Source organism: Manis pentadactyla, chromosome 11 (assembly GCF_030020395.1).
Source record: "Manis pentadactyla isolate mManPen7 chromosome 11, mManPen7.hap1, whole genome shotgun sequence".
Classification (NCBI taxonomy): domain Eukaryota; kingdom Metazoa; phylum Chordata; class Mammalia; order Pholidota; family Manidae; genus Manis; species Manis pentadactyla.
In genome coordinates this window covers 26002814-26146992 of record NC_080029.1, presented here as the reverse complement: position 1 = coordinate 26146992, position 144179 = coordinate 26002814, and the positions used below count along the sequence as shown (strand labels likewise).

The following is a 144179-nucleotide window of genomic DNA, read 5'->3' as shown; positions in this document are numbered from 1 at the left end:
CAGAAGGGGCCCTTGAGGACTGACCACGCCCTGGGAACACTCCAGTTCCCTGAGATGTGCTGGTTCCCTGACACACTCCCCACAGAGGAAGTGTGAGGCATAGTGGAAAGAGGTGGACTTTGAATCTGACTGATCTTGACTTAAATCTTGACTCCAGCCCTTCCAGCCCTTGTATGCCTCCATATCTTCGTTTCCAAATAAAGAGACCTTCCTGATGTGAGACACAGAATATTGTGGAAAGCCTAGAAGAGGAAACAGACTGGGAGAGTTTCAGCCCCTCCGGCCACTCAGCCAATCAGAGGCAGGGCCTGGACTCTGATCAGGGCTCCGCCTGAGCACCCTCGCACACTCCAGGCTGTTTCCCACACCTCGGTGAACAGCCTGGGCTCTGGGCCAGCAGGTCACCCGGCAGCTGCTCAGTCCCACACAGCCTGGCCTGGCCCTGCCTCCACTTTGCCCACTTAGGGTTTCTGAAAGCAGGGTCCTGGTGGCAGCCTTCCGGGCAGCCACCTCTCCGCAGGGCATCCATCACTAGAGGTCGCTCTTCCTCTGTGCGTGTTGTCTGGAGGGTGGAACCGAGGCTACAGAGTGGGTGCCTGGACCCCGTGTGTCTCCTTTTATGAGGGCGCATTCAAGCCTACCTTGCCAGTAGTGAGAGCACTACCCCTTCCCAACATCTCTGGGTCTGAGTGCGTGAGCTGTTTCCCCACCACAGGCCAGGCCAGCCAGGTGTCTAAGCTTGCCTGGGTGCAGGGGGGTGGGGCTCGACTGACCTGGTGGGTTCTGCTTAACACTTTCTGGTTAACACTTTCCAGCCAAGCCTGCTATGAGGAGGCCTTAGGAACACTCAAGAATGTGGATTATGTAACTAAATTGTCCTGTTTTGACCTGTCCCCTCTAGCCTGGGTCATACAGCCAGGCAGTAAAGCTCAAGTCAAACTTGGACTAATTTTTCACCCCTCTAATTTCAAAAAGTTGGACAAGTCTCTCCACCTGCAGCCCTAGCCTCCCCGCCACTCACCTGCCCTAAGATGGCACAGCAACCAGACTCAGACCCAGACACACTAGTCATTGCATCACCTGGGTTCCTTTGGAGCTGCTAGTGGCATGTAGGGGGTGGAGAGTGGGGTGGACCTACACAGACCAAATGTAAGACTTATGAAGGGAATGGGGACCTTGCTCACTGGGGGAGCCCCAACCTAAACCAGGGAGTACAAAGTTCAGGAACCAACCTGGGCTCCAGCCTGACTGGCGGGGCCCTGGACTAGGAGCCCCCACCCCTGGGCACTAAACTCAGTTCTTCTCTTTAACTGTGTGGCCTTGGGCTACTCACTTAGCTGCTCTGAAAGCTAAGTGAATATAGTAATTATGATAGGAGATGACATGATATAATAGAAAAATAAAAAGTAAATATAATATAAATAATATACATTTAAAAACAATTCTTCTGTAGCAAGAATCAATAATGCAATAATACATGTAAGTAAACTTAGAAGATTAGAAAGTGCTCTGGAAGTAGTGGGTGGGTCCAGGCCTTCGCCTCACATTTTCCATCTTCTGCTGTGCCTACGGTATCTGGTGAGTCAGGTCTCACCAGGCAAAGGGCAGGCTTTTGGCCTCAGTGCTGGTGGCAGGCATTCCGGGTGTTCACCATATCCCACTCTTCTTTCCTGGCATGTCAGAGGACTACCTCTCTCCACCCTCCTTGAAGTTAGGTAGGGTCCTAAGATTAGTCCAGTAGTTTGTGGGCAGAGTGCTATGTGTTGCTTTGAGGCTGGAGCATCTGTCTGGGGATGCGAGACCGTCCATCTCTGCTCCTCACTGGCATGGTGATCATAGACATCTGGTCGAGATGGGATTCTGTCAGCCTCAGTCTCTGAGTAACCTTGGTGGACAGAGCCTCCATGCCAACTTGCACTGAACATGTTGCTTCAATAAGAAAGGAATTGTTGTTTTAAGCCACTAAGCTTTGGGGGCTGTTTATTAGGGCAGTGCAACCTAGCCTAATCTAACTGATACATCAGTGCTCCATCAGCAAAGTATCTCAACTTTGGGGTTCAGGGACCATCTGCCTGAGAATCACATGGAACAGTCCTTTAAAATGCCGATTCTCAGGCCCTCCTCCAGATGCACTAAGTCAGAATGCCCAGGGGTGGGCCCCGGAATCTACAATCCTAACAACAGTGACTGCACCTTCAGAGGCAGCAAGCCTATATCTCAGCCCTTCACGGGCTTCCTCTGCATCTGGATCTTGTGGCGTAGGCTAGGTTCTCCAGGTGCCACTGGGCTCAGCACTGAGAGGTCCCTGCCGGAGCTTATGGTCCTAGCACTCCACTTTTCTTCACTGCACCCTCTTCTCCCACCTGGCAGGGCAGCACATCCCCTGGGCTGGGCGCTGGGGGAGCGGCTCACAGAGGAGTCTCGCAGTGAGAGTGATAGAGAACCTGCGTGATGGATTGAAGAAGACGAGATCATTCCCAGCTGGTGGCTGATGTGCAGTGCCAGTGACAGGCAGCAGCGGTGTGCTCTGAACCTGCAATCTCAGCTAATGGGAAAGATTGAGGGCTTTGGGACAAGATGCGACGTGGGCTACAGCCCCACAGGCAGAGGTGCTGGGGGCAGAGAGCAGCAATAGCTTCATGGCTTCCTAAAGGAGGGGCTGGGGGACACCTTCCTGCCCCAGGTGCTGGGCAGCTGGAGAACATCTCTGGTTTGCTGGGAGCTGGGCTAACCCAGCAGGCCTTAGGCTGCCCCTTCGGCTGCTTGTGGCTGCCAGGAGGGCCAAGCTGAGGAGTTGTGGGAACAGGCAGGCAAGAGGGTCTGTTTATTGCCTCTTGAGCAGTGTCTGCCCAGTGCCTCCCACAAGGGCTGCCAGGCTCAGGCCCACACTACTGCAGTGCCCAAGGGTGGTGAAGCCTAGCTGGGGTGGTGCAAGGAGGGGACAAGTCTGAGGGTCCAGAGCAGCCCTTGAGTAACCCTGCTATTCCCTCCAAAGGAGCTTCAGGTGTCCTTCTGGGGAGCAGCCTGGTTGTAAAACAAGAATCAAAAGCTCAGAAACAAGAGAATCAGCTTGTAGACCTCCCATCACTTACTTCTTAGTTTTGAAGCCATACACTCTGGGCTCAAATTCCAAAGCTGCCTGTCTTGCCAATGGATTTCAGCCCCAGGCAAGTTCACTATGGATTCAATGTGACCAAAGAAATGACAGTTGGGGTGAAAGGGTTATACCCAATTTCATTTCCATGGTGGCAGGTCAATCACTAAAATCCCATTTACTCAGAGCGAGTGTGCATGTAGCAAGCCCGTCTCTGCCTCTGGGCTTCTCTGCGCGCACAGCCGTCCCAGTCTCTGTCCTTGGCACCACCACCACTCCAGCCCCTGCTCTGCTCTCCTGCAGCCTTGCAGCTGTGCCACCGTGTTGCCCAGAGCCCTGGGCAGGGCTCTTTATAGTATATAGAGTCAATAACAACGTATTGCCCACACGTGTGTAGTGAGCTAGCTGACCAGGGCCAGGTAAGAACTCTGGCCACAGGAACCTTTATCCACACTACCATTTCCTCCCTGTGACTTTGGGCAAAGAACTCCTCCTCTCTGGGCCTAACTTTCTTCATTTGTAAGATCTGAAGAGGAAGAAACCCACGTCCTGGGAGTGTTGTTCTCAGGGCTGGATGAGACAAGCTGAAAGCAGTGCCTGTGCATCACCTGGAATCTAACTGTAATGCAGCTCTGGCTCTCCAGGGCTGGGACTGCACCTGAGAGCCTTCATTTCTAGTAGCTCCCAGGTGATGCCAACGGCTCAGAATGTTAGTAACGAGCATATAGAAGAGAAGAGCAGGTCACGTTCACAGCAAGTACTCAAACAGTGGTACCATTGGTTGTTTTCATCATCACTGCCCATGCAAAACAGGTGAGACTTTCCTGTACCTACCACAGCCACATCCTCCTTCTCAAGAAAAGAACTTCCTAGTCCATTCATGGTTTCCCTTGAAGCCACCTGGGTCCAAACACTGGGAGGCGCAAAGCCTCGCCTCCAGGGCTCTCCCGTGGGCCTTGGGCCCACCATGTGTGGCCCGGTGGCCAACCTGTCCATTAGGCATCTTTAGAGACAGCCATTGTCCCCCTGACCAGAGGGTGATGGGCCCAGTCATGGGGGTCCCCAGCTGGGCAAGCTGCGAGGACAGTGGGTGTTGCCCAGCTACTTCTCCACTCCCGCCATCATGCTGCCCAAAGGTATGACAGAGGTCATTACAGTCCCTATTCCACATCCCAAAATAAGACAGTTTCTCTCCTCATGGGAGGGAACCCTAGGGGTTCTGGGGCAAGCTCCTCCAGCGGCAGTGGAGCAGCATGGCTCCTGGTTAAAAGCCCAGGCCCTTGGGCAACCTATATAATTACTCAAGAGCCTCAGTTTCCTTGACTGCAGAATGGGGCCAAAGCTGCCACCACAGCTTTGTTGTGAGCATGAAATGAAAAACTGGGTGTAAACCCCTTTTCACATGGTGCACACCAAATGCATGCCATTGTATAATCATTGGTGTCTCCATCCTTCTGGGCCCTGCCATCTCATCGTCTTCCTCCAAACGCTGGCCCTGGAACCAGCTGAGTGTGCTAGCAACCGAGTTTTGAATTGGCCCTGCTCAGACTCGGAGGGGAGGTGGTTCCGGTTCCCGTGGTTTGGAGCCCCGTTAGGCATAGTGGAAACATGAAACAAGAGGAGCGGAGGAGGAGCAGCTGTTTACACACTGCGGAGAAACGGGCTGGGGGAAAGAGGGGAAAAGAGGAGGGGAAGGGGGGAGGAGGGAGCTAACCTTGGAGAGGACATCAGTGCCACCTCAGCTGAAGGCTGACCTGTGCCTGGTCTGGGGGAGGCTGGGCGAGGGTCAGGGTGGCTGGTAGCTGCAGGAGGGCCAGAGAGAGGTGCTGAGGCCTTGATATCTGGATCTTCTAGAGCCCTCTCTGGGGATACTTTCTGCAGGCTTAACTCTTCCAGACCCTTCATTCCATTTGCACTTGCAAAGTACACATCTTAACTATTTATTTTTTTCTTTCTTTTTATTCAGGTATAATTGACCAACAATATTATATTAGGTTCAGGTGTAGAATATAAAGATTTGCTACATTGTGAAATGATCACCCCACTAAGTCTAGTTAACATCCAACACCTTACAGTTACAGAATTTTTTTTCTTGTGATGAGAACTTTTAAGATTTACTCTTAGCAACTTTCAAACATCAATTTAATTACTATTAATTGTATTGACATTATTAATTGTAGTTGCCATGCTCTACATTATCTCCATGATTTATTTTATAACTGAAAGTTTTACCCTCTTCACCCATTTTGCCCTCCCTCCAACCATGCCTGTGGCAACTGCCGTTCTGTTCTCTGTATCCATGAGCTTTGGTTTTTTTGTTTGTTTAGTTTCCACATGTAGTGAGATAATACACTATTTGTCTTTCTCTGATTTGTCTTATGCTGCATAATGTCCTTAAAGTCCATCCATGTTGTTGCAAATGGCAAGATTTCATTTTTTATGACTGAATAATATTCCACTATATATATACTACATTTTATTTATCCATACATCCACTGATGGTCCCCTAGGTTGTTTCCATGGCTTGGATATGGTAAATAATGCTGCAGTGAACATAGGGGTGCATATATCTTTTTGAATTAGTGTTTTCATTTTCTTTGGATAAATACCCAGAAATGGACTTCCTGGATCTTATGGTAGTTCTATTTTTAATTTGAGGAAACTCCATGGTGTTTTTCCATGTGGCTGTACCAATTTACATTTTCACCAACAGTGCACAAGAGTTCCTTTATCTCAACATCTTTGCCAGCATTTGTTAACTCTCCTCTGTTTGGTAATTGCTGTGCTAACAGATGTGAGGTAATATCTCATTGTGGTTTTGATTTGCATTTTCCTGATGATTAGTGATATTGAACATCTTTTCATTTACCTGTTGGCCATCTACATGTTGTCTTTGGAAAAATGTCTATACAGATCCTCTGCTCATTTTTTCATTGGTTGTTTGGGTATTTTTTGCTATTCAGTTGTATAAGTTCTTTATATATTTTAACTATTAACCCCTTACTAGGTATATGATTTGCAAATATTTTCTCGCATTTAGTAGGTTGCCTTTTCATTTTGTTGATGGCTTCCTTCACTGTGTAGGAGCTTTTAGTTTGATGAATCCCACTTGTTCATTTTTTGTTTTTGTTCCCTTTGCTTCTAGTATGAAATCCAAAAAAATCATTACTAAGACTGATGTCAAGTAGATTACCACCTAAGTTTTCTTTTAGGAGTTTTATGGTTTCAGGTCTTACATTCAAGTCTTTACCTCATTTTGAGTTAATTTTTGTGTAGTGTAAAAAATATGGTCCAGTTTCATTCTTTTTCATGTGGCTGTCCAGTTTTCCCAGAACCACTTATTGAAGAGACTGTCTTTCCCTTTGTGTATTCTTGTCTCCTTTGTCATAAATTAATTGACATATATGAGTGGGTTTATTCCTGGGCTCTATATTCTGTTCCATTGCCAGTACCATATTATTTTGATTACTATAGCTTTGTTATATAATTTGAAATCAGGGCTTGTGATACAACTTTGTTCCTTCTCAAGACTGATTTAGTTATTCAGAGTTTTTAATGGTTTTACACAAATGTTAGGATTGTTTGTCCTGTTTCTGTGAAAAATGCCATTGGAATTTTGATAAGGATTATACTGAATCTGTAGATTGCTTGGGTAGTTTGAACATTTTAAGAATATTAATTCTTCCAGTCCATGAGCACAGAATATCTTTCTATTCTTCTTCATTTCTTTCATTACTATCTTATACTTGTTGATGTACAGGTCTTTCACCTTCTTGGTTAAATTTATTCCTATGTATTTTATTCTTTTTGATGTAACTGTAAATGAGATTGTTTTCTTAATTATTTTTCCTTCTGGTAGTTCATTATTAGTGTATAGAAATAATTGATTTCTGTATATTGATTTTTGTGTGTGTGTGTGTACTTATTGTAGGTTTTAGTTTTATGGTTACCAAACGTTCAAGGATAGCTTCTTTACTACATAATAGTCTATCTTAAATTGCTGATTACTCTCTGTGGCATCTTACCACACTGATGGACAGTGACTGCAATAGGGCATGGGGGGGACTCGATAATATGGGTGAATGCAGTAACCACATTGTTTTTTCATGTGAAACCTTCGTAAGAGTGTATGTCAATCATACCTTAATAAAAAAATTGCTGATTACTTTATTTCAAACAATCTAAAGGTACTTTTTTTCCTTCTTCCTCCTCCATACTCTTCATATTAGATATCATAATCTGCATTTTTTATGTATCCCTTGACTAATTTTGTATATAGTTGATTTTAGTTCTTTTGTTTTGTTTTAATTTCATACTTGTGTGGTAATTAGTTGGTCTACTACCTTTAGTGTGGGTTTATTTTCACTAGTGAAAGCTATTTTAGCCTTCAGGTTATTTCTATCTACAGCAGTCTCTTTAACATATCATATAAGACTGGCTTAGTGGTGGCAATTCGTTCAACTTTTGTTTATCTGGAAATTGTTTAATCACTGCCTCAAATTTAAATGATAGTCCTGCAGAGTAGAAGATTCTTGGTTAGAGGTTCTTCTGTTTCAGTACATTAAATACATCATGACACTCCCTTCTGGCCTGAAGAGTTTCTGTTGAGAAGTCTGCTGATAGCCTGATGGGATTTCCTTTATAAGCAATCTTTTTTCTCTCTCTGGCTGCTTTCAACACTTTTTCAACCATTTTAATTACTATATGTCTTGGTGTTGTCTTGCTGGGGTTCCTTTGTTAGGGGATCTCTGTGCTTCCATGACCTGAGTGTCTAGTTCCTTCCCAGATTAGGGAAGTTTTCAACAATTATTTCCTTAAAGAGATTTTCTATCCCTTTTCCTCTCTCTTCTCCTTCTGGTACCCCTATTATGTGAATATTGTTTTCTTTGGATTGGTCAGATAGTTCTCTTATCATTCTTCCCTTCCTAGAGATCCTTTTTTCTCTCTGTTACTCAGCTTCTTTGTTTTCTTGTTCTCTGATTTCTATTTCATTTACCTTCTCCTCTACATGATCTAATCTGCTTTTAAATCCCTCCATTGTATGTTTCATGTCAGATACTGTATTTTTCAGCTCTGAGTGGCTCTTTTTCAGATTTTCTATCTCTGTTGGATCCTCCCTGAGATCTCAAATACTTTTCTGTAAATTCATGAGCATGTTTATGACTTCTATTTTGAAATCTTTATCAAGAAGATTGGTGATCTCTGTTTCATTTAGCCCTCTTTCTGGGGTTCTGTATTGTAGTTTTGATTGGATCAAATTCCTCTGACTGCTTATTTTGTCAGGAATTCTGTGTTTCTACCTTTGTATCAGATGTCTCTGTTATGCTTTCTGGTCCTTTTCTGTGTGGTTCTCTCTTCTTCCTCAGATGTAGGGGGTCTGTTCTACAGTCTTCATGTCATTTTCAGGCCTAGTTGCATTTGCTGTATTTTCTTCTTTTATGTGTATTTGGGAGGAGGTTTCAATTTTGCCCTCCTATTCCACCATCTTTAATCTGATAATCTGTCTATATATTGATTTTGTACCTTGCTACTTTACTGAGTTTAATAGTTCTAAAAGTTTTTTGATGGGTTCCTTAGGGTTTTCAACCTATAATTTCATGTCATCTGCAAATAGTGACTTTTTACTTCTTCATTTCCAATTTGGATGCATTTTATTTCCTTTTTCTTGCCTAGTTGCTCTGGCTAGGACTTCCAGTAGTATGTTGAATATAAGTGGCTAAGGTAGGCATCCTTGTCTTAGAGTTCCCAATCTTAGATGAAAAGCTTTTAGCTTTTCCCCATTGAGTATGATGTTAGCTGTGGATTGTCACATATGATCTTGATTATGTTGAGGTATGTTCCCTCTGTACCCACTTTGTTGAAAGTTTTTATCATAAATGGATGTTGAGTTTTGTCAAATGCTTTTTCTGCATCTATTGAGATGATCGTATGATTTTTATCTTTCACTTTGTTGATGTGTTGTATCACATTGATTTGAGCATGTTGAACCATCCTTGTATCCCTGAAATAAATCCTACTTGACCATAATGTATGATCCTTTTAATGTATTATTGAATTCAGTTGGCTAATATTTGTTGAAGATTTTTGCATCTATGTTCATCAGGGATATTAGCCTTCTCTTGCAGTGTCCTTGTCTGGTTTTGGCATCAGAGTAGTCTGGCTAATAAAATGAGTTTGGAACTGTTCCCTCCTCTTCTGTTTTGGAAGTGTTCCCTCCTCTTCTGTCTTTTTGGAAGAGTTTGAGAAGGATTGGTATCAATTTTTCTTTCAATCTTTGGTAGAATTCACCAGTAAAACCACCTGGTCCTGAACTTTTGTTTGTTGGTAGGTTTTTGATTACTGATTCAATGTCCTTACTAGTAACCATTGTGTTCAGATTTCCTGTTTCTTCATAATTAAGTCTTGGAAGGTTATAAGTTTCTAGAAATTTATCTATTTCTTCTATGTTGTCTAATTTACTGGCATATTGCAGCAGTCTCTTATGACCCTTTGTATTTCTGTGGTATAAGTTGTAGCATCTTCTCTTTCATTTTTTATTTTATTTGAGTCCTCTCTCTTTTTTTCTTACTAGTCTAGCTAAAGGTTTTCAAATTATATTAATCTTCTCAGAGATCCTGCTGTTGGTTTCATTGATCTTTTCTACTGTCTTTTTAGTCCTTATTTCATTTATTTCTGTTCTGATCTTTGTTATGTTCTTCCTTCTACTAACTTTGAGCTTCATTTATTCTTTGTCTAGTTCCTTGAGGTGTAAAGTTAGATTGTTTACTTGAGATTTTTCTTGTTTCCTGAGCTTGACAATTGCTATGAATTCCCTCTTAGATGTGCTTTTGCTATATCCCATAAGTTTTGGTATTTTAATTTTCATTTTTGTTTGTCTCAAGACATCTTTTGATTTCTTCATTGACCCATTGATTGTTCAGTATCGTATTTGTGAATTTTCCAGTTTCTTCTTATAATTGATTTCTAGTTTCATACCATTGTGGTCACAAAAGATGCTTGATATGATTTTAGTCTTCTCAAATTTATTAAGACTTGTTTTGTGGCCTAATATATGATCTATCCTGGAGAATGTTCCATGTGCACTTGAGAAGACTATGTATTCTGTTGCTTTTGGCTGCAGTGTTCTGTATACATGTTAAGTCCATCTGGTCTAACATGTCATTTTAGGCCAATGTTCTCTTATTGATTTTCTGTTTGGATAATCTATTGATGTAACTGGGATGTTGACTTTCCTTACTATTATTGTGTTGCTAACCTATAACAAGCCCTTTAGGTCTGATAATATTTTCTTTATATATTCAGGTACTCCTGATTATTATTATGCTTTAATTAATAGTATATTATACATGTTACTATACTAGGTGCCCCTAATATATAAATATGTAACCATTTTAAGTGTCCAATTTAATGGTGTTAAATACAGTCACATAATTCTGCAACCAATCTCCAGAATTCTTTTTATCTCCCCACACTGAAACTCCATAAATTTGACTACTGTAGGTACATCATATGAGTAGAATCATGCAGTATTTGTCTTTTTGTTATAGGCTTATTTCACTGAGCATAATTCCTCAAATTTCATCAGTGTTTTATATTTTGATTTTAAATCTAACTTCACTAGTTGTTCTTGGCAATCTGGTTGGCCAAATACAAGCTAGTCATCCAAAGCCAGAAGCAGAAGTGCAGCTCCATGTGAGTTTACTGCCAGCTCCCCCATGGCAGCTACCCATCACCTCTAGGAGGCTACTGTGAGAGTATCCCTCTTACTTAGCACCTCATTTGTAGTTATAGCTTCTAAGGGCACCAAACTGGTGAGCTCAGCTGGTTGCAGTTTGGATTCATGAGGTTAAGTTAATGAATTTGCAGGCAGTAAAAATTGTGGATGGTTGGGGAACTTGGGCTCTGGGGTCAGGTGGCCTGGGTGTGAATCCTGCTATTGTTACTTACTATCTACTAGTTCCTTTATAAAGTGGAGATGATGTTGGGGTTGCTGTGGGGATTTGATGAAATGACCTCTCTAAAATGCACAGCCAGGCCTGGCACAGAGGAAGTGCTTGGCAAAAGCTTGAAATGACTGCTTTTATCAGTATTTCATGAGCTGAAACCTCATGAAAGCCATATCTATGGCTTCTGACATTGTTCAGCTTTAACTGAGATGAGCAAGATGTGGTCATTCCCAGGCCAGGCCAGTAGTTTTCAATTTTTCGTATATTTGTAAACAGTAGAACTCTGTGGGCAAATTCTTTTGTGTAGCCTCAGTATTGGAATGAAAAAGGAGTTGTTCTGACTGAGGGGAAGGAAGCCCAGCCCTCCCTGCACTGTAGGCACATATACACCCACCTACACACAGGTACACACACACACACACACACATACACAGCACTCTAGCTCAGCCTCTCCACTGCCTCTTCAGATAGAACCTATAAAGCCCTGGGAGGGACTGAGTTGGAAACCACTGCTTATGGGAAGGCCCCTCCTTGCAGAGAGTTCTAGAGGGTTCACAGGTCCCCATGAGCAAGGAACACTGGGCTCTGTGGAAGACAGGACAGGGCCCCTGCCTGATCAGGCCTCAACATAGTCATGGGCAGGCTGCCAGGGGACTGAACCAGGGCCACAGGAAGGAATGCTGTGCGTCCCCCTTATCCCTTTGTCTTCCCTTTTCTTGGGTCCTCACAAAACACCTTTCCCTTACTTCTCAAGAGGAAACATAACTTAAAAAACAAGGTTTCTGTTGGTGGGTCTCAGGGTCACCTGCATGAGCTGATAGTGTGTTCATTTCTAGCACCAGGACTGAGCCAGCCAGAGAAAGAGGTGTGTCAGATGTTAGTAAATGGGTGTGTCTGTACATGTGTCTGTTTATGCATGCATATGTGAATATTTATGTGCGCCTATGCATGTATGTGTCTATGTGTGTCCATCTACAGGTGTGCGTGTTTCTGTGTGTGTGTGTGTGTATCTGTGCCTGAGTATATATGTTCATGTGTGTATCTATGCATGTTGCACAAATTCCCAGAAAGGTCCCCATGTTTCATCATGTTCCCCTACAAAATTCTGATTAATTCACTAATTCATTCACTTATCCATTCATACATTCCTTGAACAAACAAAATAACAAATCTTAAAATGATGAATTATAATTTTGTTAAATGCCTTGGTGCCATGAGAACATATGACCATAATTTTGTTATTTCATAAGCTGTGAGGTCTCTATAGGGGCATGTGTCTCCCTGATGTCGAATATTGCCAGGTAGGTTAGCTCCTGTTTTTTGGCAACTCTCGCAGCTCTATGTGTGCTTCTGAACTTAATTTCTTCTTATTTCTCCCCATACTTTTGATACTGGGCCACACCTGGTTGTGTGGCAGTTCCTCTTGCTGCTTTTTGTCACAAGTCATACATGGGTCCCATCAAAGGGTTCCTGTGTCAGCTCCAGATGTGTGTGTGTGTGTGTGTGTGTGTGTGTGTGTGTGTGTGTGTGTGTCTCTGGAGAGGTGTGTTCTTGGGTGTGAGGTATAGGGGGATACTGATATCCTTCTGTGGGGACATCTCTGAGTGTGTGAATGTGTCTGAGTTTGGCCTGGGCTTGGACTCATCCCCAGCCAGCTCCCAGAAGCCCCCACTGCATTGTCCTGCCAGTAATTACAGCATATAAAGTGCTCCAGTTGAGGGCTGCCATCCGTCCCCGGCTGGCTGCCAGCCGTGCGGCCCCAGGCTGCACCATGGGAGTCCATTCATTTTAATAAGAGGTACACCCTGTGTTATTAAGAAGAGTGTTTATTACTGTCGCTACACACTGACAGCAGCTTCCATCATCGTTAAACAGCAGATGGGGGTAGTGTAGGAGGGCTGTGCACTGCAGCTCTTCAGAAGCACTGGCCCAGCTGGTGAGGCAAATGAGGGAGGGTCTCTCTCTCTCTCCCTCTCTTGCCCAAGGACTGTGTGGCAACCCCTTTCCGAACAAGAATGGAGCCCTTCAGCTGAAACTGACCCTGCATGGGATGGGGGTCAGGGCTGGCAGAGGGATGAAGGAGGGAACTCTGCTCAGCATCCAGATACTGCCCAGAGTGGGAAAGGGACCCCGGGTGTGGGCTTCTCCCTAGGGCTGGGCAGGGGGACCCCTTGACTCACCAGTCCAATTCCTGGTTTCATCTGGAATAGTTCACCCAAGATTTTGCTCAACTGCTTCTCAGACCCCTGCAGTTTCAGCTCAATCTATGGTAGCCCACAGCCCTCCACCCTACCACTGGTCACTCCCATTCCTTCATTAGTTGGCCCCCTTCTCTCTTCAAGGGCACCAAGCTCCTTACCCTTCTTGTTGTCTTTCCAGATGTCTGAGTGTGGACAAGTGTTGGGTGCAATAATGAGAAGTGTGATGGAGTAGAAGAGAAAACAGAGGTTTCTAGACTTCTTTGGTTTATGGCACTCTTTGTATCTTAGTAATTTTTTTCACAAAGACCCTTGGCCAAAAGAAACACCTGAAAGTTCTGTTTATTAAGTGGCTGGGTATAAAAAACTTAAATATTCATGTCTTCACAACTGATTGGCCATTTGGAAAAACAAACATGAACTTAAAGTTTTTATTGTATTGTTATCCCAGTTATGTACCAATGGGATATGTGTGCCTGTTGGGCACTGCACATTTCAGATTTTTGGAATCATATTGAATATTTCCACCCTCTTTTCTAATTCCACATTGATTTTTATCAAAGCAACCACTGAAAAGCCAGCTTCTCAAAGGCATGATGCCATTGCAAAGAATGCAGTGCGATCTAATGTTGAAGCTGTGAACTACCTCAAGCTAGTTGTCCGCATGGTATCTGACAGATGTCAAACATTACCACATTTGCCTGGAAAGTTAAAAATGTCCTACAGTGACCCCATGTATGTGCTTCAGTGCCCAGAGGCAACTCGGCCCGGTTTGGAAACCATGGTGGTAGAAGACCTGGGTTCAAGTCCCAGTTTGTTTGTTTGTTTGTTTACATATGTATTTATTTCAAAAACACTTTATAGTACTGATTCTGTGCCAGGCCTTGTTCTAAGAGTTTTAGAAGTATTAACTCATTTAGTCATAATAAAACCTTATAAGATAGGTAATATTGTTTTAAAACTGGTTCATTTTATGTCAACTTGGTGAGGCTACGGTGCCCAGTTGTTTAGTCAAGCACTGGTCTAGATGTTGCTATAAAGCTATTTTTTTTAATGCAATTAAATTTAAATTAATAAACTTTGAGTAAAGCATATTACACTCTGTGAATAGGTGGGCCTCATCTAATCAGTTTGAAAATCTTAAGACTGAGGTTCCATAGGAGAAATTCTCAAGAGGGCAAACAGAGAAATCCTGCCTGAGTTTCCAGCCTGGTACTCTGAAGATTTGGGATTCAAGACTGCAATATCAACTCATCTGAATTTCTGGGCAGCTGGCCTGCCCTGCAGATTTCAGATGTGTCAGTCCCCACAGTTGCAAGAGCTCATTCCTTAAAATCAATCTAGATAGATAGATTTAGATAGATGATAGATGATAGATAGATAGATAGATAGATAGATAGATAGATAGATACATACATACATACATACATAGACAGATAGATAGATATAGATAGATAGATGACATTGTGGTAGGCCTTGTTTGTTGGCCACTGAGCAGCTATTCCTAACCCACTTATCCTTTGCCACCATTCACTAGACTCTCCTGTTCCTAGTCTCACTTATGGCTGGGGTAGCCATGCGACCTTCTTTTGGTTAATGATGTGCTAAGGGAAAGTATACTGGGGACTTCTAGAAAATATATTTTGCTTCACCATAGAAAAGGTCAGAGAAGAAAATTTATTGAGACTGATTTTTCCACTTTCTTTGTACTTCATGATGTCTAGGGCTACAGCAACAATCTTGTGACTGTGAGGCACAAACCAACAGCTAAGGATGGTAGAATAAAACAAAAAGAATCTGAGTCCTTGATTCATGGTTAAGCTGCTAAACCATCCCTAAAACCTGTTGCCTCTGGACCTCCTGGTATACAATACACACAAATCCTTAAGGCTAAGACATGGTGGCTGAGTGTTCTGTTATTTGCAGGTCACAGCATTTTTAACTGATACAAGTGCCTTCCTTTATTGCTAGAGGCCATGGCTCAGCTTGGTGAGTGGTTAAGGGAAGGGTCCTGACTTGGGGAATTGTTTTGGGCCTCAAAGCAACTGAATTTACTCTTCTTGATTATGACTTTGACTTTAAAAAGAGAGATACTAATACCATGTTTGACTTTAAGGAGAGAGACACTAATAACATGTTGTCCCAAATTGCCAAGTGTTGGTGCCATATGTTCTTGGTCATAAGGTCGATACTCCCCAGACAGTTTTAGAACAGTGTGCTTGTCAGTAGATGGGTTTGGAGCTCATAGAAAGGTATACGGGTCCAATGGGCTGCAATGATGGGGCTCAAACTATCAAGCTAAGATTGAATAGGATTACATATAAAACCATGCATTCTTGTTTAAAAAAAACTTTGTTGTATTAACTCCAAGCAGATTGGTGGCTAAATGACAGTGCATGTGACAGAATACCTGGGCGTGTTCTTTGCCTGCAGGCTCAGGGAGCCAGAACTGCAGAGTGGTCACATAATAACAGATAGGACACTTCATGTTTGATGAAAGTGGGTGTCAGGAGTGCGGTAGGGTAGATCTGGGACCCACTGTTTATAGTTGCCACCACACATGGGAGCTTGGGTTCTACTCTTTGAACTAACAACCCCCGCAAGGAAATAGCAACATACCAGAGAGCACACACGGAGAGTGACTGAGATGGGCTGGGCCTTGAAACCATGATTACTATAGTGGGCATGGTTGTTTTGTCCCAACCTCCATTCTCCCTTGTTCTGGGAAGAGCTCCATGATTTTTCCTTAGAGCACCCACCCCGCCTTACTGTTCACATCAGGTAGGTGGGACCAACCCCTGGAGGTGGCTGACCCCAGGCATGACCATTCAGAAATTCGCATCTCCCTGGACACAGGGTCTGGATCAGGGGTAGACACATGACCCAAGCCCAGACAAAGAGAGCCCTGCCCACTGCTTTTCTGGAACTATTGGGAAAGAGGAGCTCTCTTTCTGCCTGTGTTGCACTTGCTAAACTGATGGGATTTAGGCTGAGTCTGCTAAGGGGTACCACATTGGGAGCACCTGCCTAGGAATAGTGTCAAAGCAGAGGAAGGCAGGGCCAAGAAATGGAAACAGGGTCCTAAAAACATTGTTTGAACCCTTGAGTCCCATAGTGGCTAATCCTGGATTTTGCCGGTTTCATAAGCCATTAAATTCCCTTCAGCATTTTGTCCCTTGTGATTTCAACGGACACAGCTACCAAGGCTGCTGGGCCTGACAAAAGGTCTTCAAATTCTTAACGTGGGTGAGACTTTTCCATGTGGGTCCTGAGAGCAGCAGAACTAATAGTGTTGGTGAGAGGATACCACAGATTTGGGCTGCAGGAAGATGAGAAAGAATTTTTTAAGGGCACATGCTGCCCAAGCATAAAACAAACCCTCCCTCTGAGGTGGTGAGCTCCTTTGGCCCAGATGGTGCCAGCAGGGGTGTGGGACCATCTATGATGGGGCTATGATGAAGGCTGTGCAGAGGGAGAGGACTGGACCAAATAGCCTTGAAGTCTGAGACGGGATGATTCAATGATACATTGGGTGTGCTGGGGCAGTAGTACAGTAGAATTGGGATGTGGTGGAAAGGGGCATCTGGAGTCAGATCCTCTGGGTCCTCATCTTGCTCTCATTGAATAGCTGTGTGGCCCAAAGCAAGCCAGTTAACCCTTCTGACACCTGTTGTGCATCTGCTCAAATGGGGATGATGCCGCCTGCTCTCTCAGGGAGGCACTGCGAGGCTCAGAAGCACTAAAAGCTGTAAGGGGACTGAGGGAGTTAATGCGCTGTCCAGACAGATGTAGGAGGCTGGCTAGGTGGGAGAGAAGAGCCACAAGCAGGACAGACGGCCTGAGTTGGACCACCCAGGAGCCAGGCCTGGGCTGCAGGAGCTTCGTCAGGGGTCTTGCTGCCCACGGGGAAGAGGCAGGTGACATAAATGACCGGAACTGGGTTGGAATGAGATGGCAGGTGTCCGTGGAGTGTGGACCAAAGTGAGCCCGCCCTGTCCAGCAAATTCTAATTTGTTAAAACAACTGCAGATCAAATAAAAGACAACCCTGGGGCCATATTTGGCTTATGGGCCCCAGTTTGCAGCCCTGCCACTAGATGGATAAGTGAAGAAGGACTTGGAAGCTGTCAGTTGTTTTATGAATGAGTATGTTTCAGAATTATCAAGTCATTACAACTCGAGGGACCACCCATGGAAGGGGACATGCCTGCCCAGGTGATGGTCTCAGGTCATCAGTTTCCACTCCTTCTCAGAGGTCTTAGTGGGTACAAGCCCCTTCATGCTAATCAGTGAAGCTTGCAAAGGCTCTGATGAGTCCTGCAGACAACCCCTGAAGTCATCCCCTCCAGGTGACCTCTCACCAGGTGGGAGGCACCACACAGGGCTCTCTCTAGAATCTTGGGGACCTCCAGGCCTTATTTTGCTCCTGTCCCTGCCAGGAAGAAGCTCCTGACCGAGCTGCTAAGTGAGTGCCATCCAGGAGGGCCAGGTCAGACGTTGCCTGACTTGAGCTGATTCTCCTTCCTCCTTCCTGCCCTCCCCTCAGTGATGCGGGAAAGCACTCTAGGAGTGGGGTCCATGGTGCTGCTGCCTTCGCCTGTCCCACCCTCCCCAGGGACTTCAGGGTGGATATGACATTGGGACTCGTGCAGAGGCTGCTGGCTTTGGCAAGGTTGATTGGGACCCACATGTCAGCCCAGGCCACTTGCTCATCACCGTAACTCTGCACCAAATAACAAGACCACAGGAGTCTGCCAGCACGGGCCTGGGGAGTGCACTCCATTACTCTCTTTTATTCACTCAGGAGATTTATGTGGCCTATCTCCCTTCCCTTTGTCCACCTGCGAGGCCCTATAAGTCATGTCCCCCGGCTGACAGGTCATAGGGCCTGTGCTGCTGCTCTGTCAGAGTGAGTGATGCCAGGGGGTGATTAAAAGGGAGGAAGGGTGAGAGGTCAGCAGCAGATGGCATGATGGGAGTTTGGGATGTAATTATCACTCTTGTGACATACTGCTGGCTTGTTCTCCCCCTTCTTATAATAGATATACACACATGGGTGCAGCTCAGAGAGAGGGGGAGTGTAGGGATGCAAGGGGTGCAGGAAGGACCTACTGGCCCTGGTCACATGTAATGGGCCTCACGGGAGCTTGGAGCATGAAGAAACAGGTAGCACCCAAGGGCCCCCCCTGGATGGCAGCACCCTCCCTGAGGTGAGATGGCTCCCCAAGCCCACAGCACACAGCTTGGAACACAGGAAGCACTGTTTGCTCATGACTGTCCCAGCGTTGAAGGAAGTGATTAAGGAAGGCCCAGCCAGAGCAAGCTGAGGAAGTGCTGCAAAGAAAACTCCCCTAGATGTCCTGGGCCGAGGGTTCACTCATTTTCTGGACAGCTTGGCACTTCACAGGGGCATCTAGTCAGACAGAGACACCAAGCTACATGCATGCCCCAGGATGTGTGAGCCCTCCACCTGCTCAGAACCTGTCCCTCACCCACGTGCCGCAGAGCCTGGAGAGCTGGCTGAGAGCTGCGCTGGACCCCGCGGCTACCTGGGAGGCTGGCGGCGCAAGCCCAGGACTTATCGGCACACTGAAGGGCAGGTGAGCACCCATCAGCATGGTCAGTCGTCCTGGGGGTAAGTTTTAATGGGAGTTGGAAAAGGTTAGAAAGGGTTATTCTTGCGGGTGAGTTGGGAGAGTCCTGGGGAGAGCAGGCCTACCCAGAGCCTTGGACAAACTTTTCAACTTCTCTTTGCCTCTCTTTTTTTTTTTCCATAAAATGGGATTAACAGTATTATTTACCTCATTAAAACTGATGTGAGACTTAAATGAGTCAATATACATAAAGAACATAGACTCTGGAATATAATATTTTTAATTAACAGTCACTAATATAGTGTTGTAGGTAGGCACTTTAACAACTTGACAAATGCTAACCCATTTAATTCTTCCAACAACCCTATAAAGTGGATACTATTATTACCCCAATTTAATAGATGGGGGACCTAAGACTCAGAAAGGCTAAGTGACTCACTCAGAGTCACACACCCAGCAAGTGGCAGACCCAGGATTCAAATACAGGCTATGTACTCCCAGACATAGATTTAACATCTATGCAGGACTCCGCTCAGTAAATGTCAGCTATTATAATTTTACCCAGTTTACCCTGAATGAACCCCAGAGTTTTCTCTGTCTCTGTCTTCACTTTTATTCCACATAAATTATACTAGGGACCCTTTGGTATAAATAACCACACGAAAAGGAAAAGCAGAAAAATTAAAACAGGTACCACTTCTACCCATCAAATAGGTAAAAATTTTAAAGTATGGTGATATCAAATATTGTAAAGACCAAGAATAAATGGGTACTTACCCAGCTTGCTGATGGGAGTATTCATTGTAAATCTTCTTTGAAAGGATCACTTGAAAGAGACCACTAAAATTAAAATCATGTAAATTTTAATTTGATCCAAAAATGCCACTTGGTGTCCATCCTAGAGAAACGCATGCTTGTGTGCACAAGGTAACATGGCACAGTGTCCTCTGCTGGATTGTGACAGTGGTAAACCAGGAACCACCTAAGTGCCCATCATCAGGGGATGGCTACACAAAGTACAGAGCCATGTCCTGCCCTGCCCATTATGGAGCACCATGCAGTGGTGAAAAGAATGTGGTAGCTCTAGGCACTCCCATGAAAGTCTTTCTAAGATTTCTGTTCATTCATTCATTCAACCAACAGACATTTATTGAGCACTTACTATGTGCCAGGCACTCTTCTAGGTCCTGGGGACACAGCTGTGAACAGGGCAAAAACCCCTGACCTAATGGGGCTTCCAATCACTGCTCAGTAAAAAAGCAAGTTGCAAAACAACACATAGAAAGCCATTATGTCAAAATAAAACCACACCACAGAACAATGATATATCTTTTCTAAGGGTATTCTTATCTGTATGAAAGAACAAAAGAACTGAAAGCTTACACACCAAATTACTAATGGTGATAACCTCTGGAAGATCAGTAGGACACCAAGACCTAAGGTTGGTCAAACAGTACTGATAATACTTTTTTTATAATGAGAATTTTATTTTTATATTACTTTTATAATGAAATTTTAATATTAAACTGGGGAAAAAATTGATCAAAGAGTATGGCTTTCTGTGATGTAGACCTTGCAATTAGGCAAACCTGATGTCTTAGTCTGCTCAGGCTACCATAACAAAATACCATGGACTGGGGAACTTAAGCAACAATGTTCTCACAGTTCAGGAAGCTGGGAATCCCAAGATCAAGAACCACCTTCTTGCTGTGCCCTCACAAGGCAGAGAGAGGAAGAGAAAACTCTGGTTTCTCTTTTTCCTTATAAGGATGGTGATCCCATTACTACCCAAAGGCCCCACCTTCAAATACCAGCACATTGTGATTTAGGGCTTTAGCATATGAATTTTCGGGCGGGACACAGATATTCAATCTGTAACACCTGAGCTGGAATCCCAGCCGTTTACTGTGTGGCTTTGGCAAATTATTGTTCTCTCTCAAATGCTCTTTACTCAGCCGTGAAAATGGGGCTCACAACCCACCCCTTGCTTCATTGGATTGTGGTGAGTTTTAAAAGACTCATAAGAGAAATGACTGACCTATAAATGTGAGTCCCATTTTCCTGATATGAACCCTGCTTCCCTACTTAACCCCTACCACACCACCCTCCACCCTCATCTCCCTGCCAGCTTCCCTAACCTCATGCACATGGCTGCCTGTCCTTGAGCCCCTGCATTAAAGTTTGTGAGTGGGGGAAACGCAATGTCTGTGCCAGTGTCCTCCAGCCAAGCCCTCAAAGTTGCAGTTGAACAAAGTTGGGTTTATTGACTTGTTGCAGTGAGGCAAATGCAAGCTGTGGAGAACTGGGGGGTGTCTCAATAAGAGAGTGTCAGAAATGAATTATTAAAGGACTTGGATTCATGGTGGGTGATTTGTGGGGAGGCTCAAGGAAGCAGAGTTTTGCTCTGGGTTAGATGCTGGCAGGAACTTGAGGCAATTCTTTAACTAGGTACCTTAATGAATTTAGCTAGAAGAAGACAGGAATAGATCTAGGCTAAAGCGGTAATTGGTGAAGAAACATTCATGCAATTAGCCAGGATAGGGCGATAGCTGGTTATTTCGTGGTTTGGATTGTGTGCCTGTTTTTGTCTGTGCTCAGATGTAATCTTGAAGCAGTCTTGTTTTCATCTGGATTCATCGCAGTCACGGAACGGCTTTGTCTGATGTTGGTGTTCTGTGAAATTGTTTACAGTAACCAGGAAAGCACCACAGTCTACCAGTGAGTTCCAGGCCAGCTCTCTGATGTCAGAAGCTGCTTTTCTTTCTCTCATGTATGAACAATTTTGAGGTCAATTGAAGTATTTGTAGTATCCTTGACCATCTTGGCTTGGGTTGGAGGAAGGGGATGACGTTAGCCAAGTTTCCATCCCTTCTTGTTCTTCCACATTTGCCCAGGGAACTCCAAGGGCCTCTCTGCCCCCAAGGAGTCCCCAAAGTGATAGGGTGCCCAAAAGTCAGGAATATGTAGTCTCAGTAGCTGCCCAGGCAGATAGGCCTGAAGTCAGAATGAGAGTGTGTGTGTGTGTGTGCGCGCGCGCGCGTATGTTTGTGTTGTGTGTGTGTGGGGGAGTCTCTCTTGAGAAGGTGGGTACCCTATTCCCAGCCCAGTGCAGGGCCCTGTGAAAGTGGGAGGGAGTGAAAAAGTTTCTGGGAAGACAGACAGTGGCCAGAGAACCAACCTATCTATCTATCTATCTATCTATCTATCTATCTATCTATCTATCTATCTATCACCTATCTATCTATCTGTCTGTCTATCTATCTATCTATCTATCTATCTATCTATCTATCTATCTATCTATCTATCTACCTATCATCTATCTCTATCTATCTATCTATCTATCTATCTATCTATCTATCTATCTATCCATCTACCTACCTATCATCTATCTCTGTCTATCTATCATCTATCTATCTTTCTATCATCTATATCTATCTATCTATCTATCTATCTATCTATCTATCTATCTATCTATCTATCTATCTATCTGTCTGTCTGTCTGTCTGTCTGTCTGTCTGTCTGTCTGTCTGTCTGTCTATCTATCTATCTATCTATCTATCTATCTATCTATCTATCTTATCTATCTATCTATCTATCTATCTATCTATCTATCTATCTATCTATCTATCTATCATCTATCTATCTTTCTATCATCTCTCTCTCTCTCTCTCTCTCTCTCTATCTATCTATCTATGTATATCTATCTATCTATCTCTATCTATCATTAGTGCTGCCGAGACCATTTGGAGCAACAAGGATAGCACACTTTTTAGCTACAGAACTTTTTCTTCGAATGAAATCCTGCACAGAAACCCAGTAGATGGCACAGATGTAAGTGGAGCCACTGAAGCTGAATCAGAGGAGTGGGATGTCCTGAGGCCTGGCCACTCTCCCTCCTGGAGCCCCTCATCAGTAGCCTGTGAAACATCTCTGGGGATCCCTTAGAACTCTGTGGGTTGCAGGGCTAAAGTCCCTCATCTCACTCCACTTTTTCCTTTCTAGAAGCTTAGAAAGCAGTGGTTACTTATCCAAGGAAATCCCTCCTCGCCAACCTTCTAGATTCTTCTAGGTCCTCCACAGCCTGAGAGACTTTGCTCAAATCTCCTCCAGGACTTCTTCCAACAAGATTTGACTCTCAAAAACATCTCTTTGAGAGATGTTGGTCACCGGGGACAAGGGTGCAGCTATGTAGGATGAACACACATGTAGAGATCTAATGTGCAGCAGGGTGACTATACCCAATAATACTGTACTGAACACTGGAAGTACGCTGAGAGACTAGGTTTCAGATGAGCTCACCGCCCACAAAATGGAACTGAGGAAGGAGATGACATGTTAATTAACTTGACTGTGGTAATCACTTCACTATGTGTATGTACACCCAATTGTCATGTTGTATACTCTGAATATCCATACTTCTTATTTAAAAATGTGTAAATTTTAAAGAGGTTTTTAAAAAATCTCTCAATGTTGAGGGGGCATGAGAGACACTTCTGGGGTGCTGGAACTATTTATTTTGATCTGACTACATGAGTATATTATACAATGTACACAGGGGTGCTGAATCCAATCAAACTGGATCACACTTGCTCATAAGAGTCAATTGTGCACATCTTTTCCCAACTCTGCATTCAGTGACATCACATTGATCACTTGAAATCAACCACAGTAGGAGTATTTACACCACAGCAATGTTACAGTAGGGCTTTTTCCCCAGAAAAGCCAGGTAAACATCTACCAGCCCACCACTGGATGTGTGTGTGCATGTGTGTGTGTGTGTGTGTATGAATATTAATTGAGTTATACACCAAAATTTGCCCATTTACCTCAGTAAAAAAATCTGGGTTCTCCAGTCTCCTAGTTGTATGACTGCACCCTAAATTATCTTACTGATCACCTTTCTTCTTCCCCTAATTTCTATGAGGGCAAGGACCTCATCTGCTCATCTGCTTTGTTCACTATACAATAATTGGTTACATGAAAGAAGGAATTTCCATGATGCTAATCAGTTTGGGCCAACTCAAACGTGCGCCTAGTGATGACCTGCCTAGATTCATGCTGCCAACGGCTGGGATGGCCACTGGGTGCCTACTATTGGCCCTACACAACCTGGAACTGTAGGGTTAGCATAGCTTTTTATCCCCACTACTCTGCCATTCTTGAAATATCTGCCATATTTGCCTTGAGTCCTCTTCCACACCATGCAAGTAGAATTAACTACTGTTTCCTCTCTGCCTCTTTTCCTGTCTCTTCAGAAAGCACTTACTTTGTTAGCCCTGTTGAATAGAGACGGGTTTATGTCTATTTCCCCTGCAAGATTAGAAGTTGTTTAGGAACCATTACCTGCAAGGGTAAGACTGTGTGGCTTACACCCAGCACAACTTTAGAGGCCTGCTGAATGGACGAAATGGCTTCAAGAGATGAGAGGGAGATTAGGTTTGGAGGAAGAATAAACTGCCCTACTGACAAGGCGGCAGGTTGCTGAAACGGGGATGATTCTAAAGAAACTGGAAAGGCCAGTGTGGCTGGGATGTGGCCCAGCTTGGTGTGTGGGGGCTGACCAAGTAGCCTCTTGAGATCTTTTCCACTCTTGCTATCCCACTATTCAAAGCAGAGGAGATGGCTGTGAATATGAGCACTAGGCCAGAAGTCACTCTGCCACTCTGGCTGTCCTGGGCTGTGTGTTTCCAAAGGACTGGCATGGAGATCCCACCCTCCCTGCACACAGCCTTCTAAACCCTTCTGGGTCCTCCAGGCCTGAGGGGTTTCACTCACATCTAACCCAGGTTTCCTTTCAACAAGGGTTTTTTCTCTAAAAGTCCCCTCGACGAGGAGGCAGGGTGTTACATGAGCGGGGCAGTGGAATGTAGGAAAGTTCTGTAGCTTGATCTGGGTGATGGCCACGGGGTCTTATATCAAAGCAACTGCTCCCTATAGCTAAGAAGTGGGCATTCTGTGTGAGTTATACCTCAGTGACAAAGTAAAAGAAAGAAAATCAAACCCTTCCCCTGTTGAGGAAGAAGTTAGCCAGCGAGTATCCCTCCAGCTTCCAAGGGGGAGCCTGGGCCAGGGGCCAGAGGGACTGGGGTCGCCCAGAGGCTCGGCTGACCAGCAGAGAGAGAAGAGGAGGAGGTGGCGAAAGGAAGAGCCTCTCAAGCTTCCCAGGGAAGACAAGGGCGCTCAGGCCACTGAGGGTCAGGCCAGAGGAAGGCGCTGGGTGCGGAGGAAACCCTTGGGAATGCGGAGGATGAAAGGAGACGGCAGGAAGCGCGCGCGGCTGGCGCTGCGCACGGGCGGTGGGTGGGCGCGCCTGCAGCCAGCGCGCTGACCGCGGCGTCCCCTCGCGGAGGAGGGCCAGGGCGGGCTGGGGAGCAGAGGAGCGGAGAGGCAGCGTGACTGCGTCTGATCTACAGTGACGAGTACCAATGTTAACTGTCACCTCTCATCTCCAAACTAAATCACACCTGAAATTGGAGGCGCCTCGGAGCTGATAGAGTCAGCCTCGCAGAGGCTACAAGTCAATCAGCTCGGAGATGCGCGCGGAGACACCGGCTGCACGAGGCCCGGCGCCTTCATTCATTCTGGGATTTACACTTGTCAGGCTGCCGCCTCGGGATGGGCAGGAGGAGGGGTGGGCAGGAGGCTGGCCTCACTTCAGCTCCACTTAAAACGGAGTGACTGGCGGCTTCTCCCCGGGGGACACCGGAGGCTGGTCCACTTGCTCTTGCTGCCCCTCCATTCCCTTATCCTGTGGGTCCGTCCCCAGAATCAGGGGACTTCAGGCTCAAGGAGTGGAAGGAGGCCCAGCAGTCGGCCGACTGGGATAGATGTGCAGCCTCAGGGCCAGGGGTATTGGCAGCCAAAGCAACACTGTCTCGCAGGGAGCATGTGAGGGCAAAAGGAATTCTGTCCTGGGTGCTGGTTTGTGGGTTTTGGAGGAAGACAGGGGCCTTGTAGGGACAGAGGGATAGATTTAAATAGACTGCTTTGGAGCGGTTCTATTTGTGCTCAAATGGAAAAGGTCTTGGCTTTTCCTTGATTGACTCTTTTATTCATTCGGTAAGTGGTATTCAGTAAGGCTTTATGCAAAGGGCTGAGAAGCCATCATATCCTCAAAACAGGGTAGACTTGACGTGTTAAAAACCTCTCAGGCTACCATATCTGTCTTAGAATTAGGTCATGAATCCATAGCCCCCATCCCTCCACCTCTGACCATACCATCATAATCCTCAGCGCAGTCTTTTATAAAGTGCTTTTCACATATAAACATTACTGTGCTAAGTGCTATGCCAAGGAAAATGTCTGGAGATATAAATTCCAGAGGAAGAAAAAAACACTGAGTTTCCATTGCTGTTTAAACATCTATTTTATTTTTGTCATTATGAAGTAATAAAACTTCATTGCAGAAAATCTGGGGCAATAGAGAAAAAAAAAATCACCTAAAGACAAAGCTAGTATTTTGATATGCTTCCTTCTAGTCTTTTTTCTTCCAACTCTAACTTTTTTTCTCAACCTAGCCCAGGGCATGTCCTATGTCACCAACTGTGACTTTAGGGTGGAAACTTCATTTTTCCCTCTGATCCCTGTTCAGAGTGGGCCCTGAGGACAAGGCTTCATTCTGCCTTGTGCCCAGGCACAGCAATGGTGATACAGGCATTCAGCAGGCTGATCTCTTAATCCAGATCGGTGTAGTCATTTGAAACTGAAAGCAGCTCCTTTTTATGTCTCCTGCTTCTCGGCATTAACTTCTCTTTGATGTAATTTTTGCTTCCGATGCTCTCTCCCTTCATGGGTTAGATTAGTGTGAAATTGGCCTGGCTCCTCCAGAGACTGCAGTGTTAAGCTTCAAATACTTGGTCCTTATTGGAAATCCTTAACCCACATCAGGGAAGAAAAGTGGCAGCCTTACTTGGGAGTGTGTGTGTGTGGTGGGGAGACAGGGGGATTGGGGGAGGATTGAGTATAGGGCAAAAGGGAGAGAGGTGCATGCTGGCAAGAGGTGGATGGGAAAGTTGAGACTGTTCTCCATTTATTAGCTGCTGAAGATCTGCTCACTTCAATCTTGTGGGTAGGAGGTAGGACTGGAACTTAGGGAAATTGAAAATGTGATAATAGGGGGAAAATGTCTGATTAGTGACTGCAGCTCTAGCTGGAGCTGTCCAAAAGTCTTGGTGCTGAAAGGAAGAAAGAAAGGTGACAGTGGGAAAGTAACAGGGCAATGTTACATATCCCTGTTTAAATCCCTGGGATTATGCCTGCTCCCATGGGTGTTCTACCTGATTCAGATATGACCATGAAGCACACAGAAGACACAGTTACCAGCATTCTGTGAAGACTGGCAGAAGTGGGTCCCTCCACCAGTTCTGCCGTGCTCTCTTGCCTACCTCCCAGGTGGCAGAGAAGAATGGCAACTTGTAATTGACGCAGGCTGCTGGATGGAAGGACTCAACTGCAAAGCAGACTCACCTGAGCCCCTGACCTAGGAGAGGTTTTCCTCCACATTTAAGGCAGAACTGGGGTGGCGGGCGGTGAGGGAGGGGTGCTCCTGCAGTGATTTGGACCATTCCAGAAGGAAGAGATGCTCCATGATTTCAGGGTCCTACCTCTAACTTACTCCCCCAATAACCACCTCAACCCTCTGCCCCCAAGATTGCTGTCTGAGGATATCACTGAAGCTGCCAAAGGTAATTGCGATGGCCAAGCTGGCCCACACTACCCATGGAGGAAGTGGTCACCAAACTGTCTGATCATCTGGCCATTCTGTGGGGAACTTCAGACTCTCCATTCAAAGACAGTTTAGCTCCAGATATTTCAAATTTCTTATCAGCCAACATATACTTTTCCCCTGAAGTCCCCATCTAATTTTCTTTGCTGGACTAGCCTTAACCACTACTTGTACCCCCAGCTTCTGTCTCAATTTCTTTGCTTCCCAACAGTGCCCAACAAGCCTCTGCCCAATATGTCTGTGACCTTTCTTTTGGCGTGTTCTCTGTTCCTTCCTCTCACTCCTAGTGTGTCCTACCACCCACCTTCCCACTCACCTGGATCCTCTGCTCTGCCCCCTCTTCTCCCAGCTTGGCCCACATGTCCCTGCTCAGTGTCCCTGCCCCTACCAGGTCTCTGCACAGTGGAAGGGCCTTGGCCACCTTGGTTTATTTAGCCTTGTGCCTCCTTGTGGATGGGCCCTCCTCTCCCCTTCTTGAGTCCGCAAATCACTCCTTCCAGTGTCAGCTGGCAAATTGGTTTATCCTCCCCCCAGCCCGGCTTTCATTACCTTGCCGAAATGAAGCGATATCTCCTCGGAGGAGGCTTCCCGTCCGTGCCGCCGCTGGCATAATAAATGAAGACAAAGTGCCGGCGGCACAGACCATCTCTCCCACCGCACCACCAGCCGCTGCCAGCTTCATTATTCGCTTAAGTTGCCGGAGAGAATTACTTAACCCTGACCCGTGTATTAGGGGCCTGTATTAATGCCGCGACAGGCGCCTCTTACGGCAGAGAACAATTTATTAGTGCCGAAACAGGCTGCTTTTCTCTGTCATTTTTCCAATCTGAGCTTTGAACACACATCATTAAACTTGTCTGACTCTCTCCCCTTCTCCATCATTCCTTTTTCATTTTTTTAAACAGAAGGCACCGTAGAGAATGGAGATTGTTCTGAAAATCTCCAAGTGCCTCTCCCTCTCTTTTTTTCTTTTCTCCCCTTTATTTTCTTCTTTTCCTTTTCTCAGTTCTCTCCTTGGCCTCTTAGGTTTTGGTCTCTTTGATGGTGGCTCTCCTACTTTTAAAGTCAGAATATGATGGGAGGGAACATTTGGTTCCTGGACAAGAATTCTAATGTCCTTTGCGTGTGGGAGTTGGCAGATGTAAGAAGTGGTAGATATGTGGAATGGTGGCAGGAGATATTATTGATGCCACCTCACATCCTACTGGCCCATCTCTGATTCCAGCCATAACTGTGCTGGTCAGGTCCGTGTGCACCCATCCCCACCATACCCACCTGGAGCAGGAGCCTCACGTTTCTCTCCAGTTTTCTGCCCTGGAACTTCTCCAAGAAGAAAGTGCTCAGGAGTACCCTTCACCCAAGCATGAACAACCTTTACACTCTTATATCCATGAACAACCATAGCTCCTGGTCTGTTGAGCCCTATTCAGTGGTCTCTCCCTCAGATTCCTTTTCCAGAGACAGCCTCTGCCTCTCTTTGTGCCTCTAGCTGGGAGGATCTTTCTTTGAAAACAAGCATTGCAATCGATTCTGGGAGTGAACAGACCTGGATGTAATGAAGGACTGGGCAGGATTCCTCCTTATCATGGGAACTTTATTATGTTCACATTGGAAGAGAAAGTTTGGAGGGGTTTGGGAGCACCTAGAGATGGCCATGCAGTGTCTGAACCAGCCTGAGTCCTGGTGCAGAGGCTGGCCACAGCCTGGGAAGGTGGCCATCGGGCTGTGCTGCTGCACAGCCACACACAGGGCCCTCCCTGACCAAGGAGGACCGAGTGGCCGTTTCTAGGTGTTCTCATCTCCAGCTCCCCATGGGGCTTTGTGTCAGCACCTGAGCTCAACCCATAGCTTCCACATCCTCCCTGGCTCCCCTGGTCCTGGCTCTCCTGACCTGTGCGTGCTCTTGTCTCTAACACCACTGATGCCCAGAGCCACATGGAGGCCTTCTCTGATACAGCGCTTGTCTCTTCTCCCTGGTGACTATCTCCTGCCCTCCATACTGGGGACACATATGGCCACTATCTTAATTTGTGTTCCCCTGAAAGCAGAGCTTGAGAAGACTTGAGTACATAGTTTGAGAGATGACCCCAGGAAGCAGAAGTGAGGGGTGGGGAAAGTGAGGCCAATAAGGAAGAAAAGCAAATAAAGAATATGTTACTGAGAGGGCTATTACAGGCAGTGGGGCTGGACTCCAACCTGGCCCTCTGAGCCAGGTATAGAATGCCTTCCAGAATTATCTTTCTGGAAAGCCTGGTCTATTTGTTCACAGGCTCCTTGTCCCCCACTGGCTAAGTGTTGCCCCTGGGGTATAAACTCTGCCATACTTCACGGTGCTTGCACTTGGGTAAAGGGTACTGCTGAGCACCTTCTTCTTGGAGAAGTCCCAGGGCAGAAAACTGGAGAGAAATGTGAGGCTCCTGCTCCAGGTGGGTTTGGTTGGGATGGGTGCACACGGACCTCACCAGCACAGCTATGGCTGCTATCAGAGGTGGGCCGGGAGGACTCACCTCCTCCTGCCGTATTCCCACATATCTCCCTCCTCTTATATCTCCTCCCTCTCAGTCCATAAGCCTCAAGGCCTCCAGCAGTTCTCAGCTGTGCAGCCCCAGCCTGACTGGGGGCTACATACACAAAAGATGTCACAGACCAGGCGGGGACATAAATAAGGCAAAGATAGGGGCATTCTAAGCAGGAACTGGTGGGGAATGACAAATCAGAGAGTAGAGGCTATCTTGTGAAGGCAGTGACATAATTTAAAAAACATGTGCTATTAGACTAATTTGTTTGGGGACTAGAACATCTGACCTGCAGCCTACTGGTAGCATCAAGATGGATGGAGTCTTTAGAAAAGATGTGACTTTGTGAAATTTTCACCCACTCTTTTGTGTTCTTCCCAACTCTAGCTGATGGTTTCAGGGACTGTTTGGAAATGACGACTGGGGAGAAGGGTCAAGGGGCACAGAAGAATAGGAAAGCCCATCTAAAAGTCCAGTGGCTTTCCCCTAGCCTGGACCTTCCCCAATTCCCTTGGCCTCCAGATCCCTGTAACCCTCCCTCCTGTTTAGCTCAATAGCTCTTGAAAGTTTTCTAATCACTTCTCTGCTTCCTGCATTAATGAGCCTCTCATCTCACTGATGGCAATCAGAATATTTGCTTATGAAAGGGACACGGTTAATAACACGATTGCTCCCCTCCGCCTTATTCCTTCCTCTCCTCCCCCCTCCCCTTCCCTCGTCCTCCGCACAATTCTCTCAATTAACGATAGGCAGAAATTAATTTTTCCCTTCGATCGAAACAATTGCAGGGAAGCCGATTGCCAGCGTCGCTCCAGATAGGGAGGGCTCCCAACAGAGTGGAGAGAAAGGAGGGGAGATGGAGGAGATAGACACGGCCCTATCTGCAGGCACAGGACAGAGTAATACAAATGTTATCCTTAGAAATGTACTTAAAGAGGATATGTTTATAATTCGGAGGGGATTTTCAGGGGCTCTCCTGCCCTCCCTCCCTCTCCAGGGCACTCCACTCCACTCATTTTCTATACAGCAGAACCCAGAGTTGTTAGAAATTTTGCTCTTTCTGCCTCAGCGAGTGCAGTAGGCTAGGGGTAAGGAGAGAGGCTAGGGTGACCAAGGGGTCACAGCCCTGGCCCATGGCCCCAAAGCTTATGCCGCTACTGATAGTGCTCACTTTGTGGTCAAACGCCAAACCACCGGGTGTCCAGTCTGGCTATTGCATGGGTTTTCCAGATGAGGGCCTGGCTGATCTGCCATCGTTACCACCCCTTCTGTGCCTGCCTGCATGTTTTGGCTTGGGCCTCCCTCCCCTCCCAATCCTCTAACCAGGCAGAGAGGCAGGGGACCTTTGTGGAAGTCCAGATTATACCCTCGCCAAGTGGTTATAAGAACATAGACTCTGGAGCCAGAGAGCCTGGGTCTGAATCACAGCTCTGCTGCTTAACAGCTCTGTAATCACAGGCAAGTTACTTAACCTCTATGTTGGTTTCCTCATCTGTAAAATGGGGATTGCACCTCCCTCACAGGGGTGTGATAAGGACTAAATGAGTGGACATTAGTAAATACTTAGAATAGTACCTGGTAGGTAGGAAATACTATTTATATGTTTGGTAAAGCAGTTATATTTTTTAAAGTCCTACACTCCTGGGCCTGTCAGGAATTTTTTGACGCATTCTTTCAACAGACATTGACTGTACACTGGTCCTATGGTGGACATAGACATTTTAAAGGTTTGGTGGTCTCTATATTTGAGTTGTAAACAATCATAATGTGGGCGGAATTCTCCATCAGAGTGGTGTGTGAAGCGCTATGGGTTTCAGGAGGAGGGAGGCAAATTCAAGCAAGACAGGGCAATCATGTTTGTCTTCAAAGCGGGGGTGCCATCTGAGCTGAACTTTGAAGAGTAACTTGAGTTTCTGTAAATTGGGAAAGGTTGCTGTTGGACAGAGGGGCCAGCAGAATGGGCGCGCCTACTTGTAGGGCCAATGGTCAGGCAGGAAAGTTGGAGAATTGGGTGGGAGAGGGGGGAGTAGGGTAGTCCCTTCGGTCATCAACACCGCTGCGTGCTCACCGCACTCCCACCCCGTCCCACCTCTCTTTCTCTCAACACCGAGAAAGATTAACTTCTCTCAGTCCGAGAAAGTTATCATGAGCAGAGAATTACGAGTGATTGATGACGCCCCCTCCCCTCCCCCCATAGGCCTTATCTGGTGGCGGTGAGTTGGACAATGCGGCGGGATGGGAGGGGGGACAGAGCGGGAGAGGGAAATGGAAAACAATAAATATAAAGTGCAAGAAAAAAGGGAGCGCAGCGCCGTTCCCACTTGTTAGATTGAAGGCGCCTCTCCAGAGGGGGCAAGGCTCCAAATTGCTAATTAGCGCCTCTGAAAAGGCCTCGCTCTGATACGCGCGCCGTTGAAAGGCAGCCGTTAATGAAGCCGCGGCGCGCCCGCCTCCCTTTGACTGGCCTTCGTGCCTCCTCGGAGCCCGGGGCCGGCCGGAACAATGAGGCGGGGGGCGCTGGCTCCCCCAGGCCTCGCCGGGACGGCCCGGGCAGCGCGAGCCGGGAGCGGCGTGGCGCCGGCGAAATGTGGAGGGGGAGATAAGGCCGAGCGGAGGGAAGAGGCTCACTCCCAGGGGCCCAGGGAAAATTTGCAGTTATTATGAAGGAGATGAGACAGATTAAAAGCCCTTGTGTTCGCCGCTTTGCCCCTTTATTTAGTGGCTTCATCTAGGAGATGAAAGAAGTTGGAAATGACTTTCTCTGCTTTGAGCTGTAAGAAGCTTCATGGCACATTTCTTGACTTTATTCCTTCTTTTGTTTCTCTCTTCCTTGCCTTTAACCCCTGAGAGACTTCAACGTGCCGCCACAGGCACTGGAGGATGAGGAATAGGGACTGGCGGCCCCCCCGCCCCCCGAGCCCCCACCTTGACCACTGGCAGCCAGACCGTGGAGGTCTGGGGCTTCTCCCTGATCTCTGGGGGCAGTGGCTGAACTAGAGAGGGATGAGCTTGCCACCCGTGGAGGACCCCAAGAAGGGGCTGAACCCGTTATCTGGATGGGGCAGAGGCTCCCATAATGCCCTGGCCTATTCCCAGAGGGCAGTACAGCACTGTGCACAGGGACCCCACAGCCAAACCACCTGGCCTCAAACCCAAATTCCATCACACAGTAGTTAAGACCTTGGGCAAGTCACTTAACTTCTCCGAGCCTCAGCTTCCTATCTGTAAAATGGAAATGATAATCATAATACGAACACCTACTCTAAAGGGTAGGACAGACTGACTGCATTACTGTCCCTGTTTTTTTTGTGCCTCCCTGTATCTACACCTTTTGTTAGTGCCTTTCCACACTGACCCTGGGCTTGGCCACATCACTAGCTTTGTCCAGTAGGTCACCTACAATGTTGATTCAAGCAGAGGCATGAGAAAGTGCTGTTGTGTTTCTATCTTAGCATGTGTACCTCTGTGTGTACCTCTCTTAGAATACTACCAGTCATGAGAAAATAACATGACTCCCCTCCAATCATGAGAACATGACTGTGCCGCTTTGCTGGAGGCATGTAGGAGACGTGGAAGAGAGCCACACTGTCCCAGACAAGGGCATACTAGAATGCCAGCTCCCAGCAGACTGTAGGTATGTGAACAAGTCCAGGCGAGATCCGCCAATCCTAGCCCAGAAGGGCAGGACTTTCCAGCCAGCCTATGGATTTGTGACAAACAATAAGTGGATGTTGTTTTAAGCAACTAAATATTGGGGTGCTTTTTTTATGCAGGATTAACTCAACCCTAAGATACACAGCAATGGCTTCGGGATTAGAAAATAAGCAGAGGCCAAAAAAGATGATAAAGAAGCTGCTATAGCAGTTTGGAAAAAAAGGTGACCCATTTATGTATAGTAAAACGATTAGTAACGTTGTCTGAGGTAACTTGGAAGGTAGAAAAAGTACATAATGAACTTATGGATTTGAGTTATGAGGTTTTTCATGTAGAATGTTGAAAGGATCAGCTGGATCTTACTAACTAAATGTGATGAGGGGCTATACAAAAGACATGAGCTAAAAGAGGAAACAACTAGTTTGTCAACAGAATTTAGAGGGAATATAAAGGGCTTAGAACTTGCTGGGTTGGAAAATAAGACTGTTACTCATCTCCAGTCACCTTGGCCAGTAAAAGATTCTCAATGTGATACAAGGCCTGGGACTTCTGTTTTTGGCATTTATGGAGTAAAAGGAACTGTATTTATTCTCCTGCCTTAAATCATTAAAGGAATACAAAAATTTCCAGTATCCAACAAGGTAAACTGAGTATTGTCTGGAAAACAGTAAGAAATTACCAGGCGCAAAGATGCAGGAAAACATAAGCATAATGTAAAGAAAAACCAATCAATAATAACATACCCAGAATTACACAGCTGACAGAACTATTAGACAAGGATATTAAACATCTTCTATATTTCATGTGTTTAACAAGGTAGAGAAAAACATGAGTATATTAAGGAGAGACACAGAAGTGTTTTATTTTTAAACCTCAAATCTAACTGCTATAAAAATACAATATCTGAGATAAAAAAATATATTGGGTAGGATTAATAGCAGATTAGAGGCTGCAGAAGAAATGATTATGGCTTTAAAGAGATAGCAATATAAACTATCCAAAATAAAACAGAAAATAAAAACTAAAAGAAGAGGAAAAGAAAGGAAATAATTTTTTAAAAGGAACAAAAGAACAACTTAAAGTAACCTAAAGTATGTGTAAGTGGAGTCCCAGAAGTAGAGAGGAAGTGAGAGGAGAAAAATATTTGAAGAAATAATAGCAAAACATTTTGCAAAATCAATGAAAATTATAAATCCACAAATACATGAAGCTTAATAAATGCCAAAGTCAAGAAACATGATGAAAATTACAAGACACATCATAATAGAATTGCTTAAAACTAGTGATAAAGAGAAAATTATAGCAACAGTATAAAGGTAACAAATAGAGCTAAAAAGATAAGATTGACAGCAAACTTTATCTCAGAAATAATGTGAGTCAGAAGACAGTGAAGCAACATCTTTAAAAATACTAAAAAGAAAACACCATCAACCTAGGATTCTATTCCCAGTAAAATATCTTTCAAAATGAAGACAACATAAAGACTTTCAGACAAACCTGAGGAAATCATCACTAACATACCAGAACTACAAGAAATGTTAAAGAAAATGCTTCAGGCAGGAGGAAAACTATACTACATAGAAATCAGGACCTTTACAAAGGAAGGGAAAGCACAAAAAATGGTATTTTTAAAAAAATAACATCTCTTTTAATTAAAAAAAAATCTCTTTAAATGATATTGACTGAGGCAAACAAATAACAGTGTATTGTGGGATTTCTGTCAGATGAAGAAGTAAAATACACGACAACAACAGTTTCTGTAGTGTAGTGGCTATCCTGTTCACCTCACCACACATGCCAACAACACTGTGAAGGCTGGGAGAGAGGAGATGGAAGGATACTGTTGTAAGTTTTTTATACTGGGTATAAAGTGCTATGATATTACTTGAAGGCAGACTAAGATAAGTCAAAGATATATGCTATAAATGCTAGAGCAACCACTAAAAATATATAATAGGAGAATAGCTAATAAGTTAATAAAGGAAATCATAAAATATATTCAACCTGAAAGAAGGAAGAAAAAGAGGGGAAGAGGAACAAAGGACAGATGAGACAAATAGAAAATAAATAACCAGATGGTAGGTTTAAACCTAACTGTTTTGGGCTGAGCTGTATCCCTGCCAAATTCACATATTGATGCCTTAACTCCCAGTACCTCTGAATGTGACTGTACTTAGGGTCTTTACAGAGGTAATTAAGTTAAAATGAGGTTGTCACTTGGGCCCTAATCAAATGTAACTGATGTCCTTATAAGAGGAATGTGGGACATAGACACATACAGAGGAAAACAATGTGAAGATGCAGAGAGAAGACAGTCATCTGTAAGCCAAGGAGTAACCAAATCTGACGTCTTGTTCTTGGACCTCAAATCTCCAGAATTGTGAGTAAAATAAATTTCCGTTATTTAAACTACCCACTGCTTTGTTATGATAGCCCTAGCAAAACAAACATACTAACCATATCAATAATCATATTAAATATAAATATTCTAAAAGACCCTGGGCCCCACCCCACCCCAGCCCAGCCAGACCAGAGCCAAATTTGTCCCTTTATTTAATATGTGGATCAAAAGGAGCCACATTTAAGGAGTTGATCCTGATGTAGATCACAACGTCTTAGACTCCTAGCCTGGTGCTGTGGTTGGATGAGACTTTTGGGTGTCCTAGGATGGGGTGTGAATATTTCACATGTGGGAAGGACATGAATAATTGTGACCAGAGGGTGGACTAGTGGTAAAATGTTGCCATTAATGACCCCAGTTTTTCATGTGTCCTCCAAAAAGATATGCCCAAGTCCTAAACTCCAGTACCTGTGAATGTTAACTTATTTGGAAATAGAGTCTTTGCATGTAATAAAGTTAAGAGGAGGTCATACTGGATTCAAGTGGACCCTAATCCAGTGGTTTGTGTTCTTATGAGAAGAGACATAGAGATAGCCACACACAGAGGGAAGACCACCACGTGAAGATGGAAGCAGAGACTGGAATGATGTATCTACACACCAAGGAATGCCAAGAACCACTAGAAGCTACAAGGAGATAAGAAATGATCCTTCCCTAGAGCCTTTGGAGGGAGCATGACCCTAATGACACTTTGATTTTGGGAGTCTAGTTTCCAGAACTGTGGGAGAATAAATTTCTGCTATTTAAAAGCCACCCAGGTTTGGTACTTTGTTACAGTAACCGAAGGAAGCTAACATGCCACCTCATGGCCCTTGTCCTGGCTCTTCCCTCTACCTGGAATGTTCATCATGGAGGTGGTTGTGGTTCTTCATAAAGAAATACCACCTTTCTTTAGGTATTTGCTCAGATGAGCCCTATCAGAGAGACCTGTCCCAAACAGTGGCAGGTCCCCAAGCCCAGCATTTCCTTCCCTTGTTCTGCTTTGTTATTCTTCATTGCCTTGGGCAAGCTACTTAACTTCTCTGTGCCTTAGTTTTCTCATCTGTAAAATGGTGATGATAATAGTATTTACTTCATAGGATTTCTGTGAGGATCATTGAGTTAATCCGAGTTGATGTATACAATAGTGTCTGGCACCTACTGAGTGCTCATAGATGTTAACTACTATGATTTTATTAACTAACTTAATCTTCTGTACATTTCTGGGGCACTTCCTGGCGTATTGGTGCCCCATAATTTATTTTCCCTTTCTGGCCCTTCCATAAACAAGCTGCCATTTTATCACACTTCCTTGTGCTCCCCCAGTGAATTGCTGCTTAAACAGTCTTGGCCCAGCCCTCTGTGCACTCCAGTTTCTTGTTTTCTTTACTTCTAGTAAGAACAAGCTCAGCCAAGCAGAGAGGGTGAGTAATCTGTGCTTGGTTACTTCAGCCCCTCACTACCTGTCCAGATGGGTCCCTCATCTTGTGCAAGTCCTTTCAAACATGATTATGCTGAGCAATTTTTATGCAAGTAAGGGCCAAAGGCTGGGTACTGTCATTCTGTAAAGAATGCAAGAAGGATATAATTTAGAGGAGCCGCAGGTATTACCAGTGTGCAGTGGCAGAGCACTTTTGGTCCTGATGGTGGGCACCAAGATGGTAGTGGGTACGGGAGGGTGGGCTTAATGATGGGCAGGTACAAAAGCTAGGATGCTCTCAGCTGCAAGTAACAGAAAACTGCCACAGACAGTTGCTTAAATAATAAGGGCATCTGGTACATCCCATACATGAACACATGGATTCTGGAATAGATCTTTCAGGGTTGGTTGATGTAGGGCCCAAGAGTGACATCCAAGATCCAGGTTCTTTTCAGCTCTCTCCTCTACTATCCTCAGCACTGGCTTCATCCTCAGGATGTTAGCCAGAAAACCATGACAGTTCTAGATTTCACATCCAGACATAACAATTTCTGGAGAAAGAAGAGACACAGCCTCTTCCTGTGATCCTCCCTAAGAGTAGAAGCTTGTCTCAGAAGGTGCTCCCAACAACCCTGCCCTCATGCCCCATTGCTCATTATTACCCCTGAAACAGTCTGCCCGGGGAATGGGACTGGTGACCCTTGATTTGGGGGTGGGGATAGCATCCTGTAAGCACGTGGGGTTGTGGGGTGCAATGGGCTGAAATTGTGCCTCCCTGCACCTTCAGAAGTAGAAGCCCCATGTGCCGAGCTGCAGAATGTGACTGTGATTGGAGACAGGGCCTTTAGAGGTGACTGAGTTAGTATAAGGCTGTGTGGGTGGCCCTAATCCAATCTGACTGGTGTCCTTTTGAGGAAAGGAAATTTGGATACACAGAGAAACACAGAGAAAAGAACATAAGAGAAGGCAGGAAGAAGGCAACCATCTGCAAACCAAGGAGAGAGGCCTCCAAGGGAACTAACTCTGAAGGCACACAGATCTGAGACTTCTAGGCTCCAGAACTGTGAGAAAATAAACTTCTCTTATATAAGCCACCATTTTGTTGTGGCAGCCCAAGCAAATTGATATACAGGGGAAGGCTCTGTTGGCAAGAGGGCAGGGGAGTGTGGGGTAGGCAGCCAAGATCATCAGCTGCAGCCGTAGTGAGAAAAGAAAGGGGTGGGAATGGATGAAGCCTAGAGGTAAAGTACACGTTTGGAGTCGGATAGAGCTGGATTTCGGTCCTGGCTCTCAGTTTTCTAGCTGTGTGGATTTAGGTAAGCTTCAGTTTCCTGATCTATAAGATGGGGATAATATAACACTGTGGTAGGCAGAATAATAGCCCTCTGGAACCTGTGAAAATGCTACCTTATATGGCAAAAGGGACTTTGCAGATATAATTAAAGTTAAGGACCATGAGATGGGGAGATTGTCATGGATTATCCATGTGGGTGTGTTGTTTTAAGTCATTAAATTTGTGGTAACTGTTATAACAGCAACAAGAAACTAATACAAACCCCTGAGCCAAAATGCTTATGGAGAGGATTAAATGACATAATGAATTTAAAGCCTTCAGCATGAAGCCTGGCCCACAGTAAGACTTCAGTAAATGTTACCTCAACAAAACCTCAAACTTCTATAGTTAAGGAGGGTATGGAGGGAACAGGAGACGTGTGGCATAGGAAGAATTTGTCAAACTTCTGCCAGCTGCCACCTGCTGCCCCCTGGCTGTCTGCTCTGGACACAAAAGAGCCTCTCCCAGTGTCCCCTCACCTAGTATGCTCCATAGGAGCTCTGTCCCAGCCTCCAGAGACATTTCCTACAAGGCAAAAGAGTCAGCACCAGGAGTGTTGGGCCCTGAAGGAGGATGGGTTGCTGGGAGTCACTAATTATTCAAGTAAATGCTGATACTTCCCACCTTCCTTGGTGGACACTGCTTCTATTAGTAACATCTTGCCAGTAGCTACCGGAAAAAATTTCTGGAAAGATTCCAGTGTCTTGGATCAGTTTACAGAAGATCTGATCAAGGAGAGGGGGAATGGAAAAGAGTTGTGGGGATGAAGGGATGAGGAATTCATTCCTTAGGTACTCATCAAACTGTTCTAGGTGCCACCAGATACAAAGGCAAAAGAAAATTACAGTTCCTGTTCATGTGATATTTACTTTCTAGTGGGAGGTGACAAAATACAAAGTACACATCAACTAAACAAGGTAATGTTGGATTATCATACAGGCCATCAGGAAAATAAAGATGATAAGAAAGAAAATGGCAATCTGCCTAAAGCAATCTACAGATTCAATGCAATCCCTATCAAAATACCAACAGCAGTCTTCAATGAACTAGAGCAAATAGTTCTAAAATTCATATGGAACCACAAAAGACCCCAAATAGCCAAAGCAATCCTGAGAAGGAAGAATAAAGCAGGGGGGATTATGCTCCCCGACTTCAAGGCCTACTACAAAGCCATAGTAATCAAGACTTTGGTACTGGCACAAGAACAGACCCATAGACCAGTGGAACAGAACAGAGTCCATATATTAACCCAAGCATATATGGTTAATTAATATATGATAAAGGAGCCATGGATATACAATGGGGAAATGACAGCCTCTTCAACAACTGGTGTTGGCAAAACTGGACAGCTATACATAAGAGAATAAAATTGGATTACTGTCTAACTCCATACACAAAAGTAAACTCTAAATGGATCAAAGACCTGAATGTAAGTCATGAAACCATAAAACTCTTAGGAGAAAATATAGGTAAAACTCTCTTGAATATAAACATTAGCAACTTCTTCATAAACATATCTCCCTGGGCAAGGGAAACAAAAGCAAAAATGAACAAGTGGGACTATATCAAACTAAAAAGCTTCTGTACAGCAAAGGACACCATCAGTAGAACAAAAAGGCATCCTACAGTATGGGAGAATATATTCACAAATGACATATCTGATAAGGAGTTGATCCAAAATATATAAAGAGCTCACATGCCTCAACAAACAAAAAACAAATAATCCAATTAAAAAATGGGCAGAAGATCTGAACAGAAACTTCTCCAAAGAAGAACTTGAGATGGCCAACAGACACATGAAAAGATGCTCCACATTGCTAATCATCAGAGAAATGCAAATTAGAAGCACAATGAGATATCACCTCATACCAGTTAGGATGGCCACCATCCAAAAGACAAACAACACCAAATGTTGGCAAGGGTGTGGAGAAAGGGGAACCCTCCTATGCTGCTGGTGGGAATGTAAATTAGTTCAATCATTGTGGAAAGCAGTATGGAGGTTCCTCAAAAAACTAAAAATAGAAATACCATTTGACCCAGGAATTCCACTCCTAGGAATTTACCCTAAGAATGCAGGAGCCTAGTTTCAAAAAGACATATGCACCCCTATGTTTATCGCACTATTTACAATAGTCAAGAAATGGAAGCAATTGAAGTGTCCATCAGTAGATGAATGGGTAAGGAAGTTGTGGTATATATACACAATGGAATATTATTCAGCCATAAGAAGAAAACAAATCCTACCATTTACAACAACATGGATGGAGCTAGAGGGTATTATGCTCAGTGAAATAAGCCAGGAGGAGAAAGACAAGTACCAAATGATTTCACTCATCTGTGGAGTGTAAGAGCAAAGAAAAACTGAAGGAACAAAACAGCAGCAGACTCACAGAACCCAAGAATGAACTAACAGTTACCAAAGGGAAAGGGGCTGGGGAGGAACGGTGGGAAGGGAAGGATAAGGGAAATAAGGGGCATTAAGATTAGGACACATAATGTGGGGATGGGGCATGGGAAAGGCAGTATAGTATGGAGAAGACAAGTAGTGACTCTATAGCATCTTCCTACACTGATGGATAGTGACTATAATGGGGTATGTGGTGGGGAGTTGATAATGGGGGGAATCTAATAACCACAACATTGCTCATGTAATTGTATATTAATGATACCAAAAAAAAAAGATAGAAAATGGCTAGATGTCTGGGATTCCTTCAGATGGTATTAGGAAAGACCTCTTTGTGAAGGTGACATTTTAGCCAAGACTTCAAAGATGAAATTCCCCAACCCAGGCCTGCAAAGCCCTATAGACAGGTGTTCTTGGTTGCAGGAGAGCATATGCCAAGGCCCTGGGAGTGTGGGGGTGCAGGGAGAGAGAGCTTGGGCTGGTGCTGAGAGCATGTGGAAAAGGGTCAAGATGAAGCTGAGAGGTGGTCAGGGGCCAGATCACAGGCTGTGCAGGCCATGGTGAGGGCTCTCAGTTTATTATAGCTGCAGGGAATCTAAGGCATCAATAGCAGATGTGCTTTTATGATGTATGTTTTTTTTCTGTTTGTGGGAAGGACAAAGGAGGGAGAAATGTATTATTTCTTCCTATATTCAGATCCTTTTCAGCTGCTGATATTCTCGTTCAGCTATGAGTTTCACACTAATGGTCAACCGAGGGACATTTGTTGACTAGACTCTCTTCTTCTCAGTAACTACTAATATTCTGGAACATTTAATTTATGTTGGGCTCTATGCTAAAGGCTTTTCATTCATTATTTCATTTAATCTCCACCTAAGAAATGGGGTGTATTATATTATTGCCTCCACTTCACAGATGAGGAAGCAAGGGCTCAAAGAAATCAAGCAGTTAGCTCTGGGCACAGTCAGTTATGGAGCTCCACCCTTGGCCTCCCTGCTGCCTCCAGTGTTACCTGCTTGCAGTCTGACCAAAATCCATGTCATCAGTGATTTATTCTGTCCGTAAGGGTGATGGCTTTTCCTTAGAACTGTTATTCCTCAATTTTTCTTTCGGGCCTCTTTTTCTTCAATTTCTCCCTTCTCTGGCGTCTATACAATGGTTCTCTTCAACTGCTCTCTTCCTATTGAACTGTCCCCTTCATTCCCCACAGGCTTCCCTTGCCACCCTCTTTCCTTGAGTGGTCCTGCCCATGATTACCACCCTCACTTGAAGGTGGAGCTTCATTTAAATTTCTCTTAAGACTGAGACAATCACTTCTAAGTTCTTGTTCTGGAATTTAGTAAACAGGTACTTGTTTTTCTTAGTTGACAGTAGTTACCGAGCATCAACTATGTGCAAAGCACTATACTAGGTGCTGGTGAGGATACACTGGACAGGGTAGGATCTCTGGGACAGTGGAGTAGGCTTTAGTTTTGCTCCCACAGCTATATCTCCAGAGCTTAGTGTAGGGCCAGGCATGTTGCAGGCATTCAGCAAATATTTGTTGAATAAGTAAATTATTTGGGAAGGCAAATTTGCAAATGTTGACTCTAATTCAAGGTTGAATGAAGAAAATGCTGTAGTAAATATACTGGCAATTATTGCAAGAGCCCCACAAGGTAAGTTGGGGGAAGGCTTCATGGAGGTTACATTGACACTGAGCCATTAAATTACCCTAAATTCTAGGGGTGTTCAGGAAATAGCAAGTGGTCTGATATGCAAGCATGATACAAGAAGTAGTAAAAGATGAAGTGAAATTGTATTTCAGGAATCTCACTGGTGCCTGTGTAGGGAGTGTCTTGTTTGGGGAGAGACTGGAAGTGGGAAAATCAGTAAGCATGCTGCTGTACCGTCCAGAATAGTGGTTGCACACCCAGGCCAATGGCAGAGAGAAAGCAAAAGAGGGAGGGTGGATGCAGGAATACTATAAAAGTAAAATTCGTGAGGCTTGCAGTTAAATAGATGGAGGCATAATGAGGATGCTGAATTAAAAATGGCTTTGAGGCTTCTCATCTGGGCGACTGCATGATAGTGGTGACATTTCCTAAACAGGCTACAGTGGAGAAAGGGGCAGATTTGATAGGAACTATGGAAGCAACTAAGCTTTGTTTGACATCTTAAATTGGAGGTGCTGGTGGAGTAAGTAAGTAGAGATAGCTAGCAGAAAGCTGAAAATAAAGGCTAGATTTTAAGGAATTTGGGAGCTTTCGGAGCTGATCGAGGCAACTAACATGGGAGATAATATGATTTGTGGGAAAGAGCTTCACTTAAGCAGAAGAGGGTTAATGGCTGTGAACACCTTTTGAACGTTTTTATCTTTCTGTCCTGTGGGAGTCACAAATTCAGCATGTCCAAAGTGGAATTAATCATCTTCCCACCAAACCTGTTTCTCTTCTTGACTTCTGTAGATGTGCAAATGGCGCTGACCACTCTCTTAGTCAAACTGGCTCAAAACCTCTGTCTTCTTTACCTCCTCCCTTAATTCTATACATAATAAGTTTCACCTCAAGGAAAATTTGAAAATTCATAAAAACTGCAGGTAGGAGATAGAGTCATTTATAATAGAACTATTTTGGATGGTGTGCAGTGTTATCATTCTGGTTCTATTCCTATGTTTAAGTACAGATTTCTTATACACATGAGTAGTGTCATATTCTATATTTGTAGAGTAATCTTTTTATTGGCATATAACAGTCATGCAGAAATATATACAATCAGAAATCAGTGACTTATCATGTCATTAAATATTCTTCCATATCAATTTTAAAAGGCTGCCAAGGCATTCCATTCCATAGCTGTGTCATAATTTAGATAACTAAACCCTGCTGTAGGATTTCTGGCTTTTTTCCAGTTTCTCATCCCTTTCTCCACAGTGCTGCAAAGGTGAATTTACCTGTATTTAACATTTTTGCGTTCATTTCCAATTTTTCCTTAGAATAAAATTCCTAGAGGCAGAATTTCTGGGTCAAAAGGCATGTGCATTGAAAAAATTAATTATTTTAGAATAGTTTTAGGGTTACAGAAAAATTACAAAGGTACTACAGCCAGTTCCCATATACCCACATCTAGTTTCCCCATTATTATATTATGATAGCACATTTGTCACAATTATTTAACCAATATTGAGACATTATTAACTAAACCCATACTTTATCCAGATTTCTTCAGTGTTTACCTAATGTCCTTTTCTGTGCCAGTATCCCATCTAGGATACCACATTACATTTAGTTGTCGTGTCTCCTCAGGTTCCTAGGGTGTGACAATTTCTGACTTTCCTTGTCTTCTTTGACCTTGACAGTTCTGAGGAATATTGGTCAGGCATACTATAGAATGTCCCTCAGTTGGGGTTTGTCTGATTTATTTTCTTATTAGACTGGGGTTATGTTTTGAAAGAAACATAGAGATAAATTGCCACTCTTATATCTAGTCCACATCCACGTTCACCTTGGTCACCTGGCTGAGGCAGTACATGTCTGGTTTGTCCACCATAAAGTTATTCATTTCTCCTGTCTTTTCATGCTGTACTTTTTGGAAGGAAGTCACCGTGTACTGCCCAGATTTAAGGAGTTGGGAGGTATGGAGTATCTACATAAATTATTTACAAATCTGCACCAGATTTATCTCTTCTTCGCATTTATGTCATTATTCACTTCATTCATTTATTTGTATTATGGACTCACAGATATTACTTTTATACTTCGAGTTTAATCCAGTAGCACCTTTTTGTGCTCAAGGAATGTTTATTTTTAAAACTGAGTAACTCACTACAAAGCTCCTCCTCTAGAGGCTGTATCAGCAGTCGTGGTTAAGGAGGCTCCATTTCCCCTCCATTTCACCCACCCTTTAGAAAAGTATCAGCAAGTAAGGGCGGGGCCGACGCTCCTCCCTAAAAGCCCAATTTCCTCACCCTCCCAAAGATGATGAGGCTACCCTGGCCGGTGGAAGGGGGCTCTTCCCTCGATGGGCTTCTTTTCACCCTAACCTGCCCAACCCTAAGCACCGCCCTGCGCGCCCCAAGTGTGTTCTCCCGGTCCCCAGCATCCTCTCGCAGCTTCCCAGAGGCCCCGCCCGCCGTGAGGCGGAAGTGGGCCCGGCCGCGGACCGGAAGCGCTGGCAGGGAGGGTCCTTTAGCGCAGCCGAACCCTCCAGCTCCACCACCGCCCCACCCCTCCTGCTCACACCGGAAATGAGATCAGGGAGGGAAACCCCGGCGGGGAGACTCGGCCCCAAAAGCGGCGGCCATTGGAGGTGGCTGCGGCAGCTGGTGAGGGGGAGGAGTGGGTTGAGAAGGTCGGGGTCCAGTGGGCGGGCGTCAGTGGGGATCGGGGCTCCGGGCGGCGGCTGAGCGCCCAGGGGCGCCCTGGGGTCTCAGTCCGGCGGGAGGGGCGAGGGTGGCCGGGCCTGGCTTTGCAGCATCCTCGTCCCCATCCTGGGGACTGAGGGTCGCGCCGTCTCCGGGGAGACAGTCACCTCCTATTTCAGTCTCTTTTGGGCTGGCGACCGTGTAAAGACTTGGTGTCCCGAGCCGTGTTCTCCCTAGTTCTCGGGGGCGGGCCGGGGCATGTGGGAGAGGCCTTCAAAACAAGGCTTTTCGCATATATGTGGCCATGTTGCGGCCGTTGATCTCGGAGGGAGTTTAGTCGCCTTGCATTTTGGCAGTTTCAGCTCTAGAAGGGCAGACTCTTGACCCTGGTGAGCCCGATTAAGAAGTTTCCTCCTGCCTCCCCTCCGCCTCTCAGCTTTACTTTACGACTCTGCGTCTGCCTCTTTTTCACTTGTACCAGTTTTCCGTTCCTTTTTTTGCGTGACTCAGACAGCCTTTCTTCTCCCCGAGTGCTTGCTGGAGCCGGGGTCCTCTCGGACTGTGCACCAGAGACTGGAGGCGTGGGAGTCCCGGGGTTCTTGTGTCACCTACTGTTCGAATTGCTGTCTTAAATAGACAGGAAGGAATTTTGCATAGACGTTCGAGTACAAGCTGTTTGATGACTTCATTCCACGTTAAAGTGTTCTGCCTGAGTTTTTAAACCAGTAGTTCTTTATTAGGGAAGTAGATTTAGATGTGATGTTCCCACTTACCTATTTTGGTCTTAGAGACAGTTGTCTTCCAAACGCCATTCATGGAGTTTTAAACTACTTATTGCTTAAAGGGACGTGGTCATTTTATATGTATGACTTTTGACACTTTGAGTTTTATTTGTTGGATATTTTGGAACTAGGTGTCCTCATTGCTTCCATCGATGTGGCAGACAAGCCAGTCAACTGTTTTACTGCTGTTGAATGCATTGGCTTAGGGATAGCTGAAAATAGGTTTTAGAAAGTCCTTTCCACAATGTAAACTGCATGAACGGAAATACGGTCTGAGAGTGGCGCCACACAGAGTTTTAGGTTCTAATTATGGTCTTGAAATAATTTGGGCTTAACAAGGGCTCGGGGAAAAGTGCTAATTTAATATGTATTTAATTAGGTGTTGAGCAAATTATATTAGACATTTCCCTTTAAAGGGGCATTTTGAAAATTGTTCCTGCTGATCACATCCTTTGGGTTGCCTCTGAAGTGACCCCTTAAGTATGTTGGTTTTACAAGAATGAGTAGAAAAATTTGGTTAGCGGTTAGTTAGAAATCTGAGAGACTCCACCCATTCCTGTCATTTCAGCCTTAGTTAGATCTTGTTTTTGTGGCATTGATTGTATGGTATTAAAGCTCATAATTAGAGTTATCACTTAATTTGTTTTCTGAAGTATGGGGAGAAGAGCTTAAAAGTTGCTAACTATTAAATATATGACATATTCTAGAAGATTCTTTACCCAGTAGCTTCCAAGTGGTAGTTGGGACCAGGGTGGGTCTCTTTTTTCCATTCAGAATACAAACTTGGGTCACTTCAAATGCTTGGATCATGAAAACTGGTTAAAGTGACACTTAAAGTGTCACTAAGTTGTTTTTCTTTTCCCTGCCACAGACCTTTTAACTGCAGACCATAGAACAATACTTCATCCATGGTTATGAGGTTCTGTTGTGCTTTTCTGCTCCTGTGTGAAGAGATATTCTCTAATCTTTTGATCCCATCAGGTAAATCAGTGACAAGTTTAAATGGGGAAAAGAGGGAAAGGTTTAGTCTCCTGTGTTTGTTTTTGCTTACATCCTGTTGTCATCTGGTGAGCGTTTCAGTTTTTGTCCTTAAGAACATGTTGACTTACAGTGCTTAACAAGGGTCGTACACCTACGTTTAGTGGCTTGGGGAAGCATGGATGTTAGGAACATAGTCTAAATATAGCCAGATGAAAGCTGATTTTATTTTCTACAGATAGGGAAAACTGTGCAGTACCATGATCTATTTTATAAAATTACTCAAAAATAACAGATCCTATTCAGGCTTTCTTTTTCTTTTTTTTTTTTTTTTTTTATCTTCCTTTTGGCAGATGAGGCCTCATGGATGAGCTGGTACATGACTTAGCCTCAGCTTTGGAACAGACATCTGAGCAGAATAAGCTTGGTGAGCTGTGGGAGGAGATGGCCCTGAGTCCTCGGCAGCAGAGGCGGCAGCTTCGCAAGCGGAGAGGCCGGAAGCGCCGCTCAGATTTCACTCACCTGGCAGAGCATACCTGCTGCTACAGTGAGGCCTCTGAGTCAAGTCTGGACGAGGCCATTAAGGACTGTCGGGAAATGGCCCCCATTGCTAATTTTAGTGACTCTGATGACACCATGGTAGCCAAACGGCACCCTGCTCTCAACGCCATTGTTAAGAGTAAGCAACATTCTTGGCATGAATCTGACTCCTTTACTGAAAATGCACCTTGTCGACCACTCAGGCGCCGGCGGAAGGTGAAGCGAGTGACATCAGAGGTGGCTGCCAGCCTTCAGCAGAAGCTCAAGGTATCAGATTGGAGCTATGAGAGAGGCTGCAGGTTCAAGTCTGCTAAGAAGCAGCGTCTGTCCCGCTGGAAGGAGAATACTCCCTGGACCTCATCAGGTCACGGGTTGTGTGAATCAGGAGAAAATAGGACTTTCCTAAGCAAAACGGGAAGGAAAGAAAGGATGGAGTGTGAAGCAGATGAACCAAAACAGGGCTCAGATGAGAACATGTCAGAATGGTGAGATCTCCCCTCTCTTGGTTAATTTTACCCAGAGTACACATGCATAGTCTGATGAGTTCACCTTTCTTTCAAACCTGTCACTGTAATACTGACTTTGTAGTTCTCCTTTCACCAACCAGCTAGTGTTTATCTCTGGCTTTTTAAAGTACATTTATGGTTCTCTTACCCTGTGTCAAGAAGGCTACGTGTAATGAAAACACATTTGTTTCTAAACATTGTTTAAAACATGTACCTCAAATGCAAAGCCAACAATTTTATTTTAAAAACAATCTGCTGCTGTTTACACCATGTAGTTCATACATAGATGTTGTTCTTTAGAAACAGGGTCTCAGCAGAGGTCCGTGTATAAATTTGTGTGTGAGAAAAAATGCTGGTGCCAGGCACTTGGATTTTGTAGATGTTCCTGCTAAGCTGGTTTTGCTCATTAAGAATCATGGCTTTAGATACCTCTGGGCTGTAATTCTCTGCTACTTACCATTTGGCTATTGAGTTTATTTTTTATGGTTGACATTTAAATTGTCTGAACACATGGTGGATTTTGAAAATGACAGTACTGAGTTCCATTAGTCTTACACCAGATGTCATTGAGCCAGAAAAACTTGTCTCTAATGGGTACATGTTTAAAATGTTAGTGTGGTTTTGGTGACTTTTTATTTTTTACCTCTCAGATAGTCCTAGGAACAGTGTTACTCCACAACTTGATACTTTAATATTGTTAATCTTGATGTGTGATATCTGTTTCTCAATGAGGATGCAGTTGGTGTTTGGATGGGTCAGTTCTTCCTGGTGATGGACTGTCCTATGCCTTGCAGGATATTGGTGTTTCTGTATTGTTCCCACCCCCGCCATTGTGCCAAACTGAATGCCTCCCTGGGTCCTCCCTAGGTGGATTGAGTAGTCCCTGAGAACCATTGTTTTCTATTACAGGTTTCCCCCACTACTGAAAGTAGAGCATCCTCAGGTTACCTTTCATAAACTTAATGGTTAAAGCCAAAGCCAAAAACATTTTGAGTATTTATAGGCCAAGAAATAACCTCTCTTAGACTTGTCTGATACTTCAAGACACGTCTTTCTAACAGATGCATGAATGGAAATAAAGCACAGATACCCACAGACACAGTTAAAAACTATGTGGGCTTGATGCTGAGTGTAGCTCTTGAGGAAAGAGCTTGGCAGAGCAACTGTGATTGCTTCACATTTGTGCTGCCTCTGTAAGGGTTCACTGCGAAACAAACACCAAATGCTCTTTTCACTTTTTGCCTTTTTTGTAAAAGTGAAAGTCCTCTTTGAGTGAGAACAAGTCCTAATGAGTCTGTCTATAGTAAAAGTGAAGTGGCGTACTGTGAGCTTTTGAAAATCAAGGGATACCTGTACTGTTGACATTGGTTAGCATTGATAAAGCACTGTTGTGCATAACATAATATTCTTATTTAATGTTCACAACTCCACTATATGGTAGGTACCACTGTGTATTTTATAGAAGAGGAAATGGAGGTTAAGAGCATTTAGATAATTTGCTCAAGGTCACCCAGTAGCAAACTTAGGAATCAAACCTGATTCCAAAGATCATAATGTAATCATCATGTTTTGCTGCCCTTTGAGTTTGCCTTTTCTGTGGCTCTTTTTCTATCACCTCTTAACTTTTACAACTGTAGAATGTATGACCTTTCTTAGGACTCTGATTCTTCTGAAGTTAGTCTGAAAAACAAAGATATAAATTTTAGGAACTCTGAGGTAAGGCTATATAAGCAACAGGAAAAGCTGCTTAGATCTGTATGCCTGTACCTTTCATGGGTGGTTTTTAATTCAGCTTTAAAAATTTTTCTTACTAACTTCATATTTGCCAGTCTGCACAGCTAGGTAGGCTTATAATTTGGCTTTCCTAATTTTCTGCTAGTGTATATTCTAAGGCCTTTTTACCCAATTTATATGTATAGTTTCCAGTTATAAAGATTTTTGTCCTTACTATGCTATTTTTTAATCAAACAAGAAATCTTAGTCAACTTGTGGCTTTTCACAATATTGAAGCCCTCACCTGAGATGTTAAAGTTTGTTTCAACATAGAGCATATGTACCAAATAGAATCACTGCTGAGAAAAACAATTAAAAAAATATCTTTTTGGGATGATAGCTTATATTTCTTCTCCAGAATTTCTTGTTAAACCATGACATAGTGAGTGTGTGAGAGAGACTGTTAACACTGTGTACTCTAAGATGACAGCCCAGCATGTTTCCAAGAGCAGAGTCTGTAATCTAGCAGTGAGGCGTTTAAATTTTTCCAGTTTCTTCTTACCTCCGACACATCTGTTGCAAATTACAGTCAGGTTGTGATGATATAGTCTAGTAATTTGAGAGCCTGGATAAATTGAAATAGGTAACAATTGTTATAGAATTCTTTTCTTCAAATCCAGGAAACCGTGTCCCCCATTTGGGCTATCTCCCTGATATATGACTTCAGAGTTCTTTCAACAAAGCTGATACCAACATCCTTGTAGCTGCGAGGGAATAATGGGTGGAAAACAGCCACCCATTATGAGAAATTAGAAAAATTCTTCTTTAGAATCTAATTATTTGGGATATTAAATTTGCCTTGACTTATGTTCACTCATCTGTATTTACAAACAGAATGCTTGGTATTTTTTTCCCCTTAAGTCTACCTTGTGGGGAAAGGTGTTTCTTACTTTTTGACTCTATTATGTTCAGCCTCACAATAGTAAAGTGGAACTAAAGTCTTCTGCCCTCCATTATTAAGCACACCTTATGAACAGGACTAGCATTAGAAGTGTGTTTAAATAGATAGTAGTTTATGATTTGGATGTTACACTACCTTGGTGAGTGGATTTGTCAACATTTTCCTACTTTTCTCACCTGCATTAGCAAATATTTGTAAGAATCCTCTTGGTTACTCTTTTCATAAATCTGCTTGGATGTACCAGTTTATTCACATATGGCTCGAAGTGTAGAACTTTACTTTTTATCAGTGATATTGAAGGTCATAAGAGTATATGATCCAACTGTAAAATTATTAGGATGAAGTTGACCATTAAGCTTAACTTAGCCTGTCTGACAAATGGGTGGAGTTCTTTTGAAAAGCATGTATTAGGTTCAGAAATGTATCTCTCAGTCAGAGAGCTTTATTTCTGATACCCTTAAATGCACTCTGCTAACTAAACATGGAGTAGTTTTAAGCTTAATAACCTCTTTTTGCTTCTGTTGATGTTCTTCCTTCAACTCTGTATCAACCAATTCCTCAAGCAATCTAAGGAACTGAAAGTGGTTGTGGTGTAATAATTTTTTATGCTTGCAAAGAGATAATTATTTTAATATTTTTCTGTGCATATGTTCCATTCTAAAATGGAAGAAATCTTTTGTAGAACTACTTTCTACTTATCTTTATGCAAATTGTCTACATAGCTGCTATTAATTAGGCGATACATAACCTAATTTTGCTCTTTTCTTCACTAACACATTTGTTTGTTCCCCTTGAATGTAGTTTTCCTTTTCTTTCATATGTGAATTGGTTTGGTGGTGGCCTGAGGAGCCTTCCTGAGGTGATATATTAGAGGCCTATCTCACAGGAAAGAAAATACTCCCTTCTGTTGGAAGGCAAGTGACAGAGATAGAATGCTAAACCTTCCCCCTCCTTCTTCAGCCAAGCTGACCTTCTGCGGCCCCTTGGTGCTTCTTGTTTTCTTATTTTTATAGAAAATCAATATCCCTTCTGACACAAACAATAGCTCAGAAGCAGGAATAAATGGGAGAAAGCTGAGATCTCTGTCCATCACCTCTCACTTGAACTCCTCCAAACTCTTTAATTATGAGCATGCTTTGCTCCAGGTGTTTGTGACAGTGAAATTGTTAAATGACGACCATTTTAAGCAAAGATTGGGTGATCAGTAAAACTCTGTAGCAGTAGCTTGTTGGATCAATAGCATTCATTATTTCACGGTTAAGGTAAGTAGCCTCCTTTGCAAGTGGAGGTCATTAATCAGGGGTTACTGGAGCTGTGGAAAAGAATATATGTGGTAGGTTGAGGATGCTCTGTTTTCTATTCCACAAATAGGGATGCTGACCAAGAGTATATTTACCATTGTTGCAAACGGTACTGTTGCATTTGAGAATATTGAATGGCTAGCATAGTGTGTTTATGTAGATTAAATCAAAGTTCTGCTAGTATATCCATAGGAACAACTGAAAAAGACAACTTGGGAAGTGGATTTTATACTGTGTATTTGAAGATCTGTCTCTTGAAAGAAATGTTAGGATTATTCTTTTTTTTTTTTTTTTTTTTTTTTTTAATAATTATTTTTTATTGAAGGGTAGTTGACACACAGTATTACATTACATGAGTTTCAAGTGTACAACACAGTGGTAGAACATTTATATACATAATTCTAGGTTCCAGCTATCACCCTACCAGGCTGTTACAATATCTTGACTATATTCCTTATGCTATACATTACATCCCGGTTACTAATTTATTTTACCATTGGAAGTCTGTCCTTTTTTTTTTTTTTTTTTTTTTTTGTGAGGGCATCTCTCATATTTATTGATCAAATGGTTGTTAACGACAATAAAATTCTGTATAGGGGAGTCAATGCTCAATGCACAATCATTATTCCACCCCAAGCCTAATTTTTGTCAGTCTCCAATCTTCTGAGGCATAACAAACAAGTTTTTACATGTAGAACAAATTCTTACATAATGAATAAGTTACATAGTGAACAGTACAAGGGCAGTCATCACAGAAACTTTCGGTTTTGCTCATACATTATGAACTATAAACAGTCAGTTCAAATATGAATACTGATTTGGTTTTTATACTTGATTTATATGTGGATACCACATTTCTCTCTTTATTATTATTATTTTTAATAAAATGCTGAAGTGGTAGGTAGATACAAGATAAAGGTAGAAAACATAGTTTAGTGTTGTAAGAGAGCACATGTAGATGATCAGGTGTGTGCCTGTAGACTATGTGTTAATCCAAGCTAGATCAGGGCAATAAAACATCCACGTATGCAAAAGATTTCTCTCAGAACGGGGGGGTGAGGTTCTAAGCCTCACCTCTGTTGATCCCCAATTTCTCACCTGATGGCCCCCCTGCGACTGTGCCTGTCTTAGGTTGTTCCTCCCTTGGGGAATCTTACCCGTCTCTGGCTAACCAGTCATCTTCCGGGGCCATACAGGGAAATGTGAAGTTGGTAAGTGAGAGAGAAGCCTTATTGTTTGAAAAAGTTAGCTTTTTACTTCTTTGCATATTTATGCCCTGTGGCTTCTATGCCCAGCATTTGTCTTGAGGTATCTTTACCACTTGGAAGAATTATGATACTCGGTAAATTTGATATGAGGCACGAATTCTATTTAAGGGTTGTAATTAGGAAGGAAGAAGAAAAGCTATAGAAGTAGCAGGCGGAAGAAAACATGGGAAGATTGATTATTTCTTTGATATATCTTCTTGTAGAGTAACTTCAGCATGTATAGGTTTTAAGCTACTACTTAAATTGCACACACACATTAACATAATAGGAGTATAGTTACATAACCAAAGCATATCTGTAATTACCAGCCATCTGCAGTGAAACCAAGAAAACCAGTTAGGCACCTTAGGCATTTGTGAAAACTTATCTATGATATGGTGGATATTGTCCAAATGAACTTGAACAGTCTGAGAGAAATCAGACAAATTAAAACAACCCATTCCTGGGGACTGTTCACATGCCATATGTTCTTTTAACAATAAATAGTTTGTAGTTGTAAGACTTTGGAGCGCTACAATTTGCACTTCTCCAAATTCTTGGTTGAGTTCCAACAGTATAGATCCAGTCCAATTTTGTTGTTTTACTGTATGCACAGGCCAGCTTAGATATCTCCTTCCTCATTCCCATGGCAGGTCCAGGAACTGGTGGGATGAGTGCATCTACAGCTGTAGCAGTGCGTGGATCTTTGTTGGGGTTTTTTGATGATCATCTTCTGGCATGAGTCTTCCAGAGGGTGCAGATGTTGGAAGTTCTTTTTCATATCATATCTTAGTTCATTTTCGGGGTAGCCCAATTAGGCTTTGATCCTCTGTATAAACACAAACAGACCCTTTGCCTACACTTTTATATGCCCTTTATACCCTTGTGTAGAACTCGTTGGAGGTTACCACACAGGAACTGCCCCTTTTTTTTTTTTTTTTTTTTGCTATCACTAATCTACACTTACATGACGAATATTATGTTTACTAGGCTCTCCCCTATACCAGGTCTCCCCTATAAACCCCTTTACAGTCAGTGTCCATCAGCATAGCAAAATGTTGTAGAATCACTACTTGCCTTCTCTGTGTTGTACAGCCCTCCCTTTTCTCCTACCCCCCCATGCATGTTAATCTTAATACCCCCCTACTTCTCCCCCCCTTATCCCTCCCTACCCACCCATCCTCCCCAGTCCCTTTCCCTTTGGTACCTGTTAGTCCATTCTTGAGTTCTGTGATTCTGCTGCTGTTTTGTTCCTTCAGTTTTTCCTTTGTTCTTATATTCCACAGATAAGTGAAATCATTTGGTATTTCTCTTTCTCCGCTTGGCTTGTTTCACTGAGCATAATACCCTCCAGCTCCATCCATGTTGCTGCAAATGATTGGATTTGCCCTTTTCTTATAGCTGAGTAGTATTCCATTGTGTATATGTACCACATCTTCTTTATCCATTCATCTATTGATGGACATTTAGGTTGCTTCCAATTCTTGGCTATTGTAAATAGTGCTGCAATAAACATAGGGGTGCATCTGTCTTTCTCAAACTTGATTGCTGCATTCTTAGGGTAAATTCCTAGGAGTGGAATTCCTGGGTCAAATGGTAAGTCTGTTTTGAGCATTTTGATGTACCTCCATACTGCTTTCCACAATGGTTGAACTAACTTACATTCCCACCAGCAGTGTAGGAGGGTTCCCCTTTCTCCACAGCCTCGCCAACATTTGTTGTTGTTTGTCTTTTGGATGGCAGCCATCCTTACTGGTGTGAGGTGATACCTCATTGTAGTTTTAATTTGCATTTCTCTGATAATTAGCGATGTGGAGCATCTTTTCATGTGTCTGTTGGCCGTCTGTATTTCTGTTTTGGAGAACTGTCTGTTCAGTTCCTCTGCCCATTTTTTAATTGGGTTATTTGTTTTTTGTTTGTTGAGGCGTGAGAGCTCCTTATATATTCTGGACGTCAAGCCTTTATCGGATGTGTCATTTTCAAATATATTCTCCCATACTGTAGGGATCCTTCTTGTTCTATTAATGGTGTCTTTTGCTGTACAGAAGCTTTTCAGCTTAATATAGTCCCACTTACTCATTTTTGCTGTTGTTTTCCTTGCCCGGGGAGATATGTTCAAGAAGAGGTCACTCATGTTTATGTCTAAGAGGTTTTCGCCTATGTTTTCTTCCAGGAGTTTAATGGTTTCATGGCTTACATTCAGGTCTTTGATCCATTTTGAGTTTACTTTTGTATATGGGGTTAGACAATGGTCCAGTTTCATTCTCCTACATGTAGCTGTCCAGTTTTGCCAGCACCACCTGTTGAAGAGACTGTCATTTCGCCATTGTATGTCCATGGCTCCTTTATCAAATATTAATTGACCATATATGTCTGGGTTAATGTCTGGATTCTCTAGTCTGTTCCATTGGTCTGTGGCTCTGCTCTTGTGCCAGTACCAAATTGTCTTGATTACTATGGCTTTATAGTAGAGCTTGAAGTTGGGGAGTGAGATCCCCCCTACTTTATTCTTCTTTCTCAGGATTGCTTTGGCTATTCGGGGTCTTTGGTGTTTCCATATGAATTTTTGAATTATTTGTTCTAGTTCATTGAAGAATGTTGCTGGTAGTTTCATAGGGATTGCATCAAATCTGTATATTGCTTTGGGCAGGATGGCCATTTTAACGATATTAATTCTTCCTAGCCACGAGCATGGGATGAGTTTCCATCTGTTAGTGTCCCCTTTAATTTCTCTTAAGAGTGACTTGTAGTTTTCAGAGTATAAGTCTTTCACTTCTTTGGTTAGGTTTATTCCTAGGTATTTTATTTTTTTTGATGCAATTGTGAATGGAGTTGTTTTCCTGATTTCTCTCTCTGTTGGTTCATTGTTAGTATATAGGAAAGCCACAGATTTCTGTGTGTTGATTTTGTATCCTGCAACTTTGCTGTATTCCGATATCAGTTCTAGTAGTTTTGGGGTGGAGTCTTTAGGGTTTTTTATGTACAGTATCATGTCATCTGCAAATAGTGACAGTTTAACTTCTTCTTTACCAATCTGGATTCCTTGTATTTCTTTATTTTGTCTGATTGCCGTGGCTAGGACCTCCAGTACTATGTTAAATAACAGTGGAGAGAGTGGGCATCCCTGTCTAGTTCCCGATCTCAGAGGAAATGCTTTCAGCTTCTCGCTGTTCAATATAATGTTGGCTGTGGGTTTATCATAGATGGCCTTTATTATGTTGAGGTACTTGCCCTCTATTCCCATTTTGCTGAGAGTTTTTAACATGAATGGATGTTGAACTTTGTCAAATGCTTTTTCAGCATCTATGGAGATGATCATGTGGTTTTTGTCTTTCTTTTTGTTGATGTGGTGGATGATGTTGATGGACTTTCGAATGTTGTACCATCCTTGCATCCCTGGGATGAATCCCACTTGGTCATGGTGTATGATCCTTTTGATGTATTTTTGAATTCGGTTTGCTAATATTTTGTTGAGTATTTTTGCATCTACGTTCATCAGGGATATTGGTCTGTAGTTTTCTTTTTTGGTGGGGTCTTTGCCTGGTTTTGGTATTAGGGTGATGTTAGCTTCATAGAATGAGTTTGGGAGTATCCCCTCCTCCTCTATTTTTTGGAAAACTTTAAGGAGAATGGGTATTATGTCTTCCCTGTATGTCTGATAAAATTCCGAGGTAAATCCATCTGGCCCGGGGGTTTTGTTCTTTGGTAGTTTTTTGATTACCTCTTCAATTTCCTTGCTGGTAATTGGTCTGTTTAGATTTTCTGTTTCTTCCTGAGTCAATCTTGGAAGGTTATATTTTTCTAGGAAGTTGTCCATTTCTCCTAGGTTTCCCAGCTTGTTAGCATATAGGTTTTCATAGTATTCTCCAATAATTCTTTGCATTTCCGTGGGGTCCGTTGTGATTTTTCCTTTCTCGTTTCTGATACTGTTGATTTGTGTTGACTCTCTTTTCTTCTTAATAAGTCTGGCTAGAGGCTTATCTATTTTGTTTATTTTCTCGAAGAACCAGCTCTTGGTTTCATTGATTTTTGCTATTGTTTTATTCTTCTCAATTTTATTTATTTCTTCTCTGATCTTTATTATGTCCCTCCTTCTGCTGACCTTAGGCCTCATCTGTTCTTCTTTTTCCAATTTCGATAATTGTGACATTAGACCATTCATTTGGGATTGCTCTTCCTTTTTTAAATATGCTTGGATTGCTATATACTTTCCTCTTAAGACTGCTTTTGCTGTGTCCCACAGAAGTTGGGGCTTAGTGTTGTTGTTGTCATTTGTTTCCATATATTGCTGGATCTCCATTTTGATTTGGTCATTGATCCATTGATTATTTAGGAGCGTGTTGTTAAGCCTCCATGTGTTCGTGAGCCTCTTTGCTTTCTTTGTACAGTTTATTTCTAGTTTTATGCCTTTGTGGTCTGAAAAGTTGGTTGGTAGGATTTCAATCTTTTGGAATTTTCTGAGGCTCTTTTTGTGGCCTAGTATGTGGTCTATTCTGGAGAATGTTCCATGTGCACTTGAGAAGAATGTATATCCCGCTGCTTTTGGATGTAGAGTTCTATAGATGTCTATTAGGTCCATCTGCTCTACTGTGTTGTTCAGTGCTTCCGTGTCCTTACTTATTTTCTGCCCAGTGGATCTATCCTTTGGGGTGAGTGGTGTGTTGAAGTCTCCTAGAATGAATGCATTGCAGTCTATATCCCCCTTTAGTTCTGTTAGTATTTGTTTCACATATGCTGGTGCTCCTGTGTTGGGTGCAAATATATTTAGAATGGTTATATCCTCTTGTTTGACTGAGCCCTTTATCATTATGTAGTGTCCTTCTTTATCTCTTGTTACTTTCTTTGTTTTGAAGTCTATTTTGTCTGATATTAGTACTGCAACCCCTGCTTTCTTCTCACTGTTGTTTGCTTGAAATATGTTTTTCCATCCCTTGACTTTTAGTCTGTACATGTCTTTGGGTTTGAGGTGAGTTTCTTGTAAGCAGCATATAGATGGGTCTTGCTTTTTTATCCATTCTGTTACTCTGTGTCTTTTGATTGGTGCATTCAACCCATTAACATTTAGGGTGACTATTGAAAGATATGTACTTATTGCCATTGCAGGCTTTAAATTCGTGGTTACCAAAGGTTCAAGGTTAGCCTCTTTAGTATCTTACTGCCTAACTTAGCTCGCTTATTGAGCTGTTATATACACTGTCTGGAGATTCTTTTCTTCTCTCCCTTCTTGTTCCTCCTCCTCGATTCTTCATATGTTGGGTGTTTTGTGCTGTGCTCTTTCTAGGAGTGCTCCCATCTAGAGCAGTCCCTGTAAGATGTCCTGTAGAGGTGGTTTGTGGGAAGCAAATTCCCTCAGCTTTTGTTTGTCTGGGAATTGTTTAATCCCACCGTCATATTTGAATGATAGTCGTGCTGGATACAGTATCCTTGGTTCAAGGCCCTTCTGTTTCATTGTATTAAATATATCATGCCATTCTCTTCTGGCCTGTAGGGTTTCTGTTGAGAAATCTGACGTTAGCCTGATGGGTTTCCCTTTATAGGTGACCTTTTTCTCTCTAGCTGCCTTTAACACTCTTTCCTTGTCCTTGATCTTTGCCATTTTAATTATTATGTGTCTTGGTGTTGCCCTTCTTGGATCCTTTCTGTTGGGGGTTCTGTGTATTTCCGTGGTCTGTTTGATTACTTCCTCCCCCAGTGTGGGGAAGTTTTCAGCAATTATTTCTTCTAAGATACTTTCCATCTCTTTGCCTCTCTCTTCTTCTTCTGGGACCCCTATAATACGGATATTGCTCCTTTTAGATTGGTCAAACAGTTCTCTTAATATTGTTTCATTCCTGGAGATCCTTTTGTCTCTCTCTATGTCAGCTTCCATGCGTTCCTGTTCTCTGATTTCAATTCCATCAATGGCCTCTTGCATTCTATCCATTCTGCTTATAAACCCTTCCAGAGTTTGTTTCATTTCTGCGATCTCCTTTCTGGCATCTGTGATCTCTTTCCGGACTTCATCCCATTTTTCTTGCGTATTTCTCTGCATCTCTGTCAGCATGTTTATGATTCTTATTTTGAATTCTTTGTCAGGAAGACTGGTTAGGTCTGTCTCCTTCTCTGGTGTTGTCTCTGTGATCTTTGTCTGCCTGTAGCTTTGCCTTTTCATGGTGATAGGAATAGTCTGCAGAACTGGGACGAGTGACGGCTGGAAGGACTTCCTTTCTTGTTGGTTTGTGGCCCTCCTCTCCTGGGAGAACAGCGGCCTCTAGTGGCTTGTGCTGCGCAGCTGCGCGCAGACAGGGTTTCTGCTTCCTGCCCGGCTGCTATGGAGTTAATCTCCGCTGTTGCTGTGGGCGTGGCCTGGCTCGGGCAGCTACTCCAAAATGGTGGAGTCGCGTTGGAGCAGGAGCTGCTGGGAGGCTATTTATCTCCGTAAGGGGCCTCCCTGCTCCCTGCAGCCCAGGGGTTAGGGTGCCCAGAGATCCCGGATTCCCTACCTCTGGATTAAGTGTCCCGCCCTGCCCCTTTAAGACTTCCAAAAAGCACCCGCCAAAACAAAACAACGACCACAAAAAAAAACAAGAAAAAAAATTTTTTTAATTTAAAAAAAAAAAAAAATTTTTTAATTAAAAAAAAAAAAGGTGGTCGTTCGTTTTTCTTTATTCTCCGGTGCCAGCCTCAGGCCTCTGCTCACCGGTCTTTCTGCCCTGTTTCCCTAATATTGGGGTCCCTGTCCCTTTAAGACTTCCAAAAAGCGCTCGCCAAAACAAAGCAGCAAAAAAGCAAAAAAAAAAAAAAAAAAAAAAAAATGGTCGCGCGCTTTTCTTATGTCCTCTGTCGCCCAGCCTCCAGTGCCTGCTCACTGTTCTTGCTGCCCTGTTTTCCCAGTATCGAGGGCCCTGCACTCTGGCCCGGATGGCGGGGGCTGGGTGCTCGGCAGTCCTGGGCTCCGTCTCCCTCCCGCTCTGCCTGCTCTTCTCCCGCCGGGAGCTGGGGGGAGGGGCGCTCGGCTCCTGCGGGGCCGGGGCTTGTATCTTACCCCCTTCGCGAGGCGCTGGGTTCTCTCAGGTGTGGATGTGGTCTGGATATTGTCCTGTGTCCTCTGGTCTTTATTCTAGGAAGGGTTGTCTTTGTTATATTTTCATAGATATATGTTGTTTTGGGAGGAGATTTCCGCTGCTCTACTCACGCCGCCATCTTCCGCCCCACCCTAGGATTATTCTTTATGATTCCAGAGGAAGAAACTAGGGCTCATAGAAAGTATGGAGGAAAAATTATTGCCTCAGTAGAAAATATAACATTCTAAAAATTAGAACGCTATAAAAATGAAGTGAATTATTTCACTAGATAATGAGTTCTAGATCACTGGGGAAATTCAGATCTGAGCTTGGTGACCAGACCACTTACTGAGTTATTGTAGACTTGGAGAGGTTGACCTGAATGACCTCTGAGGTCCCTTGCAGCATTGAGGTTCTGTAATTTTCTTCAGTCACAACTTCCTTCCAATGCATCACTGTAATTAACTGCATATTTTAAAAACATCTGATTAGCAGCCTCAACTGTCCACTAGAATATTTACGAAGACAACACATTGCAAACTCATGTCACCAGAAACTAGAACTTATAATTGGCGTATTGCCAAGATTTCCTCAAACGACAAGGCTGATGAAACTGCACCGGAGAGCGCACCCATCAGCAGTGCTGAGCCTGCCCTGAAGATAGTAGTGAGACCCTGCATCTCTTTCTATAGTCAGCCCTGGGTTCAGAAATGCAAGGTATATTTCATTCAAAATCGGGCAGCTGCAGTTTGGGCCAGAGTGTTGTTCCAGCCTTTACAGCAGTCCCCACTTATCTGTGGTTTCTCTGTCTGTGGTTTCAATTACCCAGTCAGCCATGGTCCAGTCTGGTCCTGATGCAGTTGATCCTCCTTTCTGACTTATCACTAGATCAGTAGTAGCTTAATGCTACGTCACAATGCCTATGTCATTGACCTCTCTTCATATCATCATGTAGGCACTTTATCATCTCACATATCACAAGAAGAAGGGTGGAGTACAGTACCATATGATGTTTTGAGACAGAGGGACCACACTGACATAGCTTTTATTACAGCATAATGTTACTATTGTTCTATTTTATTATTAGTTACTGTTAATCTCTACTGTGCCTAATTTATAAATTAAACTTTATCATAGGTATGTATTTGTAGAAAAAAAACAGTATAGGTAGGGTTCGGTACTATTTGCAGTCTCAGGCATATGTGTGTGGGGGATCTTGGAACATATTCTCCATGGATAAGGGGGGGACTTAACAGTGCTTCCCATTCAGCATCTTTCAGTTTCTATTTGGAGACTGTAATTCTCAGAATGTATTTGGATGGGGAGTCTTAGTGATTTCTTTGTATTTGTGGGTAGGAGGCAGTATCATGGAATATTGGGTCCTAGGAAATCGTCTCCAAGAATAAAGTTTACTGTTGGCATGGGCAGAGAAGGAAAAAGCACTCTTAGTACATTCTAAAAACTGTAGTATTTTACATAGCTTCATTTATTGCAGTCTCCTAGAACAGTGTCAGAATCAGGCAGTGAGGGTTAGAAAAAGAACCTGTGAGATAAAAGCCTACCAGTGACACTGGGAATTAAGCTAGCAGCTCTGCACATCTTTTTTGCCAGTTGTAGGTTTGAGATAAGCATGTTACCCATATTTAGGGGAGTAGAGAATTGGACCAATGGTAATTTACACATTCTATAGGCAAATACCAGATTCTAGGTAAACCAGTTCTCAGTGAGAGGCCTTTGAACAGATCCTGCAGAATAAAAGAAACGGAACATAATCCTGAAAAGTTCAGAGGATGAACACATCTTTGAAAATGGTTGCCATTGGAAATGAGAAGAACGTTTTAGAAAACCTTCAGTATGAAGCAAGATTTAATCACTTTGAAGCAGCAGCAGTGTCATAAGGACAGAAAGGCGGCTATTTGAAAATCCAGTAGTATGGGAGGAAAAATGGTAGGGAAATTTGAAATGTAACTGCAATGTTAAAATGAAGGACAATTCATTCTGCAGAAAATTGAGTTGATGATGTGGAAAACTTCAGAAACCCTCCCAAAATGCAGAGAGGGGATGAAAATGAGAGAGAAGGTGCTAGGTCTAGAGCACAGAGAATTAGAGGCCTCTAGAGACAGAGAAACCAAAGCATTAGAAGAATGATTTAAAAAATATAACAAGAGAAAAAGTGTTCCTGGGTTGAAAAACTTAAGTATAAAGGTTAAAGGACAAAACTAATGAAGGGACCCTCTACTTGGACATAAATGTTGGGAACATTTTCCTTTCTGTCTTGGTGGTGAAGGTGGAGCAGGTATAAAGAAACATCTTAAAAGGGATGAAAATAAGGCTGGCATTAATCCCTACAGTCCTAAATGTGGGGGGTCTACATTTTCCTATAGAGTTTTGAGAGGAAAAGGTGGTTCCCCTGGCTCTCCTCACCACTGCCTGTATTTTTATACATAGCTAAGATAGATTGCATACTGAAAAGGCAGCAGGAAGACATTCTCAGGTATTCAGGTCTCAGAATATATGCTCTTTAAAAATTTACTCTGAAAAGACATTTCATCAAATGGAAGATGAATCACTCTTAGCTCTTAGAAAGGGTGTCCTAAAAAGAGGGTGGACTTCTCTGAGGCACAGCCCCCAGCTCAATAGCAGAACCCTGAGGAGAATCATCATCTCTGCAAAGTACACCTGATTGCATTGGCCGCATTAATGAACCTGTGAAACTGAAGAGGTTGCTGCCTTCTTTTGTGGTGCAGTCTGAATGAAGCTGAAAAGTAATGCTCTCATTATTCTCATAACTTAAAATTTTGCAATTGATATGATGTATTTCTCTGAGAAACTTCTCCCTTAGTCATGGTTTACTTTCAGACTCAGAAGTCTTGGTTATATATGGTTACAGCTGTACCATCTCGACCAGGAAAAATGGCTTTGGGCTGTCGGTCTAGGAATGATGTTTTGTCTTTGTTTATCTGGATTCTAAGACAATTTTTTTTTTTTTGAGGGCATCTCTCATATTTATTGATCAAATGGTTGTTAACAACAATAAAATTCTGTATAGGGGAGTCAATGCTCAATGCACAATCATTAATCCACCCCAAGCCTAATTTTCGTCAGTCTCCAATCTTCTGATGCATAATGAACAAGTTCTTACTTGGAGAACAAATTCTTACATAGTGAATAAGTTACATGGTGAACATTACAAGGGCAGTCATCACAGAAGCTTTCGGTTTTGTTCATGCATTATGAACTATAAACAGTCAGTTCAAATATGAATATTCATTTGATTTTTATACTTGATTTATATGTGGATACCACATTTCTCTATTATTATTATTTTTAATAAAATGCTGAAGTGGTAGGTAGATACGAGATAAAGGTAGAAAACAGAGTTTAGTGTTGTAAGAGAGCAAATGTAGATGATCAGGTGTGTGCCTGTAGACTATGTGTTAATCCGAGCTAGACAAGGGCAATAAAACATCCATGTATGCAGAAGATTTCTCTCAGAACATGAGGGGGGAGGTTCTAAGCCTCACCTCTGCTGATCCCCATTTTCTCACCTGATGGCCCCCTGCGACTGTGCCTGTCTCTAAGACAATTTTTAACTTTTGCTAAGTGCATTATTAACAAAAAATTAAAAATTAAAACCCCTTATTTTCTAGCATGATGATGTCAGCCATAAACTCTATACTGCTTGTTTCTTTTAAAGTTAGATTTAAACGACACCTCTTCTTCAAGATCTTAGTGATTTCTTTGTATTTGTGGGTAGGAGGCTAATAATCTTAAATGGGTGAGAAATTCAGTTGTTAACTTACTAATAGCAACTTTTGATTATAGATGATAAACTAATTCTGTACCTCCTTATTGCAACTGAGACAGGAATAAATGACTCTCACTCAGTTCTACATTTCCAGTCTGTGGTTAGAAATATGAAAGAACTAACAGGCTCTCAGGTCAGGGAACAAGCCTTGTTTTTTTCCCCAATTGTGGGGATTCAGAGAGACTGCCTTATTGAAACTAGAAGCTTCCTGTTAGGTCTAGAAAGTAGGCAATTCTTTTCAAAAAAGAATTCATAAAGATGCTGTATTATCTATTGCTGCAGAAAAAACTGCGCAGAAAGAAAGTAGCTTTACATAACAAATATTTATAGTCTTAAATTTCCTAAAGTCAGGAATCTGGGAGCAGCTTAGCTGGGTGGTCCTGGTTCAGAGTCTCTCATAGTGTTGCCTGTATTGTTGGCTGGGGCTGCAGTTGCCTCGAAGCTCAATGGGGGCTGAAGGGTCCACTTCTGAGTTCAGTCAGGGCTGTTGGCAGATCTGATTTCCTTATAGGCTGTTGAACCGAGTCTCAGTTCCTTTCCGTTCCATGTAGGCTCCTTCACAGGGCTGTTAGGGTCCTCAAGACGCGGGCGTTGGCTTCCGCTAGAGTGAATGATCCGAGAGGAGAGGGAGCAAGAGTGTACCCAGTGCCCAAGATGGGAGCCACAGTTTTGATGATCTAATCTCAGAAGTGATATGCCATTACTTCTGCTTATGCAGTTGGTGTCACAGACCACCCAGGGTGTGACATACCAGGAGGCTGAGATCATTGGGAGTCATCTGGGAGTATGGATACCACAGATGGCTACTGTCTTCTGAAAGTTTTTCCTAACTTGGTGTGAAACTAAATTCAAGAATAGTGTTCTCAGACTATTTCCCCAGAACCTACTCCCCTGATAAGTCTGATTTTAAAGAAAGGGCATTCAGAAATGATAAGGGCAAGCAAAGTACAGATCACTGAGAGTGTATTTTGTTGTATTTTAAGTAAGTATACTGAAGATGAATGTTTATTTTAAAATTCAGTATACACAAGGAAGAGCACTTCTTTCTGAAGTGAGTTCATAGTTTTCTTCGTTTTCAGCATGTAGGATGCATTTCTAGCTGATAGGCATTAGTAGTCAAAGCACAGCTAGAGTTTTAGCTGTGTCTAAATGTTTTAAGTAGCAAAAAGCAAAGGAACACTCTTTCCTTTGAGAAATGCCGAAATTCAAAAGTATCTTGTGAATAGAGAAACATTGCATTGGCTTTTGATAAATGAGGTGAATCGGTCTGTGCACCATCCGTGTTTCAGGGACCATTCAGTGAGCACATGGGCTTTGGCGATACACCACCCTGGCTCTGATGTTTATTTGCTGTGTAATGTTGGCCAAGTTGCTTAACCTTTCTAAGCCTCATTCCTTCATCTGTAATATGAAGTTGACATAGTTACCTCATAGAGTTTTGGGGTAGAAGAAACATAATAATGAATATAAAGCACTTAGTACTTCGCCTGGTCTGTAGTAGAACTCAGTAAATGATATTACTGGTGTCAGTAATAGTAGCATTCTTATTAATAATTTAATAAACTCAATTCAAGTACCAACCTTTTTGAGACACTTGTAGCTTAGATACCTGTTGAGAACAGTGTTTCCCTCACTTGGATGAAACCAGTGCAGGGGAAATGCTAGATTTCATAGGTCACATGTCATTTTTCTATTTAAAATGAAAATAGATTTGAGTCCAATAGAATATTTTTTTACTGAGGTATAATTGAGAGTCCCGTAGAATTTAGATTACTGTTTTAATAAGAAGAATGTCAATGAGGAAACTACTTCTGTGAGCTTCAAACAATATTTGGTACATATTAGCTGTACCCTGGAAGTAGCTTTTGAATTGTTCATCCTTTGCCTTTGTATAATGCTCTAGAGCCCACAAAGTGAGTTCTCGTGTCTCGCATCATCACACCCTGAGAACAATCTATACATACTTTACGTGCAGGGAAATAGTATTAGAGAGGTGCAGTGGCATGCTGCAAAGGCTATGTAAGGGGAAGCAACAGAGCTAATTTGAATGAGTTTATTCCATTTGAGGAACATTTACTGAATTCCTGTTGTGTACTAGGTGCTGTGCTAGGCATTGGGGACATTGAGAGGAGCAAGATACTTCCTTTTCCAGCCTGAATCTCTCTTCCTTGGTGATAGGAACTTCTTTCTGCCTGGATGAGGCTGGGAAGGATGATTTGTACAACTCTTGAGTAGTTTCAGTTCCGTCAGTTTGTCTGGTTCAGCTACTTTCTCATGGCTCCTAGGATCTGGAGGTCTTAAACTGTGGCGAGGGAATGACAGTACTGCTTTTATGGGATGGTGACCTGTGCCCTTGAAGGCTGGCTCTATCCCACAGGAGTAAGTGCGCAGGCTCCTATCCTCCTCTGAAGTGGTTTCCCTTAACATAACGCCCTGCCGCCTCTATCCCTCCACTTTGTTCATCACTCTAGATGAGGGTTCTCAGCTATGGCTCTACTGACATTTTGGACTAGATAATTCTCAGTTGTTCGAGCTGTGCTGTGTATTGTAGGGTGTTTAGCAGCTTCCCTTGACCTCTACCCACAGATGCCAGTGAGATACCAACTCCCTCTTTCTCCAATTCCTGAGAAACAAAAATGTATCCAGACATTGCCAAATGACGCCAAGGCTGGGGTAGGGGATGGGGGAGACTCTAGAGGGGATTAGCAAAATTGCCTTCAGTTGATAACCACTGCTCTAGATGTTTCTGGTACTGAGATTGGGTTATTTCATTGACTCCGCTTTGACCAAGAAGCATGAGTTTCAGATTTGAAAACAATACCTTTAATTGCTCCTCAAAAGGGCAAATATTCAGAACTTGGAAAGAAGAGCAGTTCAGAGGAAAGCATTTTAAAGTTTGCACCAGAGTTTACAACGTTTAGTTTGCCCTAGAATTAATACCTAAGTGGATAAGAGGTATCAGTAGTATTTTATTAGATTTAATTTCCGTGATAATCTGCTCTGAAAGTAGTGGGTTTGAGATGCCTTGCCCAATCGTATGGTCTGCCGAGAGAGTGCCTTGAATTACAGAGAGGCTCGGGTGGGAAGGCTAGATGGATAGATGTGTGATAACACACAAAGTGTTCATTGCGGTATTTACCTGATGGAGTGTGAGTGGTAACCGGAACTTCTTCAGACTTTTTTGAATGTTTGAAAACTCTAGTAATAAAATGTTGGGGGAGGAAAGTCTCTGGAACTGCTTTCTTGGTGGTTTAGTTTCTCTACGCTTTTGTTATTTCAGTTGGATGCAGTTCTGTTGCTTTTCTAACAATATTATATATATAAGTAATACAATTGGTGGTCCAAAATCTAGGCTTGAATTTTGTGTCTTATTTAAAATGGTGGCTATGCTGCTGAATTAAGTATGGGAACATTTTTTAGTAAAAACCACTATAGGGAAGTGTGATGCATTATTCTTTTTTTCTCACTTAGGAATATTTTTGAGAAATTTTCTGGCTTCTAAACTGGGGTGATTTCCTCAGTATTGTAAGGTTAAAGTCTAGGCTTGCACCACCCTTTATTTGCAGAGTATTCTTCATTGGAAAGCCTTCTATCTTTTCACACCTTTCTTCTGTAGTCTAGACTAAGTTTTTTATAAAATGCATGCATTTAAATCATGATTGACATATTTCTTTGTTAGTTTTAGTGCTGGTTAGAGGAATATCTGGTGTATGGGAAATGCTTACTAAGTGGACTATTGAAAGGTTAAGAGAAATGGAAGGTGGGGGAGAAATCCTTTTTCATCCTTTTCTTGTTAGAGAAGTTTTATTGCCCCTGTTTGGGACTGAGGTTTTTTTTTCTCAATGATGTATGAGTTATTTGTAGGGTTAACATATTTCTGTTCCAAAATACTTTAGAAATATTCTAGGAAGATTTTTATATATGCAAGCTATTTAGAATCATGTGAGGACAGGGACTACAGAACAGCTCCAGAGGCAAAGACAGGATGCACTGGTGCCTCTAGGAGTTACTGCCATTTCAGGAAAATACAAGATTTCATTACCTGCTATCTTTGTGGGCTTTCTCTTGTTATTTTTTCTGGAGATAAATAAAAGCTGAATTTCTGTCTTCCTGACTAAGCTTCAGAGGACCACAAGTGGAGTGGACACTAGAGGTAGGATCACATTTTAGGTCTTGTAAAAATGAGGAATAGAGCTTTTAAATCCCTTGCCTAATAAAAAGGCACATAGCAGAAAAGTTATAAACAAATTTGAAGGTTTTGAAATAGGAGGCATATGTAGGAGCCTGACATCTTTTGACTTTTTGGCCATGTGATCTACAAAGACGTTAAAAGAAAACTGTCTTTATTGAAAAGTAGAAGCTTATTTTTAAAAGAATATTAAACATTCTGTTTAATTTGCAAAATTAACATATTGACTAATGATTATTAAATTTCTCTTAATCTGGTTTTTTTTTTTTTGAGAGGGCATATCTTATATTTATTGATCAAATGGTTGTTAACAACAATAAAATTCTGTATAGGGGACTCAATGCACAATCATTAATCAACCCCAAGCCTAATTCTCAACAGTCTCCAATCTTCTGAAGTATAACGAACAAGTTCTTACATGGTGAACAAATTCTTACATAGTGAATAAGTTCTTACATGGTGAACAGTGCAAGGGCAGTCATCACAGAAACTTTTGGTTTTGATTATGCATTATGAACTATAAACAATCAGGTCAAATATGAATATTCATTTGATTTTTATACTTGATTTATATGTGGATCCCACATTTCTCCCTTTATTATTATTATTATTTTTAATAAAATGCTGAAGTGGTAGGTAGATGTAAGATAAAGGTAGAAAACTTAGTTTAGTGTTGTAAGAGAGCAAATGTAGATGATCAGGTGTGTGCCTGTAGACTATGTGTTAATCCAAGCTAGACAAGGGCAATAAAACATCCACGGATGCAGAAGATTTCTCTCAAAACGGGGGGAGAGGTTCTAAGCCTCACCTCTGTTGATCCCCAATTTCTCACCTGATGGCCCCCCTGCGACTGTGCCTGTCTTAGGTTGTTCCTCCCTTGAGGAATCTTACCCGTCTCTGGCTAACCAGTCATCTTCCGGGGCCATACAGGGAGATGTAAAGTTGGTAAGTGAGAGAGAAGCCATATTGTTTGAAAAGGTTAGCTTTTTACTTCTTTGCAGATTTATGCCCTGTGGCTTCTATGCCCAGCATTTGTCTTGAGGTATCTTTAGCACTTGGAGGAATTATGATACTTGGTAAATTCGATATGAGGCATGAATTCTATTTAAGGGTTGTAATTAGGAAGGAAGAAGAAAAGCTATAGAGGTAGCAGACGGAAGAAAACATGGGAAGATTGATTATTTCTTTGACATATCTTCTTGTAGAGTAATTTAAGCATGTATAGGTTTTAAACTACTAATTAAATTGCGCACACACATTAACATAATAGGAATACAGTTACATAACCAAAGCAGATCTGTTATTACCAGCCATCTCCAGTGAGGCCAAGAAAAACAGTTAGGCACCCAAGGCATTTGTGAAAATTTGTCTATGATATGATGGATATTGTCCAACTGTGCTTGAACAGTCTGAGAGAAATCAGACAAATTAAAACAGCCCATTCCTGGGAACTGTTCACATCCCATATGTTCTTTTAACAGTAGATAGTCTGTAGGTGTAAGATTTTGGAGCGCTACAACTTGCCCTTCTCCTAATTCTTGGTTGAGTTCCAACAGTGTAGATCCAGTCAAATTTGTTGTTTTACTGTATGCACAGGCCAGCTTAGATATCTCCTTCTTCATTCCCATGGCAAGTCCAGGAACCGGTGAGATGAATGCAGCTACAACTGCACCATCGCCTGGATCTTTGTTGAGGTTTTTTGATGATCATCTTCTGGTATGACTCTTCCAGAGAGTGCTGATGTTGGAAGTTCTTCTTCATATTGTATCTTAGTTCATTTTCTGGGTAGCCAAATTAGGCTTTGATCCTCTGTATAAACACAAACAGACCCTTTGCCCACACTTTGATCTGCCCTTTATACCATTGTGTATAACTCATTGGAGGTCACCACACAGGAACTGCTTTTTTTTTTTTTTTTTTAAGAGAAAGGAATATTATCAGAAAAGTGTACCTCCATAGCCGGTCATCTGACACCCTTTAAGTGATCAAAATTAAGGATATTTAAAGCATGCATTAATCATTGATTTACAGTTAGTTTTATCCTATCATGGAGTAATCCTCCTTTTCTTTCTTTTTTTTTTTTTTTTTGTTATCTTTAATCTACACTTACATGAAGAATATGGTGTTTACTAGGCTCTCCCCTATACCAGGTTCCCGCTATAAACCCCTTTACAGTCACTGTCCATCAGCATAGCTAAATGTTGTAGAATCACTACTTGTCTTCTCTGTGTTGTACAGCCCTCCCCTTTCTCCCACCCCCCCATGCATGCTGATCTTAATACCTCCCTTCTTCCTACCCCCCTTATCCCTCCCTACCCACCCATCCTCCCCAGTCCCTTTCCCTTTGGTACCTGTTAGTCCATTCTTGGGTTCTGTGATTCCGCTGCTGGTTTGTTCCTTCAGTTTTTCCTTTGTTCTTATACTCCACAGATGAGTGAAATCATTTGGTATTTCTCTTTCTACGCTTGGCTTATTTCACTGAGCATAATACCCTCCAGCTCCATCCATGTTGCTGCAAATGGTAGGATTTGCGCTCTTCTTATGGCTGAGTAGTATTCCATTGTGTATATGTACCACATCTTCTTTATCCATTCATCTACCGATGGGCATTTAGGTTGTTTCCAATTCTTGGCTATTGTAAATAGTGCTGCGATAAACATAGGGGTGCATTGGTCTTTCTCAAACTTGATTGCTGCATTCTTAGGGTAAATTCCTAGGAGTGGAATTCCTGGGTCAAATGGTAAGTCTGTTTTGAGCATTTTGCTGAACCTCCATACTGCTTTCCACAATGGTTGAACTAACTTACATTCCCACCAGCAGTGTAGGAGGGTTCCCCTTTCTCCACAGCCTCGCCAACATTTGTTGTTGTTTGTCTTTTGGATGGCAGCCATCCTTACTGGTGTGAGGTGATACATCATTGTAGTTTTAATTTGCATTTCTCTGATAATTAGCGATGTGGAGCATCTTTTCATGTGTCTGTTGGCCATCTGTATTTCTTTTTCGGAGAACTGTCTGTTCAGTTCCTCTGCCCATTTTTTAATTGGATTATTTGATTTTTGTTTGTTGAGGCGTGTGAGCTCTTTATATATTTTGGATGTCAAGCTTTTATCGGATCTTTCATTTACAAATATATTCTCCCATACTGTAGGGTACCTTTTTGTTCTATTGATGGTGTCTTTTGCTGTACAGAAGCTTTTCAGCTTAATATAGTCCCACTTGTTCATTTTTGCTGTTGTTTTCCTTGCCCGGGGAGATATGTTCAAGAAGAGGTCACTCATGTTTATGTCTAAGAGGTTTTTGCCTATGTTTTTTTCCACGAGTTTAATGGTTTCATGGCTTACATTCAGGTCTTTGATCCATTTTGAATTTACTTTTGTATATGGGGTTAGACAATGATCCAGTTTCATTCTCCTATGTGTAGCTGTCCAGTTTTGCCAGCACCATCTGTTGAAGAGACTGTATATCCATGGCTCCTTTATCAAATATTAATTGACCATATATGTTTAGGTTAATGTCTGGAGTCTCTAGTCTGTTCCACTGGTCTGTGGCTCTGTTCTTGTGCCAGTACCAAATTGTCTTGATTACTATGGCTTTATAGTAGAGGTTGAAATTGGGGAGTGAGATCTCCCCTACTTTATTCTTCTTTCTCAGGATTGCTTTGGCTATTCGGGGTCTTTTGTGTTTCCATATGAATTTTTGAACTATTTGTTCCATTTCGTTGAAGAATGTTGCTGGTAATTTGATAGGGATTGCATCAAATCTGTATATTGCTTTGGGCAGGATGGCCATTTTGATGATATTAATTCTTCCTAGCCACGAGCATGGGATGAATTTGCATTTGTTAGTGTCCCCTTTAATTTCTCTTAAGAGTGACTTGTAGTTTTCAGAGTATAGGTCATTCACTTCTTTGGTTAGATTTATTCCTAGGTATTTTATTCTTTTTGATGCAATTGTGAATGCAGTTGTTTTCCTGATTTCTCTTTCTGTTGGTTCATTGTTAGTGTATAGGAAAGCTACAGATTTCTGTGTGTTAATTTTGTATCCTGCAACTTTGCTGTGTTCTGATATCAGTTCTAGTAGTTTTGGGGTGGAGTCTTTAGGGTTTTTTATGTACAATATCATGTCATCTGCAAATAGTGACAATTTAACTTCTTCACCAATCTGGATTCCTTGTATTTCTTTGTTTTGTCTGATTGCTGTGGCTAGGACCTCCAGTACTATGTTAAATAGCAGTGGGGAGAGTGGGCATCCCTGTCTAGTTCCCGATCTCAGAGGAAAAGCTTTCAGCTTCTCGCTGTTCAGTATATTGTTGGCTGTGGGTTTATCATATATGGCCTTTATTATGTTGAGGTACTTGCCCTCTATACCCATTTTGCTGAGAGTTTTTATCATGAATGGATGTTGAATTTTGTCGAATGTTTTTTCAGCATCTATGGAGATGATCATGTGGTTTTTGTGTTTCTTTTTGTTGATGTGGTGGATGATGTTGATGGATTTTCGAATGTTTTACCATCCTTGCATCCCTGGGATGAATCCCACTTGGTCGTGGTGTATGATCCTTTTGATATATTTTTGAATTCGGTTTGCTAATATTTTATTGAGTATTTTTGCATCTACATTCATCAGGGATATTGGTCTGCAATTTTCTTCTTTGGCGGGGTCTTTGCCTGGTTGTGGTATTAGGGTGATGTTGGCTTCATAGAATGAGTTTGGGAGTATTCCCTCCTCCTCTATTTTTTGGAAAACTTTAAGGAGAATAGGTATTATATCTTCTCTGTGTGTCTGATAAAATTCCAAGGTAAATCCGTCCAGCCCGGGGGTTTTGTTCTTGGGTAGTTTTTTGATTACCGTTTCAATTTCTTTGCTTGTAATTGGTTTGTTTAACTTTTATGTTTCTTTCTGGGTCAGTCTTGGAAGGTTGTATTTTTCTAGGAAGTTGTCCATTTCTTCTAGGTTTTCCAGCTTGTCGGCATATAGGTTTTCATAGTAGTCTTTAATAATTGTTTGTATTTCTGTGGAGTCTGTCGTGATTTTTCCGTTCTCATTTGTGATTCTGTTGATTTGTGTTGATTCTCTTTTTCTCTTAATAAATTTGGCTAGAGGCTTATCTATTTTGTTTATTTTCTCAAAGAACCAGCTCTTGGTGTCATTGATTTTTGCTATTGTTTTATTCTTCTCAATTTTGTTTATTTCTTCTCTGATCTTTATTATGTCCCTCCTTCTGCTGACTTTAGGCCTCATTTGTTCTTCTTTTTCCAGTTTCGATAATGGTGATGTTAGACTATTCATTTGGGATTGTTCTTGCTTCTTCAAGTGTGCCTGGATCGCTATATACTTTCCTCTTAAGACTGCTTTCACTTCATCCCACAGAAGTTGGGGCTTTGTGTTATTGTTGTCATTTGTTTCTGTATATTCCTTGATCTCTATTTTAATTTGTTTGTTGATCCATTGATTATTTAGGAGCATGTTGTTAAGCCTCCATGTGTTTGTGAGCCTTTTTGTTTTCTTTGTAGAATTTATTTCTAGTTTTATACCTTTGTGGTCTGAAAAGTTGTTTGATAGAATTTCAATATTTTGGATTTTGCTGAGGCTCTTTTTGTGGGCTAGTATATGGTCTATTCTGGAGAATGTTCCATGTGCACTTGAGAAGAATGTATATCCTGTTGCTTTTGGATGTAGAGTTCTATAGATGTCTATTAGGTCCATCTGCTCTACTGTGTTGTTCAGTGCTTCCGTGTCCTTACTTATTTTCTGCCCAGTGGATCTATCCTTTGGGGTGAGTGGTGTGTTGAAGTCTCCTAGAATGAATGCATTGCAGTCTATTTCCCCCTTTAGTTCTGTTAGTATTTGTTTCACATATGCTGCTGTTCTGTGTGGGGTGCGTATATATTTAGAATGGTTATATCCTCTTGTTGGACTGAGCCCTTTATCATTATGTAATGTCCTTCTTTATCTCTTGTTACTTTCTTTGTTTTGAAGTCTATTTTGTCTGATATTAGTACTGCAACCCCTGCTTTCTTCTCGCTGTTGTTTGCCTGAAATATGTTTTTCCATCCCTTGACTTTTAATCTGTGCATGTCTTTGGGTTGAGGTGAGTTTCTTGTAAGCAGCATATAGATGGGTCTTGCTTTTTTGTCCACTCTTTTACTCTGTGTCTTTTGATTGGTGCATTCAGTCCATTCACATTTAGGGCGACTATTGAAAGATATGTACTTATTGCCATTGCAGGCTTTAAATTCGTGGTTACCAAAGGTTCAAGGTTAGCCTCTTTAGTATCTTACTGTCTAACTTAGCTCGCTTATTGAGCTGTTATATACACTGTCTGGAGATTCTTTTCTTCTCTCTCTTCTTATTCCTCCTCCTCCATTCTTTATATGTTGGGCGTTTTGTTCTGTGGTCTTTCTTGGAGTTCTCCCATCTAGAGCAGTCCCTGTAAGATGTTCTGTAGAGGTGGTTTGTGGGAAGCAAATTCCCTCAGCTTTTGCTTGTCTGGGAATTGTTTAATCCAGCCGTCATATTTAAATGATAGTCGTGCTGGATACAGTATCCTTGGTTCAAGGCCCTTCTGTTTCATTGTATTAAATATATCATGCCATTCTCTTCTGGCCTGTAGGTTTCTGTCGAGAAGTCTGATGTTAGCCTGATGGGTTTTCCTTTATAGGTGACCTTTTTCTCTCTAGCTGCCTTTAAAACTCTTTCCTTGTCCTTGATCTTTGCCGTTTTAATTATTATGTGTCTTGGTGTTGTCCTCCTTGGATTCTTTCTGTTGGGGGTTCTGTGTATTTCTGTGGTCTGTTTGATTACTTCCTCCCCCAGTGTGGGGAAGTTTTCAGCAATTATTTCTTCCAAGATACTTTCCATCCCTTTTCCTCTTTCTTCTTCTGGTACCCCTATAATACGGATATTGTTCCTTTTGGATTGGTCACACATTTCTCTTAATATTGTTTCATTCCTTGAGATACTTTTGTCTCCCTCTCTGTCAGCTTCTATGTGTTCCTGTTCTCTGGTTTCAATTCCATCAATGGCCTCTTGCATCTTATCCGTTCTGCTTATAAATCCTTCCAGAGTTTGTTTCATTTCTGTGATCTCCTTTCTGGCATCTGTGATCTCCCTCCGGACTTCATCCCATTTCTCTTGCGTATTTCTCTGCATCCCTGTCAGCATGTTTATGATTTTTATTTTGAATTCTTTGTCAGGAAGACTGGTTAGGTCTGTCTCCTTCTCTGGTGTCTCTGTGTTCTTGATTTGCGTGTAATTTTGTCTTTTCATGGTGATAGGAATAGTTTGCAGAGCTGGGACGAGTGACGGCTGGAAGAACTTCCCTTCTTGTTGGTTTGTGGCCTCCTCTCCTGGGAGAACAGCGACCTCTAGTGGCTTGTGCTGGGTAGCTGCACGCAGGCAGGGCTTCTGCTTCCTGCCCGGCTGCTATGGAGTTTATCTCCGCTGTTGCTGTGGGCATGGCCTGGCTCGGGCTGCTGCTCCAAAGTGGTGGAGTGGCGTTGGATGGGGAGCAGCCGGGAGGCTATTTATCTCCGTAAGGGGCCTCCGTGCTCCCTGCAGCCCAGGGGATTAGGGTGCCCAGAGGTCCCCAGATTCCCTACCTCTGGATTAAGTGTCCTGCCCTGCCCCTTTAAGACTTCCAAAAAGTACTCACCAAAACAAAACAACAACCACAAACAAACAAACAAACAAACAAATAAATAAATAAATAAACAAACAAACAAAAATGTCCACTCGTTTTTCTTTATCCTCCGGCACCAGCCACAGGCATCTGCTCACCGGTCTTGCTGCCCTGTTTCCCTAGTATTGGGATCCCTATCCCTTTAAGACTTCCAAAAAGCGCTCGCCAAAACAAAACAACAACAACAACAACAACAAAAATGGCCGCTCACTTTTCTTTTGCTCTCCAGCGCCGGCCTCCAATACCCACTCGCCGGTCTTGCTGCCCTGTTTCCCTAGTATTGGGGTCCCTGTCCCTTTAAGACTTCCAAAAAGCACTCACCTCAACAGAACAACAACAACAACAAAAAAAGGTCGCTCGCTTTTCTTTTGTCCTCTGGCGCCGGCCTCTGGTACCCGCTCACCTTTCTTGCTGCCCTGTTTCCCTAGTATCCAGGGCCCCCTGGGCACGCACTGTGTCTGCGCTCTGGTCCGGATGGCTGGGGCTGGGTGTTCGGCAGTCCTGGGCTCTGTCTCCCTCCCGCTCTGCCTCCTCTTCTCCCACTGGGAGCTGGGGGGATGGGCGCTCGGGTCCCGCCGGGCCGGGGCTTGTGTCTTACCCCCTTCGCGAGGCGCTGGGTTCTCTCAGGTGCGGATGTGGTCTGGATGTTTCCTGTGTCCTCTGGTCTTTATTCTAGGAAGAGTTGTCTGTTATATATTCATAGATATATGTGGTTTTGGGAGGAGATTTCCGCTGCTCTACTCATGCTGCCATCTTGGCTCCGCCCTTGATTTTTTTTTTAAAGCACAATGTTTGCACCAGAGTGAATGAAAACTGCTGTATTCAACGATTTTGGCCTATTACTTGGAAGAGGAAATATTTGCTTCTACTTTACAGCTAACACTACATTTTTGCATGTTGTATCATAGTGTTTATGTGTGAACATGCCATGAAGTCTGCACTTTTTTTCTCTCCAGCAAATTATGCTAACAATTTCTTACATAAGCTTAGATTTCCACAATGAACATTCTTCTGAGGGAATAAATAAGAGTCAGCAGGTGCTATCAGATGTAATAGTCATTTCTAGATTACTGGTAGAATGATGATACTTTACCAAGTGTTCTATAAGACATAAATTATTTTCTTGATGAAGGAAGAAACATATATCCCTTGATCATAATCTTAAAATCCTAGTGATATTTCTGTGATATCATTGCCATTACTTTAATTAAGTGTATATAGAAAACTTACAGTCAAGTTTAGTCCAAGCTCTTTCAAGAACAGTGAGTCACTTTAGATGCTTTTGACAAAAATAGAAAATGTACAGTGACAGGAAAGTTTTAGATTACCATACCTTTCTTGATTTCAGCAGATGTCTTTGAGCTTGCTCCCTCCCTTTATTTAGAATATGAGGAGAGAATGGAATCCATGCAAATAAGGATCAGGAAGCCCTGTATCTTGTACAGATGGCTGGAAATGAATGGGGAAAAAGAGTTGATAGACTTTGTAATAAGGCCACAGTTTAAACTTTTTTACTTAGAAATATTCAAACAGGGGACCATAGACGTTGCAGAGTGTCTTGCCAATGGGTTTCAGCTCTGGGCAAGTTCACTATGGATTCAGTGAGACTGAGGAATGACAATGGAACCTTCTTGGGGTGAAAGGATTTATTTCCTGGCTTGTTCTCCCAGTGATAAGTCAAGCACTGGAATTACATCTGCAACCAACAGTCTGCAGTTCTGTAATCCTCCTTGTCTCTGCCTCTGCCCAGAGCACTGGGCAGAGCTCTTTATATAGTGACTCAGTCAATAATAGCTAATTGCCTAGGGTGTGGAAGCAGTAGCCTGGCAGAAGGCCAGTTACATCATCAAGTAGTTTAGGTTCGGGTGAGGATCCTGGCCATAGGAACCTTCACTTTGTCCACAGAGTAAAACTTGTAATACTTGCAGAGCAGAGATCAGTTAACTTCCTCTGTAAAAAACCAGATTTTAGGGCTTTTTGAACAATATGCTGTCTGTTCCAACTACTCAACTTTGCAGTTGTAGTTTAAAAGAAGCCGTAGCTGATATGTGAATAAATGAGTGTGGCTGTGTTCCAATAAAACTTTATTTATGGGCACTGAAATTTGAATTTCATGTAATTTACCTACATCACAAAATATTCTTTTGACTTTTCCCCCCAATGGTTTAAAAATGTAAAAACCATCCTTAGCTCATAGGCCACAGAAAACAGATGGCAGGCTGTTGTTTGCTGACACCTAAATCTCAAGTTAGTGATACTGTTAACCTATAAAGGATTTAACATAATGGTGGAGTAGAATTTATCTGTCCCGTGGCCTGATGTGCTTTGCTAAGCTCTTGTTAACATCAAGAGGAGTTTAAAATTAGCAAATTTGCTTTATCTTTGAGGCAAGATGATAAGTAGTAAAATGAGAGGATGTATAGTAAGACATAATGGAGTTAGATCACTAATATTCTTAGGAATTTGCTGAAAACACAAAAACACCACCATTAAATTTAGCAGGCACAATTCTTTGAACTCAGAAGTAGGAAGAATGGACTACTCAATGATAATGTCTTCTGGATTTAACTTGAGAGCACCTTGATGATTCTAAATCCATGGGAATCCAGCGGTTTAGTTTTGTGAGACATTCCTTATAGTGGCACCTGAGAATGTCCCCAGTTATCAGTATGGAAGAAAATAAAATGAAAGAACCTTGAGAGAAATCAAGTATTTTTTATTGGCTTTTGCAACAGGTCTCTTAGATCTATTCAGAGATAAGTGTAAGTGAGGAAAGTGTTGCTATTTAATTTAACCAGCATTTTTAGGATTCACTGTTGGCAAGGTATTTGGAAATGTTGCAAAATACAAAATATTTTCAGATTTTTTGATCCAGAAACATAGACTGGGACTTCTGCCAAGCTTGTTCTTATGCAGTTTGTTAGGAATGCTTCTTCACTGCTTTGTTTGGTTTCATCCATCTTCTAAAGCAGGTGAAAAAAATTGACTAGCTTGGAAGTAAACACTTCCCCCAATCAAGGAAATAGTTAACATTGTAAAGAATAGAGAAATTTTGCTTGAACCAGATAAATCAAATTTGATGCAGATTAGGTGAAAAAACTGCAACATCAGGAAGAGGCAGAATCAATTGTTAGCAATAGCTCAGCTGGTTGGACAGAACTCTATGGGGCAAAAGTTTTATTTCAGTGATTTCAAATGGGGTTTTTATATTTTTACTTTTAACCTTTTTTGAAAATGAGTTTTTATATGTTTGATATCAAGGACAATTTAGACACCAAATTTAGAAAACATAGCTTTTGTTATACTGGTTTTTTTTTTTTCCTGCACATGGATTTTTGTTTGCTGCTTTGTAAATGGGGTCAGAATTTGAGAGCTGTTAGATGTTGTCTTGCTAATGGGTTTCAGCCCCGGGCAAGTTCACTATGGATTCTGTGTGACCAAAGAAATTGACAGCAAAATGTTCTTTGGGGTGAAAGGGTTTATTACCTGGCTTGTTCTCCCAGCGGTAGGTCGGTAGGTTGGTAGGTCAAGCACTAGCATCTCTGCCTCCACCCAGAGCACTGGGCCGAGCTCTCTATATAGCACAATAATAGCTTATTGCCTAAAGGTGTGGAAGCAGTAGCCTAGCAACAGGCCGGTTACATCATCAGGTGGTTTAAGTTCAGTGAGGATCCTGGCCATAGGAACCCCAACTTTCCCACAGATGTCTTAAGGGTGGATAACTTTATTTGAAACTTGATAGTTGACAATATTTAAAAATAACATAAGTTGGCAAATTTGTAAATTAGTGTTGTTTAATATACCAAAGCAGGTTGAGATTACCTCCATGAGCCTTAATAAATAACTTCCTAGTGCTCAACTAACAGATTTATACTTCTGATGTACTGATTTTCATTTCTGAATGAAATTAGGGAAACCTGAGATCTTTTGAGTTGAAAACCAGGAGAATGAACAGTGCTTTGTTCTTGACTGGAGCTGATGTGTTCTTTTGTGTACATTCTTTTTTCAGTGAAACCAGCAGTGTGTGTAGCAGCAGTGACACAGGACTCTTTACCAACGATGAAGGACGACAAGGTAATCTTGATCCCAGCTTTGGGATTTGGGTTCAGTGTTTCTGGGAAGGTTCTGTGATTATAGGAGTGACTCAGAGAATGTGATGGTCTATGGCAGTGCTTCTCAAACTTCAAGGCATGTAAGAGCTACCTGGGGAACTGTTAAAACTCCAGATTCCTGAGCTAGAAATTAAATAGGTCTGGAGCTGACCCCTGGAATCTGCATTTTTCACAAGCAGTGATTTTAATGTGGTAAGCTTAGATTTTGAGAAGCGTAGGTCCAGGGGGTTATCATCTCAAAGTAAGGACTTTGTAAAGTTGCTTTTTGTTAGAGCCAAAAAATACCAACTTGTATTACTCTTTTTTGGATGTTAGGACACTTTTATTTTCACATAGGGAAAATCTGTTCTTACAACCTTATTTATAAATGATCATGTTTGTAAATAATGGGTGAATATATTACAGAAAACATCTTTTGTCTAAAGTTAAGACTCCTAAAGTTCAGTATAGAGCACTGTGAATAAGCTGGTATATGTTAATTATCAGTTTTTTATTTGCCACACCAACTGTTCACCAGTAAGAATTTCATGTAGCTCCTTTGGACTGTAGTGTTCTTAATGTAAATAAGGGATTTTTAGCTCTCTAAAGACCCTTTTAGCTCTGAAATCCATTGATTTTTCTCCAAAGATTGATTGAAGGACAGGCATGATGGCTAGGTTCAGTGGTAACTGAAGGAATCCTGGAATGTGAGGCTCAGGATCTGAGTCCTGATTTTGGAGAGAAATTGTGAGGAGGATATCTCACCCAAGCCTGAGAGTTGTGGGCATGTGTCTTGCCAGTGGGTTTCAGCCCTGGACAAGTTGACTATGGCTTCAATGAGACTAAGGAATGACAATGGAACATTCTTAGGGTGAAAGGGTTTACATCCAACTTTATTCCCACCGTGGCAGCTCAGTCACTAGAATCCCGTCCACTCAAAGCCAGCCTGCATTCAGCAAGCCGTTCTCTGCCTCTGGGCCTCTCTGCCTGCACAGCCACCTCAGTCTCTGTCCTTGGCACTGCCATCTCTCCAGTCTCTGCTCTCCTGCAGCCTTGCAGCTATGCCACCGTGTTGCCCAGAGCACTGGGTGGAGCTCTTTATATAGGGTCCGTAACAATGTTATTGCCCACATGTGTGTAGTGAGCAAGCCGACCAGGGCCAGGTGAGAACCCTAGCCATAGGAACCTTCACTTTCTCCACAGCATGGTTGGAGTTGTTGAACTTCCTACTGTAGTGATGGTGGTTGGAGGACATTTCCATCCCTTCCTGATTCTGAGGGAGCTAGGTGTCATTGGAGGCTGTGTACATATACTCCCAGGTAGGCCCTAGCTAGGGTCTTGATTCTCTTATCTCATACCAGAAAAGTACGTGTCTTTCCATGAATGAGCTGGTATGTCCTTTCCCCTTGCGACTTCATTCAGGTTTCAGCTCTAGGAATGGTAAAGACTCCCTGCTCTTCTGGCCCAAGGGTGCTTTACCATCCTTTGCTGGTTACTCTTAATACTGTTTACACCTTTGAAATAGTCACTTTATTAAAGTCTCTTCCTCATTTCAATGTGAGTTTCCAGAAGAGATTCTCACTAATAGGCTCAGTATAGGCATCATCTTCTAGAACCCTTAACTCTTTTTTTCCTTAAACTTACTGCTTTCGTATCACTTAACATCTTACACTACTATTTATAAGTGTTTCCCTTTTACATTGAGCTTATCAGAGGCAGGAATTCTTATTATTTGCAACCACAATAGGTAACACACTGCCTTGTATGTACTAAACTCTAAGTAAATAGTGTCTCGTCTGAGGGTTTTAGCCCCAGGCTGGTTCACTATGAATTCAGTGAGACTGAGAAGTGAGAACAGAACATTCTTGCTGTAAAAGGGTCTATAACTGACTTTATTCTCACTGGTGGTAGGTAGATCAAGCACAAGGATTACATCTGCATCCAGCAGTCTGCAGGTCTTTAATCTACCTGTCTCTGCCTCTGCCCAGAGCACTGGGTAGAGAGCTCTTTATATAGTGACTCAGTCAATAATAGTTCATTGTCAATGGGTGTGGGAGCATTTGCCTAGCAGTAGGTGAATTATATGATCAGGTAGTTTAGGGTCAGGTGAGGATCCTGGCTACAGGAACTTCCATTTTCCCCACAGGTAGTTATTGGGAAACCCAGATAAGGGAAAAATTTTCCTTTTCAGAGAATCTCAAGTTACAAAATAGCTAAATCTATTTTGTTTAAGGCAAGATACTAGAGGAGCAGGAGGTCAGGAGCCTGACCTGCTTAGCCTCTGTCTTATTCTCTGGCAGCACTCTTTTGAGGAGCTCCTGCGTTAGGCATCTTAGTGAACCCAGGTTGGAGACTACTGGTCTAGATGAGCTCATAAGGTTCCTTTCAGTTTAGTGAATCCCTTTTTGTATTATCAAAAATCTTGAGTGAAAAAATTCCGTTTGTTATCAGGAAATATGATCTAGCCAAATATGCTATTTTAATAAATGGCCCAAGGAATGCTTAATGAATAAGAAAGGAGTTAATATATTGATGTGCAGAGAAACTGATCATTGTTAATTCTAATGCCTATCTTAAATTCATTGATGTATCTGGTTTGATGAGATGCTTTTAGAGTAGTGGGTCTCAAAATACAGTCTTCAGGCCAGCTTAGCATCACTAGGAAACTTGTTAGAAATGTGAATTTTTGGTCCTGCCCAGACCAAAATCAGAAACTTTTTGGGATAGGGCCCAGCAGTCTGTGTTCTAACAATCATTCCTGATCCTTCTGATCTACACTAAAGGTTGACAATGGCTGTTTTAAAGAAATAGCTTTTGGTGGTGTGTTTATAAGGGACCACTTTGAGTAACATCTTTAGTGGAAATCCCGTTTCCCATTTTAGAGATCTCCACAGTGATTAAGAGTTATCATTATCCTGGGTGTTAGTGGCCCATGAATCTGGTATTTCCTGTGATTAGCTGGCCTGAGCAGCTTCCTGGGAACCAGTATACATTAGAGAATGAATAGATTAATAACTCTTTAGATGTTCTTATAATCATTTCCTTCATCCTTCCTATTTTTAGTGCAAGATGGGGTGGCAAACATAAAGTTCCTCTTTGTGGGCAGGTATAAGCTCTATTGGAAATTTCGATGCGATCATTGTAGCCAGTAGAAAGAAGTTTGGACCCAAGAGCCTATATGGGTCTAGTCTTGATTTTGTCTCTAATGAAAAGAATGGCCTTGGGCAAATGGTAGAACTTCTTGATAAGCCTTGGGAGATTATACTGTCTCTGTGGTTAGTTTTTTCATGGTAGCTTGGCTTGCTAGTGTCAAGATGATATTCTATCCCATTAGTAAGGTACCAAGGAAGAAATGAGGTATGGGTATATGTTCTTTACCTTTTTTCAAGAAATCCTTCAGGGATAGTTTTGATTGAGGAACATATATGGGCTTTGAAACCTCATGTTCATTTATGTCACTGAGAATGGTAAATGCAGAGCAATTAATTTTTGTGTTGAAGGCTTTGGAGTTAGCCAGACTTTGGGTTCAGATCTTGGTTTCATCATTTAAACTTGACCTTAACTGTTTTGGACTTTAGTGGCCTCTTTATTAGTTGAAATTAGCATAAGGTTTGGAAGAGATAATGTATTTATAGATTTTTAGCATGGATCCTAGTAGGCGTTAGGCCTTAGTAAATGGTAGCGTTATTAGTTATTAGTTTTTACTATCAAAAGCAGTCCAGTGTAACACTGTATGACATTTATATGAAACTAGTTTGATGTCCCAGTTTTCATCATAATATGGATCAAGAAGAAGAATCAAAACAACTTTTTTGTATTTTGACTTTATTTAGAAAATATAATCAAACCCATAGCACTAAGAAATCATCCTCCCATTTAGTTTTTCATGGAACATGTTAAAATTCCAGCTTGTGATATGATCTCTACTTCAGGGGATGATGAGCAGAGTGATTGGTTCTATGAAGGAGAATGTGTCCCAGGGTTCACTGTCCCTAATCTTCTGCCCAAGTGGACTCCTGATCCTTGCTCTGAAGTAGAAAGAATGGATTCTGGACTGGATAAACTTTCGGATCCCACATTCCTTTTACCTTCTCGGCCAGCTCAAAGAGGTGAGTTATGAGGAGACCAAAGTATACTTGACACTTTCATGGTTCTGTTTGGGGAGAATCATCCCATGGCAAGCAAACTCATGGCTCTACGCATGCATTAACTGAATGGTGTAGCTAGTCTAGGGATTTTTTTTTTCCTAGAGGAGTCAAAAATGAGTCTCAAAGCTTGAGTTTCTCCATTTCTACCTCAGTCAGTCTGAGGAGACTCTTGGGATAACTGTTAGCAGGGTGTTCCTGCAGCTCGCTGTTGCATTTGTGCCAGTTTCAGGAAGCCTAGCACCATGTCACTGCTGCTTATCCTACTGTGAAAATGATGGGCTATTGAGTGCTCAAAGGAAGCCTGAAGTACTGGATCTTGGAAGAGAACAGATTTCAGTAGGAACATTCACATACAGGGTATAATGGCACTTTTTAAATAGATGATTTAAAAATATTTCTTTAGATAATTTTATTTTAATAATTCTATTATTGTATGCTTAAATACACATCCTTTCTCTTTGCTTTTCTTTCAGTTATGATGGGTGGAGTGGAAAGAGCCTAGGGCAGGAGGAAGGAAATGTGATGATACTTGATGGTACTGTCTGCCTAGCTAGTCTGTGATGGTTACGGAGTCACTTTGTTTCTTGGGACATCAGGGTCATCAGTACAATATTGTGACACTGAACAAACCTGTTCCAGAGGTTTCTTTTGGCTCTGTAAATTTATGATTCTTGGATTCCCAGAAGTCAGTAATCAACCAGTTAGTCAGTTATCAAGTATTTGTTAAGCATCTATTGGTGATCAACTTCTATAGCACTTTGTTATGATGAATTTGGGTGATAGAAAGGTCTTCTCAAAGCACTTTGTTCTTGGTAAAGGTTATTGCCTGGCTGAGGCACATTGTTTGCCTCCTTAATAACTCTCATCAATTATTTAGATGACCATTTCTGAAAGTTCTTTATGGGCTACTTAACATAGGCGCAAATCAGCAAGAATAGGAAGAAGAACAAACTTAAACTGGCCTATAATCCACACCAGTGGCACTCTCTCGTTGTTAACCTTTTGGTGTGGGTTCATCCAGTTGCCTTTTTTATGTGTAGAGCACATACAGCAATTAGAAAAATGGGATTATGCTTTACATAAGATTTTTACCATTATTTCATGAATTAGAATGCTTTTGAGATAGTAATTAGCATTAAATCTATAATTAGAAATTGTTGATAATGTAATAAATTTGTGTAGTGTTTTCAGTTAATGAAGTACCTTCCATGTGCTATTTTATTGAGTCTTTAAAGATAACCCCGTAAGACTGGACTGGGCAAGTAATCACCCCTCTTTGTAGGTGAGGAGCCTAGGTCAGAGGTAATTGGCATGCCTAAAATTATACTGCTGGTGACAAAGACATGGGAATAATAAATTCCTGGCCAATAGCCTGGGGACTAGTTTAAGGGCTAGTCTAGTAAGATCCTGGGGAGGAAGGCGTTTGGTGTACCAGAAGTACATCATTGCTAATGAATCTTCTGCATTCAGTTACTGAAGCCTTTCTTCTTTTTAGGGTACCATACTCGCTTGAATCGTTTGCCTGGAGCCGCATCTCGATGCCTCAGAAAGGGGCGAAGAAGGCTTCTTGGGAAGGTGGTAGTTTCACTGTTTACAAGGCTCAGGGGGAGGATAATACTCTGTATGGGATATGTGTATTCTACTGATAATCAAAGGTGCTACATAACTCCCTGGAGTTAATTAGCCAACTGTAATATTTTGTGAGTTCACAAGAGTGAACATTATGTAGGATTTAAATCGATACACACATAAAAGATGCAGCTTAATTCATACAGAAGTTCTGACAAAGCAAACACTGTTATGACAGTATCTATTGTCTATAAATGTACAGACCTGATCTCTGTTTCTTTGACTCTTGATTAATCTTATATTATTAGTATATGAATTAATATTCTCTTGGCTTCTTTAGGACTCTCTCTGAAATTCACGAATGCTTTTTCTATCCTAACTTTGGTCTTTTATTCTAGAATTCATTACAAAGAAAAAACTGGAAGAGAAACCTATTAGCAAATTTCAAAAGCCCTCCTTGGTCATGATGGAGGAATATTTACCATTTACTCAGTTCTGCCTTTGCCAGGGACTCCAGGCACTCAGTCCATTTAATCCTCCCAACAACCTTGTAAAAAAGGTTATATTCCCCTTCAGCAGAAGAGGAAAACTTGAATTCAAAGAAATTAAGTAATGTCTGCTATTACCCACAGAGAAGTGGCACAATAAAGAATTAAACCCAAGTCTTAACTTCTCATTTATCATTTTTCATTTAAATTAAAAAAGTTATTTTTTAGTCCAGCTCTGAGATCAAAAGTAGGTTAAGACTGGGGCTCCTACCCATCAGAGAAGATAGGGGTGAGTAAAGAATAAGTAAGGGAGAGGTATGTTGGAGTATTCATTTGTTCCCTCCATAAGCATTTAGAATGCCTACTATATGGTAGGCTCTATGTCAAGTCAGGGGTATATAGTGGTCAGAGCCACAGTCTCATTGCCCTGAGGAAGCTGTTATTTTATAGTTTAATCAGGGCACAGTTTTTTGAAGTTCTAACCATGCCAAAGAAATGAGGCTGTTTATTTCCAGATGAACTCAGATTTTTTATCTTTAAACTCAATTTCAAATCCCTAAGTAGAAAGACATTTGATTATTGGAAGAGTCATGCCTTTTTCTTTTGGAGCACTGCTTCTGCTATTCCCAGAGCTTATTCTTAACAGGATAGCTAGCAGGGGTACAGGGGTTGGAGAGTGGCGCAGGAGGTTGCGAGTGGGGAACAGAGAGCTGGTTTTACTCTTTATTGGTTAGGCTTGACAGATAATGTTCTCTCTCTTACCTATCTTGGTTTTTTTCAGCTACTATAAAACGAGAGCCTCCTTCTTCTATAGAAATACATCAGGTCATCTCGAAGGCTCCCTTTAGCTACCTGGAAGGAAACGAGGGCCTTTGGTCCTGTCTCTAAAGATTTCAAATAATAGGTTAATATTTACTTGTTTAATTCATCTTCATCACCTTAAAGGGATATTTGTCATTTCTAGAAGAGGTCACTGTTCTGCCCCCCTTCCTCCCTCCCATATCTCTTCTCTTTCTAAATTGTAATCATAAATAATGAGTTTCATTCACAGCTCCCTGCCAGTGAGCTGCTAATTACGCAAAGTACTGCTTGTAATTTACACAGTAATAAACTGTAAATTTAAACATTACGGCACTTTAAGTTAATAATTTTTCTACTGTAACAAATAGCTCATTTTTCACCCTTTTCCCATGGCCCCACTACCGAGGCTCTGTCTGTGACCACTAGGCATAGGCATGAGATGAAGAATATGAATAATATAGTATGTAAAACCTTTTCATTAAGCTTCACTCCCACCCAGAATTTGACTCAAATTAATTTTTCTATAGCCTTGCTAAAATGTATATCCTAATATTTAGGCTAATCCACACACATAAAGAATACAGATAATAACAGTTGCCGAGAAACAAATGTATTTGAGTAGCAGGCTTGACATTCTTCATAGCCATGCCCACGGCTTATTTTCTCTTTATCTTAACACTTAGTCATATATATGTGTAACTCTTATTCATGTACCACCGGTATGTCTCCCCGGATAATGTGATAGGCATTCTTTGTAAATGTACTTAGGTTAAATGAAGGGTGAGTGCCTTCTGCCATTTCCCAACTTTAGGGAGATGATTTAGTTTCTGAATTGCTTGTGGTATTACAGGTAAGATTTCATATAATGAATGGCTTTGAGAATCTCAAATTTAAGAACCAGTTTATACAAACTGGTTATTACTTTAAAGAGATGACGTTTAACAGACAAAACCCAGGGTAACAATTTTTGTTGAGGTACAGAAATCCTTTACGTGTATACATTTGGTCAGCAGGCACTGGAGTGTTTCCAGTGAGGACTTGGTAAATGTCCCATTGTGAAGGCTGTTGAGGCTATAATCATGTGACTTTAGGGAACTCGGTGTGCTGGCCTGTTAAAAATTGGCTACTGTGGATTTTTTTCAAAAGTGCTTCTATTTCTATATACTTTAATAACAGGAGGTAATACTCACTGTATTAAGATTCTATATATAGTGAACAATGTTTATAATGACTTTTTTGGAACACTAAAGAAAAATAAGTCTAGAAATACCCTGTAATACTTTTAAGATAGATTTCCATAAAAAGGAATACAGTTGCTGTTGGATTTTAAGATTGACATTTGACATGTGCCTTTGAGGTTGCTGGCACAGTTATGGGAAAGTGTGAGCTTGAAGGCAGATCATGCTTTATATATTTATTTCTGTGGTTAGAGGACACTCTTGTCTTGCTTGTCTTTTCAGGATACCAGCCTAAGTACTTTGGGTACTGAGAGGATAGGCCACGTCATTAGTGACCCTCGGCAGAAAGAGTAAGTGCTTATACATTTATGGACTTTCCTAGCCTGTTTCTTAGACTAGCAGGCAGAGGGAAATTTTATGAAGGATCTAGAAATCTGACTTGAGTACTGAAAGAGATCTTACAGATTTGTAAGAGTTAATGAGTTAATACGGCCAGAACCTTCAGCTTATGAGAATGATTTTTTTTCCTTTCTAGACAACGTTTTATTTCTTTGCTTTTTATATCGATAGGTGTAGCATTATAAAAGCAGCTTACAATAAGATGTTATAGTTTATTTTTAATTGAGGTAAAATTGGTATATAACATTATAAAATTTTAGGTGTACAGATTATAATTCGGTATTTGTATACATTATAAAGCGATCGCCGTAAGTCTAGTTAGCATCCATCACGACACAGTTGAGCCCCTTCATCCATTTCACCCATTCCCCAGACCCCTTCCTCTCTGATAACCATCAGTCTGTTTTCTCTATGAGTTTTTTTTTTCAGATTCCACATGTAAGTGAAATCATGTGGTATTTGTGTTTCTCTGACTCATTTCACTTAGCATAATGCCCTCAGGAGCCATCCATGTTGTTATAAATGGCAAGATTGCTTTATTTTTTATGGCTGAGAAGTATTCCATTATGTATCTATTCCACATCTTCTTTATCCATTTATCCAACACTTCAGTTGTTTATGTATCTTGGCTATTGTAAGTAATGCTACAGTGAACATAGGGGTGCATATGTCTTTGAAATTAGGGTTTTCTTATTCTTCGGATAAATATCCAGAAATGAAATAGCTAGATCATATGATAGGTCTATTTTTAATATTTTAAGGAATCTCCATACTGATAGTGGCTGCTCCAATTTACATTCCTGCCAACAGTGTGTGAGGGTTCCGTTTTCTTCACATCCTCTTCAACACTTATTATTTCTTTTCTTTCTGATAATAGGCATTCTCACAGAAGTGAGGTGCTATTTTATTGTGGTTTTGATTTGTATTTCCCTGATAATTAGTGATGTTGCACATCTTTTCACATGCCTGTTGCCCATTTGTATGTCTTCTTTGGAAAAATGTCTATTCAGATCCTCTGTCCATTTTTTAATCAGGTTATTTCTGTTTTTGTTGTTGAGTTCTGTGAGTTCTTTATAGATTTTGGATATTAACTCCTTATTGCATATATGGTTTGCAAATATCTTCTCCCATTCAGTAGATTGCTTTTTCATTTTGTTGATGGTTTCCTTTGCTGGGCAGAAGCTTTTTAAGAAAATTTTGATGTCCTCCCAGTTGTTTTTTTTGCTTTTGTTACTGTTGAGTCAGACCCCCCAAAAAATTGCTAACACCAGTGCCACAGAGCTTACCACCAATGTTGTCCTCAAGAAATTTTATGATTTCAGGTCTTAACATTTAGGTCTTTACTCCATTTTGAATTAATGTTTGTGTATGGTGTAGGATAGAGGTCTAGTCTCATTTCTTTGCCTATGGCTGTCCAGTTTTCCTGACACCATTTATTGAAGAGACTGTGTTTTCTCCATTATATTCCCCAGTATATTTTGGCCACTTTCTAAGCCAAGAATATACTGGGAAATATAGTGGAGAAAAGACATGACCATATTATGTGTAGGTTTATTTCTGGCTCTCTGTTCTTTTTCATTGATCTGTGTGTCTGTTTTTATGCCCGTGTCATACTGTTTTGATTACTGTAGGCTTGTAGTACAGTTTGAGATAAGGGAGTGTGATACGGCCAGCTTTGTTTTTCTTTTCTCAAAATTGCTTTGCCTATTCAGGGTCTTCTGTGGTTCCACAAAAATTTTAGAATTATTTGTTCTAGTTCTGTTAAAAATGACATTGGAATTTTGATAGGGATTGTATTCAATCTGTAGGTTGCTTTGGGCATTATAGATATTTTAACAATGTTAGTTCTACCAATCCATAAGCATGGACATATTTCCATTTATTGTATCATTTTCAGTTTCTTTCATAAATGTTTTGTAGTTTTCAATATATAGGTCTTTTACCTCTTTGGTTCAACTTATTCCTAGATATTTCATTCTTTTTGATGCAATTGTAAGTGGAATTATTTTCTTAATTTCTTTTTCTGATAGTTCATTATTAGTGTATAGAAATGCAACAGATTTCTGTATATTGATTTTTCATCCTGAAACTTTATTGAATTCATTTATTCTAATAGTTTTTTGGTGGAGTCTTTAGGGTTTTCCGTGTATGATATGTCATCTGCAAACAGTGACACTTTTATGTCTTCCTTTGTAGGATGTTATATTTTAAACTCATTTTTCTGTCTCTTAGAAGTTTCTATGTTCAAAATGGTGATTGCTTCTATATTCTCCTTCATGCTTTTCCCATTTTTAGATCTCTATATAGAGAAGTATCTTTTTGTCCTAAGTATTGTGATAAGAGCACCTGGAAAGCCTGTGTGTAGATATAGGAAAATCATTCCACCCTTTTGTATGACAGCTAACATGATTTGTTCTTTGATTTATCCTGAATATGACCTGGTCAGTATCCAGTTGTGATCATATACCCATCCAGCCTGGTTGAATTTTTTTTCTTTTTTTTTTAGAGGGCATCTCTCATATTTATTGATCAAATGGTTGTTAACAACAGTAAAATTCTGTATAGGGGACTCAATGCACAATGATTAATCAACCCCAAGCCTAATTCTCAGCAGTCTTCAATCTTCTGAAGCATAATGAACAAGTTTTTACATGGTGAACAAGTTCTTACATAGTGAATAAGTTCTTATATGGTGAACAGTGCAAGGGCAGTCATCACAGAAACTTTCAGTTTTGATCACGCATCATAAACTATAAACAGGTCAATTATGATTATTCGTTTGATTTTTATACTTGATTTATATGTGAATCCCACATTTCTCCCTTATTATTATTATTATTATTTTTAATAAAATGCTGAAGTGGTAGGTAGATGCAAGATAAAGGTAGAAAACATAGTTTAGTGCTGTAAGAGGGCAAATGTAGATGATCAGGTGTGTGCCTATAGACTAAGTATTAATCCAAGCTAGACAAGGGCAACAAAACATCCACGGATGCAGAAGATTTCTCTTAAAACAGGGGGGGTGAGGTTCTAAGCCTCACCTCTGTTGATCCCCAATTTCTCACCTGATGGCCCCCCTGCGACTGTGCCTGTCTTAGGTTGTTCCTCCCTTGAGGAATCTTACCTGTCTCTGGCTAATCAGTCATCTTCCGGGGCCATACAGGAAAATGTAAAGTTGGTAAGTGAGAGAGAAGCAATATTGTTTGAAAAGGTTAGCTTTTTACTTCTTTGCAGATTTATGCCCTGTGGCTTCTATGCCCAGCATTTGTCTTGAGGAATCTTTACCACTTGGAAGAATTATGATACTCGGTAATTTCGATATGAGGCACAAATTCTACTTAGGGGTTGTAATTAGGAAGGAAGAAGAGAAGCTATAGAAGTAGCATACGGAAGAAAACATGGGAAGATTGATTATTTCTTTGACATATCTTCTTGTAGTTTAACATAAGCGTGTATAGGTTTTAAATTACTAATTAAATTGCGTGCACACATTAACATAATAGGAAAACAGCTACATAACCAAAGCAGACCTACAATTACCAGCCATATCCAGTGAAACCAAGAAAACCAGTTGGGTACTCTAGGCATTTGTGAAAACTTATCAACGATATGATGGATATTGTCTAACTGAATTTGAATATTTTGAGAAAAATCAGACAAATTAAAACAACACATTCCTGGGAACTGTTCACATCCCATATGTTCTTTTAACAGTATATAGTCTATAGTCGCAAGATTTTGGAGCGCTGCAACTTGCACTTCTCCTAATTTTTGGTTGAGTTCCAACAGTATAGATCCAGTCAAATTTGTTGTTTTACTGTATGCACAGGCCAGCTTAGATATCTCCTTCTTCATTCCCATGGCAAGTCCAGGAACCGGTGAGATGAATGCAGCTACAACTGCAACAGCACCAGGATCTTTGTTGAAGTTTCTTGATGATCACCTTCTGGAATGACTCTTCCAGAGAATGTTGATGTTGAAAGTTCTTCTTCATATTGTATCTTAATTCGTTTTTTGGGTAGCCAAATTAGGCTTTGATCCTCTGTATAAATACAAAGAAACCCTTTGCCCACACTTTGATATGCCCTTTATACCATTGTGAAGAACTTATTGGAGATCACCACACAGGAACTGCTTTTTTTGTTTGTTTTTAAGAGAAAGGAGTATTATCAGAAAAATGTACTTCCATAGCTGATCATCTGACACCCTTTAAATGATCAAAATTAAGGATATTTAAAGCATGCATTAATTGTTGATTTGCAGTTAGTTTTATCCTATCAGGGAGTATTCCCCCTTTTCTTTTTTTCTTTTTTTTTTTTGTTATCATTAATCTACAATTACATGAAGAATATTATGTTTACTAGGCTCTCCCCTATACCAGGTCCCCCCCCACAAACCTCCTTACAGTCACTGTCCATCTGCGTAGCAGAATGTTGTATAATCACTACTTGTCTTCTCTGTGTTGTTCAGCCCTCCCCTTTCTCCCACCCCCCCATTACACATGCTAATCATAATACCCCCTTTCTTCTTCCCCCCCTTATCACTCCCTACCCACCCATCCTCCCCTGTCCCTTTCCCTTTGGTACCTGTTAGTCCATTCTTGGGTTCTGTGATTCTGCTGCTGTTTTGTTCCTTCAGTTTTTCCTTTGTTCTTATACTCCACAGATGAGTGAAATCATTTGGTATTTCTCTTTCTCCGCTTGGCTTATTTCACTGAGCATAATACCCTCTAGCTCCACACATGTTGTTGCAAATGGTAGGATTTGTTTTCTTCTTATGGCTGAATAATATTCCATTGTGTATATGTACCACATCTTCTTTATCCATTCATCTATTGATGGACACTTAGGTTGTTTCCAATTCTTGGCTATTGTAAATAGTGCTGCGATAAACATAGGGATGCATCTGTCTTTTTCAAACTTGAGTGCTGCATTCTTAGGGTAAATTCCTAGGAGTGGAATTCCTGGGTCAAATGGTAAGTCTATTTTGAGCATTTTGAGGAACCTCCATACTGCTTTCCACAATGGTTGAACTAATTTACATTCCCACCAGCAGTGTAGGAGGGTTCCCCTTTCTCCACAACCTCGCCAACATTTGTTGTTGTTTGTCTTTTGGATGGTAGCCATCCTTACTGGTGTGAGGTGATACCTCATTGTAGTTTTAATTTGCATTTCTCTGATAATTAGCGATGTGGAGCATCTTTTCATGTGTCTGTTGGCCATCTGTATTTCTGTTTTGGAGAACTGTCTGTTCAGTTCCTCTGCCCATTTTTTAATTGGATTATTTGTTTTTTGTTTGTTGAGGTGGATGAGCTCTTTATATATTTTGGATGTCAAGCCTTTATCGGATCTGTCATTTACAAATATATTCTCCCATACTGTAGGGTACCTTTTTGTTCTATTGATGGTGTCTTTTGCTGTACAGAAGCTTTTCAGCTTAATATAGTCCCATTTGTTCATTTTTGCTGTTGTTTTCCTTGCCCAGGGAGATACGTTCAAGAAGAGGTCACTCATGTTTATGTCTAAGAGGTTTTTGCCTATGTTTTTTTCTAAGAGTTTTATGGTTTCATGACTTACATTCAGGTCTTTGATCCATTTTGAATTTACTTTTGTGTATGGGGTTAGACAATAGTCCAGTTTCATTCTCCTACATGTAGCTGTCCAGTTTGGTCAGCACCATCTGTTGAAGAGACTGTCATTTCTCCATTGTATGTCCATGGCTCCTTTATCAAATATTAATTGACCATATATGTTTGGGTTAATGTCTGGAGTCTCTAATCTGTTCCACTGGTCTGTGGCTCTGTTCTTGTGCCAGTACCAAATTGTCTTGATTACTATGGCTTTGTAGTAGAGCTTGAAGTTGGGGAGTGAGATCCCCCCTACTTTATTCTTCTTTCTCAGGATTGCTTTGGCTATTCGGGGTCTTTTGTGTTTCCATATGAATTTTTGAACTATTTGTTCCATTTCGTTGAAGAATGTTGCTGGTAATTTGATAGGGATTGCATCAAATCTGTATATTGCTTTGGGCAGGATGGCCATTTTGATGATATTAATTCTTCCTAGCCACGAGCATGGGTTGAGTTTCCATTTGTTAGTGTCCCCTTTAATTTCTCTTAAGAGTGACTTGTAGTTTTCAGGGTATAGGTCTTTCACTTTTTTGGTTAGATTTATTCCTAGGTATTTTATTCTTTTTGATGCAATTGTGAATGGAGTTGTTTTCCTGATTTCTCTTTCTATTGGTTCATTGTTAGTGTATAGGAAAGCCACAGATTTCTGTGTGTTAATTTTGTATCCTGCAACTTTGCTGTATTCCGATATCATTCTAGTAGTTTTGGAGTGTAGTCTTTACGGTTTTTTATGTACAATATCATGTCATCTGCAAATAGTGACAATTTAACTTCTTCTTTACCAATCTGGATTCCTGGTATTTCTTTGTTTTGTCTGATTACTGTGGCTAGGACCTCCAGTACTATGTTAAATAACAGTGGGGAGAGTGGGCATCCCTGTCTAGTTCCCGATCTCAGAGGAAAAGCTTTCAGCTTCTCGCTGTTCAGTATAATGTTGGCTGTGGGTTTATCATGTTGAGGTACTTGCCCTCTATACCCATTTTGCTGAGAGTTTTTATCATGAATGGATGTTGAATTTTGTCAAATGCTTTTTCAGCATCTATGGAGATGATCATGTGGTTTTTGTGTTTCTTTTTGTTGATGTGGTGGATGATATTGATGGATTTTCGAATGTTGTACCATCCTTGCATCCCTGGGATGAATCCCACTTGGTCATGGTGTATGATCCTTTTGATATATTTTTGAATTCGGTTAGCTAATATTTTATTGAGTATTTTTGCATCTACATTCATCAGGGATATTGGTCTAATTTTCTTTTTTGGTGTGGTCTTTGCCTGATTGTGGTATTAGGGTGATGTTGGCTTCATAGAATGAGTTTGGGAGTATTCCCTCCTCTTCTATTTTTTGGAAAACTTTAAGGAGAATGGGTATTATGTCTTCTCTGTGTGTCTGATAAAATTCTGAGGTAAATCTGTCCGGCCCGGGTGTTTTGTTCTTGGGTAGTTTTTTGATTACCGTTTCAATTTCTTTGCTCGTAATTGGTTTGTTTAACTTTTGTGTTTCTTTCTGGGTCAGTCTTGGAAGGTTGTATTTTTCTAGGAAGTTGTCCATTTCTTCTAGGTTTTCCAGCTTGTCGGCATATAGGTTTGCATAGTAGTCTTTAATAATTCTTTGTATTTCTGTGGAGTCTGTCATGATTTTTCTGTTCTCATTTGTGATTCTGTTGATTTGTGTTGATTCTCTTTTTCTCTTAATAAATTTGGCTAGAGGCTTATCTATTTTGTTTATTTTCTCAAAGATCAGCTCTTGGTGTCATTGATTTTTGCTATTGTTTTATTCTTCTCAATTTTGTTTATTTCTTCTCTGATCTTTATTATGTCCCTCCTTCTGCTGACTTTAGGCCTCATTTGTTCTTCTTTTTCCAGTTTCGATAATGGTGATGTTAGACTATTCATTTGGGATTGTTCTTCCTTCTTCGAGTGTTCCTGGATCGCTATATACTTTCCTCTTAAGACTGCTTTCGCTGCGTCCCACAGAAGTTGGGACTTTGTGTTGTTGTTGTCATTTGTTTCCATATATTCCTTGATCTCTATTTTAATTTGTTCGTTGATCCATTGATTATTTAGGAGCTTGTTATTAAGCCTCCATGTGCTTGTGAGCCTTTTTTTTTTCTTTGTAGAATTTATTTCTAGTTTTATACCTTCATGGTGTGAAAAGTTGGTTGATACAATTTCAATATTTTGGAGTTTACTGAGGCTCTTTTTGTGGCCTAGTATGTGGTCTATTCTGGAGAATGTTCCATGTGCACTTGAGAAGAATGTATATCCTGTTACTTTTGGATGTAGAGTTCTATAGATGTCTATTAGGTCCATCTGTTCTACTGTGTTGTTCAGTGCTTCCATGTCCTTACTTCTTTTCTGCCCAGTGGATCTATCCTTTGGGGTGAGTGGTGTGTTGATGTCTCCTAGGATGAATGCATTGCAGTCTATTTCCCCCTTTAGTTCTGTTAGTATTTGTTTCACATATGCTGGTGCTCCTGTGGTGGGTGCATATATATTTAGAATGGTTATATCCTCTTGTTGGAGTAAGTCCTTTATCATTATGTAATGTCCTTCTTTATCTCTTGTTACTTTCTTTGTTTTGTAGTCTATTTTGTCTGATTAGTACTGCAACCCCTGCTTTCTTCTCGCTGTTGTTTGCCTGAAATATGTTTTTCCATCCCTTGACTTTTAGTCTGTGCATGTCTTTGGGTTTGAGGTGAGTTTCTTGTAAGCAGCATATAGATTTTTTTTTTTTAATCCATTCTGTTACTCTGTGTCTTTTGATTGGTGCATTCAGTCCATTTACATTTAGGGTGACTATTGAAAGATACGTACTTATTGCCAGTGCAGGCTTTAGATTCATGGTTACCAAAGGTTCAAGGTTAGCCTCTTTAGTATCTTAGTGCCTAACTTAGCTTGCTTATTGAGCTGTTATATACACTGTCTGGAGATTCTTTTCTTCTCTCCCTTTTATTCCTCCTCCTCCATTCTTTATATGTTGGTTGTTTTATTCTGTGCTCTTTCGTGTTTCCTTTAACTGCTTTTAGTGGGTAGTTGATTTTAGTTTTTTGCCTTTAGTTAGTATTTGGTTGGTCTGCTTTCTTTGCTGTGATTTTATTTTCTCTGGTGACATCTGTTTAGTTTTAGGAATGCTCCCATCTAGAACAGTCCCTCTAAAATACCCTGTAGAGGTGGTTTGTGGGAGGCACATTCCGTCAACTTTTGCTTGTGTGGGAATTGTTTAATCCCTCCAGCATATTTAAATGATAATCGTGCTGGATACAGTATCCTTGGTTCAAGGCCCTTCTGTTTCATTGCATTAAATATATCATGCCATTCTCTTCTGGCCTGTAAGGTTTCTATTGAGGAGTCTGATGATAGCCTGATGGGTTTTCCTTTATAGGTGACCTTTTTCTCTCTAGCTGCCTTTAACACTCTTTCCTTGTCCTTGATCTTTGCCATTTTAATTATTATGTGTCTTGGTGTTGTCCTTCTTTGGTCCTTTCTGTTGGGGGTTCTGTGTATTTCCGTGATCTGTTCAATTATTTCCTCCCCCAGTTTGGGGAAGTTTTCAGCAATTATTACTTCAAAGACACTTTCTACCCGTTTTCTCTCTTCTTCTTCTTCTGGTATCCCTGTAATACGGATATTGTTCCTTTTGGATTGGTCACACAGTTCTCTTAATATTTTTTCATTCCTGGAGATCCTTTTATCTCTCTCCATGTCAGCGTCTATGCGTTCCTGTTCTCTGGTTTGTATTCCATCAATGGCCTCTTGCATCTTATCCATTCTGCTCATAAATCCTTCCAGATTTTGTTTCATTTCTGTAATCTCTTTCCGGGCTTCTCTAATCTCCCTCCGGACTTCATCCCTTAGCTCTTGTATATTTCTCTGCATCTCCGTCAGCATGTTTATGATTTTTATTTTGAATTCTTTGTCAGGAAGACTGGTTAGGTCTGTCTCCTTCTCTGGTGTTGTCTCTGTGATCTTTGTCTGCCTGTAGTTTTGCCTTTTCATGGTGATAGAGAGAGTTTGCAGAGCTGGCACAAAGAAATTCCCTTCTTGTTGGTTTGTGGCCCTCCTCTCCTGGGAGAACAGCGACCTCTAGTGGCTTGTGCTGGGCAGCTGTGTGCAGAAAGGGCTTCTGATTCTTGTCCAGCTGCTATGGAGCTTATCTCAGCTGTTGCTGTGGGTGTGGCCTGGCTCGGGCTGCTACTCCAAAGTGGTGGAACTGCGTTGGAGGGGGAGCGGCAGGGAGGCTATATATCTCTCTGAGGGGCCTCCGTGCTCCCTGCTGCCCAGGGGGTAAGAGTGCCCAGAGATCCCCAGATTCCCTGCTGCTGTACTAAGTGTCCCGGGACGTTTCCATCTGGTTTTGGGGTCCCGGTCCCTTTAAGACTTCCAAAAAGCACTCGCAAAAAATAAAATAAAATAAAAAATAAATAAATAATTAAAAAAAAAAAGCCACTCACTTTTCTTTGTCCCCAGGCACCGGCCTCAGGGACCCGCTCACAGGTCTTGCTGCCCTGTTTCCCTAGTATCCAGGGCCCTGCGCATGCCCTGTGTCTGTGCCCTGGTCCAGATGACTGGGGCTGGGTGTTCGGCAGCCCTGGGCTCCATCTCCCTCCCGCTCTGCCTGCTCTTCTCCCGCCGGGAGCTGGGGGGTGGGGCCCTCAGGTCCCGCGGGGCCGGGGCTTGTATCTTACCCCCTTCGCGAGGCGCTGGGTTCTCTCAGGTGCGGATGTGGTCTGGATATTGTCCTGTGTCCTCTGGTCTTTATTCTAGGAAGGGTTGTCTTTTTTATATTTTCGTAAATATATGTGGTTTTGGGAGGAGATTTCCACTGCTCTGCTCACACCGCCATCTTGGCTCCATCCCTGGTTGAAGTTTTAATTTACAAAATAATAAAAATATGTGGGTGGTTTGTGCCCTTGTTGAATTGGGGATCCCGTTGTGACCGTGTAGCTGAGTGCGTTGGTATCACACTGTAATCTTGGCTTTGTTTTTAGAGTTTCCAGCCATTTACATTCCATTGCAGGGCTTTTTCCTTTGAAGAGTTATTTTTCACACAAAGGTTCATACACATTTAATATCTCTCCTTTTCTTCTCCAGTTCCATGGTTTTCTCATTTCTTTCTTTGTCTTTACTTCAGTATCCTAACATTTTTTTCTCCTCCTCCCTATAAGTTTTCTACGACTTTTTATTATTTTCTTCCCTGTTATTCTCTCCCTCTCTTTAGTTTCTGGTTACTGTCAGCCGGGAAAAGAGAACGAAATCAGGTAAGATCGCTTTTCTTTATCATTTTTATTTTATCGTTTGATTTCCTTTTCTTTAGAAAGAATAAAACGTTGGCTTCTGATTTTCCTCACATTTCTGCTTGTGCACATGAGGTAAGGTTCCCACTCCCTGTGTTACTCTGATTTTCTTAGAGTACTGTTTTCCCAGAATATCTGATACGCACTGATAGGAACTGTAGCTAATTCCCCTTTTTTGGTTCAACTGTGATCTTCAGTTAATTACTTGTAACATTTCATAGGAATCCTGTCTTTGTTTTAGTTTTGAACTGTTCATAAGAAATGAGAAAGAACCTCATCTGCTGTGGTTGAGTTCAATCCCAGTACCCTCTGCTGAGAAGTGCAGTGTTGCTTAAACATATGAAACAGAAGAGGGTAGAGCTCACTGCTTTGGGTGACATGGGGGTGAGGCCTTAGAGCCTTGCCTTCTTAGTCTTTTCCCTGGCTACCCACTGAGAGGGCCCTGAGCATGTCTAGGCCTTTTTAGGGTCTAATTCAAAAGTTACCATGAGTGGCTATCAATATGTTCCTTTAATGTTTAAAGCTTTTCATTTTCGGGGGCAGAGAGATTGCTTTATTTTGGTGGCAAGTTGTAAAATAGATGAAGACTGATGAGTAAAAATTGTCAGTCTTTGTATTGTTCTGTTTAGTTTTTAAAAGTACTTGATACCGTGTGAAGCTGACATTCATTTTAGACTTGAACCTTCATCTTGGAGTTACTGTTTCAAAATGAGCTAGAGCAGTGGTAGACCTAATTGGTGTGTAGTTGTGAGATGATTTTAGATGGTATGTGGACACACAATTCTTATTTTAAGTTATAATGATTTATGTTAGAAAAAAATGTAATCATTTTATCAAACTTGCTATTTCATAGAAAAATAGTAAGAACAAGGCTAAATAAAAATAATTGATAGGAAGGAAATAGTAGGTAAATGGTAGTGCAGATGGTGGACAGATAAAGAAAAAATCATTAGGGTAGTATGTAAGTGACTGAAGTCTGAGGAACTCCCAGCTGGAGTACTAACCTTTTGCATCAGAGAATCTCAAGGCAAAAGAGGACCTGTGCAATCACCTAGTCCAGATTTATTACTTACAAATAAGATTTACACTATTTGCCCAAGGTCATACAGCTAGTAGAATTGGGACTGGAATTTCTGTGATAGACAGAACAATTGTTTAGTTTGTATTCTTTTAAAATTCTTTCAAAATTACCATTCAGAGTTCTTGCAGTCTTAAGATATATTTAGTTCTGAAATTTGTGGGAAGGATTATTTATTGTGGAAAAAGTCCAAAGAAAGCTGGCAGACAGAAGTGAGGTACTTTTATATAGAGAGTTCCTTTTGATCCTCATAACCATCTTTTGAGGTGAATAGATGTTTTATAGATAAGAAGCTGAAATTACTTTATAAACTGGAAGCAATATTTCATTTTGAATAATCTGTGAAATAGGCAGGACAGAGAGCAGTACATCCATTTTGCAGATGAGGATAGTAAAGCTCAAGGAAATTATGTAATTTGGAATATATGGCAACAGTGGTAGACTGAAACTAAATGTTAGGTGCTCTGATTCTTAATGTAGCTCTTTTTCCACTACACTCCTACTGGTATGTGCTAACCAGTTACTCATTTGCCAGGATAATGAAGTAACAAGGTAATTCCATGCTAGTTTTCTTGGGAACAAGTGCTGACAGTTAATAGGTGTGAAGTTCGTATTATGTCAATTAGAAAGTACCATCTTTTGCCATTTAAGTAATTATTGTATATCAGAAGTTTTTGAAGAATTCTTATTTACCAAGGAATGATCTTTTTTTGAGGTGTTCTAGCTCAGGTATGCTGCATTCATAATAGGTACAGTATTGAATATGCACAAATTTATTGAGTGATGTCTGTGGTATGGCAAAAGAGTTGGAGAGTCAAAGGGGAAAGGTAATCAAATAGCCAGTAACCCATTAGGATCAGGTCTGTTTCACATATGTCATAATAAAATAATCTCATTTATTCCTGCAGTTTAATCCCCTTTCTCCCCTTTACTCCCTGGATGTTATTGCTGAAGCTTCTCATCGAAGATGTTCACCAGCACACTGCTCTGCCAGGTAATTGTCTTCCAGTGGCTTTTTCCTTCTGGACAATACCATTTTCCTTTTCATAACACTTTTTAAATTATAAAGTATGTTTGCATAGTATCTGATCTTCACAGTGACCTTTAGAGGTCAGTTGGTATTTTACAGATGCAGAAACTGAGGCAGAGTCGTGAAGTAGCTTTCCTGTGGACACATGGCTAGTATGTGATTTAAGTCTCAACTTTGACCTAGGTCTTCTGGCTCATATTTCATATTCTGCTAAAAGCTCTGTCTTCAAAGAACATTATTAATGGTCCTTACCATGACCTGCAACATCCTGCATAATCTGACTTCTGCCTACATGTCCAGTCTCCTTTCATGTACTTCCTCCTCGCTGGGGGAGAGATCCAGCTGCGCCAGACAGCTCAACTGCAATTTGTTCTTTGAAAATAACACCCCTTTCCTGCCTCTGGACTTTCACATTTGTTCCCTTTGTCTAGATTGCAGTCTTATAGTGACTCATGAGTGACTCATGAGTGACTGCTTTGCCTCTCAACTTGGGTCACCTCTTCTGGGAGGGCCTCTCAGACTACCCTATGTAAAGGGGCCACTGTCACCACTCTCTGCTCATTATTTCCTTCCTTTAGAGCTTTTATCATAGTCTGTAATGAATTAGCTTATTGGGCCCCCACCTCCCCCTACTTTTCCCCCCTGTGTCTCTCACTTGAAAGTAAGCCACAAAGTGCAGGGACCTTGTCTTGTTCCTTGGTAATCCCCGGCACCGAACAGTGTCCAGCACTTGGCAGACCTTCAGTATGTATCTGTCAGAATGAATCCTGTGCCTGTATAGCAGAATGAGTCCTATGCCTCTCCACATAATTTCTCTTAAGTTAGGTGACATGGGAAGTAAAAACAATTTTAATAGTAGCATCCTCCAGTTGGGTTTTGCACAAAAGAACAGCTAATAGGCTAAATCATAGAACTTTTATTATTTCTAGTGACATGAATTTCTTTTGAAGGTTCTGATGATTTTTTTTTTCTGCCTAATACATTATTATGTGGATATGTTCATAGATTTGGGGTGCAAGCGGCACAAAGAAGTCATCCTTCCATGGATACAGTTAGAACTTCTGCTGTGGGCTGTAATAATAAACTGTGCCCCATAGCCTGCTGCCAGACCTTCTGTTGGAGCAGTATTTCAATGGGAAAGTCTTTTGAAAAGAGACCATCACAAATGGTGTTACTAAGGAAATTGTGGGATGATAAGTAAACTATTTCTATAAAGCCTGTTTGTCAGTAGCATTCTGTTTACTCATCACAGATTCATTCAGCATTTGCTGACTCCCTACTATGTGCCAGGCTCTTTGTTTTGGTACTACATTCAAGCAGCTTGTATTTTCTTGAGAAAGTCAGGTGTGGAAATGCACAGTTACAATATGGAATGACAAGTGCATAGAGGTGTGTACCAGAATGATATGAAGCACAGAGGAGGGTTTTCTAAATTCAGAGGCGCAGGGGAGTTTTCTTAGAGATGGTGGTGCTTAGCCTGTCTTGAAAGACACAAGACTTCATTCATAGGAAAGCATTTTCCAGCTTTTTGTCTAAATACCAAATAAAATAATGACTGGTGTGGAGACTGTAGGAGTAGCACCATGTCGTGTCATATGCTGCAAGTGGAATATTTGTCCTCCTCCCTTTACATCTGCCATCTAGAGCTGTGCTGTGCTGAGTTCGGTATCCATGTTTTTACCAGGTTTCCTGTTGCCTTTAAAGCCTCATCCTAGGTGGAGTAGGTGTCAGCTTCTTGTTTCTTTGTGTATCTCATTATCCCCATCATTATCTTCATTCTCTTGCTGTCAGTGCTTGTGGCTGGACTTGGAAACATAAGGAAGTCTAGGCTGTGCATTTGGTGCACTCAGCTCCAGGGAAATACTGCTTATTGCTTTAAACCATTGCTGAAAGCAAGATGAGAGAATGTGGACACTTACACCTTAGACATCATTCCCAGCCCAGTGGATACCGAGTGGGCTTCATGTATGAAGTTTCTGTGGGGTAAGGGAAGACAATTTTTAAGCTTACATTTATTTATTATTTTACCTTAAAACAGATTTATTTCAAATAGTACATTAGTCTGGTAGCACATGTTTTTATTTTATGTTGTATGTGTTACATACCTAAGGAGTGCTTGCTCAAGATATACTCATGAGGGTGCACAGTCAATAAAGTTTGGCAATCATGACTCTATGGGAAATGGTCAGCACACGTGACCTCTATGCAGTTTTTAGGAAATGTGTGTGATGAAACACAGTCTTTAGGGCTCCCTGTCTGTCCTTTGACATAACAGGGTTCCTGCCTGTCAGGGGCCAGTGCTGGAGTTGCTGTCAAGCTCCAGTGTGGCCAGGTGATAAGATCCGATTCAGAACTGGCTGGTGGGCTTTGCAAAAAGTGGGCCGTTTAACACAGCCTGGCACCTGGAAAGGAATGTTAGTGTGGTGGTGGTAGGGAAGAGGCAGGTGAATGACTGTATTAAAACTGTTTCGAATGGAAATTTTATCTTTTTCTTGTTCTGTTTTATTTGTAGTGGGAAAAGATTTCTTTCAAAGCATCTGGGCAGCCTTGGGAATTTCACATCCATCATTAGAACGATTTGTGTGTGTGTGTGGTGACTATGTTATCATTAGTGGTATAATTTTATTTTGCGAAGAGAGAAGTGTTTCCTGTTTTATCACAGCTTTCCCTGAGGAGGGCTGGTGTATTAATTTGCTGTATTGCCTCCTGGCTGTTCCCAGGCTGTTTTTCCTCTTCATCATGGAATTTTTAATGGCCCTTGTGCCTCTTGGGAAGCATGTGAGGAAGAGTTCCTCGGGGAGTGCTTCCCTTTTTTCGCATGCCTATAATTACTCTCCTTTAAGAGCACAAAGAGTTTGATAATCATGCCTGAACTGTGAAGGTTTCCTCTTGTCAGGTTTCTGAGTTGAGGCTGCTTCCTGCCTGGACACTGCCAGTTCCACTCCCGCAAACGCTCAACTGCAGGAGAGTGTGGACTCCACCACTTCCTCACATACACTGTGCTCCGTCCCAGGGTGAGGCCTAGGGGCCCCTGGGGCCGATGAGTGACCTCAAGGTACTCTCTTGTTCAGTATTTCATTGCTGTAAACAGGAAAAAGTGGGTTCATGATTTCAAGAGAACATTTAATTGATATATCATTTTAATATAGCCCAGATGGCAGCTGCAGTGGATGAGAGACGGGGAGTTTTGTGGTCTTTGTTCTACTAATAGATTTGTGGGTTAAGAGGTTTACAGAAATACCACTCTAGAAATACGTAAGTTTGGTGGTTTTCAACCCTGGCTGCACTTTTGAATCACTTGAGAATATATTGTACATTTGTATTTATATATTTCAAAATATATCCATGCTGACCCCCACCTCCCAAAATTCTGATTTAATTGGCCTTGGATGAGGCCCAGGGATTGGCAATATTTTAAAGCTCCCAGGTGACTCTAATATGCACCCAGGGCTATGAACTGTTGCCTTAAATGCATATGGTTTTATGACTGGTGCTTTGTAATTTGCCCGTTTCATAATTGGCATGAGCTCTGTGCTTTGGTATTGCATGCATGATTCTTTTGGGAGGTGGGACACTGGACTTCTCTCAGCTTTGGAGAACTGCTGCAGGTGAAGAAGAGTGTTAGGGTCTAGCCCAGCACATAGTGCTTAGTTAATGGGAGGGTGTAGGTGGGTGGGGTGTATGGATAGTTGGGTAGTCGGCAGGGCATGTGGATGAAATTCATAAACCAGCTGTTTTGGATTGATTATTTTGGTTGCTAGTATTGAGATGTTGCCACTCAAGTAGTAACACTAGGTTTTGGTGTTAAGAATTGCTGCCCTCAAACAGTGGATGGTGTGATTGGTGTTCAGGTAGAGAATGTGGTATTGCTGTCAAGGACCCAGTCATAGGGTGGTAATAAGGAGCTTGTGCTTTAGGTAGTTTTCCCCCAAATGAGAGATCTATTGATTGTGAAGGATAACTTTTCTTACCATTATTGCCTTAGAAAACCGTAACTAGAACTTAAGAGTTGCTACATCTCTCTGTGTGAGGCACAAGTCACCAGAGATAGTTTCTGAGTGTCTCTTCAGCTCTCCTGCCCTTTTCTCTGTTTTGGGTGGTAATTTGGTAATGTATCATCACCACTTCCATTTATTCAGCCTTCAAGTTCTTAATCTCATATTAGCAGATCTTTGTGTGGGGCTGACCCAGGTAAGCATCTTGGTTTTACCTGGGCAAATGACTTACCTCCCGTACCTCAATTTCTTTCTTTAAAATGGAAGTATCAATATTTTTTGGGCTAATGGGGACCAAAATGAAAATAATGTATTTGGATAGTTAGCATACTGCTAGTTAATAATTATTTTTGTTATATAATTAGTACACTATCCTGTCCTTCGGATAATTGCAGTTATACAAACTTTGAGTAGGCTCCCCAAGTCATTTTGCTAATGAGATGCAGTACAGATTCTTGAGGTGCTTAGCCTCAAATGGACTATAAAAGGAGGCATTTGGACAGTGCTTGGGTGAAACAGAGAAACCTTCCTGCCCGTTAGAGAGTTGAAATATGATAGGCTGTGCTCATTGTAATTCATTTTATCTGTTCACAAACGTTATGATCTGCATATCAGAGTTGTGTGCCCAGCTGGCTGTGCCACTTGACAAGGAGTTTCAAAGAGCAAGAAGCAGACTCAATTCCTGCTATTAATTTTGACCTTTGGAGCCATAGTAAACAGCCCCGGGTTTTACCTCAGGGCTTGGGGGAGAGAACCTTTTGTGAGGCCTGTATCTGTTGGGGGTGCTGCGGTGCACAGCAGCTCTTGCTTACTTCCTTAGTGCCTTAGTTTTGGCCATGTGGGAGGAAATGCTCCTGCTATAATGTTGTCCCTAAGACTACCCAATCCTACTGGAACTCCCCATTGTGTAGTACACAGTTCTTGGATCTTTTGTCCTCCATTGGATGGGCTTGTTTACAGCAGCTTTCAAGCTGGCTGGCATCATGCTGCCTAAGTGGAGTGATGACAGCATTTTCTCTCTCTCTGTTTTGCCATTGTAATAACCTGTCTTTCCAACTGACGTGAAGCTGTTCTGCTCCTGTGGGTGTCATGAAACAGCTTCATGATAAGCCACCCTTGGACTAACCAAGGGAAGTAGATTGTGAAGAATTTTCAGGTACTAGCGAGCAGGTTGTTCAGACTGCTGAGGTTTAGGTTTGAGTGAAAACACTAGTAGAAATGCCAGGATTACTTCCTATTAGATAAACCTCTGTTTCCTGTCATTGTGAAGTGGTTTTCTCTCCCCAGCTGCTTCTAGTGGCATAGACCTGGTCCTTTCCTGTGTGTATGTCTGGAAATACTTCCCATACTGGGTATTTAATAAACGTCAGTTAATCCTGAAGGTAAAGTCAGATGTTGAGGAAGGGGTCTCTACTTTCCTAGATTTAAACCTCTGTCCCTTATTTTATCCTAGCACTTTGCTAGTCCCTTGATTACAGCCCAGTGTCTTGTAGCTATTAGTTCAGTACGTATTGGCCTTTCCTCACTGTGTTGTGGGCTCCCAGCGGACAGGCCTTCAGCTCAGTCATTGTGTATGTACCCTTCCACATCCAGCATAGTATTTTACACAGGGTAGGCCTCCCTCAATTTTTGTTAAAAAGAATTGAGATAGTAATTAAGGAGCCTAATTGGGATACATGCTGTATATATCCTTTGGTCCTTAGAAATATCAGTAATTTTTTCCTGACGTTACTTATTTGTACATGTTTAAGAAAAATTACAGCAAGCAAGTTCTTTTTCACTGTATTTTTAATTTTTATTGCATAGAAAAAGTGAACTTTTCAGTGGGTTTCTTAAATGAGTGATTTTTGAAGGTGAACTATTTCTTAAATTAGCTTGCCATTGGCAGATAGACTGTTTTTTCTGTTTTGGAGTGAGTCTAAACATCGTTGTTTGAAATCTAAATAGTCACCTCAGTTATTTTTTTAGCCAACATTGGTTCTATTAAACATGCATCATGTATTTCTCAAAGTAACTTTTTTCCCCCTCAAAGTACATTCCTGCCCCAGGGACATAGTGATCTACCCAGTTTCCTAAGTAACACGGCAGTTTAAGAACTCACCTGATCTTGCAAGTTACCTGCAGTAAAAAAATAAAATAGAAATGTGTTCATGTGTGGATGTACATAGTACTCTTTGAATTAATGGTTAATCTTCAGCGCTCACCTTCACATTTATGAAATGAATTTAGTGACTTTTCCTGAAGTAAGAATTTTTAACGAGTTCTTTAATGCTTTGAGTGCCAATTTTTGCCCCCATCAATTCTTTTCTGCAAATTGCCCCTTAGTGTAATGCTTTTAGGGGATGTACTGCCCCAGCGCTCATGCTGTGGAGGAAGTAGTGCCCGAAGGATATTGCATCCTCCATCAGTTGAAGTGCAAAACATGTAGTGCCTGTCTTTTTTCTAGGTTAATTGCTGGTATGCTGGGGAACAATATTTTTATCTAAATTTATATTCATTTCATCATTCTGTTTTTCTTTAAATATTTAGATCTTATTTATTGACCAGCTTGGCTATGGAAATTTGGTATATATATTTTTTAACTCGGTGACTTTCACAATAGATAGAAGTTTATCAGAACTTCCTGAGGAGAAATTTCATATTAAACATAAAAATAAACTTATTACTGATTCTTCTCCCACCCCAGCTTGGTGGGGGGGGGTATTTTGTGAGAGCTCCTTATGTGATTCTGGTAACCATTGCTACTCCAATTGAGAAGGAAGTTGAAGTTGGTAGAGATGTCAGCTTACCTGATTCCTAGCTTTTTTTGCACCCTGCCTAGTTAAAGGGCTCCCTCCCCCACATGAAATACATGGTTTGCAGCACAAGAGCAACTGTATACTGCTCTTTAAAATGTTCTTAAAAATCTAGTTAAATCTTCTACCTTTTCTACCTAATAGGGAGGGGGTCCAGCGCATTCGAGGGAAGGAGAAGCTCAGACTCTTTCCCTGTCCTGTGCGATGCTTTGCTTGTGTGTTGTCCGTTTTCAGTTTTTATCTGTGAGGAGACAGTGGTACTGTCAGAGTAAAATAACACAGACTAAGGAAATACACATTGAAAAGAAAGGGAGCCAAGGGGGTTAAAGACTCCAGCAGTATGAGGAGGGGGGCCAATCTCTTCATTTTTCCTTCCTTTTTCTTAATTCTTATGTCTACAATTTACTGACCTGGGATTCTCTTGGGATAAGCAAAGAATTGGAGTTGCCTCTTGAATAGGAAGTTGAGGCTACAGCAGTTGCCTGCCCCCGTGCTGAGGTTCCCCAAAATAATGCCAGGGGCCCTTCCAGCCCTACACAAATCATTCTTTCCTCCTGGACAGGGCTGTCCTAATGTTCTGAATGTTCTGTACCGTGTGGCGGGCTCCACTGCCTGTCCCCTTTAAATTGTCCTGCTCCAAGCACCCAGCTTGCCCCTCTTCCCTGTTCCCAGGCTCCTTCTGGGTCCTCTTCCTTCGTTGTCCTCTCAGGTTCTTCCCAAGCAGATGGGGCCCTCACAGGGAAAAATAGATTTTCCCAAGCTGCAAACCCTCTCATTACCAGTGTTCACTTAAAGATGAAAAGAAGGAAAATGTCTGTAGTAATTTGACTGCTTCTCTTCCTCCTTCCCCAGATCTTTACTAGGAAGGGACGTAGGGAGAAAAAATACCCCTCCTGAACTCAGACCTAATGTACTGTTATTCTACCTCTTATGAAATAGCTCTCTAACTTGGAAATAGTCTTAAGAGAAATATTTTAAGAGGGAAAGAGCCTTAAACTGAGTTTTGGGAATTGAACATGACTTCTCTTTATCCCTGCCTCAGTTTCTCTTTTATCCAGATTCTGGAACTAGAGAAGCTGTGCAGCTGGAAATAGAACTAGGCGGCTATAAGGTTCTTTAGGAAGAGACTGTTGTGTTCTCTCCCATACCCCCAGGGCTCCGTAACAACCAGGTGCACAATGAAAGAAAGCAGCACAGAAACCACTGAGTAGAAAGGAAGTAGTTCACACAAACATACTCTTATAACAAAATAAGGCAATTGACTTAATAAGCTTTATTACTTGGGTTCCTTGGAAAGCCTGCAGTTCTTTCCTAAGTTACAACCAGTGGAATTTACAAAATTTGAAGGATTCAGGATGTTGCAAGGTAACCATTAGTGAGAATGGGGTGGTGAAAGTAGATCATTTACTGCAGAGAGGAGTAATGGCTGGAGGCTCAGCAGTTGGGGGTCATTTAATGTAGGGCCAATTAACCTTGAAGCCCTTAACATTGCTGAGCAGGGAAGAGTGGGATCCAAGAACCATGGCCCAGAGGGCAGGGCATCATAAGGACAACTGAGCCTTTGCGTCCACAGCAGACCCCTAAGGACATATAGAAAGAATATCGTGCAGTGTACGAAACTATGTGCATAGTGATAAGTAAGTAATACTTCCTTTCATTTTACTAAAATAAATAAGCATTTGAAGAACCACCCATATTTCCATTTTAAATGGTTAAAAATTTAAACATTTTGGTACATAAATGGTTTCGTCTTTTTACTCCAAAATGTGTCATTCCTTTCCTTGAAAATGTGAGATAAATGTTACTGACTAGGTCCATAAAGGAGTGATAATATGTGTTCTTACCCATCTTACAGACATGTATCAAACATGCAAAAACTATGAAAATGTTGGATGGTGTGTAAATAAAAGGCAGTAGTTACTTAGTTTGGCCCAAGTTGATAACTCTGACAATTAATATCTTAGAACCCTTTTGAATACTTTTCTTATGCTTTTCACTTTGTATCTGTTTTGTAGAACTCAGCATTTGGTCAGTATTGATCTTGAAGAGGCAGTGTTTTTATTGAAGGATAATACACATGCAGGGAAGTGTACAAGAAATGTACATTCAGTGAATTTTCATGAAGTCATATCCAAGTAACCAGCATCTAGAATCAGAAACAGAACATTACCAGGAAGAATCCCAGAATCCCCTTGTGCCTTTTCTAGTCACTATCCTTTCTTCCCCACACTCCACAGCTCAAGGGTAACCACTATTGTGACATCCAATAACATAGTTTAATTTGAAGACATTATGTTAACATTTAATCAGAAGTTTTGGAGAGCCCTTTAATGGGCTTAAGGTAAAGAAGAAAGGGGCTTGAATGTAAACGGTGACCCTTTGACTCATTCCCCTTTCTGAAGGACTTTAGGGGGAGCATGATTGGAATAGAGCAAAGTGCTTGGACAGTTTGAGTTTGGGTCTTTATGCACTCAAGTACCTTGTTTGTGGAAAAGATAGAGGCTCTCTCCTGTACATTTCTCTGTTTTGACAAAAACAAAATCTTGTAATGTCACATTCTTTTCTGTCTATGTTTTTGGCTTCAAAGGGAATTACCACCTTTTTCTTTAGACCGAAGGCTGTCTTCCTTTAACATTCTGTCATCTGGGTTTTTTATTATTAAATCAGCATGTTGATTTAGACTTAGTGCCAGGGCTTAGGTAAGGTACGAAAAATGAATTGTTTTCCCTGCTTTACACATTTATAGTTAAGTTTCACTTTGGAGGTTTGGGATGAACTATTCACAAGGTACTTATTAATTTAACTCTTTCCATATAGAGAGTTTCAAAAAGGTGACGGGTGGAATTTTCTAAACCACCAACTTTACCTTGTAAATGTGCTTGTTGTAGTGTTCTTTGCATTCTAAAAAATTTCTTGTGATTTTAGCTAAATTCTTATCTTCTCGTTTATAATTGAATTGACTCTTAGGCTTTTGCCATTTAGAGAAAACAAGTGTGTATGTGCATGCTTTTAAACTGTGGGAGTTGCTAGATTGGGGGCCCTCTGAGTAGGGAAATTTGTCCATTCAGCTGTTCTCTTGGTGCCTAGTTAACTAGGTTCTCTTAAATTTGACTGTGGCTCCAATTTTAAGATTATTAAGCCACAAGACTTTATCCCTAAGTAGGACTACCAATTAGGAGTGCATCTGGTATAATTTTACTAAATTCCTTTTAAAATGTTATATATGGCTATTTTTTTAAAGTTATGGTAAATTATACATAACACAAAATTTACCATTTTAACCACTTTTAGGTGTACAATTAGTCATTTGGTTTTTACAACTGTTCATATCAGCTCTAATCATCAGATACATGTAATGACAATCAGCTACATGCCTGTGCTGAGGTTGGTAGTCACTGGAAAATTATGAAAGAAGTATAAATGTGGTCCCTGTTCTCTAGGAAATTAAGCCTCTTTAGGGAAACAAGAATTATTTACACCAGTTAAATAATGATTCATGGTAAATAAAGCCTTGACTGGTCAAGGAAAGTTTTGTGTAAAAGTGAGACTCAACTTGGTCCCTAATCAGAGGTAGGATCTGCCTAGTTTGAGAAGAAAAGAGGAAGTGGGTAGCTAAAATAGCATACCAGCTGTTTCAGTGTTCAGTCCATTGTCTTTCATAGAATCATTTCCTTTTTTAGCTTTGAAGCTCTCACTTAAAAAAAAAAGCTGAATATTCAGATGAACATATTATTAGCTCATAATTAACATACTTGAAAAATCATAGAAACCAAACTTGCATAACTTGCAATACAGACACTATTCAAAATCTAGATTTATAGTGATAGAAGGGTTAAACTTTTTATTAAAATTCTGTGCGAATACCTGTATTCTTGCAGCATTAAATTTTTTAATATATTACCACTTGGGAGTAGGTATTTCATTAGTGAGTTTGGAACAATTACAATTCAGTTTTTATGAAAAATAATTGTACAGAAAACAGCATGTAATGAAACATATTTATTGAAGTTAATCTTGAATGCCTGCTATTCTGAAATCAGGTAAAAAGTTTAGAATGGGGTGTACATTGTGTGTAGAGTGAGTTATGATTAGTTCTGAATAATCTTGTACTGACGTGATGGCAAAGGCTGTTGCACATTTTGTTAGTGGGTGTCTCTAATGGGTCAAGGGTTTCATTGGGGCTGAACATGTCTTACAATAAGAATTACTAAATTGAAACAATGTTTTTTCTTTCTCATGTCTGCAGACAGGCAAACATACACTTGGGACCCCCATGTTCACGTGACATCAAGAGGAAACGGAAACCTGTGGCAACAGCGTCTCTTTCTAGCCCAAGTGCAGGTACTTGTCATTATCATTCCTTGAGCACCTGCTGTGTATTAGGCACTAAATTCCATGTTTTATATACCTTTTCATATAACCTTTATGATATGGTAGGTCATTTTTTTCCCATTTTACATGGGAAAACTGAGAATATGAGAAGTAATTTGCCTAAGGTCATGCATATATAAATTTTTTCTATTGAAGTGTCATTGATAATATCTTATGTTGGTTTCAGATGTATAACAGTGGTTCAGTAGTTACCCACATTATCAAATACTCACCTCCTCTAGTGCGCTTACTATCTGTCAATGTAAAAAGATGTTACAGAATCATTTACTGCATTCTCCATGCTGTACTACCATCCCCGTGACCACCTTATATTATGATTGTGAATTATTGTGCCCCTTTATCCTCCTCACTCTCTCCCCGCCACTGACCCGCCCCAACCCTTCCCCTCTGGTTACTGCTAGTCCCTTCTCAGTGTCTATGAGTCTACTGCTGTTTTGTTCCTTCTGTTTTGCTTTATTTTTATACTCCACAAATAAGTGAAATCATATGGTATTTGCCTTTCTCCGCCTGGCTTATTTCACTGAGCATAATACCCTCTAGGTCCAATCCATGCTGTTGCAAATGGCAGGATTTTTCTTTTCTTTTTATGGCTAAGTAAAATTCCGTTGTGTATATGTACCACCTCTTCTTTATCCATTCATCTATTATTGGTGGACTCTTAGGTTGCTTCCATATTTTGGCTATTGCAAATAGCATGGTGATAAACATAGGGGTGTATATGTATGTCTTTTCGAATCAGGGATTTTGTTTTCTTCAGGTAAATTCCTGGAAGTGGTATTATGGGATCAATGGTATTTCTGTATTTAGTTCTTTAGGGACCTCCATACTGCTTTCCACAGCCATTGTACCAACTGCCATTCCCACTAACAGTATAGGAGGGTTCCTGTTTCTCTGCATCCTCGCCAACATGTGTTATTTCTTGTCTTTTGGATAGTGGCCATTCTAACAGGTGTGAGGTGATATCTCATTGTGGTACTGATTTGCATTTCTCTGATGGTTAGCGATGTGAAGCATCTTTTCATGTGCCTGTTGGCCATTTGAATTTCTTCGGAGAAATGTCTGTTCAGATCCTCTGCCCATTTTTTGATCGGGTTATTTGTTTTTTGGGTGTTGAGGCATATGAGTTCTTTATATATTTTGGGTGTGTAACCCCTTATCAGATGAGTCGTTGACGAATATATTCTCCCATACTCTAGGATGCTTTTTTGTTCTGCTTTTCTGTACAGAAGGTCATGCGTATTTTAAGAATTCAAACCTATTTCTCTCTGACCCTGAAGTCCAAGCCTTTTCACTGTATCACATGGCTTTCTTGTGTGTGAGTCCCCATATTCCACTATCAGCAATCCTTAGTCATCTGTGCTTTTGTTTAACACAGACAGGAAATTAGGTCTGTGTTAATGAAAATCCAGACAGGGTGGCAGTTTGGTCAGTAGCCAAAGAGCCACATGGATTTATGTCCTTTCTTATTTGGTATACTGTATAATACATTCTCAACTGTTTTTATGTATAGTTGAGTACTAATATTTTACCTATCATGAAATTTCTAGTTAAGAAAACAATTTTCAAGTTAAAACCTTTTAGTTTTCTGGGCAAAACCAGTTGGAAGAAACCAAAATACTGTTCATCTGTGGTGGGGATACTGACCAGGACAGGACATAACTCTTCTGGAATGCTGGGAATGCTCTATTATCATGGATGAGGTGGGGATTTTGTGGGAATATACATACGTAAGGATCCATTGAGCTGTACATTTGTGATTTTGTGCACTTTACTATATGTTATCCTTAAATGAAAAAGAGGAGGATAGTTACATATTTATGTCTATCATAAATATGTAACTTTTCTTTTTATGCAAGAATATTGGATGTCTGCAGATAATTTTCTTTGGTGTTAAGGGAAGATGGTTAAATGTAATTAGTAATCATAGGAAATCCTTTGTGTTATTTCAGTATAATTTAGGGTGAATTGCTTTGGATAAAAAAAGTCATATCTGTTTGAAGGACCTATCAGAAGTAACTACAGATAGGTAGTTTTCTTAATGATGGTGAGTTCATTATGAAGGAATTGAGTATATCTTAAGTTATTTAATTTTCTTCAGACAATTCTTCATATAGATCAGAGCAATTGATAGCTAATAAAGAGTAGACCTCAGACAGATAGGGGATTCTTTCCCCCTACCTCTGCTTAGTAAGTTTCAGCATACTCTGAAATTAGCTTCTTTGAGCTGCTGTTGGGGACAGCTTCCTGATAATGGTTCATACTGGACAATGTTAACACAGGTTTGATGATTATAGTAAAAGTATTTTAGTGATGTCCATATGGCCATGCCTTGAGCTGAATGCTTTGCATGCATTATTTCACTTAATCTCTGTAGCAATTTTATAAGGTACATGCTCTTTTTATTTCCAATTTACACATGGGAAAGCTGAGACTTAAGAGAGGTTAAATCATGTCCCAGAGGTCACATGTCAATAAATTGCAAAGCCAAAGTCAGACCAGTTTTCCCATGACACTAGAGCTGCCCTCTTACACACTGCAGGTGTTCTGTCTTATGTAAGATAGAGTTGATTCCCAAGTATGGCTCTACATCAAAACCCAGATCCTCATCCAGTCTGTGGTATTGGAAGCATTACAGCACAATCTCCCTTCTTTATCTTTTAGTTCTTGTTTTTCTCCTTAATATCTAGCTTCTATTTCTAGCTTTTAATTGTTTATAGGAGAAAAACTATTCAGAAGAGTTTAAAATCCTTATTCCTTATTTAAACTGGGAGGTATACTAGGAGGTCTTAAATAGGACTTGAGCACTGAACATTTCCCCTGCTGAGCCCAACTCCTCTCACTTGTTGACTAAGGCCTGCTTCACTGAACATTTTCCTTTTTTTTCCTACCCACAACCTGAGTGCCCCACGGAGGTGAAGGACATAGCCCGAGCCCACACCATCAGTCAGGAGAACAAATGGGCTTGCTCTGCCTAACATCGGGCCATCTCGGATTCCACCTCTTTTATAGAAATGAGTGATGAAGAGAGGTGCGTTCCGCTTTGCCGCTGTATTAATACACATCAGGGGCCAGCTCCTGGCACTAAATCACGGTGCTGCATACATCTGTTATCGGACTCTTCACCAGTGTGATGAACAAGACTGCAGGTAGAGGCTTCCTTGTGTCATTCTTTATAGGATTTTCCTAAAAGAATAAATAGCTCAGATCTCTGCCAACACTCTCCCCTGTCATTGTGATGAATTCAGCTTCTTTCTTAAACATGCAGCCACAAATCTTTTCTCCTTTCCCCTCCTCCACTGGTGGAAAGTTTTGAGTTGAAATGGACTGAATTTAAAGATATTAACAAGGCTAGAGAGGTGAAGAGCAGAAAGTAGCAGCATGCATGTCTTCCTTGTCTTTTGCTCTAGTATTAACAGAAGGCTAGGGAAAAGGACCTTTTCATAGGGTTATTAAGTAGATCTTTCTTGAAAATGTAGCACCTTTATTTTCTCCTTTGTGTCCCCACTCCTCTTCCCTTTTCAGCTTTGTTACATGCAGGTGTCTGATGTACAGAGCCACCCCTGGACCTTAGTGAGGAGCTGTTTGAACCTGCTTTCAAGTCTGATACACAGGAACAGGGAATGCCCTGCAACTCTGTGCCTCATGCTAAACTGAATTTGCTGTATGTGATATTAAAGAATGTAGCTGGACAAGAAAAAATGGGTTGTTTTCTCTAGAATTTGAGATTTTTTAGTGATAAGAAACATAAGGAACTCACATAAAAACCAGACTTCATTTCCTTGAGATGATTTTCTTCATCAAAATGGCAGATCAGAGCCCTTGGTGTATAAATCCCATTCCTTCAAAAAGTGAACACGTGGCTTTAGCTAAAGGAGAATTGGGATGATAAGATGATATATTTAGAGCCCTGACTATTTTGTTCATTCCAAAAGCCTTTGCTGACCTTCCTCTCTCTGGGATAGGATATGTATCCTTAGAGCATCAGTCAGAAGGGTACCCAGCAGTTAACCTGTTTATTATTTATGGCAGATTCTGCTTACCAGGCCAGTGGTGCCAGAATTTTTATCTGTTTTGCTGACTGCTGTACCCCCAGCATCTAAAATAATACTCGGCATGCAGAACGATCTCACTGTTGTATGAGTAAGTGAACAGAATCTTAAAGTTAAAGAGGTTATTCTCAATATTTTTCTAACCCTGTGATTAGATTCAGTAACTCCATTTTAAGCTGGTCCTTGTCTTAGGAGTCATAGGGCAGATTCTCACTGCACACGAAGTCTTTTTAAAGTTTAAATGGTTTTTAAAGTTAAAAAAATTTTCTGATAAATACTGAATGGCTATAAAAGAACATTTATGGAAGATATTTAAGATGTAAAGAGAAATGATACAGCAAATATCCATGGTCCCTCCACTCACTTTAAGAAAAAGAATGTTACCTTTAAAATCTTCCCATTTCCCTCTGAAATAACCATTATCCTGATATATCATTTTGTTAATCATTTATCATCCTTTTTTTCAAGTAGTTTTAGCAGACATATATGTCTCTAAGCAATATGTTGTCTAGTTATGCACATTTTTTAGCCTTGTGTAAGTGGAATGTCATATTTTGTAAGTCTTAAGTTTTGCCCAGTTATGTTCTTGAGATGCATTCATGTGTTTTCCTGGTTGCCAAAATCCATTCCTTTTTTTTTTTACTGCCATACATATGGTATTCCAGTGTACGAATATGATAAATATACTACAGCCAAACATTCTTGATGGACATTTGGATTTTATTTCATTTTGCACTGTTGTGAAAAATACTGCATTGTTCACTGGGAGAGCATGTGCAAAAGCTGTTCTTGGGCCACTTCACACTCCTTGCGATGGCTGTATTAAAAAAAAAAAAGACCAGGAAACAGCAAGTGCTAAGAAGAAAATAGAGAAACTGGAACCCTTTGCTTCTGGGAATGTAAAATTGTACAGCTGTTGTGGAAAACAGTATGGCAGGTCCTCAGAAATTTAAACATCAAACTATGTATACGATCTAGTGATTCTCTTTCTGGGTAATACCCAAAAGAATTGAAAGCAAGGATTCAAGCAGATCTTTGTACACCCATATTCCTAGCAGCATTATTTGCAATAGCTAAAAAGTGGTACCCAGTGTATACTGCTGGATGATCAAAATAAGGTATAAACGTCCAATGGAATGTTATTCAGCCTGAAAGTCTTCATTATTCAGAATGAAATTTTGACAAATGCTACATACTATGAAGGAAGACATATGCTAAGTGAAATAAATAGCAGACAGCAGAACAAATATTGTATGATTACGGTTATATGAGGTACCTAGAATAGTTGAATTTATAGAGACAGAACATAGAATGAGGGCTGGGAAAGGAGGAAAATGGTGAGTTAATGTTTCATGGGTACAGAACTTCATTTGGGATGATAAAAAAGTTCTGGAGATGGATGGATGGTGATGATGGTTGTGCAACAATATAAATGTACTTAATGCTGCTGAACGTTACACTTTAAAATTATTGAAATGGTAAATTTGATGTGTATTTTACCAAAATAAGAAATATATAGCAAAAACAAGAGTTTCTAGGGTAGAGTTCTTTTCATTGTGGTTGATGACTTTATAGTAATGGTAGGTATAGTTTTGTGAAATTTATTTTCAGTTAAATATGAGTGAGTGAGTGTGTGTGAGTGTATGTGTATGTGAGAGAGAGAGGGAGGGATATTTGGGTTGCAGTGTCAAATGTGTTTCTTGTTGCTGTGGTTGAGATTTCAAAATGTTTGCAAGCTGCTACCCTCAAGAAACTCTTGTATATGTGCCACAGAGTAATAGCTTTAAAGATTTTTTTTTACAGTAACTCACAGTAAGAAATTCATATTTGAACATATATGTGGGTGTATATGTAAGTTGGAAATAAATCCTTGGGTGCACTCTGATATTTTTTATCCCTTCTCATTAAGAAAAAAAGAAAGTACTGATCATGACCCAGTAAATTGACTTTGTGATCCACAATTTGAAAATTACTGCCTAGGTTACATTTCTGGGAGTGGAGTTATTGAGTGATGGGGTAAAAATGAAACTTTCCTAGATTTTGCTATATTTTAGTGTATATTCACTCTAAACAGAGTGTGTGCGATGGTGATTGGTACTCTGCTCAGGGGGCATTTGGAAACACCAGGACAGTGTGTGGTGGTCACAATGACTGGGGAATGCTTTTGGCATTCAGTAGGATGGGGTCTAGAGTGTAAGTGTCTTGAAATATACAGGACAGCCTGGCACAAGCAATGATTACCATGTCCAGAGTGTCTTTAGTGTCCTCGTTGAAAACCACTTGGCCCAATGATGTGATTTTTTCTACTGTTTTCTTTATTGTGCACTATCTATTGGTGACACTGTCATGTTGGAGGAATAGGGGTGTGATAGAAAGAGCAAAGGGCTTGAAATCTAGTATCTGAGTTTGAATCTTGCTACTTGACCAGCTGTTTTGTGCCCCTGAACAATTTATCTGCTCTCTATGTGCCTCAGTTTTCTGATCCAGAAAATGGCAATGACAGTGTCTACCTAAGGGTTTGAATTAGGAAATGAGATTGTAAGTGTGCAGTATTTATGTAGTGCAGTGTTTAGCACGGAAGTACTTATGAAGTGGTAATTATTGCAGTATAATTTTGTAATACTGGATGTATTCATTTGTTCACTTAAACCCATTTTCTCAGGTGGAGAGGTACTCCTTGCTTTAATTTTTTTGTAAAGAAAAAGCAACCATATGTGGCCACTTGGGTTAATAGGGCTTAAAACAGAAGGATTAAGATTTTGTGTCAGAGTGTCTCTCATTCTAATTTGTCTCCCCTTAATTTTTTTCCTCCTCACCGTTGTTGTAACAACCTTGCCAGTTCACGTGGATGCAATGGAACCAATCACACCAGAATCACAGGCCCAGAAATCTCCAAACTCCGAGTGGTTGGCCCGGACCTCTGCCTCAGAGAAAGCCACTGACTCAGCTGCAGCTTCGTTTTTTAAAACGCCACAGGAGAAGAACCCTGGATACAGCTAGAGAGCAGGGCTTCACCCCGAGAGCCGGCTGGGGGTGTCAGACCCATACCGCACTCGGTGTTACGGAGTCCTGCATGTCCTGATTGACATCCCAGTCCTCTCACCTCCAGGACTGACTCCTCTTCAAACAAAGCAGTGGATTCTTTCTCTTAGAAAATCACGTTGTGGAAGCTGGTTTGTTTGTTTTTTAACTAAAATATTGGGGCAGCAATTTTTTTTTAAGAAAAGGCCATCCTGTGTGCTCTGTTTGCTACCCTATTATTGCCATCCCAACAGTTCCCTGCAGCTCTATTTAGAGCTGTTGCTTTTTTGCAGGTATGTCTTTTTCTTGAAACTCTAGGAACTGCTTTTGCATACTGTTTGTGCTTTTAATAATCATTTGAGGAAGTCCCAAATTTGCAGCCAGTTCCAGACAGCTCTAAACACTGAGTTAAGACCTGTGTATGGAATTGTGTTTATACAAGGTAAAGCTTGCCTGTGAGTCTGGTCTTCATTCACTCAGAGTGCCAATAAGGTAAATTCACCAGATTCTCAATCTGGAGCCTCAGAAGAGACACCAGCAGCAGGGGCCTTGGGGCTTCTTCCTTCCCTCTGGTTGGTCTTATGGGATTGCCAACAGCTGCACTGTGCTCTGCTTCATCTCCAAAGGTCATGTTCTACCGAAAGAGGACCTTAATATATATATATATATATATATGCATACATATACAGATTGGTGTGGTGAAGAAGGTGGTGTAGGTGTACAGCAAACTTAAAATAGTGGGTTGTGTCTTAATACTTCTTGTGGCAGTGTAAACCTTTATGTACTAGGGACTTCTGTTGTTCATTTATAGGTCAGTAACCTGCAGCAGAAATTCACACTCTATTATAATAATGGCTTCTTGGGGCCATACTTTGGGGTGGAAAAAATGTCTTTTTGACATGCCTTTATGCTTGGTGTGTTTATGATGGCTCAGCTGCATGTAGAGTTATATATATAGCCACGCCTGAAGTTGGATGCTACTTTGTCAAAATGAGGAATAAGTGATTGCCTAGAGCTGCCAGAGAAAAGCCACCTTTCTAAAAAGGTGTTATCAAGAGTGTCTGTCATTCAGGGGCTTGGTTGACAGAAGGGCTCTTTTCTGTCTGAACTGAGTACATTTACTCTGAAATGCACAAGAATCGTTTTCTCAGTGTTGCCGCTCTGGTGATGTTCTAGAGGAGCTGCCTCTCCTGCTCCTGCGTATTTTCTGTGCTTAAATAGGTGCTGAATGGGACAGTCTCCTTTCCCTGAAATGCGGTTGTCCCTTTTCTCATACAGAATGCAGTCGTGGGCTGCTCTATCATATTCCCTTTAAAATTTACTGTCCTTATCAGTGGTGGCTACAGAATTTCCTTGTTGACGTGAGTCTAGTTGGAAAGGGGGACTTGAAACTAAGTTTACATAGTACTTTATGTAAAACCAAGAACATGTCAATTGTCCATAATAAAGCATAGGATAGAGGGAGGGGCTGATGGAGACTGTGGGGTGAGGAGTAGTGCTAAAGCCACCCCAGCACCCCTGGGAGTCACCCCTTCCTCATGCAGTAGTGAGTTTACTTCCCTTCCTCTGGGCTGCACCCATAGCAGCCTAGAAAATAAACTGTCTGCTGTATGTAAAATGGCACTACGTGCTCTCTCACCTAGTTCCCACAGTGTCCTGAGGCACACAGTTCTAATGTAACATGTTGGACTTAAGGGAGAAATCCACGGGCATAATTTTCTATGCACTAAGCCCTGTAGCTCATGCAGAGATCGGTCCTGTGATTGTGGCCTCTTGACACCTCCATAGTTAAGGTAGCATCTTTTTTTCATGATATGTTACCTAAACCTGTTAACATGACATGTTACTTTTCTACCTGTGATTTTAAAAATCTATTTATACAATTTTACTTGCATTTTAAACATCTCTATGATGTAAAGGTAGGTGACTGCCACCATTTTATAGAGACAAGAACAGTCACAGAGTTTAGTGACTTCTGCAAATTCACATAATCAAGCCAAGACTAAAATCCCAGACTTTCAGACTTTCTCTGCTCTGGATTATAATCTTTTGTTTTTCATTGATAGACCTGAGTCACTCTGAGATCCATATATTTAAAACAGTATGTTATGAATATTTATCATGTTTCTTGGGTATGCTTTTCTAAATGTTTTGAATACTTTGAGCAGGGATCACCCAACAGTGTCATTATCTACCTGTAATAAGTAGGGAAGAAAATTAATTGCCTAAGAAAATAGCCACTAAACACACAAATACTTGGCAACACAGGGTTGTAAATCGTGCTCATTTTAAGGTGCTGCAAGAGCATGCTTACAGAATTATTAACCAGTTGATTTTGCTTGTTTTCTGTATGAATGTGTTCCAGAAGCATAACCCTAGAATTGAATGTGTTTTCAATCTTAAATTTTAAATTTCCTTTTTAATATGTTATAGTGTAGAATGTCATAAGTTAAGAAAAGTCTGTTACCTTTCAACAGAAGATAATTTCAAAATTGGGTTTTGTAATCTGCTGAAAAAACTTTGATAGCCTGACTTCCTTGGGGGAAAATCCTTGAGCTCACATGTATTTGGTCTGCTCAAAAGAAATAACTGGAACTGAGTTCCCAGTTTTTACTTATTTCAGGGTTCTTATTTCTCCCTGCTGGCTACAGTCTGCCTGCCTGAATCTAAATCTTGTATATTTTCCACAATGGACAGAAATTAAGACATTATCGACTTGAATGGGAATCATTCATTAACATTAGTTTTGCTTATGAGATTAAGGGAATTTGTGATTATTTTTCAGATGCAACTTCATTTGTATCAAAACTCTTGTGTTGCTTTTTGGTAAGAAGAACTATTCAGCAGAGGAAATTAGTAGCTGTTCATGTGTTACCAAATTTGGGAGAGACAGAATATATCCTCGTAGAGTGGTGTGTACTTGATAAATAGGTGACATTTAACCTTGAATTCTTTAGAAATCAAATGCAGTTAAAAATTCAGACGACATTGTTTTGCTGGGCTATGAAACAGGATGCAAACAAGCCTGTGTGGGCAGCAAAATGACCGAAAGCTGAAATTAAGCTTCTTCATCTGTTATGCTTAGGGCATCCCTTGCTAAGTAGCACTCCATATGTCAGGCAGGTATTAAACTATTTATGAATCCCAAATAGATTAATCCGACATACCATGGCATTTTGGAATCAGACACACAATCTAGACCACAGCATTGGGAATTCTGACACTGCAAAGTAAAGAAGCAGAGTTAATCATGAAAGGCACATAGAGCTGAATAAGTTAGAGTGTCACAGGGAAGGCGGTGGGCTGGCCCTGTCGTTGCTGATGTGACGGGTTCTCCAGTTTGTCTCTAGGCAAAGGCTCCTGGTGATGTATGATTCATTTCAGGTCTTTGTTTTATTTTGGCTTTATTACCATAGTTCTGAACCGTACACTTTTTGTTGCCTGAGGAGAAGGCTATGTAAAAACCTCAGCATTAGAAGCTGTGTTCAGTGTTCTGTATGGTGAACCTTGTCGGAGCTGGGACGAGAACAGAGTGGCTCACTCCAGCAGCTGTGGTGTGGTCTCGGTGGGGGTATAGCTTACAGCGTGTGTCGTGGTTCATGGGCTGGGGGGAGGGGTGGGAGAAGCAGTTTGCTCTTGCTGTCGGCTGCTTCCTTTGTTACTGCTTGAGCTGCCCATTTTCCTTGTCAGTATTTCCTTATCTCCCGCTCCTGTAATGACAGTGGAGTTACTGATGGTAGCAGCCGTCAGTATGGGTTCCTTCTCCATCAGAAAACTGGTACAGAAGGTAAAGGTGAGGACATCAGTGAATTCTGCTGTTAGCATTAAACTTAAAGTGGCCCAGAAATGCTTTTACCTTTGTCAAGATTGCAAAACAGCTAAAAGTCAAATTCCTGGCAACAGCAACACCGAAAAGACACAAGGAAGACGAGTGATACTGCTGAAGAGTGTGGATTACAAGGTTTTTAACAAGTCCAGCAAAACAAACTTAGGGTCAAAAGAAGATAGTTTTCTGCCACTGCAAATAGACATAAGAAACTGTGGTAAAATTGCCAAATTTTGGACATAAAAATTTTTAAGCAGAGTTATTGACGAATGAGGCAGATCCTAAAGATGTTCATGAAGGACCACAATCTTGGCAAGGTCCAGAAGTGGGAAAGCAAGGGGAAGAGAGTGGAAGGTGCTGAGGACAGATGCCTGGGTCCCCAGGCCAGCAGCATCAGTACGTTCTCCCCCTCAAACCTGCTGAGTGAGAAGCCCTGTGGCTGGGGCCTGGCAGGTCGCTACAAGCCTTCCAGGGGCTCCGGTGCGCCGTCACCCGAGAACTACAGGCTCTGCTGTGGTTACAAAGGAACATTTCAATATGCTGGTGACCATCCCCCTGAGGTCTGAGGTGCTCTTATATTTCCCTCCCTAAGTGTAGAGATGTTTTGTGTATGATTCGTTGTAGAAACTGTTAATGTCTTTATTTCCCATACTTTTTCCCTCAAGCTCCTGAAAGGTCCCCTGGAAATATTGAGAAAGGATGATGTGGAAAAGAAGATGCCATCAAGGCTATATTTAGATGGATGGAAACAACCTTTTAAAAGTGGATTAAAATATATGAATGAATTTTTAGTCTGTGAGTGACAGTCATTTTTTCACAATTGACAGTAAAACATTTGTGTAAGATATTACATCCATGATTTTTCAATTTGTTCAGTACACGTAGGTTTCATGGGAAAATGTCACGTATTTTCCAGCATCATAATGGTGAAGACTTTAAAGTATGGCTCACAAGAATGAAAGAAATAATTGGAAGAAAAAAATCACCCTGAGTACATAGTGTGTAATAAATACCAGTTTAGTTATTGGTAATCTTTTGCTAAGACAATCTCAGTACTTCAGAGCATGTAAAAATCAATTTTCAGTGATCCCACTTAATCATACCCTACTGTCTTTGTTTTACATTTCAGCTAGTGATTCTGCAGGAGATGGGCACTAATAGCAACAGCATGTTTTATTTTTTTGTTGTCTGAGTCGTGAATTCAGCATCTCAGAATATGGTACTCTAAAGCTTTAAAATGAAGTAATGTCCTTTTATTTTTAAAGATTTTATTTGTATGCACTGGTCTGGGCCTTAACTTGTTACTCAAGCTTGTGAACCTGAATTTTCTCTTTCTGGGAATATGCGTGGCTAAGTATCATTTCCTCAGGTGTTCATGTTGTTTTGTGCCCAGGTCTGTCTTTAGAAAGGTGACTAAGTAACAACATGGAAAGGTTAATGCCATTGAGAGAAAAATTTATAATGTTACTCATAGTTTCTGTAGAATAAGAGACACAGCTTGCCAGGCAGGGCCAAAGGAGGGACACTGGGTTAGAGTCAGGAGGCAGAAGACAGGACTAAGGGATAAGTTGAGGCCCGAGCCTGAACTGGGGTTTCCTCCAGAAAAACAAGGCAGGGCATGGTGAATGGTTTAGGAATGACTAGTTTTGAATAATTCTGAGGACTTTGGGCCTTCAGTGTGGTATCCAGTTGCCTGGTACCTGGCCTTAGGATGATTGCTTCCTGGGGTGTACAGGCTGGCTAGAAGGGGGTATGGCTTCATCATACCTGGTTAGGTTGCACATCAAAAACATGCTGCTAGCTGAGTCCTTTGCTATTTCTAAGAATCAGAAAGCTCTGGAAGGGATGGTCTCTCTCCAGCCAGAGGGGTTTTTTAAGGTGTCAAAACATAATACACAATATTTTTTAATTTTTTTGTGGTCTTTTAAAACCACGCAGTTTTTCTCTCCATCTTGAAAACTAGTTAAATGTACTTCTGGCCAAAAATGTTATGTTATTAGGTGTTATCGAAATGTAGAATATAAACAAGATTTTTAAGATGTAATTTTTGAAAATTAGTGTTTTCTTCCTCTAGAAGTGAGTTCTGACCCTTGCAGATCTCTCGTTCAACTGTTTTTAATTGAAAAAGGAAAATACCAGGGGACTTACAAATGGCCTTGGTGGCTTAGACTTAATTCAACCCATTTCACTATGTATAGATTCCACATCTTGCTTCTCCCCGTGGGCCATGTATTTCTCAATGGAAAATTGTCATGAATATGCAAACTCCTGCCACACCAAAATCATGGTGACACTTTGATTACTTCTAATATTTATCTCACTCAACCTCCCACCTATTGTCAGCAGCTATTACTAGGCTATGCCCATTTTAAATCCTTTCTACCTCCACCTTCTCTCTACTTTAGCCACCAATCTCCCCTCCCCTAACAGATAATAGAGCATTAGACAGGAACCCCCCACTTGTACACCTTCATATACACCCTTTCTCACTTCTTAAAAGTACCTGGCCTGCCCAAGATGTTGTACTTTCTGTCCATTAATTCTCAATCCATTGAAGCAGTGGTTTTTAACCCTGCCTGTGCATTAGGACCACTTGGGGAGATCTTTTTAAAATCCTGATTCCCCCAACTGAACCACACACCAGTTACATGGGAATGGGGAGGTAGGACAGGCTTCTTCCGTCTTCACAGCAACATGCATTTGGGGCTGAGACCACCATTCCCATTCTCATTGTTATTCTCAAGACTACTCCTGCCACCATTAGCATAGTTCTAGCTGGGTTCACTAGTGTCTTCTAGTTGCCAAAATTTAGTCCTTAGCTTATCTTAATGACTTGACACTGTATAACCACGTCCTTTTTGGAATTCTTCCTTTTCTGACCCAGCTCTCCTATTTTTTCTCCTACTTCTTTGCTCTTTCTCAGTCTCCACTGGTGGGCAGGTTAGTTTGTAGGTCAATTCAACACAGACTGCATATTTCTCTCCGTCCTCACTTCCAATACTTAACAGCTGTGTGCTATGAGATCCTTTGCCATACCACCTTAATACACTGACTTAAAAGCACAGGCTTAGAACAAAGCATTTGCTTTCATTAATTACTGTGAACTAGGAAAGCATACTCAAGGTCTCTGTTCCTTCTCTTTGTTCCTCTTCAAGCGCACTGGGGCAGGAAGGATTGCCAGTCACATTAGTCCAAGTCTGAGATGGAGCACCCCTGTTTACTAGTGGAGTTGCTGTTCATGCAAAGTCAGGCCTGAACTATGGTCCCTCTTCGGCTTTTTCCTTTCCAGGGTCTTGGACCGGTAAGGAGGCCTGGGCCTGCTTCTGTATACAAGGAGGCCACCCCAACCTAGTGCTCTCTTCCGTTTTTTACTTCCTGCTGCTGGTAAGATTTTAGTTTTAGTGGGTGAGACAGACCCATTTCTTCACTACTTTTTGACTTTGGGTACCATGTTGGATTTTCCTTTATCAGAGAACTTTTTCTTGGGTTTTCAGGCACTAGTCCTAATAATAAACAGGAACTTCCCTATGTCACCACCATCACTGCATGCTGTCTCTGGAACTGTATGTGAGGGTTCCATCCTCACCAGAACGGACCCCATGTCTACCTGGCTTCTTTGAATCACAAGTTTCTGATTCAGAATCTGGGAGATGTGGATCTCATTAGTAGTCCTGTGCCTGTGTCCTGGCTGCAGGGAGTGAGAATGAGGTGATTAGGAATATTTAGCTTCCAAAGATGATGGATGAATTCCTCAAACAGGGTGGTTCAGATGCTGAACAACTGATAAGAATAACAAAGATCCACTGGAGTTGTTGCCTTAGTCACTGGTTCAACACTTACTGAGCACTCACTAAGCCAACCTTCCTCTGGGACCTCTTGGGGAAGAGGGTGCTGCCCCAAGGCAGAGTCTTCCTAGGCTCCTTAGGTGTACTCCACTTGAAACCAGTAGAACCCTTTCCAGAGCCCCTAATAATGATGATGATGATGATGCTAGTGTCTATTTACTTAGTGATTATTATATGCCATTTGCAGTAGCATCTCAGTCCTCAACTCTGAGGCAGGTACTTTTTGTCTCTTAAAGCAATGAAATGTGCTTACAGTTATCGGTTAACTTGCTCAAAGTCACATAGCTCATCAGTGTTAGGATTCAAATTCCAAATCTATTTGATGCTAGAATTCTGTTCTCAATGAATACCTGATGCTGCCCCATTTCACAATATAAATGAACTGTTGGTGCCCGTGCTATATCTGAAATAAGCTCTGTGCCACTGGGCCTGGGTGTCTGATGACACCCCTTTACTCCATTTACCTGTTTCTTCTAGTGGGCTGTTTCTGCATCAAAGCAACTATGACTAGTTCTGTGCCTACAACACAGAGAGAAGACAAGCAATTTCTGTGGCATCCTCTCATAATGACCTATTCTTGTTTTTGAAAGTGACTAATGCAAAAGTCAACAAAACCTCCCAAACCTATGGCAATAAAAAGGTATTGTCCTTTCTGTGCCAAAGCAAAACAGATCCGTCAGTGAGGAGGACATACGCTTTGAGTTGGTAATGGTAGTGATGGACTGTTGTGAACATCTTACAAGACATCAAAACAGATGCCTTAACAATCTTGGCCTTTATTAAATGTTCCTTCCCTTAGCAGATGTGTGATTGAACACATTTATGCCCAGAACTCTGCTCCCTGCTGAGTATGCAACGAGGAAAGGCATTCCTGCGGTTATGAAGTTCATGGTCTTCTGAGGGAGAGACAAGGAAAGCAAGTATTACAATTCAATGATACATTTTTAATTTATTTTCTTATTAAGGTATCATTGATATTCAATCTTACAAAGGTTTCACATGAGCAACATTGTTACATTCACCCACATTATCAAGTCCCCCCCTCCCAAGCCCATTGCAATCACTGTCCATCAGCATAATAAGATGCTATAGAGAGTCACTACTTGCAGAGTGACAAATTTTGAGATAAGACAAGGGTGTTTTGGCAGCAAGGAGGAGGGCACTCTAACTCAAACTAGGCAGAGGGAGGATTCAAGAAGTACCGAACTAAGTCCTGAAGGATAAGCAGGAGTTAATTGAAGAGAAGGTGAGATCATCTAACCTCAAGTGTGGTTTGTTTAGGAACTGTGAGTATTTTGGTATGACTGATGTATAAAGCATATGGATGAGCAGGGAGAGGTAGGTAGGAGACAGAAAGTGAAGGGCCCTTGTTTTTACTGGCAGGCTTGTTGACTTGAGCTGTTACAGTATTTCTGTGCTGTGCAGTCATGAAAACCCTACAGCAACTGGCCCTTTGTTCAAACAGCTGAGACATGTGAACAGGTATGCATCTCCTTCATTACCTCCCTGTGAATTATAACGAGGTTCAGCTATTAGTAGGAACTACTGATATATTTTGGCATCAGTGAAGCTGACCTGAAGTGTCAGTTCACATTATGGCTGACCAATTCCCTGTGTGTCCTATTGTGATGCCCGTCTGAAGTTAACTGCCAAAGTTGTTACTATCAACTACTGGTTATGCATTTGGGGCTTTGTTTCTCAGTAGTGACAGTATATTTGTGTTAATCCATTCACACCTTTAGATAGGAGACCTTTGCGATCTTTGAAATTTCAAGGCTGCCGAAAATGACCATAGGATAAAAGCAGTGTGGCTGCCCATACTAAGCTCTGATTCTATGATTTAGAATCATTAATACCATAACTTATTTATGTATTATTAATTCCATAATTGCATTTACTTGTAAATAAAATTATGCAAACCCTTTGAAATGGTGTGAAACGGAAGCAATTAAGTTTTTGGCTAACTGGTGACGGCCATCTTGACTTATGCACCACATTGTGACACAGAGCCTCCTTTCCATCTTCTCTGGTTCTTGATTCAAAACCTTTTATTGAAAAATCTTTTATTCTGAAATGCTTTCAGATTTACAAGAAAGTTACAAAAATAGTAACAGAGAGTCGCCATATGCCCTTCTCCCAGCTCATGATGTTAACGATATACATAGCCATGGTACAATGATCAAAGCCAGGAAATGAACGTTGACACAGCCCTATTAACTACATACTTTATTTGAATTTCACCAGGTTTTTCCCAGTAATGCCCTTTTCTGGTTAAGGATTCAATCCAAGACCTATATAAGCTGGGGTCTCTTTCTGGGCTTTTTTACCTATTCACTGGGTCTGTTTGTCTCCTGTGTACAGTGCCACACTGTTTTTAATAGAGAAACTTTACAGTATGTTTTAATGTTTGGTGGAACTAGCTCCTGTCAAAATTTTTCTTCCTGGCTGTTCTTACATGATTGTTTTTCCCATATAAACTTTAGCATCAATTTGTCTAACTCCATAAAAAAGTGTGTTGATATTTTTAGTGAGATTGCATTACATTTATTAAGTAACTTTGGGAGAACTTTACCCTGTTGAGTCCTATCCAAGAACAAGGAATGTATTTCCACTTGTTCAAGTCGATTTTTGTGCCTTTTCAGGACTCTTAAAATTTTCCTTGAGTACGTTTGCGCATTTCTTGTTAAGTAAATTCCTAAGTATTTAATCTTCTTTATTGTTGTAAATGTAGTTCTCTCTGCCATTATATTGTGTCTTTTGCTTGGTTATTATTCTTATATATGGAAGCTATTGAATTTTGTATGCTAATTTTATATCTTGCTACCTTACTGAGTTCTTTTACTTTTTGGTTTGGTTTTATCATTGATCCTCAAGGGTCAAAAAATATCTTTCTAAATGCACAGAGCAGTGGCAAGAAATGAGAGAATCTATTAAGGTCAAAAGTGACGTGAAAGCTCAACTTTGGGTGACGAATGAGATGAAATCTGTCTTTTCATCCTGAAGGTATCTGTTGACACCTGGCCCCCTTGAGCCTCTGCCACGATGACTATGATGGGTCCAGGTGGTAAAGTAGGGCCTACTCAAGGCAGGGGTAACTGGGTAACTACATGGAGAAAGCAAATTGGATCTGTTCCTCACACTATATACCAGAATAATTTTCAAATTGATCTGAGATGTATAATATCAAACCATATGGTTTCTGGAAAAACAAGCATAATTCCTCAGCAAAACTGGCTTGTGGGCTAAATCTGGGCTGAGTCCTGTTTTGGGGCCACTAGAAGCAAAATCAGAACTTTGTTGTTTTGTTTTTTTAGTTTTAAAGGGTATACCCTTTAGTAAAAAGGGAGGAGGAAAAGTACATGAACTTATCTGACTGTAAACCCTAAAATATTTACTGTCTGACCCTTTATTTAAAAAAAAAAAAGATTGTTAGCGCCTGCTCCGTAACCTGGGAGTGAGGAGATTTTCCGAATGTTATTGGTTAGTTATTGCATAGTATTGCTACTGAGCTCAGCTGGAGCAGCTCTGTCCCACTAGTCTTTCATTCTCCTTGGACTGTTAGGAAAATATTCTCCACCTATTTGGTGGAAGGGGTTGTAAATTCACATGGCAAAGTATGGGAATACAGAGATGGGTGATAATACTGTAATCCTCCAGACTAAATATGACCTAAGAATCCAGATACAACAAAGGATATATTTGACTATGCTAAAAAAAAGCAACAAAACCTTTTGCATGCAAAATCATCATAACTAAAGTAAAACACAAGTGATAAGTGGGATAACATTTGCAATTTATTTCATAGATTAGGGGCTAATATTCCTAATTTAAAAAGAGGTTCTAAAAGTAGAGAAGAGCCTCTATATAAATAGGAAAGAGATATGAACAGATAACAGAAAAAAAGTGCTAATGCCTCTTAAACATGAAAATAAGCTAGACTTTCCAGAGTTATTTGATTTTCACAACAACCTAATGAGGTCAATATTCTTATCATCCCCATTTTACAGATAAGGAAACTGAGTTGAAAGGAGTGAAGTATTCTGCCTGTCAAATAACTAATAAGTAATGGCACTAGGATTTGAACCCAGTCAGGCTGGCTCCAGATAAAAGAGTAATTCAGCATGACCAAGTGAGGCTTATTTCAGGAACACAAGGATCACTTAATATTAAGACTAGCTGGGTGTTTCCTTAATATGATAAAATATATTTATCTCAATCCAAAGCCAGCATTGTGCTTAATTGAGAATTAGAGAGGCAATTTCATTAAAGTCAGGACTAAGACAAAGATGTTGACTAATCATCACTTATTTAAAATTGTTCTGCAGGACTTAGACAAAACAATTAGACAAGAGAAAGAAATTAAAGGTATAGAAATTGGAAAGTATGAGAGGATTAAACTATAATTTGCAGATGATTGCCTTGTTCACCTAGAAACTAAAGAAGACTTAACCAGAAGCTTATAAACAAAACATGAATTTAATAAATTAGGTGGTAACAAAATTTATTTTAAGAAGTCAATAGCCTTTAAATACATAAAGTAGAATTACATGCTATTTTATGACAAGAAAACATAAAATATAAAATGCTGAGGAATAAACTTAAATATTGTAGAAAACTTTAAAATGGTAATGAGAGACACAAAACAAGACCCTAGCAAATAGAAAGACACACCATGTTCTTGTGTAGGAACAATAACTTTTATAAAGATGTCACCTCTCCTTAGTTAATCTATAAATTTAATGTGATACCCAATAGAAATACCAATAGGATGTTTAAAAAGGATTACACTGGCCGATTCTGAAGTTCATATGAAAAAACAGAATCTCGAGGAAAAAGGAATGATGACAGAGGGAGGTTAACTCTATAGATACTTTAAAAATTTATCAATCTACAGCAAGTAAAACAGTTTGGAAATAATTTGTGAACAGTCACACAGATCAAAATTACCAAACAGTTCAGAAATATATCTAAGTATATGAGAATTAAGTATATGATATGGGTGGCTTTTGAGTTAGTGGGAAAAAGGTTTCTCAGGAAATGGACACCACTGGGTAGTGTTCTGGAACACTATTAAGTTGGATCCTTACTCACTCCTTATCAGAACAAATTGCAGACAGGTCAAAATTAAAACATAAAGAAACTTCAAATGTACCTGGAATAAAAAAGGGAAAATTATTTTGTAACTTAAGAATGTGGAAGGTCTTTCTAAATATGTCACAAAACCCAGAAACAATAAAAGAAAAGATTGCCAGATTCAACTTTGTAGAGATAAAAAAATTGCTTCATGACCATAGCACCATAAGCAAATGCAAATGAGAACCTGAGCAAGATATTTGTTACTCCACCGGATGAGGGCTAATTTATCTAATATAAAAACCCCTCAAATAAGAAGAAATAGACCAGCAATCCAATATAAAAGGGGGCACAGGAAATTAGAAAGAAAAAATACAAGTGACTTAAGATATGAAAATATGCCAAGCCTCACTTGTAGTAAGATAGATTTTTCACCTATCAAAAATAATAAAGTTTGCTAACACACTATAATGACAAGCAGGGTTAAATAGGCACTTTCAACTATGGTATAAATTAGAACAAACTGTGGAGGTGGGCAGTATCTATCAAAATTACAAAGGTACATTACATCTTTTAAGCCATCAATCCTAGGACTTTTTCCCATTTATACAAGAAAAACTTGTATATGAGTGAAATGACTTAGGAGCAGGGCTGATCATTAGCATTCAGTAGACTTGAGTCAGGGTCAGTGCACACTCAAGGGGAAGAGATTATATAAGCACTTGAATAGCAAGAAGTGGGGATCATCTTCCATGCTTACTACATGGAAAAATAATTTAAAAACTTAACTCTATATTGTTTTCAAGAGGCATACTTTTTAAGTGTAAAGACAAAAATTGAAACTAAAAGAATGGAAAAAGATACACCAAGCAAAGACTGACCAGAAGGAGGTTGATGAAGCTACACAAATACTAGTCAAGATAAATGTAAACCAAGATGCATTTGTAAATATACAGGACAGTTTGTAAAAATAAAAAGATAAATCTACCAGGAAGAAATAGTAATTTTGTATTTTGATATACTTAATAAACTTTCAAAGTATAGAAATCAGAATTACAGAACTATAGTTGATTACAGTGAAAAAATCATGAAGACTAGAAAATTTCAACAATATGAATAATTAATTTGATGTACATACCATACTATAACCAACATTGTCAGAATATGTATTCTTTCCAAGTATCCATGGAACATTTACCAAAATTTACCATACAGTGGTCTTTAAAGCAAATCTCAACAAATTCCAAAGGGTAAAATAAAAATATGTTCTCTGACTAAAATGTATGAAGGTAGAAATAAATAACAAAAAAGATAACTAGAAAACCCTAAATATTTGTTGATAGAGCAGTATACTTTAAATATCCAATAATTAAAAAAGAAATTATAATGGCATTATACAATATTTTGAACTATATGATGATAAAAATAGGAAATATCAAACTTGAAGAACAAAGCTAAAGCAATACTTAAAGGGCAATTTGTTTCTTTAAATCTGCATATAATGAAAGGTAAGAAAGCCAAAAATCAATCTCAAGTTTCCATTTTAAAAAGTAAAAAAATAATAAAGTAAACTAAGTCCAAAGAAAGAAGAGTGAAGAAAATAATGAAAGTAATAGCAGAAATTAATGAAATAGAAAAAAAGTCTAAAAGAAAATCAACAAATCTAGAAGTTGGTTCTTTGGAAAGACTAATAAAATTGATAAACTGCTAGCAAGAAAAAAACTAGATGAAGAAAAAAGATACTACAAATTAACAATTTTATGAGTAGGTATTGTGAAGAACTTTATGCCAATGAATCTGAATACCCACATAAGATAGAATTTCTAGGAAAACACAGTTTACTAACTGAAGAGGAAATAGAAAATCTGAATGTTTTTTATCTAAGAAATTGAGTCTGTAACTAAAACTTTCCTGAAAAGAAATCACCAGGTCCAGATTTCTTCACTAGCAAATACTTATAAACATTTAAAGAAATGATACGAATCTTATGCAAGCTCTTCCAAATAATAGAAAAATTACAAACAATTCCCAGCTCATTTTGAGGCCACCATAATTTTAATACCAATGGATCACAAGTACAAGAAAGGAAAATTATAGACCTATAGAAAAATCATGAACATGCTTATAAATATCCTAAACAAAATATTAGCAAATAGAGTCCAGTGATATCTATTTTAGGAATGCACGATTGGCTTAATATTACAAAATCAAGCAGTGTCAACACATGATGATGGGACAATTGAAAATCCACATGGAAAAAAACTAAGTTGGATCTCTTCATACACCATATGCAACATTAAATAAAAATAGACCAAAATTTAAATGTAAGAGCTAAAATAAAAAACTCTTAGAAAAAAATACAAGTAAAAATCTTCATGACCTTCAAATAGGCAATGATTTCTTAGATATGACACTAAAAGCACAGAAAACACCAAGCAACCAAAGAAAACTTAGATAAATTGGACTTCATCAAAAGTTTAAACTTGGGTACTTCAAAAAACTTTATCAAGAAAATGAAAAGACAACCCACAGGGTAGAAAATACTTGCAACTCATGTTTCTGATAAGGGTCTAGTATTCTAACAACCCAACCAAAAAAGTGGACAAAGGACTTGAATAAACATTTCCCTAAAAAAGACATGCAAATGGCCAAAAAGGATATGAAAAGATGCTCAACATCATTAGTCATTAGGGAAATACAAATCAAATTGCAATGAGATACTACTTCACACCTATGAGTAAGGCAGTAAAAAAAAAAAGTACAAAACAACTGTCTGGAAAAAATTGGAGCTCTCACAAAGTGCTGGAAATGTAATTATGTGGCCGCTTTGGAAAACAATTTGACAATTCTTCAAAAAGTTAAACACAGGTTACTAAATGACCCAGCAATTTTACTACAAAGTATATATACCCAAGAATTAAAAACTTATATCCCTATGTTCATTAGCAGCATTATTAATGATAGAATATTATTCATCCATGAAATACTATTTATTATGTTACAATGGGTGAACCTTAAGAACATGCTAGGTGAAATAAGTCAGACACAAAGGCCCATATATTATATGATTCCACTTAGATGAAATGTCCAGAATACTTTTTTAAGTATAAAAAAAGAAGACGGTGATGGGGAGTGACTGCTAATGGGTATGGAGTTTCTTTCTGTGGGTGATTAAAATGTTCTGGAATTAGGTAATTGTGATAGTCGCACAGCTTTATGAATATATTGAAAACCATTGAATTGTATACTTTAAAAGGATGAACATTATATGTTATATGAATTATATCTCAATTTAAAAAGTAGTATATCTAACCAAATTAGCATAATAAAAAATAAGATCATCTCAATAGAATGATATAGAAAAAGCATTCAATAAAGTCAAATACTTATTTATGATAAATACTCTTAACACACTAGAACTAGAAAGAAACTTCCTTAAACTGGTAAAGATCATCTATAAAAATCTTGTGGAAAATATCATGGTTAGAGGGGCGGAAGATGGCGGCGTGAGTAGAGCAGCGGAAATCTCCTCCCAAAACAACATATATCTATGAAAATATAACAAAGACAACCCTTCCTAGAATAAAGACCAGAGGACACAGGACAATATCCAGACCACATCCACACCTGAGAGAACCCAGCGCCTCGCGAAGGGGGTAAGATACAAGCCCCGGCCCCGCGGGAGCCGAGCGCCCCTCCCCCCAGCTCCCGGCGGGAGAAGAGCAGGCAGAGCGGGAGGGAGACGGAGCCCAGGGCTGCCGAACACCCAGCCCCAGCCATCCGGGCCAGAGTGCAGGGCCCTCGATACTGGGAAAACAGGGCAGCAAGAACAGTGAGCAGGCACTGAAGGCTGGGCGACAGAGGACATAAGAAAAGCGCGCGACCATTTTTTTTTTTTTTTTTTTTTTTTTGCTTTTTTGCTGCTTTGTTTTGGCGAGCGCTTTTTGGAAGTCTTAAAGGGACAGGGACCCCAATATTAGGGAAACAGGGCAGAAAGACCGGTGAGCAGAGGCCTGAGGCTGGCACCGGAGAATAAAGAAAAACGAACGACCACCTTTTTTTTTTTTAATTAAAATTTTTTTTTTTTTTTTTTTAATTAAAAAAATTTTTTTTCTTGTTTTTTTTTGTGGTCGTTGTTTTGTTTTGGCGGGTGCTTTTTGGAAGTCTTAAAGGGGCAGGGCGGGTCACTTAATCCAGAGGTAGGGAATCCGGGATCTCTGGGCACCCTAACCCCTGGGCTGCAGGGAGCAGGGAGGCCCCTTACGGAGATAAATAGCCTCCCAGCAGCTCCTGCTCCAACGCGACTCCACCATTTTGGAGTAGCTGCCCGAGCCAGGCCACGCCCACAGCAACAGCGGAGATTAACTCCATAGCAGCCGGGCAGGAAGCAGAAACCCTGTCTGCGCGCAGCTGCGCAGCACAAGCCACTAGAGGCCGCTGTTCTCCCAGGAGAGGAGGGCCACAAACCAACAAGAAAGGAAGTCCTTCCAGCCGTCACTCATCCCAGTTCTGCAGACTATTCCTATCACCATGAAAAGGCAAAGCTACAGGCAGACAAAGATCACAGAGACAACACCAGAGAAGGAGACACACCTAACCAATCTTCCTGACAAAGAATTCAAAATAAGAATCATAAACATGCTGACAGAGATGCAGAGAAATACGCAAGAAAAATGGGATGAAGTCCGGAAAGAGATCACAGATGCCAGAAAGGAGATCGCAGAAATGAAACAAACTCTGGAAGGGTTTATAAGCAGAATGGATAGAATGCAAGAGGCCATTGATGGAATTGAAATCAGAGAACAGGAACGCATAGAAGCTGACATAGAGAGAGACAAAAGGATCTCCAGGAATGAAACAATATTAAGAGAACTGTGTGACCAATCTAAAAGGAGCAATATCCGTATTATAGGGGTCCCAGAAGAAGAAGAGAGAGGCAAAGAGATGGAAAGTATCTTAGAAGAAATAATTGCTGAAAACTTCCCCACACTGGGGGAGGAAGTAATCAAACAGACCACGGAAATACACAGAACCCCCAACAGAAAGGATCCAAGAAGGGCAACACCAAGACACATAATAATTAAAATGGCAAAGATCAAGGACAAGGAAACAGTGTTAAAGGCAGCTAGAGAGAAAAAGGTCACCTATAAAGGGAAACCCATCAGGCTAACGTCAGATTTCTCAACAGAAACCCTACAGGCCAGAAGAGAATGGCATGATATATTTAATACAATGAAACAGAAGGGCCTTGAACCAAGGATACTGTATCCAGCACGACTATCATTCAAATATGACGGTGGGATTAAACAATTCCCAGACAAAAGCTGAGGGAATTTGCTTCCCACAAACCACCTCTACAGGACATCTTACAGGGACTGCTCTAGATGGGAGCACTCCTAGAAAGAGCACAGCACAAAACACCCAACATATGAAGAATCGAGGAGGAGGAACAAGAAGGGAGAGAAGAAAAGAATCTCCAGACAGTGTATATAACAGCTCAATAAGCGAGCTAAGTTAGGCAGTAAGATACTAAAGAGGCTAACCTTGAATCTTTGGTAACCACGAATTTAAAGCCTGCAATGGCAATAAGTACATATCTTTCAATAGTCACCCTAAATGTTAATGGGTTGAATGCACCAATCAAAAGACACAGAGTAACAGAATGGATAAAAAAGCAAGACCCATCTATATGCTGCTTACAAGAAACTCACCTCAAACCCAAAGACATGTACAGACTAAAAGTCAAGGGATGGAAAAACATATTTCAAGCAAACAACAGTGAGAAGAAAGCAGGGGTTGCAGTACTAATATCAGACAAAATAGACTTCAAAACAAAGAAAGTAACAAGAGATAAAGAAGGACACTACATAATGATAAAGGGCTCAGTCAAACAAGAGGATATAACCATTCTAAATATATATGCACCCAACACAGGAGCACCAGCATATGTGAAACAAATACTAACAGAACTAAAGGGGGATATAGACTGCAATGCATTCATTCTAGGAGACTTCAACACACCACTCACCCCAAAGGATAGATCCACTGGGCAGAAAATAAGTAAGGACACGGAAGCACTGAACAACACAGTAGAGCAGATGGACCTAATAGACATCTATAGAACTCTACATCCAAAAGCAGCGGGATATACATTCTTCTCAAGTGCACATGGAACATTCTCCAGAATAGACCACATACTAGGCCACAAAAAGAGCCTCAGAAAATTCCAAAAGATTGAAATCCTACCAACCAACTTTTCAGACCACAAAGGCATAAAACTAGAAATAAACTGTACAAAGAAAGCAAAGAGGCTCACAAACACATGGAGGCTTAACAACACGCTCCTAAATAATCAATGGATCAATGACCAAATCAAAATGGAGATCCAGCAATATATGGAAACAAATGACAACAACAACACTAAGCCCCAACTTCTGTGGGACACAGCAAAAGCAGTCTTAAGAGGAAAGTATATAGCAATCCAAGCATATTTAAAAAAGGAAGAGCAATCCCAAATGAATGGTCTAATGTCACAATTATCGAAATTGGAAAAAGAAGAACAGATGAGGCCTAAGGTCAGCAGAAGGAGGGACATAATAAAGATCAGAGAAGAAATAAATAAAATTGAGAAGAATAAAACAATAGCAAAAATCAATGAAACCAAGAGCTGGTTCTTCGAGAAAATAAACAAAATAGATAAGCCTCTAGCCAGACTTATTAAGAAGAAAAGAGAGTCAACACAAATCAACAGTATCAGAAACGAGAAAGGAAAAATCACGACGGACCCCACGGAAATGCAAAGAATTATTGGAGAATACTATGAAAACCTATATGCTAACAAGCTGGGAAACCTAGGAGAAATGGACAACTTCCTAGAAAAATATAACCTTCCAAGATTGACCCAGGAAGAAACAGAAAATCTAAACAGACCAATTACCAGCAACGAAATTGAAGAGGTAATCAAAAAACTACCAAAGAACAAAACCCCCGGGCCAGATGAATTTACCTCGGAATTTTATCAGACATACAGGGAAGACATAATACCCATTCTCCTTAAAGTTTTCCAAAAAATAGAGGAGGAGGGGATACTCCCAAACTCATTCTATGAAGCTAACATCACCCTAATACCAAAACCAGGCAAAGACCCCACCAAAAAAGAAAACTACAGACCAATATCCCTGATGAACGTAGATGCAAAAATACTCAACAAAATATTAGCAAACCGAATTCAAAAATACATCAAAAGGATCATACACCATGACCAAGTGGGATTCATCCCAGGGATGCAAGGATGGTACAACATTCGAAAGTCCATCAACATCATCCACCACATCAACAAAAAGAAAGACAAAAACCACATGATCATCTCCATAGATGCTGAAAAAGCATTTGACAAAGTTCAACATCCATTCATGTTAAAAACTCTCAGCAAAATGGGAATAGAGGGCAAGTACCTCAACATAATAAAGGCCATCTATGATAAACCCACAGCCAACATCATACTGAACAGCGAGAAGCTGAAAGCATTTCCTCTGAGATCGGGAACTAGACAGGGATGCCCACTCTCTCCACTGTTATTTAACATAGTACTGGAGGTCCTAGCCACAGCAATCAGACAAAATAAAGAAATACAAGGAATCCAGATTGGTAAAGAAGAAGTTAAACTGTCACTATTTGCAGATGACATGATACTGTACATAAAAAACCCTAAAGACTCCACCCCAAAACTACTAGAACTGATATCGGAATACAGCAAAGTTGCAGGATACAAAATCAACACACAGAAATCTGTGGCTTTCCTATATACTAACAATGAACCAACAGAAAGAGAAATCAGGAAAACAACTCCATTCACAATTGCATCCAAAAAAATAAAATACCTAGGAATAAACCTAACCAAAGAAGTGAAAGACTTATACTCTGAAAACTACAAGTCACTCTTAAGAGAAATTAAAGGGGACACTAACAGATGGAAACTCATCCCATGCTCGTGGCTAGGAAGAATTAATATCGTTAAAATGGCCATCCTGCCCAAAGCAATATACAGATTTGATGCAATCCCTATGAAACTACCAGCAACATTCTTCAATGAACTGGAACAAACAATTCAAAAATTCATATGGAAACACCAAAGACCCCGAATAGCCAAAGCAATCCTGAGAAAGAAGAATAAAGTAGGGGGGATCTCACTCCCCAACTTCAAGCTCTACTATAAAGCCATAGTAATCAAGACAATTTGGTACTGGCACAAGAGCAGAGCCACAGACCAATGGAACAGACTAGAGAATCCAGACATTAACCCAGACATATATGGTCAATTAATATTTGATAAAGGAGCCATGGACATACAATGGCGAAATGACAGTCTCTTCAACAGGTGGTGCTGGCAAAACTGGACAGCTACATGTAGGAGAATGAAACTGGACCATTGTCTAACCCCATATACAAAAGTAAACTCAAAATGGATCAAAGACCTGAATGTAAGCCATGAAACCATTAAACTCCTGGAAGAAAACATAGGCACAAACCTCTTAGACATAAACATGAGTGACCTCTTCTTGAACATATCTCCCCGGGCAAGGAAAACAACAGCAAAAATGAACAAGTGGGACTATATTAAGCTGAAAAGCTTCTGTACAGCAAAAGACACCATCAATAGAACAAGAAGGATCCCTACAGTATGGGAGAATATATTTGAAAATGACACATCCGATAAAGGCTTGACGTCCAGAATATATAAGGAGCTCTCACGCCTCAACAAACAAAAAACAAATAACCCAATTAAAAAATGGGCAGAGGAACTGAACAGACAGTTCTCCAAAAAAGAAATACAGATGGCCAACAGACACATGAAAAGATGCTCCACATTGCTAATTATCAGAGAAATGCAAATTAAAACTACAATGAGGTATCACCTCACACCAGTAAGGATGGCTGCCATCCAAAAGACAAACAACAACAAATGTTGGCGAGGCTGTGGAGAAAGGGGAACCCTCCTACACTGCTGGTGGGAATGTAAGTTAGTTCAACCATTGTGGAAAGCAGTATGGAGGTACATCAAAATGCTCAAAACAGACTTACCATTTGACCCCGGAATTCCACTCCTAGGAATTTACCCTAAGAACGCAGCAATCAAGTTTGAGAAAGACAGATGCACCCCTATGTTTATTGCAGCACTATTTACAATAGCCAAGAATTGGAAGCAACCTAAATGTCCATCAATAGATGAATGGATAAAGAAGATGTGGTACATATACACAATGGAATACTACTCAGCTATAAGAAAAGGGCAAATCCAATCATTTGCAGCAACATGGATGGAGCTGGAGGGTATTATGCTCAGTGAAACAAGCCAAGCGGAGAAAGAGAAATACCAAATGATTTCACTTATCTGTGGAATATAAGAACAAAGGAAAAACTGAAGGAACAAAACAGCAGCAGAATCACAGAACTCAAGAATGGACTAACAGGTACCAAAGGGAAAGGGACTGGGGAGGATGGGTGGGTAGGGAGGGATAAGGGGGGGAGATGTAGGGGGGTATTAAGATTAACATGCAAGGGGGGGGTAGGAGAAAAGGGAGGGCTGTACAACACAGAGAAGGCAAGTAGTGATTCTACAACATTTTGCTATGCTGATGGACAGTGACTGTAAAGGGGTTTATAGGGGAGACCTGGTATAGGGGAGAGCCTAGTAAACATAATATTCGTCATGTAAGTGTAGATTAGTGATAGCAAAAAAAAAAAAAAAAAAAAAAAAAAGGGCAGTTCCTGTGTGGTAACCTCCAACGAGTTCTACACAGGGGTATAAAGGGCATATAAAAGTGTAGGCAAAGGGTCTGTTTGTGTTTACACAGAGGATCAAAGCCTAATTGGGCTACCCCGAAAATGAACTAAGATACGATATGAAAAAGAACTTCCAACATCTGCACCCTCTGGAAGACTCATGCCAGAAGATGATCATCAAAAAACCCCAACAAAGATCCACGCACTGCTACAGCTGTAGATGCACTCATCCCACCAGTTCCTGGACTTGCCATGGGAATGAGGAAGGAGATATCTAAGCTGGCCTGTGCATACAGTAAAACAACAAAATTGGACTGGATCTATACTGTTGGAACTCAACCAAGAATTTGGAGAAGTGCAAATTGTAGCGCTCCAAAGTCTTACAACTACAAACTATTTATTGTTAAAAGAACATATGGCATGTGAACAGTCCCCAGGAATGGGTTGTTTTAATTTGTCTGATTTCTCTCAGACTGTTCAAGTTCATTTGGACAATATCCACCATATCATAGATAAGTTTTCACAAATGCCTAAGGTGCCTAACTGGTTTTCTTGGTTTCACTGCAGATGGCTGGTAATTACAGATATGCTTTGGTTATGTAACTATACTCCTATTATGTTAATGTGTGTGTGCAATTTAAGTAGTAGCTTAAAACCTATACATGCTGAAGTTACTCTACAAGAAGATATATCAAAGAAATAATCAATCTTCCCATGTTTTCTTCCGTCTGCTACTTCTATAGCTTTTCTTCTTCCTTCCTAATTACAACCCTTAAATAGAATTCGTGCCTCATATCAAATTTACCGAGTATCATAATTCTTCCAAGTGGTAAAGATACCTCAAGACAAATGCTGGGCATAGAAGCCACAGGGCATAAATATGCAAAGAAGTAAAAAGCTAACTTTTTCAAACAATAAGGCTTCTCTCTCACTTACCAACTTCACATTTCCCTGTATGGCCCCGGAAGATGACTGGTTAGCCAGAGACGGGTAAGATTCCTCAAGGGAGGAACAACCTAAGACAGGCACAGTCGCAGGGGGGCCATCAGGTGAGTAATTGGGGATCAACAGAGGTGAGGCTTAGAACCTCACCCCCCCGTTCTGAGAGAAATCTTCTGCATACGTGGATGTTTTATTGCCCTGGTCTAGCTTGGATTAACACATAGTCTACAGGCACACACCTGATCATCTACATGTGCTCTCTTACAACACTAAACTATGTTTTCTACCTTTATCTTGTATCTACCTACCACTTCAGCATTTTATTAAAAATAATAATAATAAAGAGAGAAATGTGGTATCCACATATAAATCAAGTATAAAAACCAAATGAATATTCATA

The 144179-nt window shown here is 40.9% G+C and overlaps 1 protein-coding gene across 12 annotated transcripts; it reads left to right on the top strand.

The window, feature by feature from the left end:
• Window positions 1-45408: 45408 nt before the first annotated feature.
• On the top strand, window positions 45409-124921 carry GPATCH2L (G-patch domain containing 2 like). Of its 12 annotated transcripts, none has more exons than XR_008992438.1 (12): window positions 45409-45566; window positions 47719-48390; window positions 80364-80428; window positions 84378-84554; window positions 86089-86168; window positions 88912-88979; window positions 99971-100025; window positions 101937-102022; window positions 113095-113189; window positions 116250-116386; window positions 117270-117380; window positions 120129-120265. XR_008992438.1 is itself a non-coding variant. In XM_036913091.2 (11 exons), exons 2-10 carry the CDS (start codon window positions 47729-47731, stop codon window positions 116369-116371), a joined length of 1410 nt encoding a protein of 469 aa, XP_036768986.2. In that variant the 5' UTR covers window positions 45409-45566; window positions 47719-47728; the 3' UTR covers window positions 116372-116386; window positions 120129-120264. The 12 variants fall into 12 exon arrangements, 8 of the variants coding, with proteins under 8 accessions (XP_036768986.2, XP_057344267.1, XP_057344268.1 ...); XR_008992437.1 differs by having other exon boundaries at window positions 116763-117380; XR_008992436.1 differs by lacking the exons at window positions 116250-116386; window positions 117270-117380 and adding an exon at window positions 124802-124921 and having other exon boundaries at window positions 120129-120603.
• The last annotated feature ends 19258 nt before the right edge of the window (window positions 124922-144179 follow it).

What these genes read in the sequence shown, in the direction of transcription:
- GPATCH2L (XM_057488284.1), top strand. Translation starts at nt 47,729, where the DNA reads ATGGATGAGCTGGTACATGACTTAGCCTCAGCTTTGGAACAGACATCT. An exon ending in GAAGAAGGCTTCTTGGGAAG is followed by an intron (nt 86,169 to 88,911) that starts GTGGTAGTTTCA and finishes TTGTCTTTTCAG; the next exon opens with GATACCAGCCTAAGTACTTT. An exon ending in TTTCTGCTTGTGCACATGAG is followed by an intron (nt 100,026 to 101,936) that starts GTAAGGTTCCCA and finishes TTATTCCTGCAG; the next exon opens with TTTAATCCCCTTTCTCCCCT.